Genomic DNA, 144,179 nt, shown 5'->3' with positions numbered 1-144,179 from the left:
AGTAAAAGAAAAATTTTGGGCCCGGCCGGGCGTGGCTCAGCGGTTGAGTGTCAACCTAGGATCCAGGAGATCGGGGTTCGATTCCTGGTCAGGGCACATTCCTGGGTTGCGGGCTCAATCAATGACTCATCATTGATGTTTCTATCTCTCTCTCTCCCCCTCCTTTCCTCTCTCTGAAATCAATAAAGATATGTTTAAATAAATAAATAAATAAATAAAATTTTAAAAAAAAAGAAAAATTTTGGTAGGTAAGGTTAGAAAATCACCCCAAAGCCAACAGGTCTTGACCTCTTCTAGACGTGAAAACCTGAGAACAAAACACTGGAATAAGAATACTTGGGCTTTGTCTCCAGGGCTGAGAGAGGGCTCAATCTACCCATCATTGATTTCTCCTTAAAATACAGGAAGTGACAGATGGGGGCCAGTTCCCTCAGAGACCTTCAACTCCTTTGCTTAGGCAAGTAACTGCGGGTGAATTCACCAGCTTCTATTCTGCCAATAGTAAAATGACCCAAAGCTGAAATACCGCATTTCTTGGATGAAGTCATTTTCTACTATATAGATGTGCAGGGTGAAATTTTTCTCTCGCCTTTGGTCGGCTTGAAATTGTTTCTCTTTTTTTCAGCGCAATGGGGGAACATTCCTCATTGGGCTGTACGTGGTAAAGACTGACCCATTATGGGATGAGTGTCCTGAGGGATACCCAACACCCTCTCCCAATGATTTCAGCAAAAACCTCCAAGGAGACTGGTCTCACCTTATACTGAATATCTCCAGTCCTGACTGCAGTGTCCAGGATTACACAGCCCACTGCTACGACAACTTTTCACCAGGGACATCAGGTGTCACCTGCCATCTCCACCCGTGTCAGCCAGTCCTACCAAGCCTCTCATCCTGTTTTCTTTTGCTGTCCATGCTAAATGCAAGACTCTCTAATCATCAGTTCTTATCTTTACTGCCATGTCCCTGCTACCCTGTGCTTCCTCCCCAATGCTGGCCTTTAAGAGCCTCCGACGTGCCTACTGGATATTCCATGATGTCCTAAACAAGCTAGCCTATGTCTTCAGCGTCCTTGCAGAATACCCTGTCCTCATACTCCTTCACTGACCGCTGGTCCTCTTGGTAGTCTGTTGCCCCCAAGTCCCTTGAAGGGAAGCTGCTCAGTCTCCCCACCTCAGGAGAGATGGGGAGGGGTGGTAGCATTTCTTTTGGCTCACCATCATCACCTCCTTATTTGAAAACACATTGGCTCCTTCCTGGCATATGCTCACCCACTCTGCCCACCACCCACTGCGGACCAGACCTGACAAGCCTTAAGAGTGTTGGCAAAGGAGCTAAAGAGTGGCCCGTTTAGGAGTGAATCTGGCTGGGGTCATCTAAGGCAGCAAAAAGTAGGAAGAAAAAGGTAACGCACGGCTCAGCAGTTGAGCATCAACCTAGGATCCGAGAGATTGCGGTTCGATTCCCAGTCAGGGCACATGCCCGGGCTGCGGGCTTGATCCCCAGTCGGGGGCCTACAGAAGGCAGCCGATCAATGACTCTCATCATTGATGTTTCTGTCTCTTTTTCTCTCTGAAATCAATAAAGATATATTTAAAAAAAAAAGAGAGAGAGAGAATTCTGCAAGTCAAGACTAGGAAAGCATAGTTTTGAAAGGGTGGAACCTGAAATGAAACATAGAAGTGAAGTAGGAGGATCTGAGACACAATTGTCAAATGTGCTAAAGGTTTGGTTTTTGTTGACCACCAGCATAACCTTTGGATGGTCTCCCATCCCCTTCTTGTCAGGGTGGGCCAGGACCTCCTTAGGTTGCCCAGGGAGAAGCTCATCGAGAAGCAATCTTGAGGCGGAAGACAGCGCCCCTAGATGGCCTTCTCAGAAGCCAGCCTGCCCACCGGAGCCGCCCTGGAGTTGTCCCTGGCACAGAGCTGCATTACCCCACTCTCAGACATGCCCAGGTGGTTCTGGCCATCCCAATGGACACTGTCTTAAAAACCAGTGTAACTGCATACACATAACTCTGTGGATGTCAAAATCAACTCTGTCAGAAGGAAAAAGGTGAAGGATTTCAGTCTCAGGACACCAGCTGGAGCTGCCTGTGTGACTGTCTGGGCTGTTTTAAGCAGCAGCGGAGACATTTTCCCAGTCTGCCCCACCCCACCCGCCCTTGAAGGGAAGTTACCAAAGGTAGGAGTTACCCGGACAGTGCGGCGGTGCCACCAAAGGTAGGAGTTACCCGGACAGTGCGGGGGTGCGCAGGCCAGAGCCGCGCGGGAAGCGCCCAGGGAAGGCAGGGAAGCTTACCCCCACCCGTCCCGTCCCGTCCGTCCCGTCCCGCCCCTGCTCTGCACGGCCTAAAGGCAGGCCCACTAAAGGCCTTTCCTGGCTTCTTGGCACAACAGTTAGGCCAACTCAACGACTAAAATAAGACTTCCTTGAAATAACAAGCAATTGTCACAGAACTAAATTTCATTATTTGCCCAGCTTCATTAGAGTATAATAAACAGACAAAAATTGAATTCATATTTTAAAATACAACGTGATGTTTTGATGTATCCACTGTGAAATGATCTCCACAATCAAGCCAATTACCATATCCTTCACCTCACCTAGTTACCATTATGTGTGTGTGGTGAGAACACCTAAGATCTCTTCTCTTAGCAAATCTCAAGTACGCAACACGATATTGCTGACTATAGTCGTGATGCTATACACTAGATCTCAGCGCTTATTCCTCCTGAAAGCCTGTTACCCTTGACCAACGTCTCCCCGCTTCTCCCTCCTGCCTCCCTGCCCCTAGCGACCACCATTCTACTCTCTGCTTTTATGAATTCAACGTTTTTAGATTCCACACATAAGTGAAATCATGCGGTATTTGTTTTTCTGTGCCTGGCTTCTTCCGCTTAGCATAACGCCCTCCAGGCTCATCCCTGCTGTGACAAAAGGCAGGATCTCCTTCTACAAAAGTAAACATTATACTCTAAGTGACAGTAAGTCAATGGAAATCAGGTTGTGAATAAGGGGCGCTGAGTTCTGCTGACTAGCCATCACATTGCACGCTCCGGCCACATCCCACACAAGGGGACTGGCCTCTGATGACACTTGCTGAGCTTGGGGACCCTGCTATTCCAAACAGTGGCTAGTGGCCACTCTAAATGTTCTAGCTGGAAACGTTCTATATGAGCCTAAGGCAACTGTGACTATGTAGGGCTTGGTGTGCTGCCATTTTGGAAGAAACATCTACCAACCCAGAATTGTCCGAGCCCTTTCCGATTTCGGTGTGATTTTATGGGTCTAAAACTAAGGGAGTAATTTTTTGTACTCCCAAGCTGTCACTGGCCTGGGTTTATGGCCCACATGTGGTAATGCGGGGTGAGCACCCAGGCTGTGGAGGTTCCACAGGCCATAGTCAGGGCTTTGGATGGGCTTTTAGTAGATCACTAACGGGGCAACTTGGCAGAACTCTGGAATGTCTAGGTCCCATTTCCTCGCCAGGACCACTGTGTGTATCAGCAGCTGAACTGCTTGGGAGCTAGGCCTCTCTGACCAGGGCCCATCCGAAAGTTCTTTGCTGCATCAGACCATGTAATGGCAGGGATCCGAAATGTATCCCACTGGTAACGAGAAAGTTTTTGGCTCTGCTTAGGAATCCATTACTGCTGTAATGCAAGGGATGAGTGCCGGGTGCACCTGCTTCCCTGTTCCTGGGTGGGCTTTGGTGTTTGCTAGGAATGGGCAGCTGAACTTGAACTGGGCATCTGCTTATGAAATAAATAGACAGAGCCACATAGGCTCCGGGTGGGAACTGATACATGCTGAAGCATAAGGAGAGAGAGACGTTATAGTCAAACTGCTGTAACAAAAACAAACTGCTCTAAACCAAGAAAATCTTGAAAGCAGCCATGGGAAAAAGGCATATTACATACGGAGGAATAATGATAGAAATTACTGCTGACTTGTCATAAGAAAATATGCAGGTCAAAAGATGGAAATAGCACCTTTAAGCCACTGGATAAATAGGGATTGTTTGTTTGGCCAAGGTTTAGTAAAAATTTGCTTTTAAAATCATCTGAGGCCTTGGCTGGGCAGCTCGGTTGGTTGGAGCATTGCTCTGATATGCCAAGGTCGTGGGTTCGATCCCCGGTCAGGGCACATACAGGAAGCAACCAGTGAATGCCTGAATGAGTGGAAGAACAATTCGATGTTTCTCTCTCTCCCTCCCTCTCTCTCCCTCTCTCTCTCTTTCTAAAATCAATACAAAATACAATAAAAATACAATCATCTGAACCTAGAATATATTTGGAGGTGGGGAGCTGGGGCAACTGGGGAGACACTTCTAACTGCTGATTGGATTTTTTAATGGTAATTGGAATAGTTGGGCCTTCTATTTTCTTCTGGCATCAGTTTTAGTAGGTCAGATTTTTAATTTTCCCCCATTTTATTTAGGTTTTTCAAATGCTAATTATAGCCATAAAATTGTCAGTGTCCTCTTCAGGTGTTTTTTTTTTCTTTTTAAATATTTTTTATTGATTTCTTTTTTTAGAGAGAGAGAAAGGGAGAGAGAAACATTGATGTGAGAGCAAAACATCCTCCTGCACACCCCCTACCAGGGATCAAGCCTGCAACCAGGGCATAATGCCCTGACTGGGAATCGAACCAGCAACCTTTCTGTGCCCAGGACCATGAGCCACACTGGTCAGGGCCTCTTCAGATGTTTTAAATGATCAATGCTTCTATCGCTATGGCTCCTTTTTTATTCCCAATACTAATTAGTTGTGGGTTTTTTCTCTTTCTTTCTGGGTTAATATTCCCAGAAGTGTAGCTACTTCATTGATGGTTTTCAAAGAATCAGTGTTGGAGTTTGTTTATTCTCTTTATTATTTTTTAAATTCCCACCAGCAGTACCCTAGGGCTCCCTTTTCTTCATATCTTCGCCTGCACTTGTTGCTTGTTGATTTGTTGGGAGGAGCCCTTCTGGCAGGTGTGAGGTGGCACCTCATTGTGGATTTAATTTGCATCTCTCTGATGATGCAAAGTCACTACTTTGAGTATTTTCTTATGTGTCTCTTGGCCATCTGTATGTTCCCTTTGGAGAAGTGTCTGTTCAGGTCTTTGCCCATTTTTTAATTGGATTGTTGTCTTCCTGGGGTTGAGGTGAGTTCCTTATATATTTTGGAAATTAAACTCTTATCAGATCTGTCATTGGCAAATATGTTCTCCCATACAGTGGGTTCCCCTTTCATTTTGTTGGTGGTTTCTTTTCTGTGCAGAAGCTTTTAAAAATAATAATAATAATAAAAAAAAATATATATATATATGTCTTTATTGATTTCAGAGAGAGGAAGGGAGAGGGAGAGAGATAAGATAGAAACATCAGTGATGAGAGTCATTGATCGGCTGCCTCCTGCACGCCCCTGACTGGGGATCGAGCCTGCAACCCGGGCATGTGCCCTGACCGAGACTCGAACCTCGATCTCCTGGATCCTAGGTCGATGCTCAACCGCTGAGCCACGCTGGCCGGGCCGTGCAGAAGCTTTTTAGTTTGATGTAGTCCCATTTCTTACTTTTTCCTTTGTCTCCCTTGCGCTACGTGGTGTATCTATGAAAATACTGCTACTTGGGATGTCCGAGATTTTACTGCCTTTTCTTCTAGGATTTTAATGGTTTTGTGACTTACATTTAAGTCTTTTATCCATTTTGAGCTTATTCTTGTGTATGGTGTCAGTTGGTCTAGTTTTTTTTTTGCATGCACCTGTCCTATTTTCCCAGCACCACTTATTGAAGAGACTGTCTTTACTCCACTGTATGCTCTTGCCTCCTTTGTCAAATATTAATTGACCGTATTGGTGTGGGTCGGTTTCTGGGGTCTCTCTTCTGTTCCATTAGTCTATATGCCTGTTCTTCAGCCAGTACCAGGCTGTTTTGATTACAGTGGCTTTGTAGTATAGTTCGTATTGTGGTCCCTCCAACTTTATTCTTCTTAAGATTGCTGAGGCTATTCGGGGTCTTTTTTTGGTTCCATATAAATTTTTGGAATATACTCTAGATCTGTGAAATATGCCGTTGGTATTTTAATAGGGATTGTGTTGAATCTGTAGGTTGCTCTGGGTAGTGTGGACATTTTAATGTTAATTCTTCCAATCCATATGCTTCCTCTTTCTTGTGTTTTCTTCTATTTCCTTTTTCAATGCCCTGTAGTTTTCTGAGTACAGGTCTTTTATCTCCTTGGTCGAGTTTATTCCCAGGTATTTTTGTTGTTGTTGCAGTGGTAAATGGGATTTTTTTTTAGTTTCTCTTTCTGAGGGTTCATTATTGGTGTATAAAAATGCCAATTCGCCCGACCGGGCGTGGCTCAGCGGTTGAGTGTCGACCTGGGATCCAGGCGATCGGGGTTCGATTCCCGGTCAGGGCACATGCCCGGGTGGCAGGCTGCAGCCGATCAATGACTCTCTCATCATTGATGTTTCTATCTCTCTCTCTCCATCTCCTTTCCTCTCTCTGAGATCAATAAAGATATATTTAAAAAAAAAAAAGCCAATTCGATGGCTCTTTTAAAGTTCTTTTCTATTAATTCCATCATCTCTGTCATGTTGGGGTCAGTTTATATTTTTATTCTGTTTAGAATAAAGGTGGGTCCCATGTTCCCGCATTATTGCATGTCTAAAATTTTTTTTATTTGATGCTAAATATGATGGCTTTGCAGTATGTCAACCTGAGCAGGTTGATTTACAGTCCCCAGAATTCCCCTTCTCATATGTTTCCCGTTAGGGCAGGGTACAAGGAATATGCTCTTGTAAAAAAAAAAAAAGCAGCAGCAGCCAGCTCAGAATGTGCAAACATGCCCCTTTTCCAAAATTAGAGAACTCTGCGCTACCATGTGGCTCTAAATAGTGCTGTAGCTTTTCTCAGACCTCATCGCTGGCATCTTTTAACCCCTTGGTGAACACCAGTGTGGCCCCGCAGAGAGAGGCACTGAGACCTGCCCTCCTGGGCTTGGGAAAGCTGCCTGCCGGCTTGTCTGGACGCTCTCTCCTTGCCTCGTCTGATCTCATTTTCAATGCTGGCCATTACTCCCAAGAAGAGAAAGGCGGAGGCCTGGCACATTGCACAAGTAATTCTTTCAAAGGAAGCCTGTTGCCATGGGAACCGGTTGTCAACCGCTTTTCTGCGCGGGAGGTGTGCTTTTCCTAAGCACTGCCTGCTTTTCTCTTTAATTTGTGACAAGAACAATGAGTGATTGGAGAGGGGGTGGGGAGGAAAGTGCTCCTCTGTCAGAAATTCACCCTGAGAGTGAGCCAGGGGCTTAAGGTATGGCCTGTTCTAATGGAGCCTTCAAATTGCAATGCTTAGGGGTGGATGGGGGGGCACACTGGAGATGGGGTGAGCAAGCAGTGAGGAGCCACATTGGTCAGAAAGTGTCCCAGGGCTCACTCTGTGCTCAGCCATGGGCTGGGCTGTGGGGATGCTGAGGAAGTCGGACACAGTCTGTAGCTTTGGAGAGCTCACACCTTGTTGGGGAAGGGGAACCAGGGCACATTAATGAGAGAAATGTCACAAATCAATGTGTGATGCTGACACGTGTTGCTACTCTAACGATGCCCTATCTGCATGGGCAATGCTGCCTGGCATGGGTGCGGACTCTGAGGATGACATGTCCACGCCTGGCCCATATGTTTGAGGACTGTTTCCCTTTGCTTGGGACAAGGTTAGTGCGGCAGGAATGGAGATACGCTGCTCAGATGGAAGCACTGGCCGAGCCACTGGGCATGAGGGTAACAGACAGACTCCAGTCACCAGCTCCTTTGGGTCCACTCCAGCCTGGGGTGGCCGCGACAGTGACTGAGCGTGACGCCGCAGGAGTGCCCGGCCATTCCCCCCGCGGCTCCTCCGGCGGGCGTGTGCTCCGCACCCGCACCAGGTTCTGACTGCCCCCCAGCCCTGCCCCTCCTGCTTCCTGGTTTTTCCTTTCCAGGCGTTACTCCAAATAAACCTTTTGCACTCTCAACTCATCCTGGTGTCTGCTTCCCCGAGGACCCTAGCAGAGCCAAATTTTCACCGGTCTCAAGGCAACTAGTGGAATGTATAGCCACTCCTAGACTACTGGCAGTCACAAGGCCTTAGAAGGCTTAGTGCAGATGTGTTCTCCTTGTGGGCCCAGGGACTCCTTAGAATCTGGAGGGAAAAGAAATAGCTATTTTTCTATGCTGGTGGGCATACTACACCTGACAAGCTCAGGGGAGGCCTGCATGGCGGCCTTACAAACTCAGAGCCCGAAAGTAACCTCAGAGGATGGTCTGAACATAAAATTCCTAACAAAAAGCGGATCATGGAGGGTAGTCACATCCTAGGCCAGCACCTTCCTTGGTAAAGGTCAATCTTTACCTAAGTGAGCCAGTCTATTATCTTTTTACATCTAGGATAACATACCTTTGAAATGTCTGAGTAATCTTCTTTTCCAGACCCCTCAGGGCACAACCTTGCCCCAGAGACCACAGAACCCCTCGCTGTGACATGTTCCCTGAACACCATCTCTGTGTGCTGTAAGTGTTGATTGTTAACTATCTGGTACCCACCCACATAAAAGAAGCATGTATCTTTCCATTTTACTTTTTAGCCAATCCCAGAGGTTTCCCCACTTTGCTCTCACCCCCTTAATCTATGACCAGTGGGTTTCAGGTGCCCCCTTGACGTCCCCTCCTTTCATTCTAATGTATAAAATAAGCTGAAAAACTGCCTTTCTCCGGAGCATTTTCTCAATCTGTTGAGATTTTGCTTCCCAGCAATTGTCATCAGTTTGGCTCAAAGAAACTCATCAAAGTTCTCGACAAGTTTGGATGTTTCTTACGTCAACACTGATGTGAAAATTAATAAACAGAAACCTCATTTAAAAGAGAGCCAGGAGACTAAAGAGAGAACTCTCGTGTGTGTGTCACTCAGCACGCACTGCTGACCCCAACAGGAAGAGCCCTACCTGCGTCTGTGGCAAGAAGTGACACTACCTCACTGCCTCAAGAGAAGGAAGAGTCGTCCTTCTGGCCCGTGACAGCTCAGCCAAGGGGAGGCTGCCCAACGCAGCCAATGAATAGTCAACAGCAGGTTCCAATCCTTAGGAGACCTAGAAAGAGAAAGGCCATTCTCCTCTAACTATAGGACCAAAGTACCCGAGAGTCACCGCAGCAGGAAGCAAAGGGCTGACCATTGACAAAAACATCTTTAAAAAAATTTTAATTTAATGTTTTTCTTCATTTTAATTTATTTTTCCCCCAACAAATATGTCTTGATGGTTGATATATAGAATGTGGGGGTGGACTTGCTTGAAGTCTTCCTGCCTCAGGTCCAATTCAGCTATAATTTATCATTTTCCACTACTTGTCTTCCTTCCTTAAGTGCTCTTTGTGTCCCCCGCCGGCGGTGCAGTATCTGGCACTGGGTAGGTGCTCAGTAATGATGATGGACGGGTGAATACATGAAGGAGCAGCACTGCAGCGACTGCTAAATCAGGCAACAGACAGGGCTGAGCAGACAGGGCACCAGAGAGAAACACAGTCCCCCGAAGCCCCTGCAGGAAGCTCAGGGGTCCCTCGTTGGAATTATTTTCTAGGATTCTTTGTACTTCTAATGAGTTTGACAGATGTGAGCTTTTAAAACCCACACGTACTTGGTTTATTAAATAAACACGAGGTGTGTGTTTTCTACATATTGAAGCTGAATTCACTTAATTTTTCATTTCCCTTGCTTTTGTGTGTGTGCTGGGAGGGGCTGTAAATAGCATTTGAGAAGGTAGAGGGAAGGTGCCGGGCTTCTCAGAAGCATCCGATCCATTGTTTATCCAAGGCCACAAAGAGCCCAGAATCCTAGCATCTTCCTTCAGGAACGTTCCCATGGAAACCACGCTTGTGCCATGCATACAGAAGGGCAACTTCTAGTGCGATCAGCCCTGGCTCCTCAGAGAATGTAGTGCCTGCGTAGGAACCCGTAGGCGAGTCATCAGGAGAGAGTAGCAAAAAGATTTCTGCTCCACAACCGGAACACACACCTTCTCCCTCCTTCCTCTGGCTCTGCTTTCCCAGGCATCCCGACGGGAATTGTGCCAGCCCCTCAATGACATGGAGCACAGATCTCCCCTGGCCTGAGTGGCCTGTGTGACGGGCCAGACGGGCATCTGTTTAGGAAGGCTAGAATGGCAACCGCACCCTGTCATGCCAAAGGAGGAAATGGGCCAGGGATGAGGGGCGGAGAAGGAATTTTGCTTAGGCAGTGTCTTTGATGCTCTCTGCCGTGTGGACAGATGATCAGGAGTAACCAGGGCTGGAGAGAAAGGGCTGCTGCCTCCCTGGACAGGGAGATGTCGGTCACTCCACCATCCCCCTGACACCTGCTTAGCCGGCAGAAGCCCCTGGAGATGCCATCTCTGCTTCTAATGCCAGCTCCATACCCACTTCCATGGCACTTACTCGCTGTGTGACCTTGAGACATTGCATGACTTCTCTGAGCCTCTGTTTCCTTAGCTGAGTAAGATTTGTTGTGTAAGTTTCTTGCGATTCAAAGAGGCGGTGGTATACGGGAGAGTCCTGGCACAGTTGTGGGCATGAATAGGCATTCAGCCAATGTTCTCTTCACTCTCCATTTGCATCCCGATGCCCACTCTGTCAAGAGAACTGGCCTTTCTTCCTTTGAAATGTCTCTCAACATACCCCTACCCCCCATCCTATCTCAGTATCTATTTATATGGACTATGCTCAAGAGCAAATTAGAATCTATTGGATGGACACACAGGTATCTTGTAAAACATCAGGGTAGGAAACACAGCCAGGCTCATAAGGGCCTGGAACCAGGAACTGGGACCAAATGGCCTCTTGTCTTCTTGCACTTTAGCCTTTCTCTCTCTGCTTGTCGGCTGGCCCCAACTCCCTGTGCACGTGGAAGAAATGGTCAAGCCAGCCTTGATTCCACATGGCTTCCGACTTGTGTGTTTCAATAAGCACTAGAAGAGTCTCTGTGCCAGCCCCCACTTGCAGGAAGATCTCACTTACCCACATTCGGTCAGGTGACCCTCTACAGCCCATTTAACTGCGACCAGAGGCGGTGCCCAGGGTCGGACCCTCCCCTCCTGCAGGGGGAGTTCTCCAGAAGGGAGCATGGGACGAGCAGACACCCAAAGTGTTCTGTGGTTCCCCAAGGCCCTCTTTAGTGGATTTGTGCCAAGTCTTAATGGCAGATGACTCAGCAGGAGGTTGTGGTCCGGACTTGCTCCTAACACACGTCCTGTCTTGGGTAAGATGGGTGTTAGTTCCTGGGAGGAATGCAGGTCTCCGTCAGTACCCACTATTTGGCCACATCACCCATATGCAAAAGGAGACACACATGGCCCAACTCGGGAACTTCCTTCCTGCTATGGTGGGCTGCAGAAATTCAGCTCCGACAACTGTGTCCAGCTTCTGCATCTGGTGCACTGAGAGCTTCCTTTGAGCTCTGAGGGAATGGTGATGATGTGAATTACGAGCGAGGCAGAGCTGTATGCTGGGAGAAAGAAACATTCATTACTGGATCCTTTCCCAGAAAGTCAAAAGCCATTCTCCATAGCTAGTTTAACAGGATTCATCTGTTTTAGAGTCACTCGGGTTTTGGGGCGATTTCTTATCTTCATGATTATGCCAGCCTTAGAAGAAGGCAGCCAAGAGGATCAGTCTGTACTGAGAATCCTTTAAGAAAGTGACTCATTTAGTCACTCATTCACTGGACAAATTTTCAAGTACTGGGGATAAAATGGTCAGCAAAGGCAGGCAGAATCCCCAACCTCACGGAGTTCGGTGTAAAGGTGAAAACAGGCACTACGCGAACCACACGAGCGGTGTAACACGGCAACCGCGACAGGTGGGCCACAGGACAGACGCAGCCCTGCTGTAAGGGGGAGCTTTGTCCCACTCGGGGAGTGAGCTCCATGCTAAGTGACGCCTGAGCTGAGTTCACAGCGTTCCTAGGAATCGAGGCAGGAAAAAGGATTTGAATTGGGGGAAACCGCATGTGCAAAAGGCCGGAGATGTGAGGGCCATGGAGGACAGGAGGGACCGAACCAGGCCAGGTTCTGCGGTGGGGACCACATTAGGCGTCTCACTTATTCTGGAAGCAGCGGGAAGGTAACAGAGAGAGATTTACATGTTGAAGAGGTGACAAGTACAGTCCTCTGAGATGGCTGAGGTGACTCATCCCCTTCCTCTGCTGTCTTGGCAGCCAGGACAGCTGTGGCCCACCGTTTATAACTCATGGAGAGCAGGAGAAAGACGAGCCCTGTCAGTTCCTTCTCAGCTCGCCACCAAGGAGAGAGGCGACAGAGCCAGTGGCTACGGGGTTCCCATTCTCTTTTATAACCATCAAATATTCGTGAGCCAGGTGCGGGGCAGGGTGCTGCGGGGCGTGCAGAGCAAACGCAGGCTGTGCCCTCTGAGAGCTCACAGGCCCGCACGGGGATGAGGCCAGTACACAGGCCTGCAGGGACAGGGCAGAGAGTCAGAAACAGCCTCTGGGGGAGCGAGGAGTCCCCCCAGCCAGCAGCCACCCACTGCTGGCTGGGGGACTGTGCTGGGAGCTGCAACAAGTACACCCACCCCCTCAGGACGCCAGGCTAGTGGAGCGCGGGCGCTGCCGGGCAGGCTGTATGCACAGTAACAGCCCTGCGTATTTAGCACGGAGATCGCACAGGAGAGCATCTTCGCTTTCTTTTAAAATTTATCTTTATTGTTAAAAAGTATTACAGATGTCCCCCTTTCCCCCCATTGATCCCCTTCACCCCACCCCCATCCCACCCAACAGAATACTTTTTTGGGGGGTATTTTATTTTATTTTTAAATATCTTTATAGATTTCAGAGAGAGGAAGGGAGAGGGAGAGAGAGAGCTGAAACTTCAATGATGAGAGAGTCATTGATCGGCTGCCTCCTGCACGCCCCCAACTGGGGTTTGAGCCCACAAGCTGGGCATGTGCCCTGACTGGGAATCAAACCACGATCTCCTGGATCCTAGGTCGATGCTCAACCGCTGAGCCATGCCTGGCCAGGCCCAACAGGATATATTTTTAAGGCTGAATAATATTCCATTGCATGTATCTACCACATTTTGTTTGTCCATTCATCTGTTGATGGACACTTGGGTTGCTTCCAGCTTTTAACTATTGTGAATGCTGCTGCTATGAACAGCATTGAGGCCCGGCTTTCAGTTCTTTTGGGTATAGACTCAGAAGTGGATTTGTGGGATCATAATGGTTGTTCTACTCTTTAACTTTTCAGGAAGCACCATACTGTTTTCTATTGGGCTTGCACCACGTTACATTCCCAGCAACAGGGCACGAAGATCCAGTTTCTCCACTTGTTATTTTCTGTTTTGTTTTGTTTTTGTTTTTCTGATAGTGGCCATCCCATCAGTCATTTTTGGAAGGGGCATGATCAGAGCTATGCATTGGAGGATCTCTCTGGCAGCAGAAAAGAGACAGGAGATGGTCATGGCTTTGGTAATGGTCAGAAAGGGAGGGACTTCTGACCAGGGGTGGTGGCAGAGAAAACAAGGGCCACTAAAGGAAAGAAGCAGCCAGACTTATGGCAGGAAAGGGGAAGCCAGGGAGATGGAGAAGGGAGAGGTGACTCAGGTTCAAAGCACAAAAGACTGAGAAAATAGCAATATAATGAGAAAAATAGGGAGTCGGAAGGGGCAGCTGCTTGTGGGGAGGTACTGAGATCTGACAGGTGCTGAAAGGTGGAAGGTTAGTAGCTGATGCAGGGCTGGAGCCCCAAAGAGAGTGCAAGGCTAGAGACAATCAAGACATCTATTCATACAGCACTTCTATTACATGATCACCCTCCATGCTCATGACACCTTTGAGGTCAGCCCAAGCAGGTGTCATTTCCACCAGCTGAGCAATGAGACACCACCGGGAAGTACAAATAACAAGCCAAGGCTATCTGGCATGTCAGAATCAGAGTCTGAGTCAGCTCCTGAATCTGGTTCTAGTCCAGAGGCCTCTTCTTTTCCTAAGATTAGACTTATCTAGGAGCACATGGAGGGTCCAATCAATGGAAGGCTCATTCATTCATTTGAAAACTATTTTCTTGAATGCCAGGCAGTGAGTGTTCTAGGTGCTGGGGATTCACTAGTTCATAGACAGAATGGACATGATCCTGCCGTCATGGAGCCTATATTCTTGTAGATGATAGAACAGACCCACTGGCCTTTTGGCAGTTTCCCTAGAAGCCCAGAGAATTCCCTAGGAGGAGTATCCCAAGGCGAATGTGTGCCTCCCCCATGGAAGCTTCTCTGCTGTCATGCGAACTCCAACTGATACACATGCAGTTAAGAAAGGAAGGCTTCCTGGAAGAAGGGACATTTCAGCTGAGCCCTGAAGAATTTGAAGGTGAAAGAGCTACTGAGAGGAGGAAAGGGAATGAGAGGGCATGAGGAGGCAGAGGTGTTCCAGATGGAGGGAAGAACATGTGCGACTGGCTGGGAACAAACTAGAGCATGGCACGTCTGGAAAACTGAGCTTCCAAGGGAAGGGTGATAGTGTGAGACGCAGAGAAGAGCACACGATTCGAGACTGACTTTTAGCTCTCTGTGTGGCAGCTTAAAGAATGGAGGAAATGGGAAGGAGACCAGTAGGCTGAGCCCCGTCGACCTGATGGTGAAACCCTGCCTACCAAGCGGCTGCTTATAGTGGTTACCGTGGCAACATTGGACCACAGACCCAGAAGCATCTAGTCAACCTCTCTTATTAAATATAATGACACTAAGAACAAGACTGGAGAGGAGATTTGATGGCTTTTCTACTGGCAGTGTGGAAACACCCCCCTCAACCATTTTTTAAAAAACATACGTAGTGGTAAAATATATATAACAAAATGTACCATTTTAGTGATTTTAAATGTATGGTACAGTGGTATTAAATACATTTACAATATTGTGCATCCATCACCACTTTCATTTCCAGAATTTTTGATCATCTCAAAATGAAACACTGTACCCATTACAATAACTTCCATCATCCGTTCCCTCAGCCCCTGGCAACCAACATTCTATTTTCTGTCTATATGAATCTGACTGCTCTAGGTACCTCATTAAGAAGAATCATACAGTGTTTGGCTTTTTGTCACTTAGCACAATGTCTTCAAGGTTCTTCTATGTTGTAGCAGATGTCAGGCTCTCCTGCCTTTTTAAGGCTGAATAATATCCCCTTGTATGTATACACACATTTTGTTTATCCATTCATTCATCAATGGACACTTGGTTGCTTCCACCTTTTGGCTATTATAAATAATGCTGCTACAAATACGGGTGTACAAATATCTGTTTGAGTCCCTTATTAATTACAATTTTAATTCATAGTATATCTTTAATTAATTGCATTTTAATGGTTGTATCCCATTGCCTACATCAGTGCCTGACACGTAGCAAGGATTTAATAAATACATGTGAAATTAACAGCCAAATGAATGAGTGAGCGAACACATGAAAGAGCAAATCCCAAATTGGATACCAACTCAGAGCTATATTCTTTGTCCTGTGGGTGTCAGTCATGGTGTCTTAACACCGGGGCTGAGCCAGTTAAGAAACTAATCTCTTTGGATCCCATCCAAGTAGTGAAGAAAACACTTCCCCTGCCTTGGTTTGTCACCTTTGCCTCCAATTGTTGCCCCATGGGAGGCCCAGCTGCCTGAAGTCTCCGAGTGAGTCACAAGATACCAATTCGAGGGAGGCATAGCCGAGGCCAGTCAGAGAAGGAATTCTTTACTCTGAGACATCTGAGGAACCACTCAGTACATTCCTTCTCATGAAATAATAATGACATTAATAGCTAACATTTTCATGTGCTTATTACTCTGTGCCAGGTGCTTGGTAAGCAGTATCTCATTTAATTGTTAAATAAGCCTGAATGAAGCACTGTAAGACTTTATAAAACAAAAAACAAAGGCACAGAGAAGTTAATTAACTTGCCCATTGTCACCCAGCTGGAAAATGGCCAAGGTTGGAGTCCTGGCACTCTTGACTCCAGAACCTGCCGAGCAGAAAAAGAAGGCACCACCAACTACTCAGGCTGAGAGCAGTTTTCAGTTACGCTGAAGTTAACCAGCGTCCTTTTAAAATAATTTTTTTAAGTTTGAATAATATTTGTTGAATAAATTTTGGAAAACACACACACAAAAATGTAAGTTACTTAATCCCACCAAAAACGATAACCACTTTGAACATATTAGAATGTTTCCTCACAGTAGTTTCTTCTTACTTATGTATTTTAACTTAGTCCATATACAGTCAGCCCTCTGTATCCGCGGGTTCCGCATCTGCAGATTTAACCAACCACAGTTGAAAACTATTCCTCAAAATGCTACAGTGTTGATGTGTACTATGTAGTTAGGCCTATGATGGTCACATAAGGGAAATGGGCCCTCTTGGGCTAGTTCACAGTGACATTTCTGAAAGACATGCTTTTTTTGATGAGGTAGTTTGCTTCAAAACCTGCTACAATCCCTCCCAACCACATGCCTTTTTGCAGTGTGACTTTTGCCATTCCTCCTATCAAGACATGGGTTCCACATCCTTCTGCCAAGTCCTGCCTGGCCTTGTGACTTGTTTAGTCAATAGAATGCAGGAGAAGTGACGCTGAATGACTCCTAGGCCTTGGCAGTAAAGGCCCCTTGGAACCCAGCTGCCATGCTGTTAAGAAGCGGGCTGACCTACAAAAAGGAGAGGGTCCATGGAGAACAGACAGGTTCCTGTTGATGCCAGTGCCCCCTGCCAACCACATGAGGGAGGCATCTTTCCCCTCCCTAGCTGGGCCCCCATCTGACTGCACCAGGCAAAAATGTGCAGCAAAATCACCCATCTGAGCTCAGCCCAGATGGCAGAGACATAAGCAAATAAATGGTGGTTGTTTGAAGTCACTAAGTTTTGGGTGTGGAAAGACAACTAAAACACATGCTAAAGCTGGCTGCTTTCTCTAGCATGACTCAGGTATGTGACACTAACAGAGTCTCTTTCCCTTTTCTCCATTTCACCCATCTTAGTATCCTGGCTTAGCACGGGCCGTGGCCCCAGGAAGCGGTGGACATAAGTGCCCCGTCTCAGCGAGTGGGGGAGGGAGGAACACAAGGATGCAGCCTACCAGTCAGGCCTGGGAGCTAGTGAGCACCTGAGCTCCATCGGCGGAGTCTGGGTGCTACAGGAACACAAACCCCAGGACACTTACACTCCAGGCGAGGGGGTCAGACTCATAAACATAAAACAATGGCAGGCAACTCACAATCATATGAGCACGTAAACTGACACTGAAAACTACAGTTCACAGAGCAAGGCTGCAGCTGTCAGGGGACTGAAGAGGGACACGGGGCTCGAACTAGACCTGGAGGGTGCGAAGGACTGGCTGACTCGGGGGAGAATATTTTAGGTGTGTGTATGGGGGATATCCTGTGAGTCGGTGTAAGGTTTAAATGAACTTGCTGAGGAGAGGGAAGACGCAGCCTGGCTAGAAGGCAGAGAGGTCTCGCAGGCTTCTCTTACTCACTTGGTGCTGCCTCTGAGGTTCACTGGAATGTTTAAATGACATTTAGGAGCTGACACCGGCAAAGCCCGCGTGGCATCCCATTGCGTAAAGTTCCGAGGAAGGACGGCAAGTCTAAGAATGAGCCTGTCATCGAAGCAGGACCCGCCTGGAGAAGAAAGCAAGGCTGGGCCAGGTTCCGGAGGGCGTCGCTGACTACTGCACTGTTTGCATTTATGGTGACATTCTGTGGCTCAGCCCTGACTGTTCCATCAATCAAGCTACTTCCTAAATCACGGCCCCACGTTTGGCACAAAGAGAAGCTTCACCTGCCCTGGCCAGCGTCCTGGGTGTTCACAGAGCCAAGCTCTGCCCTGGGGAAACCCCAGGGCCATGACATCTCTCTCTGTCAAGTCCACCACACCTCTCCAGGCTTCCTCCTCCCCTGCCTTTGGGGGGTTGCCACACTCCCTGCCAGGCTCCTCCGTGTAGCTTCAGCCATGCCAGGGCAGTGACCTCACTAGGAGGCTGCTCCCACTCCATCCCACAAAAATGATGGCTCCACCCGCCAACTGGCTTAACGTGGGAGGTTTAGGACTACACCTACCCTAAGGGAAGCTAAAGTCAGTATCCTTACTTCAGATTTCCAGGTGGAGAAACTGTGTCATGGAAGTGACTTACTAGGGCATTCAAAACACGTCAGTGACTCAGTGAGATCCAAATCCCACAGAGTCCAACCCACAGCTGTGTGACCTCAGGCACCTCACGGCTCTGCGCTGTATCACTGACCTGGGGCCTGGCTGGTGCCAGAACTTTTGCCTGAAGCTCGGCTGTGGCTCTGGGATTCTGCCTCTCAGACTCTTTTATGTTGCCACCATTAAAGCAAAAATCCCAGCACAGACTTGCAAATGGAGGAATTCTGGCTGAGGGTAATCTGGATGGTTCTATATACCTGTGACGAGATAAAGCCATCAAATGTGCGTCTCTGTGTATGTCCATCCATCAATGTCAGTGCGCTCCTTCCCTCTGCTGTGATAGGTGAAAATCCCCAGCAAAGAATAAACGAGTTAAGGCCATAAACTACAGCAGACCCAGTCTCTAAGGGGATGTGCATGCCAGAACCAGATGGCCAGCGAGGCCGGGCGCCTGCCCTGTCTGACCCCTGGATACATACTGTCGGACTCTAACTGGCTCTTGGCTGTTTGCACAGTGCCCAGGGGAGCCTCACAAGGTAACTTCCTTCTTCCTGGAGGGAAAAGGGAGTAGGGTTATCAGGCCCTTATGCTGGGGAGGGTGCTGCGGTTTTACATATAGTTATAAATGTCACAGTGAGGCACTGTCCCGCCTACAGATGGGGACATGGAGGCTCCATGCTTTGGCCAGGTCACACACAGCCGCAGCCTCCCTAGCGCCTGGCTCTGGGCTGGCCCAGCACCCGGGCTCCCCTCCCAGCCTCCAGGCCTGGCCCCCCGCAAGCCCTGGCCTCCTGCCCCAATCACTTCACTCCCTCGGCCCCGGGTACCCACAAGTGCCCTGGGCACATCGCCCCCTTCATTCAAGGCCCTCGCCTCCTCCGTCCTGATGCTCCTGAACCCCATAAAGACACCCCCGCCCCCCCCAGCTACCCCCTCAGGGTCCTCCTGGTGACCTTGAACTCCGGTGCCCATCCACTCCCCGGCCCCGCCCAGAGCACAGCGCGGGCGCCGCTAGGGGTCGCCCAGGGCCCTCTCCCCTCCGCCCCTCGGCCCGGCACCGAGCGCGGGGACGCGGCCCCGGCGGCCGCGAGCGGTCCCGCAGCCGAGGGACGGAAGGAAGGGCGGCGGCTGCGCGAGGGGCCGGGGAAGGACCGAAACGCCCGGAACGAGCCGAGACCAGAAGCGTCCCGGGCGCGGCGACGCGTGGGCGCCCAGGCTCTGCAACCCAGTCCCGCCCGGGCCGTGGGCGCACCGCACGCACCCGCGGGCCGTCCCGAGCCTTCCTCCCAAGCTCAGGCTCCGTCTCCCCCCTAAAGACCAGTAATGATTCACCCGGCACAACATCTTCAGCGGGGCGCGGCCCCCCGCGGGCGAGACGGGCCTCCGCCCCCCAGCCCCGCCCCGCCCCGCCCGGCCCCCTTCGCTCTCCTCCCCTCCGCCGCGAGGGTCCCTCTACCCCGCCCACCCCGTTCTCTCCCTCCCCTCCCTTGCTCCCTGCGGCCCCCCTGCACCCTGCAGCTCCCCTGCTCCCTGCGGCTCCCCTGCACCCTGCAGCTCCCCTGCTCCCTGCGGCTCCCCTGCACCCTGCGGCCCCCCTGCTCCCTGCGGCCCCCCTGCACCCCCCCTGCACCCTGCGGCCCCCCTGCACCCTGCAGCTCCCCTGCTCCCTGCGGCTCCCCTGCACCCTGCAGCTCCCCTGCTCCCTGCGGCCCCCCTGCACCCTGCAGCTCCCCTGCTCCCTGCGGCCCCCCTGCACCCTGCAGCTCCCCTGCTCCCTGCGGCCCCCCTGCACCCTCCCGGGGAAACCTGCGGCCGGAGGCGCGGAGGGAGCCGGTGGCGCGCAGCAGCCGCGCGGAAAGGCAGCTCCGGGTGCAGGAGAACCCGGGGCGTGGGCGGGTCCCGCCGTCGGTCCCGGAGCCGAAATCCCGGCGTTGACCGTAGTTACGCGCGGTTAGCACTCTGACCCGCGCGGCGCTTTCCCACAGACGGCTCACTTGGGCCTCAAAACGACGCAGTGGGAGCCGCTGTCATTAGGTTTTCTCGGGAGAGGAAGCGAAAGCGCGGAGCCAGGCGGCGCGCTGCCCGGGTCCGGGCTGGGGGGCGGCGCGGGGCCGGGGCGGGTCGCGCGCGCGGGGGCGGTGCGGGGCCGGGGCGGGTCGCGCGCGTGGGCAGCCCCTCCAGGCCCGCTCCGCCGCCCTCCTGCTCGTAAACCCAGGGCAGGCGAGTCGCGGGGGCTTTTCTCGGTCGCCCTCGTTTGATACACACTCGCTTGTGCCTTTAGTGTCATATCCAAGAAATCGCCAAATCCACGTCATGAAGCTGTTCCCCGACTTTTTCTTCTAGTTTTATAGTTTTAAGGGCTCGGTATTTAGTTTTACAGAGAATATATATTCTTTTAAAAAGCTTGATACATTTCAAAAGTAGAAGTTGTACAGACCACAACACCTAGGTGCAATACAATAAAAACTAGTACTTAACATTAGTAACGGTGTATTTGAAAATTGCTAAGAGAATAGATCTTAAAAGCTCTCATTACAAGGGAAAAATTGTAATTATGTGTGGTGATGGATGCTGACTAAACTGAGGTGATGATTTCCCAATATATACACCTAAAACTAATGCAACATTATATGTCAATTCTGTCTCAATAGAAAAAACAAAAAGCACTGGCAGCTGAAGCAAGTAATTGGGACTTGATTCTCTACAACGGCTGCCTTACCCATCTCCGTGTTTCTTGCAGAATTCAACATAATGCCCTCACACAGGTGGTGCCAATCAGTGCCTGGCATATAAACACACACACACACAACACCCACTCGCCCTCCACCCCACACCATCAAGACAAACAAACCAGTAATGAATAACAAAAGGTTACCCACTTGGAAATGTTAGAACCCTCTCTTTAACTCTTGGGTCAAACAGAAACTCAAGACTGAAATAATAGGTTGGTTAGAAAATAACACAGAACATTTACCCATGAAAAATAAGCTTCAGGAAATCAAAAGGAAGAAATATTTAATGACAAGGGAAAAATTAACTTGCTAGAAAATAAAAAAGTAGTGAACAAATAAAACCATAAGGTTTCTTTTCTATTTCAGAAAAATGGATTTAGGGGACAGCCAGGAATGGGGGGGTGTGCGGATGGTGCCAAAGAGGAGCCAGAAAGGAAACAAAGGAGTGTTTTCCTCTCCCCGCTGCCTCCCACAGCCCGAGGCTGCCCCAGGTTCAGGCTGACAGCCCTGTCCCACACTAGGTGTGTGAACATGGGCAAGCTGCTCCACCGCTCTCTCAACTCCAGTAGGTTCATCCCAATAGTAGGGAAGATATCTGCCCTTTCGGGAGGGGTAAATGAGCCACTGAGCAGAAAGAATTAAATACAGAGCCGGGCACATGGGGATGGCTGTTATTACCATTTTGTTGCTGTCAATGATACTGTTAATGAGAATATTAATATTTCGTCTCTCCCTATGGGACGTCCTACAGAGGAAAGTGTGGGTGGAATACTCAGTGCCAGGACTGGAGCCAAACTCACCTGCGACACCGGGAAGAAAGGCATCCAGCAGGGCAGCCCAGTACACAGCACGGCTCCCCCTCCTCAACATTGCTCCGCAGGTGAACGAGGGTAAACGTGAAGGTCTCACCTTCTATACAGGGACAGGCCTGGACTAGTTGTCCTGAGGTTTTTTTCTAGCTCTGCTGGCCTAAGGTCAGGGAACTCACCATAAGCAGCACAGAAGGGAGGCCAAGTGGAGGGAAGTGGGGCAGTTTTCCAGGTCAGATGCTGGGAGTGATGGCAGTGGGATGCTTATGGAGTCATGACCCAGCTATGGACCTCAAGATGATTTTAGCTTCTTGCTTGCCTATGCTGAGAGAGCTAGGAGCAGGCAGTTCTGGGGCACTAGACCGGGGGAGGGGGGGCGCTCCCTGCACCCCAAGGAGGGCATGGTGCACAGGGCAGTGCCCAGTGGCCAGCCATCCTCAGTGTCACAGTCCTGGAGGCACAGAACAGTAGAGAAATAAAAGGTACTGAGCCCAGTTCATTCCCTCAGGCACCCTTGTTTACTAGCTCTATCTCCTGTGGGCAGGTGAGAACACGGGGGCCAATGCCAGATTCCTGAACAGAATAATTTAAGGGCTCGACAGACATGCTTCCATCAAAACCACATGAACAGTAAGTCAACGGAGGAAGTGTCTGTCCATTGTGCAAAGGGCCCACCCAGACAAGATGGCCAGGGAGAAGCTGGTGTTTGCAGCTGGGCTTCCTCTCCCTGCCCTCGTTTGGGTTGAGGCAGAGAAAGAACATTGGCCGGCGGCACTTCGGAGAATCACCCCCCACATTCCGTGCTAATCCTCTCCAGCTGTCCGGGTTTGGGCAGGCTGCCTCTGTGCTTCAAAGGATGGGCACGTGGCTCCTGCTGGGCGGTTGCCACAGACTTAGGGGGAGATCTTTTTTCTGCTATTACCTCTGTAAACCTGGATGGAATCCGGGCAGGGGGAGGGTGATCTTAGCCACCACCGGGAAAGATCCTTTCTGAGAATGAAGTGGCACTGAGGACAGCAGTCGCTCCCTTGTGCTTCAAGTTATGCTGGTAGATAAGTTCATCTACCTCTTAAGCCAGAGGTTACCTAGCGCTTTTAACTAGAGCAGACCTAACACACCTGGGGTGGGCTGAATTGTGTGTCCCCAAAAGATATGTTCAAATCCTAACCTCTGGTACCTGTGAATGGGACCTTATTTGGAATTCTAGTCTGCAGATGTGATCAAACTAAGATGAGGTCATACTGGGTTAGGGTGGGCCTTAGAAGACAAAGGAAATTTGATCACACAGGCACACTCAGGGGAGAAGGCCACATGAAGATGTAGGCAGAGACTGGAGTGATGCATCTACAAGCCAAGGGACACCAAGGATTGTTGGGGGCCACCAGGAGCTAGGAGAAAGGTATGGAACTCCCCTCAGATTCTTTCTCAGAACCTCCAGAAGGAACCAACCCTGCTGACACTTGGATTTGGGGCTTCTAGCTTCCAGAACTGTGAGAGAATAAATTTCTCTGGTGTTAAGCCATCCATTTTGTGGTACTTTATTACGAGAGACCTAGGAAACTAATACAATACAACCCCTAACAGACGGTGTTGAGTGTACTATCACCTCCTACCCTCTTTCTTCCAAGAAGCATGTGCGAGAGACTTTTACGAAGTGACGTCAGTGGTTTGCCACCTTTTCCCTGAAGATGAAGTTTTGGCAGCTGTTTTCATCAGATCCACGGCCCTGGCTATCCTGCCCAACTCTCCCCCCAGCAACTATGCCAAGTGAAATCTCAGGCCCTCATCATATCTTGTCTAGGTGGCAATAAATTGTCTGCCATCTTTTTCCATCTCCGTTCACCCTCCGACAAACTGATTTCATCATTCTTCTTATAATACAGCTAAAGGGGTGAAAACAATATGTATTTATTTGCAACAGAAGGTCTAGACCTTGACTACATGTTAGAATGACCTGGGAGCTTTTAATAAAGACAGGTGCGCAGGCGCTCTCCCTGAGTCTGATTAAATTGGTCTGGCCCCACCTGCCTTCCCCACCCCATCTAATTTTTAAAGCTCCACAGGTGATTCTAACCTACAATCAGGCATGAGAACCACTGATCTGAAAGAGGGTCGGTGCGGCCTGGGAAGGCTTCTAGGACGTGACTTAGGGTGAGCCTTGACATTTACAGGGGACAAATGTACAGGGGACATTTAGACACGTGAAGCAGGAGTGAGGAAAGCTGAGCACAGGGGCAGGAATGAAACGTCAGTCTGGCCGTCAGCCAATCACCCAGACTAGTTGGAGAACAAGGTTCTAACGGTTAGTACAGGGAGGCGCAGCTAGAAATACGAGTGGGCCTGTCTGGGAAGGGCCTCGAATGCCAAGACGACAAGTTTAGATGATCCTGAAGGCACGGGTAAGTCACTGGTGATTTTTACCCTAAGAAAGTAGCATGATCAGAGAAATGTAAGCAGAAAATCCATGTGCAGAGGTATATAAACGACTGTATCTGAATGTTAAATAATGCTACAGTCTCTTAAGATAACTGTACTTGAGCTAAAGCAGCCACCAAGGAGGCTCTCTGTAGATCTGAGGTTCTCTCAGGTTAACCTTTCTTCCCACAACCTGAACTTAAAGGTCTTGCCCAGTGCAGACATGTTCAGACCTCCATGATGTTCCCGACAACCCCAGGTTGGTCTGGAATTCCTTAGCATCAGCAATCATAGTTCTTTCAACCTTTTCTCCCTAATGCCTATCAGAGTTCTCAGGTTCTCGAGAAAGGTTTATAGAAAAGAAGAGACCTGCAACAAGGTAAGGTTAATTCTACATAATTCAGGCAGGCTCAGCTGTAGGCTATGGGATGGTTGGGAAATGGAAGGGAGGGTCGGACCCAGTCAGAGCTGGAAGGATTAACTAGTGTAGGGCTGGCCTCACATATGCGTTAAAAACAGTACAACAGAGTACATTGCAAGGGCTGTGGTGAGCAGCAGGAACTGATTCAGGCCAGTAGGCAAGGAGGTCCGAACTTGGGAAGGTGGGGAGGGCCCTACTGTGGGAGGCTCCAGGTGGCAGATGTGCCAAAGGACAGGTGGACAGTGAAACCACCATATCAGCTACTTAGCTGGGAGGAAGAGTCCTGGCCAGGGGGAATGGCCCAAGAGTTCGGCATGATGTCAGGTCCACACCAGACCTGAAGTGCCAAACAGAACACAGGTGCAATGATGGGTCCATCTCAGCTGGCAGTAGAGCCAGGCGGGAACTCTCAGGCGTGTGGGTGGCTTAGGCTCACCTGAGCCTGAGCCTGTGGGTCATGGCAGCAGGGACAGGTTTGGACCCCACCGAGTAGTGGGTGTAAAACCAGTGCCCTAACCAGTTCTGCCCCAGTGGTTGCAGGGGGCATCCCACCCACCACAGCTCCAGCTGACTTAAGTGGGGAGGTGAGTTGAGGGAGCATGGGCTGAAGACGCCCAATGCCAAGATACCCATGAGAAAAAACAGGGCTTGCCGGTTTAAGACTTAGCATCGGTTGCAAATCAATGAAATGAGAACACAATTTTCTGGCTTCCTTTATCTTCTCTGAAAGATGATGTGATCAGCATCTACTTCTCTGTACTTCCCCACTCCAGGACCACCAGAGGTCCCACCCTTCCCTGGTTCATTCCAACCTCCCGGAGCCTGCACCAAGGGGCTCCCTCCAGGGTCATCATCCAGCGACAACAAGCTCCAGGGGACAGACACCAAGGACACCCTCTGAGGAGACAGCTAGGCAGCGTACTGTTGGGAAAAGAGCCTGGCCTGGAGTCACAAGACCTAAGTTCCAGTCCTGGTTTCATCACTAATTCACTGCACGCCCTTGCGCATGTGTCTGTCATTTTGCCCACCTGCAGACCAGATGTTTTCCAGGCTCTCCTCCTCCTCTGAGCTTTCACACTAGTGTGCTGAATACTAGGCCAGGTGTACACTGTGCCAGGACAAAAGCAAGAAGGCTGTCGCCTCTCCTGTCTCGCCAACCCCTTCGGGACCCTGCTTCTGCCCAGGCTGACTGGTAACTGCACTGTAATGCATGGGAGCAGAGGTGTCAGGAAACGGTGTCAGGCTCCAGGTGATCACAGAGTCATGTGAAGCAGCAGCTGGGGCGCCCTCTCCAAACCACTGCCACAGCCCCTCTTGTCTGGAAAAGGACCCTCCACTGATGGGAGCCCCCCACTCCCGTCATGAACTGATTGATACCGTACACAAAGCTGACTCCTGCCTCAAGGTGGGTCAGCTCTGCAGTGTGGTTTATGTTCCAGAACCTTCTCCCTGTGGATTAGGTCAAACCTAAACTTTGAGACGACTTCCTTGCTCAGCCCCAGCCCTTCCCCTTCTCTCCCTTCCAGCTCTTTCTGAAGAACACAGTCCTAATAAGTCCGTTTCACAAAACATCTGCCTTAGGCCCTCTTCTAGGGACTTGGTCTAAAACAGTGTGCCATTAACAAGTGAAAGTAAAATGCCACCGATGGGTAAACCATGAATGGGGCCAAATATATGGAAGTAAAAGCCCAGATTCATTCTGAAATAAGAAAAAAGGCTTCCCCAGGCTGTTTGTGGGGGAAGCAAGCAGCGATCGGCCAGATCCTGTTTGTCCCTGAGGAGAGTAAACTGAGTTGTTCCCTGGTACTGAAACCCCCATTTTCCGGATTCATTTCCCAAGCATCGCAGGGCGGGAGCTTCCAAGGTGAGGATAGGTCGCATTTCCTTGATCAGCACATCAGTGGCTGACCCGACTCGCGCAGGAGCCCCTCTTAATGAAACTCCAAGAGTGAGTGTGGTCCTTCCCCTTAGAGGCTAGGCGGATGTGTCAAGTCCAATTTTAAAAGGCTACAGAGGCCAGCACTAGCCAAAGTCACCCAGCCTACAGTGGCCTCTCAAGTCCCAGCTGAGGTGACCTAGGGAAGGTCCTGCCTGGTACGAAGCTTGCTGGACCCGTGCACTGCTCTCAGGCACATCAATCAGATGTGGTTAACATGCACCAACATGCATGTTTGATTCCTGGCTCTGCCTCTTGATGTCTGTGTGCACCTGCCTCAGTGTCCTTCTGTCAAATTAGGGGCTCATGTGCTATTAAATGCATTAATAGAGGGAATGAGCTGAGAATGGCATTCGGCACATGGAGAGGTTCAGTACATGTTAACTTACGATTATCACAATACGTAACTGCTCATTCATTTGAGGGCATTTGGGTCACCACCCTGAAGTGCTGTATGTACCTGAGCAAAACACTTCAACACTTCCAGCTCTTAAACACAAGGTTCAGTAGGATGCCCTGCCTCTAAAGCATTTCTGGACCTAAACCTGAGCGAGTCAATGACCTACTAATGCCAACTTTGAGCTCAGCATGCTTCCAGTTCCAGACCCTGAACTGTAGGCTGGACGTTTTGTTCATTTATCCACACAAGACTTGTGTTGGCTAATTTTGTGTCAACTTGACTGGGCCTCTGGATGCCCAGATACTTGGTTAAGCGATTCTGGCGTGTCCCGGAGGGCATCTCCGGATGAGATTAACAGATTGCCTTCCCCAATGTGAGTGGTCCTCAACCAATCCACTGAAGACCTGAATAGAACGAAAAGCTGGAGGGAGAATTCACTCTCTCTGCCTGGCTGTTCAAGCTGGGACACTGATCTTCTGCCCTCAGACTGGACATCTAGCCACTCTTCTGGGTCTCCAGCTTGCAGAAGGAAGATCATGGGACTTCCCAGCTTCCATAATCACATGAGCCAATTCCTTGTAACAAGTCTAGACGGACAGACAGATGGATAGATAGATCTACTACTGGTTCTGTTTCTCTGGAGAACTCTGGCTAATACACAACTACTTCTGCATGTCCATCAACCAAAGACACTGAAACAGGGATTTGTTTAAACAAACAAATAATTTAGGAGTGTGATTTCTTTTTAAAGAGAAGACAGTAGGGATAAAACTTTGGACATCCCAAGGCAGGCGGTATGTTTCACTGTTTTATGGTCTCTCTCTCCTTCCCAAGACTTTAAGTCCTTACCAGAGATGAACTCTTGCCACCTATCTGCTATGATGGCGGCATATGATGCCAAGCATTCACAGCTGAACTTAACTTTCATTTTAAAGCGGGAATGTTGGGTGCAGGAAGGACCCAATGCCCATGGCTTCGAGTGGCACAAATCCAGGCTCCATTACTTGCTGTGTTGCACAATTGAATCCTTACTTAAATGAGTCACTCTCCTCCTCCGTAGTATGATACCACCACCTCCCTTTCAGGAATGTCATGAGGTGTACATGACAGGATGCATGTGTATTAGTCTCCCTTGCTGCTGTAACAAATTGCCACAAACTTAGTGGCTTAAAACAAGTGTATTATCTATCAATTCTGTAGGGTTAGGTCTAAAATGGGTCAGCAGGGCTGTGTTCCTTCTGCAGGCTCTACAGGAGAATCCATGTCCTTGCTTTTCCCACCTTCTAGATTTTGCTCCATTGGTTGGCTCGTGGTCCCACATCACTCAGAATTCAGCTTCCATCATCACAACTCCTTCGGACTCTAATGCACCCTCTTTTCCTAACAAGAGCCCTGTGGTTACATTGGGCCTACCTGGATAATCCAGGTAATCTCTCCTTCTCAAGATCCCTAAAACTTAATCACCTCTGCAGTCTCTGGTAACAAACATATTCACAGGTTCCACTGACTGGACATGGACATCTTTAAGGGGTTATTATTCTGCGCACCATAGCATGCGAAAGACCTGGGACAATAATTCCGAGCACAGAAAAGGTGCTTCACAAATAACACTTTTTTTTGGCAAGGAAAGCAGGAAGGCAATAGTACTAGAGCAATTAATTAATGCTGACAGCATTCACTGGTCACAAATGACAAATGCTATATGTTTCCACTAATATGAGGTCACTAGATTAGTCAAATTCAAATAGACTGAAAATAGAATGGTGATTGTCAGGGGCTGGAGGTTGGGGGAGATGGGGAGTGTTGCTTAGTGGGTATAGAATTTGTTTTGTAAGATGAAAAAGTCCTAGAGATCTGCTGCATTACAATGTGCACATAGTTAACACTACTGAACTGTACACTTAACAATGGTTAAGATGACTCAAAATGGATCACAGACATAAATGTAAGCTGCAAAACTATAAAACTCATAGAAGATAACATAGGAGAAAATTTAGATGACCTTGGGTTTGGTGATGCCTTTTTAGATAGGCATGACCCTTAAAAGAAAGAATAAGGTGGACTTCATTAAAATTAAAAATTTCTGCTCTGTGAGAGACGATGTCAAGAGAATGAAAAGACAAGTCACAGACTGGGAGAAAATTTTGCAAAAGGCACATCTGATAAAGAACTATTATCCAAAATACACACAAAAAACCCCCTTAAAACTCAGTAAGAAAACAAACCCAAATAAAAAATGGGCTAAAGACCTAAACAGATACCTCACCAAAAAAGATACAGATGCCAAATAGGCATATGAAAAGGATCTATATCATAAGTCATCAGAGAAATACAAATTAAAACAACAAGATACCACTTCATACCTATCAGAGTGGCTAAAATCCAGAGCACCAACACCACCAAATTCTGGGGGGGATGTGGAGCAGCTGGAACTCTCACTCATTGCTGGTGGGAATGTAAAACAGTGCAGCCACTTTGGGAGACAGTGTGACAGTTTCTTACAACTAAACATACTCTTTCCATGTGATCCAGCAACTTCGCTCCTTGGTATTTACCCAAATGAGTTGAAAACTTAGGTCCACACAAAAACCTGCACACAGCTATTTATAAAAGCTTTATTCATAATTGCCACTTGGCAGACTCCTCCAGTAGGTAAAATAAATTGGTACATCTAGAAAATGAAATATTACTCAGTGATTACAAAATTGAGTTATCAAGCCATGAAAAGGCATGGAAGAAACTTAAATGAATGTTACTAAGTGAAAGAAGCCAATCTGAAAAGGCTACATATAGTATGATTCCAACTATATCACATTCTGGAAAAGGCAAAACTTTGAAGACAATGAGTGGGCCCTGGCCAGTGTGGCTCAGTTGATTGGAGAGTCATCCCATACACCAAAAGGCGGTGGGTTGGATTCCCGGTCAGGGCTCATACCTAGGTTGTGGATTCGATTCCCTGGAGTGACACCCGTGGGCAGCAGCTAATCCATGTTTCTTTTTCTCTCTCCCTTCCTCTCTAAAAAATATCAATAAAAATTTTTTTTAATTAAAAAAAAAAATCAGCAGTTGTCAGGGATTGGGGGGGTGTTGAATAAGTAAAACACAGGATTTCCTTTTTCTTTTTTAAAAAATATATCTATATTGATTTCAGGGAGAGGAAAGGAGAGGGAGGGAGAGAGAGATAGAAACATCAATGATGAGAGAGTCACTGATCGGCTGCCTTCTTAAAAAAACACAGGATTTTTAAGGCAGTGAAAATACTCTGATACTGTAATAGTGGATACATCGTTTTACATTTGTCCAAACTCACAGAATGACACCACCAACAGTGACCCTTATGCAAATTATGGACTTTGAGTGATAATGGTGTGTCTGTGTCAGTTCATCAGCTGTAACAAATGTACCGCTCTGGTGGGGGGTTGACAGTGGGGAGAGTATGCATGTGCAGGGGTAGGGGGTATCCGGGAGATCTCTGTATCTCCACTCAATCCTGCTGTGAACCTAAAATTGCTCTAAAAATAAAGTCTATTAAAAATAGTATTTTTAAAAGTGGTAAAGATGGTAGATTTTTATGTTATGTGTCTTACAATAAAAAACACATCACTCTTTTAGTCTCAGAGAGACTAATCAAACTTCATCTATTTGATTTGCTTAGAACAGGTTGGAGTGAGCTTCATACACCACCATTTAAGCCAATAAATATTGCTTGTAAAGTGATTTTTAAAAAGCATGTTCGCAAGTACATCTAACACTTGTAATTACGATGCCAGACCATTAAACAATTGTTTTAAAAACAATTTTGTCAGATGACGGCTTAAGCATCTCAAACTGTCTCTGAGGCTGTTTCCAGTTTGCCTCAGTATTTTGTTCTTAATATGAGAATAAAATAAATAACATGAGGATGTGGGAATTTGGGGATGAACCTGTTCTGTATCTTAATTTGGGTGGTGGCTATGCAACTGTGTACATTTGTCAAAACTCCCAGAACTGTATACTAAAAAGTTTTATTTTATGTAAGGCCTATTTTTCAATGGGAAAAATAAGTTACTTGGTAATTTCGTTCCTTGGTATTTACCCAAATGAGTTGAATTACATTTTTGACCCAGTTGTGAAATTCATCTCTTTTTAAATGCCCCCCAAATAATCCACTTAGTCTTTGAGACAAACAAGGCAGGTTTCACTGGAGATTTGCTTTGGGGAAAAGAGATTTACATTCCAAATCCGTCTCAGCTAGAGAATTTCTGTGGCCTCTGCCCTCTTCTCTGCTCCTTCTCTGGTCCCCTAGGAACCTGCTTCTCCCTGGGTTACGAGGGCCGGTTTAGCTCCCCGCCTTGTGCCCTCAAATCACATAGCAGGTGTAATTCCAAGTGTTGGATGTAGTTGCAAACATGCCTTTAAAAATCACTTTACAAGTAATATTTATTGGTTTAATGGCATTGAAAGTAAGCACATCACGGTGCTCAGAACTACTGGTCCCCAGCGGGCACCATTCATTGGCCTCCCAGAGCATTAGGCATGGAGGCCAAGGGTCCCGGTGAGAAATCTTGAGGTGGCTTTGTTGTTCTGTGTGACACAGAACTTCCTATGTCAGAAAGAACACAGAACAAACTCTGCAACCTTGCATCCCTCCTTTATCTTCAATGTCTCTACTACCTCCTTAAGTATTTAAATAAGCTCAAAATCTGTTCTATCTTTTAGAAAAAGTCCTCGGGCCACTCTCCCCCAAGACACCTCCCTGCCTCCTGCTCCTCCAAGGCCACATTGTCCAGAAGGGGCCGCCCCGCTCCTCTCGCGCCCAAAGCGCTCTAGTCTGCCCCATCCCACAGTCGTCTACACGGGCTCGGACTCCGGTCAATACTTCTGATGAAAGCAGCCAGTGCTCTGCAGCGCTCACTTAAATGGATCTTAAAACAACACTTGGCATCGTGGCTCCCAAAAAACATCCCCAGGCTTGGCTCTCCTCTCTGGTTTTTCCTCTCCATACCCTTTTCGGCTTCTTGGGCCACATCTTCCCGTGTGGTGTCCAGGGTTCTTCCTAGAGCTTCCCCGCCCCCATGCCGTATCCCTCATTCCACGCTTCACCACCACCCTTCTTCTGATTAAGGCCAAAATTCCTATCTGCAGCCCAGCTCTTTCCTCTGAGTCCTAGACTCCTCTCTCCGGTGACCTTGACTTGTACCCCAGTATCTGACAAGCCCTTAATCTCATTCTGGACCTTCAGGAAATGGAAACATCACCCAGTAAACACCTTGGAGTAACCCTTTCCACATTTGGGTGACAGATCCCATCTTTCATTGGCCCTATTCACTTACTTCCTGGGTATTTCTCCCCATCTCCGCACCCACAAACCTAACTGCCCATCCCTCATTCATTTTTGCCCTCCTAGCATTTATTCACCGAGTTTGAAAGTGATGCCTGTTGCCCAGTGGGCGAGGCTCAGCGGTTGAGCATCAATCTAGGATCCAGGAGATCGCAGTTCGATTCCGGGTCAGGGCACATGCCCAGGTTGCGGGCTCGATCCCAGTCGGGGCCGTGCAGGAGGCAGCCGATCAATGACTCTCTCTCATCATTGATGTTTCTCTCTCCCCCTCTCTCTCTGAAATAATAGTAATAAAAAAAGGTGATGCCTGTTGGTCCTCTGTTTTCAGTTCTTCAGTGACTTCCCCAAACGCCTGGGATGAAGTCCATGATCATTAGCATACCTCCTCCTCCAAGGCCATACCCAGTGTTTGCGGTCGGCCTGTCCAGTTTCTCCCCAGCTCTCCAAGTCTCATCACTGATCTGCTTCCGGCTGCTTGCATGGTTCTTTTTTACCGTAAGTGCAGATGTTACTCCCCTGCCTAGAATGCTCTTCTCCACCCTTTTCCCCTTGCAGCTGCCTGCTCCTCAGCTTTCAGGGCTGGGTCTAAGGCCGCTTCCTGTGCTCCCTCGAAGTGAAGTCCCCATGTGACAGGCTACCCAAGTTCTCTCTTCTTAACACTTATCGTAATCATCTGTGCAACTGTTTGTTTACTCTCCCTGCTAGACAGAAAGTCCCGTGGGTTTTGCTTAGTCACGGATATGTGCCTTTCCTTTTGGTGACACAGCACTTGAACTTTCTATGCTGGAAGAATGAACCCCTGCATGAGTCCTGGTGGAAGGGGCAGGAAGGCGAAAGACCACCCCAACCCCTCCCTTTCCCAGCCTCTCTTGTAGGCAGGACATGAGCAATCCCCCGATGGGCACAGGATTTTGCCCTGAGAGGATTTTGACTCAGGAACTGGTAACAGAACGAAAAGTTGGGAAACTCACTCCTCTTCTTCGGGCAGAAGTGGTGGTGGTGGCTCCAAGGGTGAGCTCCGGGGACAGAAGCAGCTTCAGTGCTGGCTGCCAAGTGAGGTCCTGGGAGAGTTGAAAGACGTCGTGTCCTGTGCAGCAGCTCCCATCAGTTCTGCAGTGGCTCCCCAGCCCTCTCAATGACTGTCACTTGTAACTGACTTTTTAATAGACTCCATGTGCATCAGGGTCAGACTACACCAGAATCTCCTAGTCAGAGCTGACTAATACAGCCATAAATCTTGTGCCGGAAGAGCCGCTGGCATGCAGCACGTACACCACGAATGCTTGCTGGTTAAAAGAATGCAGGGAACATACGGGTCACATGTGCATTTGTGGAATGAAGATCCCTTATTTTTTGTAATCCTCACCCGAGGATATTTTTTCCACTGCTTTTTCAGAGAGAGTGGAAGGAGAAAGAGAGAGAAACATCAATGTGAGAGATGTCGACTGGGTGCCTCCACGAGCGCCCCGACTGGGCTGGGGATCGAGCCTGCAACTGAGGTACAACGTGCCCTTGGAAGGAATCCAACCCGGGACCCTTCAGTCCGCAGGCTGACACTCTAACCACTGAGCCAAACCAGCTAGGGCAAGATCCCTTATTCTTACACAGAATAATGTTTAAAACTCACATCCACCTGACACTTAAATAGCCAGAATTACAAATGTTAAACCAAAGTTTGGAAAACAATGCATTAGTCGACACTGGGAACTCTTTTTAAGATTGTGTTCACTGCATTAATACACGATTTCTTTTCTTACTAGAAAAAAAAGTCACATCCACCAAAGAATAAAAAGTTGACCTAGCCACCAGGGAGTGTGAATTCTGGGAAGCATGGTTCGACTAAAACCCTAAGTACTCAGAAGCTGTTCTAGGAGGAAGAATGCGTGGCAGAGACCTACCTGGTTCATTTACTCAACTTGGATCTTCTCTTCAGTAACACCAAAAAAGCAACTACCTCGAATGGATTGTTGCGAGGACTCAAGAATGTGAGAACTCAAAAGCCAATGTCTGGCCCATGCTAAGCGCTCCCTCAACGTTTCCATTTTTTCCCCCTTGCCCCTCACCCAAAACAGTGACTTATTAAACTACACGGCTAACGCAGCAGCGATTAGGAAACCAGTGATGCTGAGTTTTCTCATGCTCTTCTCACCCTAAATTACACCCCCCAAAACATGGATTCTTTGGCAGGAACATCATAGCATTTATAAAAGCAAAGATGACATGAAACTTAACATGGAGAAATGGCTGAACTGTGTATGGATTTTCTTTTTCAAAGTTATTCATGCTTTAGTGATGCCCAAACGGGTAGCTTGAAGCTTAAAAATCTATCTTTACACAAGGTTATCAGTGTTGCCCGTAATAAAATACGCGCGCTGTCAACACTGCCTGGTCTCTGACCCGATTCCTTACTCCCGGACCGTTACTTCCCACCAGAACGCTTGACAAGTGTTTTCAAAAATATTAATTATTGCAGAAGTGTGTTTTAGTTAGAAGCTGTGCTTTTCAGGACACAAACTGACACTTCAGAATTATTTCAGAAAAACTAAGAAACCCTAGCTAGATGCTTCATTTCCTACCATAAATGTTTGGGTTCTGTGGCCTTGTAATGGCTCCCAAAGTCTCTCTTCCCCTTTCAAGGTTAATTTTCCCTGAGTCCTTAATATGTCCTGCTGCTGCCAGAATCTTATCCCATTACTTATCTGCTCCTGCACACCTTTAACATCTCCTTGCACTCTCTCCCTGCCTACAGACTTACTCCTACCTCTTATGCCAGCCTAAGCAAATGATCCTACCCTCCTGTCTCTTCAAAATCCTCTCCCTCATTTTGTCTCCAAACTTACTAAGGAAAGCCAACACTTGCTCACGTGCTACTCATTCATTAACCTAATTACTATCTTATCCAGGTCCCTTCTCTTTAGCTTCTATAGAAAATGCTCTTGCCAAGACCAGCAGTGATTCAACTGTCAAGCTCAAAAACTTCCCTTAACCACTAAATCTGACAGGATTGATTGCCTCCTCTTTTGGGAGGTTCTCCTACAATACTCACTTTTTTGAGCTTCTCCTCAGCTCAATCTTCAGATGTTAAAACACTCCACCGCTGCTTTAACTCCTTTCCTCTTTCCCCGTGTTCACCTTTAAATACTGTGTGGTACATGGGCACGTGCGTGTTTCATTTCCACGCCTCACCTTTCTCCCCAGTTCTAGTTCCATACAAGAAGTGGCTGTGTTCAAGCCAGGTTCAATGGATTCAAAAGGGAAACCTTCCTTCTCCCGTTACCACCCCATTCCTCCTCCTGTCCTCTCTCTCTGTTAATGGCATCCACGCCCATTTACGCTCCCCCCAACCCCCACCACCAAAAAACAGAGCACACACATGCCTTCCTCCTAAGTCAGCTTCCCACACTGACTTCGGCTTTGTCTCTGCCTACATGCCCACCCGGCCCACCCTTCCCATCCCCAGGGCTACAGCTGTTACCTACAGAACAGGCTGATCTTGCCTCTGGCACTTTCCTTCACTCTTCTGTAACTGCCTAAAATTTAAGTCTTTAACCCTCTCCCTGCTTAAGTAAGCCCCCCAAAGGTAACCCACTGCCGATAACCAATTAAGTTCAATCCCAGAAGGCCACACACATTTCAGTCTGGTTCAACACTAAATTACGCTCAGTTTCCTCTCTACAGTGTCTTCCGGCTGCACTGAACTTCGTGCTATTTCTGGAATGTATTTTCACGTCGGTTCCTGCCATTCCCCTCACGGGCACGCAATGCCCTTTATTCCCTTTCGCAAGTGTTGGGCACTTACTTGTCTTTCAATATGTCACCTCCTCTATGAATGGTGTCCTGACACTATCTGGCAGGATAAATGCTCTGAATGCCACAGTCACTTCACGCACTCTTGCCGTGACTGCCTCCCTGAGAGCAGGACACTCAGGACGGGTGTATCGTTCACCCCGACAGTGCTTGGCACACTGTGAGGCACTTGAAGACTTGAGGAACTCAAGATAAAAATGTTCTCATCTCCTCTAAACTCCCAGACAACACGCATGACAGAACATGATATACGAACAGAAAGGGTTTTGTGAGAGCTTTAATGGCACAAAATGATTATAGCTACGAGTTATACATGTATTGTAAACTGTATATAATGATACAAAGTGCTAACTAAATAGATGAAGAACGCATATTCACTTTGGCTCAGTTAATTCCAATAATTTCAACAACTGGTTCACTTAAAGATTCATCTGCCTGGCTAAGTCTTCAATTTTCACTTTTTAGAACAGTAAATATTTGTACTGTAATCAAAGTAACTTGTTACACTTTTCAGAGTGCAAGTTTGTACAGTTTTACTCTTGACTCTATAAATACTTCAAGCCAGTTCTCATCACACAGCAGAAAAACAAAGCCTGCCCTTTCATCTCCAAATTGTAAACAGGTGTAAAGCTTTTTAAACATCACTCTTAAAATGTCAACTGTTAATTGCTGGATTCTTCTTTCCGATCACATAATCTGTTTCTGTTCGACACAAATCTGGGTAGGAGCATAAACATTTGTCCCAGGTGTTAGGGCTATCAATAAATACTGCATGATTCTATCTTATGAGAAAGTCTACTGTCACCATGTAATAAACAGTCCAAAATGTCACTGGTATTTTTAAGAAAAAGGGCAGAACTAAATTTATTTTCAATGTTGAAAAAAATATAAATATACCCAAGTTCAATTACACTACTGATCGAAAGGTTACTGAATTTCAAAAGAGGGTAATGTATTGCCTGTAAAAAGTTGCTCTTATTTTAAGAATAATTTTACCTTTCCCTCCCATTATACCAGTTGTAATACAAATTGTATATTATAGCAGTTTAGTTATTTAGTTCTCTTAACTTTACCAGCCTTTCCAATTTTATTCAGGCTTTTCAGAATCAGGGGATCAGATTTTTGTTCTTCCCAAAGAAGTTTAAATATGAAATAAACAGGTTACAGATGACAAATAAAGTGTCACCAGATTTAAGAGAGAAACAAGGTATAATAAAAAGATGTCCAAAATTATTTAGCATCCACAGCTAGAAAGAAAAATAAAAGTAAAAATAATCAGAAAACTAGTTTGCATATATCTTTTTCTTAAAGATAGCCAGCTGTATTCTTGAAAAGAAAAGTCAGAAATTATTTTTTATTAATCTGTTATTTTCCACTGTAACACATAAATTTAAAACAACATGATGTGAGAGAGAAGTTAGTTTCCGCGAAATGGCAAACCTGGTTGTCAAAGTGTTTTTATTCAAGTCAATCTGATGCACTTTATTTAATGAGTAAATTGCTAGTTTTAAAATTAACAATGATTCTCTAAATATTCAATAATAATGTCTATATCATAAACTAATTATTTATATATAAAACATAGAATAGTATCCTTCAGAGTCATGCTGTGTGTTCTGAAACCCAATAGATCTACTGGAAATAATTGGTAATCCTGATGCTTTCTAACAATTTGGTCCTAAAGCTTCACATTTTAGAAACAAACACACACAGAAAGTATGTCATTGAAGGAAGTTGCTGAGAGCTCTGGAACGTGAGGAGGTTAATATATCTGAAAAGACGGCTAAAAGAGAGTGACCAGTGCCTGCAGAATCACAGCAATCACCTTGGGAAGACTGTACAGTAAACATTAAAAAAGGAGAGATCAGAAAAAAACACATGGCATCTTTTCCGAACTGTGTCAAATGTTCCCACAAACCAACTCTGTTTTTCAAAGCTGCATGAGTGCTTGGAATAACCTGGAAAAAATTTTCTGTAGAGTTTAAAGGCTTCGGAGTATATGTGATGCTTCCTAAAACAATAAGCCTGTATTTATACCACAAACTGGACCTCATTCCAAAGCCTCTTAGGGGGAAAATTTTTTTTTTTTTTTTAAATTTAAAGAAAGTCATGAAAAATTCACATGCAGCTAATAAACATAAAAATACCAAAAACACACACAAAAATCCCCAAAGCAATTTCATGTATTTCTATGCCTGAGACGTTCCTTATCAGAAATAAAGAATCTATACCATAGAAAAGATGACATTACAACATATGAGTATTAAAATCTGATGTGTTGTAGTTCCTATGCTATTTCATACCTATCATCTATTTAGACTGCCTCCTACAAATTAAAGGTGCCATTGGGAGGCTTCCACAAAGCTGGTTTAAAATAAATTTTTATTGCCCAAGGTATTGTTTTTCTTGTGTCTTGTTTCCCTCCCCCGCCCCCCCCCCCGTGTTTTCTTTTTTAATAACTATAAATTCAAGCTTAGGGAAGCTTGCCTTTGTCTTGAAAAACAAACAAAACAACAAAGCTTTTATATCATTTGCTAACCTGATCTCATTTTAAGAGAGAGATGGTGGTCATCTTGCAAGAGTAAAATTTATACCATGAATGATTCAGGCCTAAGTCTGGTGGTACTAAAAGGAGACAATAGCAGTATTGACAAAATTATTATCTGCTGGTGGCATTTGCGGAAAAGAAGCCCTTGCAAATTTCTAAACAACAGTAAACTCTGTTAGGAAATTCTAGAGTCTTACAGGCCCAAAGGGGATGAGGTTAGTAAACTGCCTCAACAGAGTTTGAATAAAATACTGGATTTGAGAGTTACTGGAGCTGGGATATGTAAAAATAGGGTTGTAGGTTGGGTCATGCTTACAATGGTCTCAAGTTCAAATAAACTATTGTGACAATACATCACTTCACAGGTCACACGCTTTCCCAGGGCCTTCTGTCCTTCAGTAGGTGCTGGCAGAAGGGGTGCTCAGTCGCTTTCCAATATAGATGCTGCAAGGAAACAGAGTGCACTGTGTTTCAGCTGAGCCAACAGTTCCACACCAGCTTGTCCACAGGATGAACCCGAGAAAAAACTCAATGTTTCGGTCCTTAGCAAAGGCTCAAAGTGTAAGCACCCAGTTCCCTAGCACCCTGAAATCATCACTGACTTACTGAAAACTAGTCACCAACCAGCCAAACTGGTTTACTATGACTACATTTTCACTCACGGGGCAGGACTGCACAGCACAGGGGCAGTGACTACACACAGGAAAGCCCGAGAGAACAGGTCCCTGCCAGGAGTGAAGCAGGGCCAACCTCCTGTGGATATTCCCTCATGCAGATAAAAGTTCTACCTTCCTGCAGACTGACTGCTACTTCTGATACAAAATACAGTAATATGCCAAGTTATAAAGCTACCAGTGCTTTCAACAGGGCTCTTAACTAACAGTTTAGTCCTTAAGGATTAAGAGCCTAATATGACTTTTCCATGTGGAGCAAGTATTTTACCCTTAAGTAACATAAGCAGAAGGGAAGTTAAAGAAAAGACGGAATTAGCCCCACCCCCAGTGTAATAAAATCGGCCAACTATTTAAAATCCTTTTTTCTACATTCATCTATAACAATGGTGACTTATACCAGCAAGAGAAATAGTCTGGGTTCATGAAAGGAAGAGATTTTGAAAGGTACAAAAATCAACCTCTTGAGGGCAACAAACTCCTGTGCAGTCAATCCTGTAGGGGAATTTAAACTCGTCTACCCCTGCCCCCACACCACCCCATTCAACATCCACACACTCCCTTCCTCCACAAACACCGTCCATTCTGATGTGATCACTGTCCTCAAAAGCAGAGCAAGCACTCAGAAAGACAAAGAGGTGTGTGGAAAGTCACTTGTGTGTTCCCATGTTCACGACTGTGAGTATCTCTCCGGTGTGCTGAGCCCCTTAAAGGGGAGCTCAGGCATCACGTATCGTTTGATTATCATAAAGAGAATGTGACCCACTGGATAAGCTTGAAGAGAAAAACAGGTATGTCTTGAAAAAAATTAACAGCTAGTGTTTAACTTCTAAAATATTTCAAAAATATATTTCCTCAATTATTCAAATCAAGAAAAAAAAATTTAAAAGACATGCCTGGAGAATTAATGAATTACAGGTAAATGGGGGACTGCTTTCAGGAGAATAAATAAAAATGCTACAAAGAGAAAAAAACAACAGTGTCCTCAAACAACCTACCATTTTCCCTCAAGGACTATACAACAAAATGGTGTATTTTCCTAGCTGGGGGGAAAAAAAAAGTTCCCATCAACCTCCAAATTTACACACTAAAGATTAGTTTACATTAAGATTTAAATAATCTTGAGTAACTTACAAGCAACAACGACAAAACCCAAAAAGAAAAATCAATCACAGATGAGCCCACTTAAAAATGACCACTTCAGAAATTAATATGAAGAACTTATTTTTCAAATAAGAAAAATACTATTAAAAATGCTTATCAGTATACCAACAGTGTACCAACTTAATTCTTTTAAGCTCACACCCTATTTGCACTAACACTTTAAAAGCAAAACAATACAAACTGCTTTCACGTGCATTTCTTACATCTGGAAATAAACATGAGGATAAAACGAATGAAAAATAACCAAGCTGTATGAGTTGACCAGTACTTACCCCAGCCCCAAAGCCAAAACATGAGAAAGGAAGAGAGATGGAATGAACACCTTAAGAAATTCCGCAGAGAAAATACCCCCTTTCTTCATGGCTCCACTTTTCCTCATGCTTAAAGAAACAGAGCGTTTAGGGTGCCTGAAGTGGAACTCCCTGGGGGAAGAAATTCAGAGGCAGGTATCAGAAATGCATTTGCTGAAAATATCTTGGGAACTAGCAGGACCACTGCATACACATGCACTGTGTCCACGGACAAAGCGTGTGAGAACTTACTTAGGGGGAATGTTCTCAGGCCTACTGGACCAGTCCGACACCCAGTCTGCACTTTTCTTCAAAGCATCAGCTTCTCTGTCTCCTTCTACAGCTTCTTCTTCTGACTGTAAAGAATTCAAACTTTAAAAAAGACAAAAAGGAAGACCTATTCTTCCAACTACAAAAGACAAATCTAGACAGAAAATACACGAACTTCACAAGGCCGTACATCGGTCATTTTTATGTAAGAAACATGCTGTTTTTCTAAAAAGGCTGACAAAATAATCTAAGATCAGAGTATTTCTATTTTAACATCTTAAAAATAACTTGAGTGTCACTGTTTTCTTATCTAAGCACAGAACAAGAACCTGAAACATCAATTAAACCTCGATTAAAAAAAGTGAAGCTAAAAAAAGCATATTTGAGGATATGCTAACTAACGCGTGGAAAATGTTAATAACTGTTGAATCTGGGTGATGCTATGTGAAGGTCCACTGTAATATCCTCTTTACTTTTGTACGTGTTTAAAACTTTTCATAATTAAAAATAGAAGGGAACATATCGAAAAGTTTATGCTAATAAATACAAAGTGATGAGAAAATAGGTAACTGGGAGGCCTGATGAGGAAACAAGTCTTTATTAAGCATGAATCCAGAGACAAGCATGATTCTAAACACTAGCCACTAACTTTTACCTTGCAACAACCTATAAAAATAGAAACTATTAATATTCCCCTTTTACAGAAGAGGAAACTGAGCTATAAATTCAGTAACTGCCCGAGTAGCAGGGTCAGAGTCCAAACCCAGGCAGAATGTCTCTAGAGCACTCCCTCTTCAGAACTAGGTTTTACTCCCTGGAAGATTATATTTTTCTAGACAAATCGCTATCCAAACATTTCCCAAGGTTTATTGAATACTAAAGCCAAAATTTTTTTGGAATAAGTTATTTTATACTGAGTCAGAATTTGACATCTTTCATATCAAATAAATGAAAAAGAAATGTTTTCTCTTTAATAATAACCTAAAGTTTTCAGGCCAAGAGCAATCAAAATTTCCAAAAGCTTCTTTCAATGGAACCCACAGGAATGAGACATTCCTAAAAATGACACACCATTATTTATTCAACTTTAGGGAATGTGATGCTATGACCTCAAACCAAAGGATCTCAAAGCTAAGAATTGTTTTTGATTTGTTATTTTGTTTAAATAGGATCGTCTTCGGCCAAAGCTTTTCATTCTTTTCAGTCGGTAGTTATAAAATGCAGAGCTTGACAGATCCCTGTGATTCTTTTTCTCTCTGGAATAGCTGCCTGGGGAAGGCAGCATAGACATTCTCTAGATACAGGTAGTCCCTTTTACTATGAAACCAAAGTAAAATCCCTGTGGATCTCTGCTACTCTGTGGTAATCATTCTAATTTAGTTCAGCTGGACTTGGCAAATTCCACAGGATGACACAATGTAGCCTTAGAATTAAGCTTTTTCCACTGGGTATTGAGATTACTCAGAATCATGGGTTGGATCTTCAGAGTAAATCTAAAAAATCCTAAATCAAAAACCATCAATTGTTACAATTTACTTATAGATCAATTTGTGTACACACAGTATCTGACTACATTCAACACGCATTAAGTCTTTTCCATTACCAAAGTTTCCAACTTTGGTCTCATTAAAACTATCCAAAGGTTTTAGGGTTAAATTTGTGAACAAGTTAGTATTTCGTGTTTTCCAAGAGAATGGAAATATAATAAGGTTTTGTGCTCTATTTTTTAAAAAGATGTAATTTTTCCTTAGATGAGGTTAAAATCAGGATCATATGCTCTTCAGCTCTCCTCATTTACTACCAGCCCTGTGCTTCCTTCTATTCATCTTAAATTTGCCCGTTTCAGGTTTTAAATTGCCTTCCAACTCTGAGAATTCCAGAATATGGTAAAAATGCACTTAATCTAATTAACTAAGAGTCATGCTTTCAACCGAATCAATAATCCTCTTTCTACACCCACACCTATTCAGACAGATTATGATCCTTTCAGCCTGTCCTCAGGTGCAAGGCCCTTACCTTCTATTTACTTAAACTGTCCTTCTGTGGCCCACCTCAAGTTCTTCAGGTCTCTAAACATGGAAAACAAACTGCACACTATGGGGTCCATGTTCAAATAAACCACAGTTTACAAAGAGGGAGAAAGGAGGACAATTTCAGTTTCTATTATCTTCCAAAGATACCCAACACTGTGCTGGTCTCTTTGGTCTCAGAAACACAGGCAAAAATGCCTTCAAGAGACAATCTAAGGTCTATTTCCTGCTACAACACTGAGGACTATCACCCTAAACGTATAGTTTGAATGACCTTTTCCTTAATGCATTACACCTTGGGCTTCCTCATACCGTAACTCACCAGACATGCCTTAGTTCATTCCCAGACCTGTGAGCTCTCCTGAACTCAGTCCCCTTCACTGATTCACTTTACGGGGTCGCAGGCTCAGACAGCCCTGGTTTCAGTCCTGGCTCTATCACTTACTTGCTTTGTAATCTTGGATAAGTAACTTAAAGTTAAGACAAAGCCTAACCTTTCCCATTTGTTCATGGGCATAATATCACCTCTTTCACTGCACCGAGAACATTAAATGTGGGAAAAACTTAAAAAAATAAATTTAGCACCAATAAATATTAATACCTTTCCTTTCTCCTCCTAGAAAAGGCTGAAAATGCCATGTTCCTCATACAGACATATATAAAAATATTCAGATTACTGCACATGGCCAACTGACATGTGTAACAGTCGTTGGTTGACTGTTTTTAACTGATTCCTAACCCCAAACCATTCGTGGGGAAAAACCCATCCTCCCAAACCTGAAGCGATTAATTTTAAATGATCACTTCTTCAATTTAACAAAAGCAATTTAAAAGGCTTTCTGAAAGTTTAAATAAATTGTACCACTGATATTTCCCTCACTAAAAGTCTTATTCTAAAAGATATAACACTTTTAATATATAAGTTAGACTGCTTTTCCAAACACGTAACCCTGTTTAAAATGGACTGATCTGATTGCTAATTTGCTTACCAAAGCTGGATGACATCCAAAGTTCTTTTAGGTACTTGTTTCTGAACAGGGATCACACTAGCAATGCCATGATAACCTGACACAGAGGCCAAAAGTCTTACCTCTTCAATTCTAGAAGTCCACTTAAATCCAATTATCAGTTAAGCCTAATTGTACATCTGCAATTTCATGAGCCAGGCAAGAGAGCACTTATCAAGTGTTCCATTAGGTTGTTAAGAAAATCATTAGAAAAAAAAGTGTATGTGGAGGGTGAGGGAGATCTAAGGTCAAAGAAATAAGTGGGAAATACATATTTCTTTACTGCAGGAGCTGTCAGAACCTTTAATATGTTACCTGCTGTGACTAACGGCGGGGGAAGTGAGGAAGCCCAGGTGCTGCATCAATTTCCACTTATTTGACATCAGAAGTATCTTGTGGAGCTTTCTATTGAGCAAACGTTCCTCAAAACACATTTGGAAAATGCTAATCTAGATTTTCAATGTGTCTGTACAAAAGACAATATAGATTGAGGACATTTTCCTCAGGACAGACTACAGCAAAGGATTAACTTCATTTCTCTATCTTGGGATTTCTTAGTACACTTCTGCCATGGAAACCTCACAGGCTTTCCTCTTCACTGTTAGTTTATATGGCCAACTGACATACAAAAGCCAGCGATTCAACAAGTCCAGTCAGACATCTTCCTACATGAGAGCCTTGCTCGAACCAGCTTCTTGACAGAACAAAGTTCATCATAAAACACATTTGTATTCAATCCCAGAGATTTCCTGGGTTTCAGAGAACAGCACAAATAGAGCACAAAGTAGGAAGAAACGGTGCAGCCTTCTGAAACTGAAAGGATACTGGGTGGGTCCCAGACAACACACAAAACACTTCTAGTACAAAGGATTCAAGACACTGTACAGCTCCAAACTATCTTTTAAAGTATTCTTATTCTTTAATACATTTTAGCCCAACATACTTACTTAGAGGCTTGCATTTTCCCTATTACTTATTGTAAGTCATAAAAATAAATTACCACACACACACACACCTGAGAGCTATGGTCCCTGCTGGTGTGCATTTCCACATCAAACATAATTTGCCCATCTTCTTGTGGGGAGGGGCTAGAAGAAAAAGAATTTAGCCATTAGTTTTAATTCTCATTTTGTCAAATAAATTAGCCTCTGTTGGAAATTAGAAAATTAAAAGTTACAGTAGTATGGCTTTGAAAAGCAGAAAATCAGAAGTATACAATAACCCCATAAAAGAAATTGAGCACTTTTTCTTCCAAAATGTTCTGGAATTTTTCAGTGGTGATAAATTTCTTCCCAATGATAACTTTGCAAAGGAAATGTTACCTACAGACACAAGACTGTCACATTTTATCTTTACTTTTTTTCCAATAAAGGTAAAATGATCCTAAAATTCAGAGACCTCATTTGGATTCTTTGTCTCAAAGTTCCTTCAACCTTAAATAATTCATCACCAGCAGCTCTCAAAGTGTGAAAGCAGTTTTCAAAGACTCATTCAAAGGGTCTTCGAGGTTAAAACTGTTTTCATAATACTATTAGATTCATTTGCCATTTTCATTCTCATTCTCTCACGAATGGATTGTGAAATTTTCCAAAGGCTACATGTGTGATATTACAACAGATCAAATGCAAAAGCAGATGAGAATCCAACTGTTTTCTATTGAGCCACATATTAAAGAGATGTGCAAAAACATAAAACAGAGCCACTAGTCTTAATTTTTTTGATTATGGAAAAGTTATTTTCTATTTTAAAAACTTAATTATGTTAAAATATAATGGTTTATTATTATTGAATGTATATTTTTTAATTTTCTCAGTTTTAATTTCAAAATATATAACCCACATAAACAACAGCTCTTTGAGGTCCCTAATAGTATTTAGGGGTATAAAGAAGCACAGAAACCAAAAAGTTTAAGAACCACTGTTCTACTTATTTCAGAAATATTTGCTTTGAGATATTTCAGTGAATTAGACAAGCATATATATACACACACATATATAAATGAATGTATAAACTTTAACGAAAAATACAAAATGTAGTCCCAGAACTATAAAAATTTACAGATAAATTTTTAGACAAAAACACATGATCGTGAACTGTACTTGATACAATGGATGAATACATTGTGCTAAGTTCTACTCTTAGCTTTATCAATGATTCCTTGTGTAATTCCACAGCAAGTCTCTAGGACTTTCACTATAACACTTCACCCCCTCACCCCAAACCTAAGTTCAAGTAGAGATGAAAGAAACTCCAGGTTTATCTTGCTCAATAGGAATAGATATTAACTATTAAAGTTATCATGAGCATAAGTACAATGTTAACATATAGAGATGTTGGTGAGACTGACTCAAAAAAAGTAAGATGACCAGAAATGTATCAGATTGATTAAGCCGAGGGTGACAGGAGATTTTTTTTAAAAATTTTAAAATATATCTTTATTGATTTCAGAGAGAGAAAAGGAGAGGGAGAGAGAGAGAGAGAAACATCAGTGATGAGTCACTGATTGGCTGCCTAGCCTGTGCAACCGGGGCATGCGCCCTGACCGGGAATCGAACCCTGATCGCCTGGATCCTAGGTTGATGCTCAACCGCTGAGCCACACCCGGCCGGGCGATAGGAGATTCTTAAATAAAGATAAGAAACATGGTTCTGTATCAAACATATTAATATATTTAGAAAATTTCTGTCTTGAACTGGAAACCTCAGGCAACAGCACAGGACCCAAGCAGAGCAAGGCACTCTTGCTGTCCTCAATTTACTGTCATGCTCGTAACTTTGCTGAGTTCACAGCAAAAGGCCAGCTTTACACGGCCATTACCAGGTCCTGGCAGCAGCATGACAAAGTCAAGACTTGGAGAGGAACAGTGCTCTACCTCTACACTCTTCTTTACCGCTGGCACCCATCTCACTCAGAAAAGCACCGAACATTTCACTGGTGAATTCCTAACAATTTGGAATGCATCAGAGCCTCAACCCTGGCTCATGTTAGGATCAGCTGGAGAGATTTTTAAATATTCTCATTTTTCTACCCCTCCCCTGAAAACAGGATGAGAACTTCCAGGGGTAGGGTCTGTGCACTGGTATTTTTAAAAGCTTCCTGGGTGAATCTAGCATGTAGGTTGAAAAGGCCTACAATAGGGTGGAATCCAAAGCAAAACACATAGGGGTTATCTTCTAACTACCACCACAGTGACAAAAATATAGCTATGGAATCATTTTTAAACTGAAAGTATACATAAATTAGCTTTGGTACCAATATCCAACAATCCAAAAACTTTTCCACCTACAAGAAACACTTTTCAACAACTTCAAACAGAGAGATGCATGATAATTCAAATTACGTGAATTCTGAAGACACTTTTAAATGTTAAAGTGTGTTAGACATCCCAAGAGTATTACTGAGCTAGAGTCTAGGCTTCATCTGAAAGATGGCCAGTAACCCAGAGCCTACAGATACATAACCTGAGGGATAGGAAAGTGTTCAAAAGCATTTGCTATATTTAGCTTCACATGTTTAGAAACCCAACTGAAATACAATCATGGAAGGTGAATTCATATTCAATCACAAGTATAACTGCAACCATAAATGAAATAAGATGACCAGAAAGGCAAGCAGGTGACTTTTTCTCTACTCAATGACAGCTCCAAGTGAACAATAAGTGAAGGAACACACTGATGCCAATGATCGAGGGTCACATACTTGAATGTATACTAAAAGCCTATCAACAGAGCCATAATAAGCAATAAACTTCAGAAACCTATCAGGGTCCCATGATGTGAATGTAATGCATTTATACTTTATTTTTTGTGCTATGTTTTATTGTACTTTGCTTTATTGCACTTTACAGATGTTGTTATTTTACACAAATTGAAGACCCTCTACCAACAAAAAGATTACGACTCGCTTTATTGAGATACTAGCTTTATTGCGATGATCTGGAACCAAACCCGCAGTATCTCCGAGGTATGCCTGTATAATATAAACTTCACTCTGAAAGACAAACCAATGCTGTTGCAACTGGAATTAAAGGCAAGCTGCTCAGGAAAGAGCTATCTGCTCTGCTTCTGCTTATGACTAGAGCCATCCCAGGCTCTTAAAAAGCACAGGGATAAGTCAGAGGTGAGATAGGGTGATTGGGTGCACTGTGCCACAGAGACAGCAAACCAGTCCCCTGCTGCCCTGGTAACATCAGTGGATCATAAGACATGCAGGAAATTCAAACATGATTTACACTGTTCCTCCTTTTATACTTTTTCTGATAAGTAACAATACGTGCTATACACACAATTTTTACAAAGTACAAAAATATTCAGAAGAAAACTCTGTGATTCCATCCCCTAGAGATAATTGCTGTTTACAGCTTTAAATGTTTCCTTTTTCCTGGGCATCTGCATTTTCTACATGGCTGATACTAGTTAACTCTAATTAACCAGAAGACCAGCCAATATCCCACAGTGCTGTAAGTACAGCTGTCACTGGTCTAAGAATTGTTAAATGAAACCAGTATGTCATTTAATATCTAGTCCCTCTGGAAAAACAGAAGCTTATACTGAAAAGTAAACTAACAGCTTAGTCTCAGCCTACTCAGACATACCTCTATATTCTTACTGTTTCACCATTAACAGTCCTTAATCGGTGGAATCAGTTTCTCTAACTTACATAGAGAAAAATGAGATCTAAAGTAAAACTTCCTCAGATAGAACAGAACGGCCTTCAAAAGTAACAGTCTTTACAGACCTCGGTGAGTGCTTCCACCAGGCAATACTGCTCTAACTTGAATCAACTTGCAGTTCCACTGACGCAAACATTTACTGAGTGTCTACTACACACCAGCACCATTACTGTGAGAGTACAAAGGAAATGAAACATGACCCCAGCCTTTTGGAGCCTCACAATCTAGAAGGGAGAGGGCAGATATACACAGAGATAACTATATTCAAGGCAGAATGTGATCTGTGAAACAGGGACACAAAGACAAAAGAAAATGGGAGAAAGGTTAATTCTGTAAGTAAATATTTGTACTACTGACTTTTTTTTAAAGATTTTTTTTAATTGATTTTGGGAGAGGGAGAGGGGGAGGGGGAGGGAGAGAAACATTGATGCCAGAGTGAAACATCGATCTGTTGGCTGGCTCCTGCACGCCCCCACTGGGGATCAAGCCCGAAACCCAGGCATGTGCCCTGTCCGGGAATTGAACTGGCAGCCCCCCGGTACACAGGATGATGTTCAACCTACTGAGCCACACCGGCAAGGGTTATGCCACTGACTTTTTAACAGATAAACATCTAAAAATGATAGTCTGACAAGGAAATTGATTTAATCTGGGGGGAAACAGTGGGCACTCAAATACTTGTCAATTAGCTGTCTGATTTAAATACACATGCTATAATAAACTGGGTGTCATATTTTGTGATATAAAGATGTAAGACATTTATTTTTCCTAATGGGGATTAACCTTGTAACCCATCTGTTTCCTGAATTCTACCAAAGCGTGGACCTCACTTACCTGTCACAGTGAGAACTGCCTCTTGAGCTACTCTGTCCTGATTCATGCTGTGCATCCAGAAGAATCTTCTCCATGTCTCCATTGTGGATGGAGGAGGAGGACGGGACGTGCTCCAGCCCCCCGTTTTTCCCGTGGCCATCATCATTGCCATTGCTGCTGTTCATGGGTAGCTCCACCCAGGAACCTGTTGGACAAGTCAGATAACTCAAGTTAAGCCCAGCAGAACTGAAATCTGTCACGTGCACACAGATGTGAATATGCTGAATTCAGATAAGAAGTCTTATTCGCCTCAAACCAAATGCAAAACGTATTCTGAGAAAGATAAACAAGGAGCAATAAAAGTTCAGAAATCTATATAGTTCTGTTCCTGAAGTAGCTCACACAATCAACCAAGTTAGAAAAAGCTGAAACTCTAAAAACTAGTATCCTAGAAAATGTGTCTTTCAGCCAATTTTCTCCCTGGTTAAAGCTCAGTTTATAAACAATATACACTGTACTGAAACTTTTAGCTTGCTTTTAAAAAAATAGCTACTTTACATTGAGACAGGCTATTTACTTCAATATTTTAGTTAATGTATATATTGCCCACAGTCTACCTCAGCTATTTAGTTATATCTTCTCCACAATGAAATAAATGGATGACTTAAGTTCATTAAGGTCATCTGAACAAGTTAACAACTATGTCCTAATTAGCACAAACAACTGAGGAGCTCCTAGAGAAGGAATTTAAATCCAATCATAAAAACCTCAATTTATGTACAAATCTGGAGCATAAAATTAATGCAGCTGGCTCTCAACTAAATCAGATGATCGTGCTAAAAAATCTGAAAAAAGCTGTACCTCTATCCCACAAATTAGTTGTTCTTTTCCTTTACACCTCACTCTTTCTATTCTTTCTCCTTTCTCTATGCACTACACATACCTTGTAAGAACTTGTCTTTTCTCTCTTCTTTCCCACGAGCTCCTACTTTCTAGGTTTTTCATTAAGCCTCATTGGTTTGGGGGGAGAAACAACTGTGCATCTGCTACCGGTGACACTGAAGTTTTCTCAGGGGAACAGTCGAAGGGGGTGGAGCCACAGAAAAGGGCCGTAACGTAGATAGGTCTTAAAAATATTCATTGGCTCAATGAGTTTGCTGTACATTGCGGTGCTTTAATTTTAACAAAATCTGACAACAGCCAATAAGCCAACTTCACAACAAAGAGATAACGTATTTTTTTTTCTTTCATAATTGCCATTCCTTACAATAAATTTTGTTTTAGAAAATGTCACCATGCAGGTTGGCGGGGCCATTCCTTTAAAATCCCAGCAAAAGCATTAGAGAGTTCTGTGGCTAAGCAGTACTCCATCAGCAAATCAGAAAAATCATGCAAACAGTTTCAAACCCTAAAGGCACTCTAAATGAGGTGATGACTGCTCCAGATCTGACATCAACCTGACGTGAAGGAAAAGCTCACAGGCACCCTGGCTGGAAATCTGACTCCACCCCTTACTATCTATCTGCCTTTCTGACCTTGAGTTTCCTCATTTGTAAAACAGAGATGATAATAACATACTACCTACCTCCCAGGGCTGCTGTGAGGATTAAATATAGAAACATAGGTAGAGTGTCTCCTAAACAGTAGACGCTCAGTTACACACTAGTTAAAAGTTTACATTTGTCCCTGGCCCGGTGCTCAGTAGTCCCTATATGCCAAGGTTGTGGGTTCGATCTCGGTCAGGGCACATACAAGAATCAACCAATGAATGCATAAATAAATGGAACATATCAATGTTTCTCTTTCCCTCTCCTTTCTTCTCTCCCTCTCAAGTCAATTTTTTAAAAAGTTTATATTTATAAATTAATTAGAACAATGTTTACTAAATAAAAATGAAGTTGCCCTTTCCTTCCTTTCCCTCTGAGACAGTCCTGGGGTTGTCGCAGTCCCATAATTACTACCAATTCTTTGGGACTATACTGCCAAGCAACACAGTTATATGACATCTTTGTGGTCTTATTCTATGTATGCACAAAAATGTACACAGACTAGATAGAATTCAACATGGGTTAACAAATTCTACTAGCAAAACTAAGGCATATCTAACAATGAAGGTAATTTAAATATTTGCAGTGCCTCTCGAGCTAAGGGATATGCCAAAAGCATCCCTAAATTTAGCGCTCTGCAAAATATTTTAACTGGAAAGAGAGGCAGAGAAAGAGAGAGGTATCTGATAAACTGTTTTTGTTTTTGTTTTCTGCTTGCACTGTTTCTGGGATTTTCAAACTTATTTTAGGACCAGTTCTTGTACAGAAGCCCAATGTGTAAAATTAACAAAAACAAATAAAAGGTCGGAGCTGCTCTGGCAGAAGCAGAACTAAGTAACCAGGAGCTCCAGATGGGTCTCTGTGGAAGCCAGTGTTCCCTAAAACACAATTAATGTTCACTTGAAGTAGCTGATCAAAGAGAAAAAGAGTGTAACAATATCAGGTTTTCTGGACCTTACTTTTTTGAAGGATTTCCACACCATTATCTAAATTCTACTTCTACATTAAAAATCCATAAGCAATCATAACCTAGGAACTTGGGGAGACATACCTAGGAAAGCTTAGTAAAAACAATCTCTGTAATTGCCTTAAAACTCAGCATAACTGAAGGCATTTCTACTTAAACACCTTGCTGACCAGCTATTTCGAGCCAGAACTCGCCCATGTGGTCAGCTACTTTTCCGATGTGACCGGTCAGTAAGGTGTTTAAAATTACTTAAATTAATGTAACTGCAGACATGAGTTATCTCGTAACCAGTCAGCAACGTTCGGACATGGAAACACGTGTATACCCGTGACGAGTCAGCAAGGTGTTAAGGCAGACAGTATTTATCTGACCTATATTAGTATAGTGGTTAAGAGCACACACTGAAGCCAGACTCCCACTCTTATCACTTACAGCAGTTACACCCCAGCCCTGTCAGTTTTCTCATCTGTAAAACAGGGATAATAATTATATCTACCTCATAGTATCTTTAGAAGGATGAAATAAAACACATTAAAAAGTAGGAAAGGTTACTGGTACACAGTAAATGCTAAGTGTTAGCTAATATTATAATTATACTCTATCTTTTAAAAAAACATTTATTACAAAAATGTTTCTCAAAAATGCAAAGATCAGACAATAGAATGGGGAAGGCCTGGGGGGGAGGGGATCAATGGGGGGGGGCATCTATAATACTTTCAACAATAAAGATAAATTTAAAAAGTATTCACCTGGAAAAAAAGAAAAGAAAATGCAAACATCAGTACATGAAGTAAAAACACCTTTCCTCCTAGTCTCACATTCCTATGCCAAAAGAAACCACTTTTAAGACTTTCATATGTAAACATCCAGAGTTTTCATAAAAATAGGGAATCAGCCCGGCCTACATGGCTCAGCCATTGAGCATCCACCTAGGATCCAGGAGATCCCAGTTTGATTCGGGTCAGGGCACATGCCCAGTTGCAGCTAGATCCCCAGTCAGGGGCATGCAGGAGGCAGCCGATCAATGACTCTCTCTGAAATCAATAAAGACATATTAAAAAATATATATATGGAATCATATTGTGCTTATTTTTCTGTAATTAGAATTTCTTACCCAATAACTTGCAGATGTCTTTAAATGTCTATATATATTGCCTTACTTCATTCTTTTAAACAACCACTTTGCATCTCACCATAAAGATATACCACACTCATCCAAATGGCAGTGGTCATCCATTACCCAAAGTACTGTTTCCAATATTGTTATTAAAACAAAGGCTTCAATGGAGGGTAATTTGGCAATATGTATTAAGAGCCTTAAAAAAGTAGATTTCCTTTAATTCAGTAATTCTCTTCCAGAAATATCATCTATGGAAAAAACAGTACTGTAGAGAAAGTTATGCACATAGATATTAAGAGGCTACATAGCTGCTTTATCCTTTAAAGAAAAAAGGGGGAAAAGCAAATTTAACTTTCTCAATAGATGAACTACACATTTTTTTCTCATCATGTAGTTCATTCCTGATTTACAGCTCAGAATTTCTTGGTGTTCTAACTCTAACAATCCTCACTAAGTCCCTTTTTACTTGGAAAGGAAACAAGGCAAGATACGAGGATTGTGCTGTCCAAGCAAGACAAAGTAGAAAACAATCTCAGAGTGAATTCTCTTCCTAGCAATCAAGCTTTGAAAGTAAAAACTGCAGGCTCTATTATATTAAAAGCCTACTTACAAACTGGAAACTACTCTCTTATGCCACATTATACATATACACATTACTTTAGGTATTTTCTATTTTAGGTTCTTGAGAATTGCTAAGAGATTCAGAGAAGCATGCTTCTACATTCTCTAATATAGTACGTTGTAAAGGCCGGTCCAGTTATTGTGATTACATTCATGACTGTATGCTGTGTATACTCTTTATAATTTTACAATACCAGTTCAATTCTCATGAAAGAGGGAAGTGGGAGAGGGGAAAGAAGGAAGAAGAGTACTATTTCTAAATTTCCCCCCAAGTTTTCAAGGCTCCCTGTGCCACTCTGACCCTAAATGGGTGACACATTTCATTATGTCTTAGCTTCTTTCCTTAACGCCTTTATTTTATTACAAGTACCTGAATCCACATCACGAATAGTTACTGACATTCTTATGAAACAAAAAGTCAGTAACTAGTGTATAAGTATGGACTTACCCACTAGTTACTTATGTATTCAAAACAGTATTATGAGACAGAGAAATTTCACATATCATAGGCTTAAAAGCTTTCTTGCAATACTGAGGAAGCAAGATCATCATGATTAAAAATATTTAAAAAGAAAAAAAAGAGGCTGTACTTTCTACATTAAAGAATAACAAGAATTATACTGCTATCTCAATTTTCCTTTTATTACCTATTGATTTTTATGACATAAATGTCCTATACAAATATGCTTAAGTAACTTAATAGTTTTCTTAAGAGTAAAACTAACAACTGGAAATTGGAAAATATCCTTTTAACTTTGAAAGCATTTCAGATATTTGTCCACTAATTTGTAATGAAAGTGAAGAGTCTCCCTACAATGGTAAACTAAAAAATATATGTATCAGAGAAAGGTTTCATTATTTCAAAAATTTGCTATTAAAATTCTGCTTTAACCCCATGAACTAAAGATAAAATCCCAAACCAGAGATTATCTGTACCATGAGTTCATCTCCTGTTTTTCATAGTTGTGCAACTTGACCCAACAAAGAACTTCAACTGATCAGCGATTAGGATAGTACATATTAGACGCCTAAGTTGCTTTGCCCAGTGCCCAAAAATCACTTGAAGGAATCAATAAGGCTTCTTGTTTTGCTCAGTTCAATGTTGTATTAAAGAGCTAAAATCAGAGTAAAAGGTAAAAGGGGAGTAATTAAATATGGCACTATCTAAAAGCTTTTCAGTAAGTTAAAAGCTCAACCTACCCCAAATAAAATACTTTCTATCTAGCAGATTTCCCAAAGCAACACTGATATCACACACAAGCTGAGTGTCAATTTCTTAAGAGCTAACATAAACATAGCAGCAACTGCTTGTCCAGCATCATTAAATACCTCATAGGTCTGTCAAATGCGGAGATAAATAATCACATATAGCTCAACCCCATTTTTTTTGTTAAATTGTCAAAGGAAAATTACAATTCCTTTGCTTTCTGTGAAATCATGTACACATACAAACCAAATAGCTAACTTAAAGGTATCATAGGAAAACACTGAGTACAATTAAGAAACAGATACTAAAAAAGAGACAGATGGTCAGGTCACCTCTGTACATTACATTAGGTGGAATAACATACTAAGTAAGAGACTAAGAAGCACACAATTCTGGGCCACTGAAAAGTATCCTGATAGGAGCACTAGAAGGGGTTAAAGTAAAAACCTCAGCTCCAGGTCCTAGCTAGGTGTGAACTTGGACAACAAACTTTACTCTCTAACCTATTGCTTTACTGGTAAATAACAGATGAGTTATCTCCAAAGTTTCTTCCCAACACTTTGTAGAGTATATGATTGTTACCCATTATGCTGTACACCTGCAACTAATCAAAATTAATATTAAATGTAAACTGTAAGTGAAAATTAAAATTTTAAAATAATAATAAATAAAACCTCTCCCTGTTCTAAAATGCCATGCTTCTAAGAGTATGCTAAACACGGGTAAATAATTTAAAAATGCATATTAATTTAATGTACAGCAAATAACACTTATAGGCACATAACTTAATACTAATTTACTGTGGGAAAAAATGTGTCTTACATTCTAGAAGATAAGACAATTAAACGTTTTAAAAAGTCAATATTTAAGGAATTTATCCACGAAAAGATGGAGCAGCAGCAATAAGCAACGAGAACATCTTAAAATACTCAAATTCTATCCCCATCTTGTGAGGACAGGAACTCTCTTCCCTAAAATAATTTTTAGGCCATATTGGAACACCTCCGTCTGATGAAAGATACTGCAATGGTTTTAAATGTCATTTAAGCATCCAAATGATTTTTAAACAAGTTCATGTGGCCATATACTGACTGCCCCTACCACCTCTTTCATGAAAGGAATTACAGAAAGATTAGGCAAAAACCTTTCCAAGACTCTGAGCTTTAAAGACATCTGGGAATAACCTTAGGGCAAGATGTCTGAGTACCAGAATGTTACAAAAAGCAACTTTAGTTGGTCGTAATTCAACACTGCCATTAACTTTCAACCGCCCTTGCGTATGAATGTCTTTAACCCGGCTTCTGAAAATTCATTGCCCCAGAGTCCGTGATTTGTGCAATCTTGTATGGTTCAAGAGGGTGTTTGTTCATAAACAGGTTTATAGGGCACACAACCCTATCGTTAAAAAAAATAAAATCACTTGAGCAACTCTGAAACATCTCAAAAAAAAAAAAAAAAAGCAGCATAGCTTCCTCACCCCCCTCTCCCCGCAACGTGATACAAGTAACCACTAAATTACTAAATGATTTTCCTAAGCAGCCTGTGGTAACAAAGGAACGCAACCAGAGGGCTCACGTTCCGAGCCCCGGACACAGGCCGACCCGGCGAGGTGGTCAGCGGGGCCGGCCGAGGCCGGCCGCCCCCCCGACCGCCCCCCGGCCCTCGGCAGCCCCCTCCCCTCGGCCGCGCCCGCGTCCATCCCCGGGCGTCCCGGCCGCACGTCCCCATCCCAGCCCACGTCCCCTCCGCGCCCCGCTCCGCCCCTCCCCCCGCGCGCCAAGGCCCGCCCCTCCACGCCCCGATAGGCTCCGCTCAGGGGCCCACCACAGGTGGGATCCGCTCGTTCCCCGTCTCTTCCCACCCACGCGCCCTCCCCAACAGCGAACCCGAGCTGCCCCCGACCCCAAGACCCCAGGAAGGAGCGGAGACCGCTCCAGAGGAAGACAGAAGCACCCCATCCTGACAGGTGACGGGAGCTGTCAGTCACCCGCACATCCTCGACCTGGACCAATGGGCTGCCTTCTCCTCCCGCCCCCCGCGCGGAGCTGGCCGCAGCGGCCCGAACAGCTCCTCCTCCCCCACCTCCCTCACCCAGTCCGCCCGCCCGGCACTCACTGTTGAGGCCGGCCGGCGGGGGCAAAGGCTGTTCCCCTTCTTCGCAGTTGTTGTTGTTGTTGTGCGGGGGCGGTGGCTGCTCTACTAGATGAGACGACATGGTCGGGCGGCTGAAAGAGCTGTGGCCGCAGCTGGACTCGCTCCGGTTCTCGGACAGCAACACAACAAGCCGAGTCCCCCGCCCCCTTTTCTGCTCCTGCGCAGTCCCTCCCCTGCCCCTGACGTCAGGGCCCGCCCCGGCCACGTGACGACAACACAACAAGCGGCGGGGCGGGGCCGGCGGGGCGGGGCGGGGGCGTTCCCGGGCGGACCGCGGACGTGGAGACGCGGGAGTCACGCTGACGCGCGCGCCAGGAATGAATTCCTGCGAGTCGTTGGTGCCGGCAGGACGGAGTGAGTGAGGCGGCCGACCGGGATGGCGAGCAGGGGCGGCGGGGCAGGCGGACGGGCGAGGGGCTCGCGGGCTGGCCGAGCGCCGCTCCAGGGTCAGCACCGCGTTTCCCAGCCGGGAGCGCGGGCCCCTTTCACGGGCCTGTAAGGACACCTCTGCAGCGGGTGTGCTGGTGACGCGAAGGACGCGGAGACCCCGGCGCCTCCCGGTCATAACCCTGACACAAAGCTGGCAAAGCACGAGCCCTGTGAGACACAGCAGGCTCTTTAGTTGTTAAAGAATTTCAAAAGTTTTAATTACACACGTTACACGCGATCGTTGCAAAAAAAAAGGAAAATTTCAGGAAAACATAGAGAAGAAAATAATCACCCACATCCCATCCCTGACTGACTCTGGGACACGTGGAAAGCCTGTTCCTCTGCGGGGGTGACTGGGTTCAGAACACGCCACCTCCTTCGGAGCTCCGCGGCGTGGCCCGGTGTCCTCCGTCTGGTTTAGGGGTAGCAGGTATTTCTCTCAGTCTGCCACTTGTCTTTTAACTTTGTTTTCCTTTGCAGATGTTTAAAATTTTCCCTCAGTCAAATCGATTGTTTTTCAATGACTTGATAGCTTCACATCAAGATTGTGAATCTATTCCTTATAAGTTTTAATTTTTTTTTTTTTTTTTCCCAATAGAAAAAATTTATTTTCAAATGTGTGGGTTTTTTTCTCTGGTTTGAGATGCTGCATAACAAGATGCGGCCTGTTCTTTGTGCCTTTTTATGTTGCATGCATGGATGGAAAGTAGGTTCAAGTATCTCATCCTAAAATATTTTATTTTTGTTTAAAATATTACAGATGTTCCTTTTTCTCCCCAATGACCTGTTCCACCCCGTCCCCTCCCCCTCCCCAGCCCCTCTCCCCACCATTGTCCGTGTCCTTGGGTTGTGCACATATGCATATAAATTGTTTGGTTACTCTCTCCCCCTCCACCCACCCGCCCGCCCTCCTCCATCCCTCTGACATTCGTGGGTCTGACCTATGCTTCCATGTCATTGAATCTATTCTGTTCATCAGTTTATTAAGTTCTTTATATTCCACGTATAAGCGAGATCATGTGATATTTGTCTTTCGCTGCCTGGCTTATTTCAATTAGCATAACATTCTCCAGGTCCATCCATACTGTCCCTAAGGGTACGAGATCCTTCTTCTTTACAGCTGCGTAGTATTCCATGGTGTAAATGTCCCACAGCTGTTTTATCCACTCATCTACCGACGGGCACTTGGGCTGTTTCCAGATCTTAGCTATTGTAAACTGTGCTCCTATGAACATCGGGGTGCGTATATTCTTTCTGATTAGTGTTTCAGGATTCTTAGAATACATTCCTAGGAGTGGAATCACTGGGTCAAAAGGCAGCTCCATTTCTAATTTTTTGAGGAAACTCCATACTGTTTTCCATAGTGGCTGCCCCAGTCTGCATTCCCACCAGCAGTGTACCAGGGTTCCCCTTTCTCCACACCCTCGCCAGCATGTGTTGTTTGTTGATTTGTTGATGGTGCCATTCTGACAGGTGTGAAGTGATACCTCATTGTGGTTTTAATTTGCATCTTTCTGCTGATTATCTACCTTGAGCATTTTCTCATGTGTCTCTTGACCATCCGTATGTCCTCTTTGGAGAAGTGTCTATTCAGGTCCTTTGCCCATTTCTTAATTCTGTTGTTTGTCTTCCTCTTGCTGAGTAATATGAGTTCTTTGTACACTTTGGAAATTAGCCCCTTATCAGATTCATCCATGGCAAATAAGTTTTCCCAGACCGTGGGGTTCCTTTGTATTTTGAGGCTGTTTTCTTTTGCTGTGCAGAAGCTTTTTAGTTTGCTGTAGTCCCATATGTTTGTTTTTCCTTTTGTTTCTCTTGTCCTAGGAGATGTATCAGTGAAAAGTCCACTACGTGGGATGTCTGTGACTTTACTGCCTATGTTTTCTTCCAGGATTTTTATGGTTTCGTGACTTACATTTAAGTCTTTTATCCATTTTGAGTTTATTTTTGTGTATGGTGAAAGTTGGTGGTCTAGTTTCATTTTTTTGCATGTATCTGTCCAATTTTCCCAGCACCACTTATTGAAGAGACTGTCTTTACTTCATTGGATACTCTTGCCTCCTTTGTCAAGTATTAACTGACCATAATGGCGTGGGTCTATTTCTGGGGGCTCTGTTCTGTTCCATTGACCTATATGCCTGTTGTACCAATACCAGGCTGTTTTGATTACAGTGGCTTTGTAATAGTTTGAAGTCCGGTAATGTGATCTTTTAATTTTCTTATAGGTTTAATTTTTATATTTAGGCCCTTAATCCATGAGAAATTTATTTTTGATATGTTGTAAATTACTTAGCATCAATCTTTCTAATTGAGTAGTCAGTTGACCCAATAATATTTAAGTCATCCTTTCCACACTGATGAAATTGGACTTTTATAGCCTTCTAAAGTCCCACAAAACGGTGAGTCTATTCCAGGACTCTCTACAGTAGCTCTGTTAGATAAGTACTAGAGAAATTGTTTCCTTAATTTTCTTTTAGAAAATTTCCATGTCTATTTAATTACTCTTCAACTTTAAAATTGACTTGTCCAAGATTGACCATGTGTTGGTAATTATTGAAGCTAGGCAATGAATACATTAAACTATTCTTCCTATTTTTGTATATATTTGAAAAAAAATCATACTGAAGTTTTTAAAGAGGATTGATTTGTCACATCCCATTGAAAAATCTTTCAAGATTTTGGTTGGAAATGTATTCAATTAATAGATTAATTGGGAGGATAACTGACATATTTACAAAGTTGTTTTCCCATTCAGACTGTGATAACCCTCCTTTTACTATTTTTCTTTAAAATGTTGCTTCTTTAAAAATGTCTTAAATATTTCTTAATCTTTGAGTTTTGTATAATCTTATGCTCATTTCATAAAAAATAATTAGAAAGTTTCATTTTCTATGGCTTTAAGTAGAGGAAGTTAAAATTACATTTAAAAAAAAGGATTTTGGTTCCCCTAAAGAGAGTTTTCCCTAAGGAAACATACAGACCTAGTGTTTTTAGGGAGGTTAGCTCTGTTTCTATAGGGTGTTACCTTTATTTCTTATTTTGTGTTATTGTCTTTTATTGTTTCTTGATTATATTACCTAATGGTTTATCTTGTTTTATTCACTCTTAAATCTGGATGGAGTGTCACTGAAATCCCCAGTAGAGAGCTCAGAAAAGTCATGACTTAGTGTAGGTCTAAATTATCTCTAGAGTAAAAGATACTTAAGACTAGTGATTTTCACCTGGCCAGTGTGGCTTAGCAGTTGAGCATCAACCTATGATCCGGAGATTGTGGGGTTCAGCTCCCAGTCAGGGCACATGCCCGGGTTGCAGGCTCGATCCCCAGTAGGGGGCGTGCAGGAGGCAGCCGATCAATGACTCTCATCATTGATGTTTCTCTCTCTCTCCCCGCCCTTCCTCTTTCTGAAATCAATGTGTTTTTTTTCAAATAAGAAAAAATTCCATTGAAGAAAAATTTCTCAAATTGATGAAAACGATGATCCCATGCTTACAAAATACTCAAAAAACTCCAAGCAGGAAAAACATGAAGAAAATCATACTAAGGCACATTGTACTCAAGTGGAAACAAAAAACAAATAAAAAAGAGTAATAAAAATTTTAAAGCAACAAAAAATCAACACACAATTGATAGACAAAGATCAATATCTATTCATGATTAATAACTCTCAGAAAGCTAAAAGAATTTCCTCAGCCTGGGAAAAGTCATCTACAAAAATTCTGCAGCAAAGATACTTAATGGTAAAATGCTGAATGTTGCCCCCTAATATTGGTGACAAGGGAAGGATGTGTCTGATCTCACAATTCTTTTCACCATCATTGGAAGGTCTGACCAGTGCAGCAGGACAAGAAAAAGAAATAAAAGGCACTGGAAAGGGAAATTGGGAAGACTGGAAAGAAAGAAAACATTTATTTTAATAATAATCTGCAGATAACACGACTAAGCAGAAAACTTTTTAAAACTATGTAAGTTAACTTGGCAAGGTGTCAGGATACGAGGTCCATATACGAAATCAATTGTATTTCTAGTTCTTATAAATGAGCTGGAAATTGAACATTTAAAATAGCACACTTACAATGATAGCAACACACAAACTTTGATATACTAACAATTTTGTGCAATATCTGTATGCCAGAAAAAACCCACAACAAAACATACTGATAAAAGAAATCAAAGACCTGTATCAATGGAGCAATATGCTGCACTCATGGGTTACAGGACAATATTAAGATGCCCACTCTCCCTGAGCTGGTTTATGGATTCGATGAAATAATCATCAAAATCCAAGTGGGTGTTTGTTTTCCTGTTAACAGGCTGATTCTAAAATAACTATTAAAAGGTGAAGGAACTGAAATAGCAAGACAACTATGAAGAAAAAAAAAAGTTGGACTACTTGCTTATGTAAAGCTAAAGTAATCAAGGCAACACAGTATGGTGAAAGCACAGACATACATTAACGGAATAGTTGAGAGAGAGACGTGTCACCTGACTTTTTGGCAAAGGTGCATAGAATAATGATGCATATATAATTTTATATGTACCACATAAACTTACTCAAATGGGTCACAGACCTAAATATAACAACTGACGACTATTAAACTATTATCACTTTCAGTTAGGCAGATTTCTTAGATATGACAAAAGCATAATGCATTAAAGATGAAGATGGTAAAGTGAACTTTGTGAAAATTAAGAACTTCTGCTCTTCAAAAAGCTCCGTTAAGAGAATGAAGGACAAACCTCAGACTGGGAGAAAACATGTATAAAGCCCATGTCTGGTAAAGGTCTTGTATCCAGATTATACATATTTATATCTGGTTACAAATATGAAAAAACTGGGTTACCCTTCATGACTTTTTCATAGTGACAAAGATAAAACATGGGATTTTGTCCATTAGCGAGTGTGAATATATGGGTAATACCATGTATTATATTAAGTCCACACTTAATGTTGATAGGTTCTTGGAACCACGGTACAGTGACGTCTTAACAAAACCAGTTTTACCATAGGCTAATTGATAAAAACAAGAGCAAAGTTCCTAGGGTATCTCATTAACCTTATTTATAATGAAACAGCATTACTTAAAGACCTGTTACCTTGTGATGGAACTTCCATTTTTGGAAGGGAAATCTGACTATCTCTAGGAATGAATCCTAAAAATCTTACACTTCACGACTGGCATGTATGTTTACTATCCCAATACTTATACTTGCAAAAATGAAAAAAATCAGTTGGTAACAGGGACTGGTTAAATAATGAATGACCCATAACTGGGAGGCTAGCAGACAGGAAAATCTTGCTTAAAGAAAATATTTGATATAGGAAACTGCTCAAAATGCAGTTGTGGAGAAACAGGACATTAAACTGTATACACACAGTTCCACAAGAGAATAAAAGAAATGAATGCAAATGTGAGTGGGGGTTTTCTCTGACTTACTGGTGGGGCATTTTTTTTTTTGCTACTTTCTGAACATGTATTCAGACCACAGAAGTTATAAAAGGAATTTAGACATTCGAGTTAAATTATGCATAAATGTGCAATATGAAATTCCTGGTCTTATACAGAGAAAGCTAACATGGTACGTAACGATCTGATTTTGCAAAGGGGTAAGCGACTGAGTAACCTATGATTGAAAGGGCAACCCAGAACTCAATCCAATTTCAGTTTTGCTGCTTTCCCATTAAAATATGACAGCCATCGTATTTGACATTTGGGTTCTCCCTCCATTAGTGGACCCTCAAAGTTCTCACTCCAGGGTCACGTTGAATAGTTTTACTTGCGCATAAATGTTTTGGACTTTCCCTTTAGTTCCCAATTTTGTTTTTAATCATGAAGTTCTTCCAGTAAACAAACCACCCGTTTATTCTCAAGAATACCTGGTAAATGCTGTTGAAGACTTAAGTGTTGCCCCCTAGTGGAAAAGTCCTCAAATAACTTGTTGCTGTTCACATAATGGTAATGAACGAAAGTATAGAACATTAAAAACTACAAATATTAGCTTTTTCCCTTACGCCAGTTTAGCTTTGTTCACCAAATTCCCTTTGGAGGAAACTAATCTTTGTAGTGCTTTCTGTTTGTTAGGGACTGTGTTACGAGGGCTTTTTATATATTATTATTCATTTTAAGCCTGTAAAGTGGCTGTTTAATTCTTACACAGTAGGTTACAAAGTCTAATACCACTATGCAATGAAATGTCAAGTAGAAAAAACTCAATTTATCATTACACTTAAAAGTATCTCCAGCATCTGAGAACAGCCCAACTTTGTAAATTCACCAGCATTTGAGTTACATGCTAAATTGAATTATAATATTTTTACCTCATGCATACAGAATGGACAGCCAGTTTCCAAAGCTTTGGATGGGGGAGGGGGAAGGTGTGTTAAAACCATCTTTATGGTAACACACAATTATCAACCGTCTGAACAGATACCTGAAATAGTACGCTCTCAAATACTCAAGAAAAATGACCCGATTCTGGATTACCTAGCATCCATCTTCTCTTTGGGGGTGGGGGTAAGCTTGACTTTGTTCTTTCTGCAGAGCACATTACTATCTCACTTGGATTTATGTGGTAGGAAAAAACACGCTGAAGCAGTGTTCCCTACAAAGGTAATTGTTTATAGTTCACTAAAAATACTTTTATCAGTACTGTTTTAGCTTTCACATCTAATTTTCTATGAGTAAAAACATTACTTGTATAAATACTGTTACACACTGGAAGAACCTGTTTTCTAGTTTTCTTTAGAAGTAACTGTAAACAGAAAAATCCTCACTTAATTTGCAAGGGGGGAAAAAAGTGTATTTCTTTTATTCCAAGACTAACAGCTTCACAGAAGAAAGCTTAATATCCAGTAGTTATATAAAATGTATTTATATACAGACTTGTAACTATTGCCCAGCCACTAAATAAAGATCAAAGGAGATTAACAGAATGTAGTTTTTTTAAAAAGGTTAAGACAGAGGGGTAGAATATGTACGTTTGTAGTGTCAAGAGAATAGAATACAAGCAACTTGACAAGACTAGGTTTATTCTAAGTATAACTTTTATTAATAAAAAGATTAACCATGACCATATGAGTGGCTGGGCTTATAGTTTGCTACACCAAAGAAATTAAAAATTGATACTTGAGAATATTGTTACAATAATTTATAATAGCATTCCTTTATAGAGGCATTTTAATTTCAGCAATGTTTCTCTTAAATATAAAAAACTAACCTTTAGTGTCACGAATGAGAATCATTATAGCTACTGCTGAATTAAAAAATTTCCGAAAGCTGTTTGGTGGTGTTATCTCAAGATCTACACCCAAACTTTAGGGAAACAATCTTCCAAAAAGATCTGGAAAATTGCCTGAGTATCAGTGTTTGATACTGGTGGCAGAATAGCCCACTTCCAAGTGTGAAGAATAAATAACACAAATTACGAATGCACCCAAGATCCCCAAATAAATTAGTAAAAGTGCCATTATTTTAAGAATGATCAGACATATAATCAATGTGTTTAAATACAAATTCAAATTTGTTAAGTCCAAAAGATACAGTAATTTTATTACATAAAATTCCTCCTGTATGCTAAAAAAATGTTAACTTACAAGACATAATATTTGATTAAGTGTAAAGGGAATTATGGTCAATTTGTTTAATCACTTTTCATTGATGAGAATAGAACAATAGGTAGTGGACATATATAGAAGCACTCAGAGTCCTCTAAAATTCAAGGTTGTTAATTACTGCTCAAGCAAAGCATACTACCATTCTTTAATAATATAAATGCCTACTCAATTTATCTTTTAAAAATAAAGTCCATTTGTTCTCCATTAAAGCTTCTGCAAGACTGACAAAGGTACATTCTACCTATATAAAATAGGGGTACTCTTCATCTTTGGATAGGTATCACCATTTAGGGAAATGTAGTCATATACAGATTACTAAATTCTTATTTGAGGCAGCTGTTGGAGTCCATTAAACACTTTTCGAACACTGTATCTTTAAAGTTTGTCTTTAATATTAATAGCTTTGGAAAACCAAAAATAGAGAAAAAACATCTATGGCAAAGTACATTTCATTCAGATTTGATAGCAGTAAAATACAAAAAAATTATTTAGTGCAGTGTCAATTTTAAGTAAATCACTTGAGGATAGTTTTGTGTTATGTTTTATGATTGCATGACAAAAAAAGTTTTTACTTGTTAAAAAAGTTTTTTAAGTCTTTGACTTAGTATTTAGTAAGGCAAAAATGAAATTAAGTACTGTAAAAAGTCTTTTAAAATGAAGCTACAAATTTGGTTCCCATTTACAATAATTTCATTAACAGGTAAGTGTAGATACAACGTATCCAATACCCTTATAACTACAGTAAAAAAAAAAGTCTCTTAATGGCATTTATAGATTGTGAAATCCTTAGTAATACCAATATATATCCAAAACATGTTCATAAAGAACCAATACCTCTCCTTCTCCATGTTAAAGAACACTTGTTCAAAATAATTAACAAAAATACCAATAAAACAATGGAAACTCATTTCATTTCGCCCAAAGTTATGACACAAAATACTGGCTTAAAGAGGTAGATTAAAAAGAAAAAGAAAACCAGATTCACCATTCTTTGTCACTTTTATTCAGTAGTAGTTTTTTTTCCCTTATTTTCAGTGCCAGACACGGCAAGGAGTGATTACAGCCAACTGTTATGAAAACATTTGTTCGCAATATATACCCCCTTTCCCACTGACCCCAAACTGACTCCTTTTGTGTGCTTTCGTTCTTTCTTTTTTTAATACACCACCACCAAGACTGGGTGGAGGGGGCATGGGTAAGAGACATGGAGGGGAAGAGTCCAGGAGGCCAGAAGAGGAATGCTACAAGCCACAGTAAGAATGAGCTGTATTTAATTTAAAAAAGGGTGGAGGGGTGTACCCCACAAGTGATACAGTAATGAGGATACACAATTAAATCCCATAAGCATGACTGAGGCTTTCACTGTGTTTGACGTCATCACAATGGAAGGCATAAAAAGTGGAGTAAATCAATGTTGATACAGTCCAATCTAGTCCATTAGGCAAGATGGTGCAAGAAGTCGTTTAAATTAAAAGTGCCCTACCCTTACCTAAATGGCTAGCAGACATGGAGAACGCCACAGTGACGAACCCACAGAGCTTTCTCCATGTAGCTATAAAAAATGTGTTGTTGAATGGCACATTGTCAAACACTGGAAAGGGGCGCCACAATGGACCTCTCTCTTTTTTAGGTACAAATGCTAGATTCAACTATCTCAACTAAGCAGGAAGTGGGCTCTTCTGCTAGGAATGCCAACCCTAATTCACTTTGTCTTGAAATATATACAGATTGTTTGTAGTAGCTACAGCAATGATATTTTCCTTGGGGTGCCAGGCTGTATGAAGTATTTTCTTGTTGAAGTCTAGACTGTCAACACTTATTTCATCTTTCTTTCTCTTGCCACTTGCACAGACTTTGCGTGGCTTCAGAACCGTGCGAGGTTTATTGTTCTCCCGCGATGCTTCGAGGGTTATGTCTCGCTTTGTGTTCCTGTCAAACATTCTGAAGAAATTATTGTAAGATCCAGTCATGACAACACTGTAAAAGTAGACAGAACATTCAGTCAAATAATGGAGTAAGTTTGTTTTCAGTAAAATGATTCAGTGATGAAACCTAGCCTGGTACTCTACCGGAAACAGCTACTTTAAGCAGATTTGAAATTTAGAGTGAGGGCTGCTGACACCAACCCAGAAACATGGTACTAGTTAATCAACTGTGCTACTTGGCCAGGGTCCTGTTTAATAGTTCTAAAAAGTTTATTAGCAAAGTAACAAACCAAACTTAAATTTCAACATTTTAACTGTTGGCATGTCAAACTTACGATTGATCTGGTTCATAAGAGGGAAACATTTTAAGATATTTAAATCATAATTTGTAATATCTAGAATTTTTAGTGTATTTCCACATTTACTAGTGACACACAATGTTTAATTTTTATCTGCCAACACTGCTATAAGATTACTAAGTTTATTTTAAGGAAACACTGGGGGGGAGGGGAAATAAAGTTAGGATTTATAATTTATGTCAATCTAAATAAAGTTTGTCATAGTCTCAGTAAACATGGCAACTATACCAGGAGGAGTGACAAAACAGTACATTTCTTTCCTCTAATACAATTTTCAACCTATGTGCCGCAGCACACTGGTGTGCTGCAAGAATTTTTAAAATGTGCAGTACCTAACTATGTACTCAGGGGCACTGACCTCTTTCCCCTTAGACTGTCAGATAAAGAAATGGCAGCAGCTAACACAACAATAGCCATCGGTGTGAATGAATAAAAATTATACCTTTTTTTTTTCCCTGTCAGATTGGCAAAAAATGTATTTTTTTGGTGTACCACAGAATTTTAGTAATTAGTTTGTGTGCCATGAGATGAAAAAGGTTGAAAACTGCTGCTCTAATAAAATTACATTTGAATGAGTTCAAATTAAAATCAATTACCTATCAGAGCCATTCCAACAACATTCAAATTTGTCAAATATGCAGTCATTTTCATACAGAGAACAAAGTTTACTTCTGAGGTATTCATGCACCTGGGGGAAAACATAAATATATTTTATATATATTCCTATTTACACCTCAAGATTTACTGATTAAAATTAGGAAATCGATTTAACAAGTTGATTTTTTTTAAAGGCATATACAGACACATACACAAACCCTTCAACCTTATTAAAACTTGATTCCCTTAGTAACAATAAAGGCATTCTATACTTTTACAAACATAGGAGCCCCTTCAATGAACACATTTTCCTCTTGAACAATAGAGAAATTACCCTCTGGGAATGGCACCTGCACTCTTTATAAGCTCAACTGAAATATTTATGCCAGAAAACATTTGATAATGGCGCAGATAAGAGCGTAAAGAATGTTACAGCAATATTTGAATATGCTAACACTTGGCTTTCAGTCTATTAAAAACTGCTGATTAAAAAAACAATACTGTGCTTTACTTCCTTTTTAAATATAATTTTCTGGGCATAAATCACTGAAGCATACATTATCATTAAGTGCATATGTTATGCATAGCATGACCATCTCTTGGTCTGGTGATAAATTATATTACTCTAGGTATGCATCATTGAAAAATTTGGTATCACTTGATATTACTTATATAATATCAAAAGCTAATAAAAATATACCTTTTTTGGGGAAATATAATTCTAAATAAATAAATCTAATAATTAAAATGTATCCTGAGAAATGATACATTTCATAAATATTCTTAAATTACAAAGGAAAGTTTCAAAATATTTCTTACTATCAGAAGGAAAAAAGGAGTCTCTTTCACTATACTTTTTTACTTAAAGGGGAACTTCAACACAAGTGATGACAGGCAGAGTAGGTACCTTCTAAATGTTAGAATTCTCTATTCTTTATGAAACAACCTAAAGTCATCTTAACTTTAAGTATAGTGAAACGATTCAGGCCACATCTATGTAACAGTAACTGAAAATTTAACATAGAAGAATTGCAATTCATGTAGGGTCAGTATTAAAAGTGAGTAAGTTAAGGTGAAAAATTAATAAAATCATAATTACCCTTTAATCACACATGGCTCAGCAAGATATTCATACAAATTCACCACCAACAGCTCAATCTGCATATACTGCATTTGAGTATGATGGGGCACTATTCCCAATCACTAGCCTAACTCAGTGTAGGCAGGAACACTGCCATTCAGGTAAGACAGCTAAATCATAACAATTCAGCAAAGTTTTAGAATGCATGTACAGGGTTTCTCATCAAATAATTTATGAGTATGCAGTTAAGGTTGAAATATATTATTCTCAATGGGAATGGGGTAGTGGTGGTGCGGATGGCTAGGAGACAAATCAGAATCTTGGCAGTACAAATGTCATTTGAAAACAGCAATATTGTACCTCATTGCTTTTGTTGCAACGTAACATGCATTTGGAAATTTCAAATACCATGGAGGAGAATATTAAGTGGTTTAGTTTTGTTAAAGAGGATTAAAAAGTTTGAGAAATACCATTCGAATTTATTGAGAATATACAACATAAACTTGTGAATCCTGTGTCCGTAAACAGCGCGAGTCTCTTCTCCCCCGCGGTAACCTAGGGCCTGACACAGGCTGCTGCCCTCGCCGCCTTCCCGCTGGGCACACCTCTCTCCTCTGGGAGAGGAGGTGGGGATGAGTGGAAGTGCCGGCTGACAAGGGAGTCCAGAACTGACTCCCCCGAGAGAGAGACAATTCCTAAAGCTGCCTGCTGGGCTTTCAAGCCCCTTTCTTTTAGTGTAAATACAACAGTTATCAGCCAAAGGCAGAATGCTAGTCCCTTTAACCTGGCATGCCACAGTTAAGCTCTGGTTCAACTACTGCTGCACATACTCCAACCGTCTACTAAGACTGACCGCTCTCCCCAACCCCCCCTTCCACCTGCAGACCTTAGTAGGGTGCTCTTCCCTTCTCACTTTAAATGTAGATAGAAACAGGGGAAAACAAGTTATCAATATTGAACCAAACCCATAGCAAAATCACACTTTAACTGCAAAACTACAACAAAGCCTATATAAGTATATCTAAATTTAACATAAGGAAAAGCCTAATAATACTCAAGGACGTCTGAAGGAAAATGCCTAACTGGGAACAAACACTGTATTAGAATTAACACATAATACAAAATCCTTCTCTATAAACACACAGAAGTAAGTTGGATATATGGCCATCGAAAGAAAAAACTGCAAATACCTGGTATGTTTCCACAGGCCTGTTTTCCATATTTAAGTCCCAAATTTTGACTGACAAGTAGTCTCTAGTCATCATATATCGACCACTATGGCTGAATTTTACATCAGAAATCGAGGAGATTATTTCAGAAAAGAAAGACCTGTTACTGGGATCTTCAGGTTCTTCAAACACTAAAAGACAAAAAAGAAAAAAAGGCAATTTATATAATATTCTGGCTTGCACAAAGCATTTGTTGAAACAATTCACAAATTTCCTAAGAGGCAGCTAAAAATGACAGCCTAATAAAAAACTGAAAAACATCTCTCTGGCTTTAAGATAATCTCTCTGAAAGTTTCTTAAACCTTGCTGACTGGCTATTTCAAGCCAGAACTTGCATGTGTGGCCGGCTACTTTGGTCAGCAAGGTGTTTAAAATTAATTAATGTAAGTGCAGACGGGAGTTATCTTGTGACTGGTCAGCAAGGTGTTAAGTGAATGACACAGACACTACAACTAAAGATGTAAAAGATTTATACTTCCAGAGTCCCAGAGCTAATTTAACAGACCAGGCTCACCCAGGGCTTCTGACTTCAGTGCCCCAGGTTTGGGGGGGGGGGGGGGGGGGGAGAGAGAGAGAGAGAGAGAGAGAGAGAGAGAGAGAGAGAGAGAGAGAGAGAGAGAGAGAGAGAGAGAGACACACACACACACACACACACACACACACACACACACACCACCACCCCCCCCCCCCCCCCCGACTTTGCCTGTGCCATCATCACAAGGAACACACCATCCTCACCAAATTCATACCACCATTTAATTTTTAGTTGCCAGGTAAAATTATTTTCATGAGTTTTAAAAATATTCAAAAAACATGAAGATAAGAATTATGTAACTCAGTGCTTTTCAAACTTTTTTTTTTTTAAAGCCAAGGAAACCTTTTCTTCGAAGAAATCTTCCTAGGAAGCTCAAAATTAGAAGCAGAAAGGGAGGGAAGGAAAAGAAAAGGAACTGTTTTACTTGAATACAGGGTTAGAGAGCCTCACCCCAAGTTCCCAAAGAGTATCATTCCATTAAAAATATATCCACTGGGACATCAAGAGACACGCCCCTGAGGAAGCTTATGTTTTTCCAGTAGAATAACCTACCATGCCTCATGTAGAGTCAGCAGTTGCAAACCTATACACATGGGGTTATCACATCTGAGGCTAAACCTTTTAGACAAACAAAATGTTATCATCTGGGGGGGAAATGCAATTAACTTACGTTTAGAATGCCTATCACAGAGGGCAGATGCCCTCATGTCACATAACCGAATAGTTCCTTTACTGCTGCTGTAAACAAACGTGTTACAACTGTTTGGATGGAATTCTGCTGCTGTAATCACTTCTGTTAGCTCTTCCATGTTGGCAGGCTTGATATCCACAATATCTGGATAGCATTTTATTAAGGAATTTCCACTGAGAAAAAAGGGCAAATACAATTCTACATTTTTCAAAGCTAACATTAATTTGTAGACTGAAGCACAAATATTCTGAATTGCATATTAGTCCTTATTTGACCGCAGAGGGAGGCAAAACCTTTAATACTTAAAAAAATTCTTAGAAGAAAACATGGACAAATTTTAAGTCGTTTTAGACTGCAGAGGTCTGTTTTTCTGAGTGTGACACAAATCCCAAAAGCCATAAAGAACAGATTGATAAGTTTATCTTTCAAAATATTAAGAAACTTAGCGTGCATTCCAAACAAAACAAAAATCCTCAAGGGGAGCAAAAAGGGAAAAACTATTTGTACTACAAAGTAGGAAGCTAATTAACATAAAAATTGCTTTAAAAACAAAGAAAAACAACAAAGATGCAAATCTAATGAAAAAATTAGGAAAGAAAAATATACAAATATAAAAAAAACCTCATGTTTACTCATGATGAAAGAAATGCTGAACAAAAGAGGACTTTTCACTAGCTAGACTGGTAAAGTAGGAAAACTGCCTCTTTTACACATTAGTAGAGTATGATTATAGTAAAGTGTTAATTTTTCAAATGATATCTACTTGGAAATACAGTAATAGCAGTAGTGATAGCTGTTAACATTTTATTTAAAAACATACTTAAAAAACATTAATTTATATACATCTCTTTTTCTCCATATATAGTATGTGTGTGTGCCAGGTATGTATGTTTGTATATCAAATACTTGTATATGCACAGAAATTTTCAGAATATAAACAATGAAAATGGGGTTTAGAGAAATATTTATATTGACTCTATACTACCACCACCACCAAAAAAAGAGAAACCAAATGGATACTAAAACTCCTGTCTGTAATTTCCAGATGCCAAAGATTAATTCGCAAATCATCTGCGGATAAATATGTTTCATAATCACTATTAATAGAAATTGAGTTGATGTGGTATGTATGAGCATTGGCAAATATTCTTCGAGGACTGGCCTCAACCATTAGATCCATGGGCCTAAAGACTGGCACCTGTCAATAAGACACAAGAAAAACAGTCATTACAAAATGTTCATTGTTTACAATAGCGCTTAAGCTTCAGAGCACTTCATTTCTACAGTTTTTGAGGAACTATAAAACAGCATAGTATTACATAGATTTAGTTTTAAAAAGTAACTGATGTTGGTCTTCTAAAGTGTTGAAATAAGAAAATGAACAACTTAATTTATCTTCTTTTACAGGTAGCAATACTATTAGAATTTGCCGTTCTTCCTAGTTCCAATCTTTTGCTTGAAAGAATTGCAAAGCTAATAAATGTTTATGGTTTAAATTAAAGTGGTTAAAAAGGAAATTAACCCAGAGTATCTAATTCTTGGTATTTTTTATCTGCAACAAGATTTGGTCCATTTCTACTTTTTCTGTCTCCAAAGAAAATTAATCTTGAAACTTAAGTTTGTAATAGTTGATATTCAAATCAAAAGAGCAAAAAAGAATGGGTATAGAATATTAGAGTCCTGGTTCTGCCCCTGGCCACAGTGAGACGTCTATGTAGGTCAGGGTCTGTTTGAAATGAGAGTTTTTAGTGTCTTATCTAGTTACAGAATTGTTGGGATGAGGGCAAACTGTAATTATCCCTATTCAAGTTCTGGCTCAGGATCTAGAATATATAGCATGAATACAAAATGCTGGTGTAGCTCAGTTGGTTAGTTGGGTGTCATCAAAAGGTTGCTGGTGCCCGGATGAGTGTGGCTCAGCGGTTGAGCATCAATCTAGGATCCAGGAGATCAAGGTTCAATTCCTGGTCAGGGCATCTGCCCAGGTTGTGGGCTCGATCCCCAGCAGGGGGCATGCAGGAGGCAGCTGATCAAGGAATCAATGACTCTCTCATCACTGATGTTTCTTATCTCTCTCTCTCTCCCCCCCTTCCTCTCTCTGAAATCAATAAAAAAATGTATTTTAAAAAAAGGTTGCTGGTTCAATTCCCAGTCAGGGCACATGCCTGGGTTGCAGGCCTGATCCCCAGTAGGGGGCGTGAGGGAGGCAGCCAATCAAGGTTCCACTCTCACACAGATGTTTCTTTCTTTCTCTCTCCCTTCTCCTCTCTCTAAAAATCAATAAAAATACTAAACACACACACACACACAAAACCACTATTCATCAGAATTAGAGTAACTTTTTCTTATGTACTTACTCGTAGTGTAGTGACTGTAGTAGGATCTCTATACCTTCCATCTTCCTCTTTCAAGTTATACCCTTCTGGTCTTTTGTCCCTTTCACTGATTTTCCACAATTTTATTGTTTTATCTGGGGAGACAATGAATAAAGTCCTCAAAAAAAAAAAAGTAATACTTATAGGAGAAGAACACTTTATGGTATATTTAAACATGCCATTTCATATTTCACCTAAAAAGATACCAAGAATGCCCTGGCCGGGTGGCTCAGTTGGTTGGAACATCATCCTGAACACCAAAAGGTTGCGGGTTCTAGCCCTGATTGGGGCATGTACAGGAGGCAATCGATTGCTATTTCTCTCTCTCTCTCCCTTCCTCTCTCTCTAAAATCAGTAAAAACAAAACCTCAGGTGAGGATTAAAAAGAGAAAAAAAAAATCCCAAGAATAAAACCCCTTATCTGACTCAACAAAAACCAAATTTCTTATTACCAGGTAAATAAAAACACACAAACAGAAATACAGTACAGATACTGCACTTTTATGTTAATAGAACTCATAAAATTCCATCTGATATTAAAATCAAGTCATAGCAAGGTCCTTACCCTTTAAAACAATATAGCCAGAGGGGAAAAATTTATTATGTGTATATTAACACGTGTCTATACATACACATAAACACATACATACATATGCTCAATATTTAATTTTAAAAAGAGAACAAACAACAAAATTGGTTAAGATGGCCGAACTATTCCTAGCAGATCCTATGAGTCCAGGAATTCCTTCACAAGTCTGGATGCCTGTTTAAATATATATTTCCCCACTGTATTAGTAGGTAAAATTGACTGATTAAAAGCATACGTTCCCAAGTTCTTCAAGACAAAATTCTTATGTATCAAGAATATATAAAATAATATTTTTTAAAAATTAACTTTTATTTTGGAATTGAGTTCCAGAGAAGTTACAAAGACAGCACAGTGTTTCCATATACCCTTCACCCAGTTTCTTCTGATGTCAACACCTTATGCAAGCTGGTACATTTGTTAAAACTTAAGAAATTAACGTTGTACATTACAACTAACTAAACCCCAGGCTTTACTCAGATTCCACCAAGTTTTCTACTATCCTTTCGGTTTCAGGATCCCATCAAGGATCCAAAAAATTCTTTCGTTGTCAAGTCTCAGTCTCTCTAACTTGAACAATTTCTCAGACTTTCCTTACTTTTCATCACGCTGACAGTTCTGAGCAGTGGTGAGGTATTTTGTAGGATGTCCCTCGACAGGGTATGTTTGCTGTTTTCTCATGACCAGACAGGAATCGTGGGTTTTTAGGAAGAGCACCAGAGGTAAAGTGAGAGCATACATGGTATCAGTGGGACTTTTCCGCTTTGCTCACTTGGTTAAGGCAGTATGTGCCAGGTTTCTCCACTGCAGTTACCATTTTTCCCCTTGCCATATTCTATTCTTTGAAAGTGAGTCACTAAGTCCAGTCCACACTTAAAGGGAGAATTAAGTTACACTCCCTGTAGGAAGGAGTAACCATCCACATATTATTTGTAATTTTCCTATAAGAAGTTTCCCTTCTCTCCCATTTATTTATATCACTATGGACTCATGCATATTTAATACTTTGTTATTCTAAAATTGCATTCATATAAAACTATCACATTCTTAACTGTCTTTCATAAGCAAATGGGCATAATACAATTTTTAAAATAGTGTATATAGACACTTTATAAAACTGTCAAACAGAAAGGTAGCAGGGACTCCTCTAACCTGGCCACCTCTCTGCCTGTGGAGAAGAGTATGCCAGCTGCCCCTGTGGATGCCCTCTGCAAAGGTGAAGTCTAAACAGAAAACGGCTAACTCTACTAATTTGTAATCTAGTGTTTCATCTAAACCCTATTGTAATCATGTTTCTGGTTATCTTGCAATTCAGTTATGTGTGTTTTCTATGTGCTATTTATATATTTATATAATTTAGATAAATAATTATATACTTTAGAATATTTTATCTCCAAATCTGTAATATAAATGAGTCAGGCCTAAATTCTGTATTCTGGGAGAAATTATCATCTAAAGATGATGAGGATGTCAAGTCACCCCACCCACTATCCAATCCCCATGATCATCTTATGGCCTGTTCAAATTCATCAACCTTGAAGACTGAGATAAAGAAATCACAACAGCCCAGTCATGTGGCTCAATAGTTGAGGATCAACCCATGGACTTGGAGGTCAGGGCACAGGCCCCAGTTTTGGGCTCGATCCCCAGTAAAGGGTGTGCAGGAGGCAGCCAACTGATGATTCTCACTGATGTTTTTTTCTCTCTCTCCCCCTCTCTCCTTTCCTCTCTGAAATCAATAAAAACATATTTTAAAAAAAAGAAGAAAAAAGAAATCACAATATACTTGTCAAACTTTCAAATGAGATGAAATTAGTGGTTCCTAATAGTGTTATCAGAAATACTTAAAAAAATTATAAAAAACTAGGTCAAAACTTCTAAAACAAATTAAACTTCAAGAATTTTAAAAGTGATAAAATTTATGACATAAGAGGGCAAAACTTCTTTTTCAATAGCATAAACACAGGACAAGGCACAGAAGTACTACACAATTACAGTGCGGTGGTTGGGGATAAGGCTGGAAATAAATTAATGTTTTAACAAATATGACATAAAATTAAATTTTTTTTCATTTGTATGCTCTATGGAAGTGTCTTTAATCTGGAGTCTTTTGGTCCATAGGTAGAGATACATAATCAAACTCCATTAAACTATATGCAAGATTATGTGCTTTTAAACACAACTTTTCTGTGAAGGGGATTGTAAGATTCTCAAAGGTATCTGTTACTTCCAAAAAATTAAGAACTGCTCTATGGTGATACCCTAAATTGTCAACCCTAATAATTAAAGAAGTATTCAAGAAGTCCAAAGGTCTATGTATATTTCTGGCCACATGCAGAGGGTCGGGACAGGTAAAACTACGCTACCAAGTTTCCTCTGTGGGAATACAGCTTTAGTTAAGACTGAAAAAGCTTCTTATTAACAAGCTGTTAAAAGGCAACCTATTATGAATGAACTTGCATTACTCATATATTCAAGACCCATCCATGGTCAACAGGTTACTGTCACACCTTTTTGCAATGTGGAAGAATTAAGGAGAATTCAAAGGTGAAAGATGATAAAAGAGAATAAAATCATTTGAAGAAACATTAAGTGACTAAAGATATAAAAGGTGACTATAAAGTTATTTAAGTAAAAATGATTTTGGAAACACCAGTTTATGATGACCATGGAAAGCCAATGCAAGAATGAGGGTAAGATTAACTGCTTTCTCTCTTTTTAAAGAATAACATTTTTCAGATATAGCTCAAGTCCTCCTCCCATTCTTTTTCTTACCCCACCAAACCCAGACACAGCAGTTTACAAAATTCCCATTCCTCTATTCAATCCTTCCACATTGGACTCTATTTTTATAGCACACACAAAAAAAATGCAGCCCTCAAATACCTGTGTTTTATTTAGTATCCATTAACAACAAACAGACAAAAATCTATGAATGCATTGTACAGTGTCCTTTGAAATAACTTTGATTATTAATCAATGATTTTTAAAATACACCTAGTAAACCTATTTGGGAGACATTGTTGATCTGTCTATAGAAAAGGACTACATAGATTCACATACCCCAGCCCAATCACTAGAATTCCCAGTGTCTCTCCTTGTACTGAGCCTTTGCAGGGTTTAGTGTCTAGAAAGGTTCATCTGACTATACACTGCCTTGCTATTTTAAACCAAAGAGGAGAACAAGGGAGTCTGCAAGGAAGACTCGTGAAGATGAGCTGGCAATTGAAAGCTATTTAAGATTTAATCCATAAATAAATCGAAACGCAATTTGCTTTCAAATAATACTGAGAGAGAGGGGAAGGAGGAGGATCTGAGAAACAGAACTGGCTGTGAACTAAGAATTATTGAAGCTGGTGATGGGTATGGAGGTCTTCATTACACTATTCTATCTCAGCCTATGTGTTAAAAATTCCCCTTTATAAAAAGTAAAATGATTTAGCACTAAGAAGTGAACTGGCCAATTATTAAGAAGAAATACTCCAATACATGAAATGTATAACAACACTTCCCTGGGACATTTACTACCAAAAGAAGAAACTATATAAATGGTAAAATTATGCATTATTTGATGTCAGAGAAAAAAGCAGTATCTGAAATACTATTTGAAATAACTTAGTTTACCACATAAATTAAAGTTGAACCAAGGCTAGAAGCTAATATATGACATGAGTAAACATAGTACCTCCATCTATGATGCTGTAAGTTATAAGCTTTGTTTATTTGTTTTTTAATCCTCACCTGAGGATACATTTTTCATTTTCAGAGAGAGAGGAAGGGAGAAAGACAGAGAGAAACATTGATGTGAAAGACACACACCGACTGGTTGCCTCCCACATGCCCCCTGACCAGGGCCGGAGATCAAGCCTGCAACTGAGGTAGGTGCCCTTGGCTGGAATTAAACCCAGGACCCTTCAGTCCACGGGCCAACGCCCTAACCACTGAGCCAAACCGGCTAGGGCAAGTTATAATCTTTAAACCATTATTTCTAGTTATTTTTCTTTTAATAATAAGAGAGGGGAATGCAGTTTATGTAAAAAGAGGTACAAGCGTTAATGGGCTGGTTAGGCAGCACCTTGATGATAAAAAAAATATGGGCTAGAGGAGGCAAACATCTACAGTATCAGAGAGTGGCATCATTTTGTCAAATGCATTTCAAAGAACTAGATACCAAGGGTGATGAGACCTAAGCTGGATGAAGGGGGAACTCAACATTCTCCACCATGTCACCCCAGAAGTCAGGTACCTGAGTTTACAGACTGTGAATGGTAAAGAATGGTAAGGTCTAGGTACTAAAAATTTGCTTTTATCAATAGTGAAGATAGGAGAAAATATGAGAGTTTTTCCCAACCCTTGTGTCAGTCTCAAAAAGTTTTGATATAAATTTTTACCAACTATGGCTACCCAGAATCTGGAAGGATCTCTCAGTCACTCTAAAGACTCTCTTCAGCCCTCAGCCTCCAAATGCTAAACTAAGTCACAACAACTTATGTGCAAAAAAATTTAGGACAACAAAAAAAGACCCAATTCTTAACTTGTCATAAAGGCATTTAAATCCTGGTAGTCACCACACAATTCTAACTCTCACTTAAAAACTTTTCCTGAGAAAGCAAAACGGTGTAAGAAAATAATGAGGCTTGCTGGGAAGAAGACAGTATGTCAATTCCAGTTTGTGTCCTTACTGGACAAGGGTCAAGTAAGCAGAGTGCTCTCCTAGAGAGTATCCTTGAATGGACACCATCCTCTGGCAGTGTCTTTCAAATTTATAGTTTGAAATACTCTTTGGACAGTTTTGGAACACTTCAAAAGAAGGGAGGGAAGAAAGGAAATTAACATTTACTGAGCATGTATTATGTACATTAGGAGTTATCACATTTACTACTCATAACAATACAATAATATATAGATAATACTATCTCTACGTTGCAGGTGAGGAAAATTTGACTCAGTGTTAGTAACCTGCCCAAGACTAAGCCATGAAGGGGCAGAAAGAGAATCAGCTCATTCTTTTACTATAAAATGTGTGCGTGCAAAAAACCCTGACACCTGAAAATCTCCTTCATAGAATTTAAAAACAAAACGAGAGCCCAGCTGGGTGTGGCTCAGTGGTTGAGCATTGACATAGGATTCAGGCGATCACAGTTATATTCCCGGTCAGGGCACATGCCTGGGTTGCGGGCTTAATCTCCAGTCAGGGGCATGCAGGAGGCAGCCGATCAATGACTCTCTCATCATTGATGTTTCTATCTCTCTCCCTGTCCTTTCCTCTCTCTGAAATGAATAAAGATATATTTTTTAAAAAAAGAAATGAGAATTAAAAAGGGAAGACAAAAAAGAAGAGTTTATATTCTATGTGGGGAAGAAATATTTCCAAATGTCTATTTGTACATCTCTCTTAACAACTACTTCTCTTTGAAAAGTGAAATGTATCCTGGAGTATGTGTACAGAGAGAGCATGTGAAATAAAATTTACACTTACCATTGGTAGACAATAAAAACTGAGCAGCATTTTTCTGGGGTAACCACCTAATTTTGTTGATCTTTTCTTCTATTTCTAAACTTTTCAAGTAGTCAAACTCTGGTTCATGGCTCTGAAAGGTGCTGTAAACATTATATTCTCCTCTGCTATGAGACTGGATTTTGTTCTAAAATGGAAACAAAAATATTCGGACCATTTGTTGAGAAATATTTCAAAATAGTAAAATGTAATCAGTTTCAATAGATCTTGCAGGTTCTGGTTAATTCATTACCTGTATCTTATATAAAATTATATTCTATTTTTAAAAAAATTTAAAGGCTTTCAAAGAGTAAATAAGAAAGCTTAAAAGAAAAAAATGGAAAAGCTAAATAAAGCTTAATGATTAAGCCCAATTTACTAGGAAAAGTGACACTGAAATATGGATCAATTTGATTACTAATTTACCATTATATTTTAAATAGTATAGGCTCAAATTGATTTAAAAAAATCTGAGCATCCTTAATAAGGGTGCTCATCTAAAAAGTAAAGATTAAATGAGAAAAGCTCATCAGAAACAGCTGGCTGAGGCACACCTTCTTTCTCTGTCCACTTTAGTCAATTCTCAATCAGTTATTTAATATGATATATTGTCCTCCTTTCTCTTTCTCCTGCCCGTCTTTAGGTCATTTTACTGCACCATTTGACCCTACTACCCACCTCAAGACTACAGTTATAAAGCTTTGATAGTCCTTAAGTCCACATTCAGCATCATCCAGCAAATCTCACCTGACAGCCCCATCAAAAACTGCTTACCGTCCTGAAATTAGTCTTCTTATATTATGAGCCTAGCACACACCAGTAATTTATTTCACTTACTATCAGTGAACATGGATATAGTTTAAGCTATTAGATAAAGACACTACTTGTGAACTTCTTTAGTTAACACTAATACCTTAGGCAAAAGTGGGAATTCTAACCATGTTCAGAATTTCATCTTTTAACCTATCATCACATGATTAAATGTCAATATGATTTCCTTCATAATCCTATGTATTTCATGCAATTAAACATTCTGAGAAGTTCACAGAATTTACCAGGCTACTGAAGGGCACAAAAAAGGTTAAGAATCCTTGCACAATCCTATAAATTTTACATCTTAATTTCTATAAATGCACCATATACATATAAAGTTAAAAACAGACCCCAAAAAAACAGCTTTGGGAGAGAAGGGCAGTAGTGGAGGAGAGGACAGAGAAGGCTTCTAGAGTGCCAGTAATACCTCATTTCTTGATCTAAGGGATACGTTACACAAGTGTTTGTTTTGTGAAAATTCATGGAACTGTACACTTACTATTCTGTGCATTTTTCTATATGCATGATCTATCTTGGAAAAATATTTTAAAATATTTGTAGATAATATAAACTTGAAACTATTTTGGAGCTTTTAGCATTATCCTGGTATTAGAATACAGACCATTAAAAATTTTTTTTTCTATCAGGCAAAATCCCTAAAAGACTTTAAAAAAAAGCGAAAGTGTTGGAGTCTTGGGCTTCCAGAAGTTCTGATTTAGTGGTTTTGAGGTGCAGTCTAGGAATCTGTATTTAAAACACATGCCCCAGGTGATTCTAACATCTTATACTCTGAAAAGCACAACAGATCAAAGAGTGAATGAAAAGAAAAGACCTGGTAGCTTAGAAAAGGAACCTTATTTAATAGGTGTTTTGATTGGAAGAAACCACTGTGACAGTTCCTTGAACTTCTTGCGTATTCTTTCTTCCTGACAGATAGATATCCAACTCTCGTGTATTTATTTCCATAATAATAAAATAATCTCTTCTTTACACATGAATCCCTAAATAGCAAGACTCTTCATAGTCTCTTCTGGCTATACAACGTCTATCCCTTCAACCATTCCCCACTGACATGTCTAAATTTGCCATTCTGATTGGCACACAGTAAGTACCATTATTAAGTGAATGCTGCTACATCACCCTAAAACAGGTGTGTTTTCTCACTTAAACATCAAACCATAATCCTTTTTATAAATGATATTGAATTCTATTAAACTGCATCTTGTTGATTTTTTTTTTTTTTTTTGGCTAATCCTCACCCGAGGATGTTTTTCCCCCATTGATTTTTTAGAGAGTGTGCAGGGAGGGAGGGAGAGAAACATCAATGTGAGAGACACATCTATCTGTTGCCTCCCACACGCACCCAGGTGCCCTGACCAGGGCCAGAGACTGAACCTGCTGCAACCCAGGCACATGCTCTTATCACTGAACCACACCAGCCAGGGCACATCTTGTGGATTTTGAGTCCCATTCTAGTCTTTCCAAATAAAGAAAGAGAATACAATTATATTAATAGTACTATTGATCGTGTATAATAAGCATGCTTTCTAAGGTTTCTTTCTGTATTCTGTTAAGGAGTTTTATGAATATCACTTTAAGAACAAAAATATGAGCCCTGGCCAGGCGGCTCATTGGTTGGAGTGTCATCCCGTACACCAGAAGGTTGCGGCTTCAATTCCCAGTCAGGGCATGTGCGGGAGGCAACTGAAATTTCTCTCCCATCGATGTGTCTCTCTTTTTTTCCTAAAATCAATGGAAACACATCCTCAGGTGAGAATAATAAAAAGGAACAAAAATATGAGGAGTCCCAGAAAGTTACCAGCAGTCCTAGAAAACAGAAAACAAACATTGTGTAACAATTTAGAAAGAATCCAGGAAGAAATAAAAAAAAAAGGAATAACTGCCCCCTTCCCACCTTTCTCCTTAATTATTCCTTAAAAAAAATAAAAAAAATCATATCCTGCCACATACCTACTTTGATGTCAAAAGCCACTGTATATAAACTATGAAAACAAGATGGGTCATACCTATTCAGGATATAAATTAGATATCAAAAATTTGGATCCATTATTGGGAGTGATCACTTCATAAGGTATATAAATGTCTAATCGCACCTGAAACTAACAGAATATTGTATGTCAACTGTGATAGGAATATAAATTAATTTCTAAAATTTGGACCATTACTGTCCACATGGTGTGTGATGCCTTGCGGAAATAATTTTACCCTTGTGCTTCAACTTCCCCCTACATGACCAGCTTCTATCACAGAGATTCTATCCAACAAAAAACTACTCAAACACATTAGTTATAAAAATACTATTAAATGACACAAGATCAACAAGCTGAAATATATTCGAACTGAATAAAGACCCTCTAAATGATTACTGGGATTCTTTGATTGGGAGATAGATGGAGAGGCAGCAAGACACACCCTACGGAATTATAGGAAGGGGACCTGCCATGTCTGAAGGGTAAAAGAAGCGAGAAAGGGTGAGTTAAAGATGTAAAGGGGTGATGTGCCAGGTTCACAGATGGTACTACAGGACTCTTTCTTAAATAACTGAGGACAACAAAAGGAGTAAAGGATAAATGGTCTCCAGTCAAGTGAAGTCTCGCAAGGAACCCTGCCCAACTTGAAGCTGGAGAGAGGCTAAAGCCCCAACAGTGCTAATGCAAACAGCACCAGCAGCAGCAGCAGGGACTAAGATACGCTCACTGGACAGGCAACAGCGTGCCCTGGAATGTATCACAGCTGTGGTTGTTAGAAGCTGAACTGAAATTTAGAGAACCAAGTTCTAATTCCAGAGCTTTGATATTAAACTACGAAAAATAACCTTGTCTTATAAACTTTTCCTGGGATTTATCTAAAAATTAGGAACAAATCATGTCTAAGTTCTCTTCTTTTCAAAATGCAACACTATTTTAACAGATATATATATATATGAATTCATAAAATCTAACCTAAATATGTTAGGTACTAAAATAAAGGTGCCCCCAGAGGTGTGAGGTACATATAGTCAATGACACATTGATTTTGCTGAAGATAACACTATTATTAGAAACACCAGTATAAGAGAGGGCTTAAAAATGTAGAAAATAAGTAAAATGCACCAAGTTAATATTAATTAGACTAAGTTCCGGGAGTGGGGAATTCAATTACTATCATCATTGTTATTTAATTTATCACTTTTTAAAAAAACACATATTTACACTAAGTAATTCTCAAAAGACATACTACTAATTTGAGGTTCTAGATAATGAATCTTATCTTGAGTTCTTAAATAGTAGTTTAAGAATGCTAGATACTTGAAAAAGGAAGTCCTTTTTTCCTGCCTGTGGTCCTTCTCAAAAAGTCAGTCACTCGGCTAATTCCTTCTATAAGAACCACATGAAATGCTGGCCTTATTCTCCGACACAAGTAAAACCTGTACCAGTTTTAGCAACTCCATGTTAGATCTTTAATTCCAATTCAATATATTACTGACAGCCTTTAGGAAAATACTAAGCTATTGCTTTGACTACATTTGTTGACCCCCTATTAAAGTAAACCTCCTCCATTAAATTTGAGTCACTTATTTTTCACATTTAATTTTGACTTTAATAACAAACCACCTTCTATAGAAGGTGAAAATGACCTCATTCTCAAGCAAAATATTTCTAAATTAGTTTTTAATTAACAAACTAGATTTTAAAATAATAGAAAACCCTCATTAAAAATGTAGACTCTCTCAGAAACCCTCAATGTAAGCCCATGTATTTATTATCCTTCAAGATGGAACTGCTTAAGAAGCAAAATTAATTTTAAATGTTTTTCTTAAAACACCTTTCTTTAAAACAAAATCCAAGTATAGAAAGCCACTGACTTTCAGTAAAAAATTCAAGGCAGAGAATGCCTATGGGAAAGGCAACTGTAAATTCTGAATAGGAAAATTAACATTCATATTTTGGTTATCAAAGAACACTGAAAAGATGACACATCAGAAATTCTGGGTTCTAGTTGTTAGTTCTGCCACTAAGTAATCAAGGGATCTCTTAATATCTTGACTTTTCTCTTTTTTAAATACAGTGAAATTGTAATCTGTAAGGTTATATTTGAACTTCTCTAAGTATTTCAAGATTCTTATGGGTTAAATTTAAAAAACAGGAACAGAAAACTAATTTCGCACCCCCATTCCCACAAGAATATTCTTTGTCAAGAAAAGCTTGAGTCTTATCTTCGTCCAACCAAAAATAATAAATAAAAGGAGACATATTTAGTGTATGTGCATCTTCTAATCAGACACTATTAATCATTTCTTTTAAAATTAAATTACCTACCTCACTGGGGTGTTGTGAGGATTAATTCATTAGTGTTTGTAAAGCACTTTGAGATCCTCAGGTCAAAGGCGCTATAGAAGTGCAAAGTAGTAGTATTATTACTAGATTCTTTGCTTATTTAAGGAATTTCACAATCCTTTAAAACCTAACTCTGTGTTATAATTTAGACATCTATTTGTAAAACCTTGTAATTTATCCACATTACTCTTTAACTATTTTTAAATATATTACAGATAGAGAGGGGCAGGATGAATCAAAAATAATTTTAAAGGTTTAACTTGGATCTACAAATGGCAGGAGAGAGTAAGGGAAAATCTAGTGTGACAAATTTTGTTTAGATAAAATTTTAGTGAGAAATCTTGTCAATCAAATTTAGAAGTGTGCCCAAGTTTTATACCCAAAACAAAAACAGAAAACTACTTTAATTGCAGATTCTGCAATGAGAATTTCCTTTCTTCAAAGAGAAAAGGAAACAATTTTCCAATCAGCTCCATTTTAAAAGGGGTACTGAGCTTATAAATTACAAACATATGCATGCAACTGTCATTTAAAACCTTATTTATATCAGAGTAACAGTATCAGTATGGACTGACATCAAAATAATTGAGTGACTTTTTCTTTAAGCTGGCCTCCCACACCCAACTACACAAAAGCAAACTAAGCAGTGAGAAGAGGTCAAAGCAATTTTGCTTTTTGGAGTTTTAAGAGGGGAAAAAAGAGGGCCAAGGCTTCAAAACCAGTTAATACCTTGGATTACTCCACCAATCTCCACCCCCTTCTCTCAACAAATCTTTCTAAAATGAAAGCATTGTTTTAAAATCAAAGCAACACACACATGTACATACACACAAAGCTAAGAGAAACATGGCTATCTATATGTTGAATATTCTGCTTGGTAAATAGACATTACTTTTAAAAACTGCCAATATCCTCTGATGAGATTCTCCAGTGCAACAGAAACAGAAGTTCCAGTCCCAAGAGTAAACTGAAATTTATTAAAACTTTAAACACTTACCTCCTGCTCCTGTTGAAAGATGACGACTCTACCTCCTTTATCTCCTGTTGCTAGTAATTCTCCAGAATGATTAAATTCTACTGTCGAAATTATATCTGCTGTATAATTGAAACAAAAAAAAGACATTAGTTTCTCTCTCCCAACTCAGTAGCGTTTTAGAACTTAGCATGTTTTCCCTAACATATTCCAGGTCTATACAACCTGCCATCAGAAATAAAGTAAATCTGAAGTTCTTTTATAAATATTTTGGTTCACCAAAAAAAAATTCTCTCCAGAATAAACCAATATGAAACATTTTAACAAAAAGGAACACAACAAATAATAAATACTAGTGGTTTACTAATATCTCATTAAATTCATGAATGTAATGAAATCAACAACTTGTGAAACATTCTATGACAGCAGCACCATTAAACATTAATAATTAGTTTGCTAATTTTCCTTCTTATATACTTTTGATAAGCTCTTTTATGCAAACCCAAAGATGGACTCTAAAATTAAGGGCAGGTATAACTAAAATGGAAAAAATATTTAAATGTAAAAATTTCAGATGAAATTTTAAGTCATAAATTAATAAATTCAAATTATGGCCTCTCAAACAAAAATTTGCAAATAGAACACACTTATACCAGAAATGCTTTGTGCTATGCACCTTCAGTATGCACAGCTCTTCTTGTGGCTCCCAAACACTTCAGGGGCACTAGAATCAGTCATATTGCACCCAAAGTTGGTGCTAACTTCACAGTCAAGTTCAAATAAAATTATCAGGGTTTTTTTCCTTGCTTTTTGACACCAGAGCCATTTTCCTAAGGAAAAAAATCTAAGTTACAGAACTGGGCATTAGATAAAGCAACACACTGTACAATTCACCACTGTTACTAACACGTTCTTCTATAAAGCATTATGCCAAATTAGGAAAGACTCCATCATATGCATTTTAAATAAGTCAACTTTTCCTACAAAAGAAGGGTTATTTTCTGGTCTACATTAGCTCATTCTAAGAATTTAACAATGTAACTTTATATAATAAAGAACACTATGTACCTAAACACTTACTGACCAATGTATCTTACCAATAATCTGTCCAGCACTGCATTTTATAAGTTTCTTTTTAGTGATTTTTCCAAGTTCAGCTTGATTTTGGAAAGCTTTCTTTGCTTTCTCCATTGTCTACGTCCAAGGCATTTTACCTTTTTGAAACTCTCTGAGAAACTACTGAAAGTTACACATGCTCTCCCAAAAAATTGTACATATTTAAGTGCACACAAAAATATGCACACAATTTCATAGGGTTTGGACAGCACCTCACCTCCAGGTTAAATATGTTAGCCCCAACAGCCCACCACAGCCAGTGGTACCAGAAGGAAAGAATATTTACTGTTTACATTGCATGCATATGTAACACAAAGGTGTAAAACAATGTACTGGACTCTGTAAAGTCAAGTATCAGTAAGTACTTAAAAGTCAATCCATTAGGTGCTCTGTACTGTACTGACTTGTAGAGTGAATATAATAAAGCATTAAAAGCATGCCTAGTCCCTGCACTTAAAGCACAATAGGGTACAGCTGGAGAGAGAAAATAAGTAGGAACTAACAATATTAGGTTAGGTTCTAAAATTGGGGAATGAGGTAAAAATAATACATAGTAAAAATCACCTTCAAATTCAAATCCATCAGACACTAGCACTTCGGAGATGTGAACTCCTTCTCTTGTAAGTCCAACTTAGCTAATTTCCCTACAACATTGATAAGTTTCTTTGGCTAATTGATCAAATAAAGAAGCTAATATGAACATAAAGCCATGCTCTGTAAGTTATTCTGAGTTGTAAAATGCCACGATCTCACAAGGCGTCACTTAGAATAAGACATGTAACATATAAAAGGGAGAACAAAATCAAGTAATGCTTGCGTCACTTAGAATAAGACATGTAACATATAAAAGGGAGAACAAAATCAAGTAATGCTTATAGTCCATAAAAAACATCCAGGAACGAACTGAAACTCAGCTTTTGAACTGTATGTGCTACTGTATACCAGTGTGCCAAAAATGGGTTATCGGTTTGCCTGGATTCTGTAGAGCACCCAAACCTGTGATCTCCAGTTATGAGCAACCTCCGTGTGCCATACAAACATTACTGCTTTGTAGGTGTGCCATGATGTGCAAAACATAAGGAAGCATAGCTCTAAAAATAGTGCTCCTACATTATGCCATACCCAGTCAAGGTTAAGGTGTTAGGGTGTTAGAATAACAATAAATCTATTTCTAGAAAATACTCTTCTAATGCTCCGATTCCTATACTATTAAAAAAATTTAGAATAATGATTGCAAAAAGTCTACAATAGCGCTGTTCAATAGAGCTTTCTGTTACAATGGAAGAATCCTGTATCTGCACTGTACTCACTAGCCACATGTGGATCCTGAATTTTTTATTTTAGTCCAGTTGCACCTAGGGGCCACCCACACTGGACAGCCTAGGTCTAAAACATTTCAGGGTGAACACTGACTTCTACTGAAAAGCTGAGAATGCTAGAACTAAGAGAATTTTGTACCTTTCAGCAATGCACTACGGGTAAAATAAAACCTCTCTCTCTCTCTCGCAATGCACTACGGGTAAAATAAAACCCCTCTCTCTCTCTCTCTCTCTCTCTCTCTCTCTCTCTCTCTCTCTCTCACACACACACACACACACACACACACACACACACACACACACACACTATTGCCCCAAGGAGAAGCAGGCTGATATATAAATGTATTTCATGAAAATTTAGAATCCTGTATACTAGAGTTTTAGAACAAACTACTAATGAAAATGACAAAAACTTAAGAACATTTTACTCTTGAGATTAAAGTAATTATAACACACTTTTAAAAGGCAAAGACATTAACCTCATTGATAGAGCCACAATACTGAACTCAAGGCATGGTCCAGTATAACATATCAACTGGGTCATGTTCTCACAAACCACCACCAACAAATAGCAACAAAAAACAAAGCACAACAAACTTCTTTTTTTAAAGAAAGAAAAAAATCTTTCTTATGACCAATAAAAATGTTATTTTTCAATGAAAAAAATGCCTGTTAATCTTATAAAATAACATTTTAATATGATAAAAGAGAAGGGCTCTGTTTTGGAAGAGTAATCAACTGCCCTACTGTGCATTGTCACCACACAGCAATTTTAGATACACATTGACTTCCAAAGTGTGTAACATAAAGGAAACATTTAAAAGGCATGCTTGCCCCCAATAGGGGCGTGTAGGAGGCAGCTGATCAATAGCTTTCTAATCATTGATGCTTCTCTCTCTTTCCCCCTCTTCCTCTATGAAATCAATAAAGATACATATTTTTTTAAAAAAAGGCATGCACAAATGTTTGTTAAGAAAACACAATGCTTTTGACTTTTGTTGTTAAATTCTATATACTATTAATAAATAACAAGGAATTTATGCTATATAAAATGAAGTTCTAATTTCTTCTAACCCGTTCTTTCTAACCCATAAGCACCTGATTTTCATCCTAAGGTGAAAATAATTGCTTTCTTTTGTAGGTGGAATGGTAGTTGGTGGTGGTGGCAGGAATGATGACAGCACTACATAATGCTAGTCTGTTTTCACATCATTCCCTTCTGGTTACTTTCTCTATTTCTTATGTGTTAGAATATCATAAACAGAATAAGACATAGATAGCTAAAGATTTAAAAATGTAACACACTCAGCATAAAAATCAGATGAGAAAATAGTATATATAAATGGTAGTAATTAACAATAATTACTATGTATTAAGTCACCAAATTATTAGCTATGACATTCTCTAAATACTTCAACACTTGCATTGTGAGGCACTTTATAGGGTTACTCATTGACTTTATAATTCCATTTTGGGACTATGGCCCAAATAAATAGTTTGAAAGAAACCAATTAAAATTGGTACAGAAATGGTGATAGCTGTATTATCCCTATAATAAAAAAAGCTGAACACATTTCAAACATTCAATAATTAGGAAATATAAAAGTAACCTCTAAGATGGGTCCAAGATTTATTAGGATGATCACTTAGTAAGTTATGTAATGTCTAATCACTGGTGTACACCTGCAACTAATATAATAATGTACATCAACTGTAACTGAAAAATAAAAATGATTAAAAAAAAGTAACGTCTAGTACACAGCCTGAAAAACTATGGCCCACCATTTGTTTTTATAAGTAATGTTTTATTGGAATCCAGCTATGCCTGTTTACTTATATGTTGTCTTTGACTACAGGGTTGAATAGCTGGGATAGACTGAATATACTTACTAATCTGGCCCTTTACAGAAAATGCGTATTAACCACTGCTCTAATATATTAATTATATATTAACATTAGAATAACAAATATGGTTTATGTGAATACAAAGACATAACCAACTAATGTCAAAGCACATACTGCACACAGATATGTACAACTACAATGTGCCAAGCACAATCCTAAGTGAGCATTTACATGTATTATTTAATCCTTATAACACCACTATGATATAGATAGCATTTTAAATTTATACGAGAATATAGCACAGCACTGAGAGATTAAGTAACTTGCTTATCACACCTCTACCAAGTGTCAGAGCCAGGATTCAGATTTAGCAGGTGTGAGCAATCGTATGAATAAGGCAGCGGCACAGAACTCTCTAAGTCACTGAGTGATGAATAGAGCAACAATGTGTAAGTGCTCAGTTTACTGCCTCTCTTTTGCCTGTGTTCAATAGAAGGGTCAAACTACGTTGACTCCACACATTTACTAATGACCACTCATGACTACTGCTTGTCCCTGTATTTTTTCAGCACTCACTACATTCAAGGAACTTGGTGATCCACATTCTGAAGTCTATCCCTAAAGGCAGCTTATAAGAAAGTGGAATGTAATCACAACAGATGAACAGTTAACCAAGAAAGAACTTAGTAAATGTTTAAGAAAACCAAAGGAATATCATAAAGCAAAACAATTACAAAATAAATTATGAGACATTCAGTCTAAGTAAATATATAAAGATGCCCCCTCCTTTTTTAAACAAAAGAGGGAGAAATCAACTGGGAGGAATTCCTTATGCATTTTTAACCATCTGAATTATAGATTCCTGAAGGTTCCACTTGACAGAGTTAACACAGCATCCACTGACTGGATGCTCACAAGCCAGATTCTTTTTTTTCTCTCAATATGATTAGCCTTTAAAACTAAATAACATAGAAGAAAACTTTAAAGGTTGAAAACTCATAAACTACTATAGGAATTACTGCAGCAAAGAACTCTAAAAATTTAGACATATCTGCTTTATGTGACACAAGACAGCATGAATCTTAAGATAATCATGAGGTTCACAAAAATTCTGATTAATCATTCTTACTTAAAATTCTGCATTCTGAGTATTATCTCAAAAGGGACTGTTCTGGCCCTGCCTGGTGTTGTTCGGTGGTTAGAGCGTCGTCGGCCCGCACACAAAAGGGTCGGGTTCAATTCCCAATCAAGGGCATGTACCTGGGTTGCAGGTTTGATCCCCAGCCCCGGTCAGGGTGCATGTAGGAGGCAATCAGTCGATGTGTCTCTCTCACAGTGATGTTTCTCTCCCTCCCTCCCTCTCTCTAGGACTGCTCTAGTGATAAAAAGAGGAAGTGTCTACAAAGACTTGCTATAAGAGCGAGTGTGGTATACTGAGTACTATTTTTTTAGAAATAGTATTTGATTTCCCACAAAACTCTACCAGGTCATCAGTCTCCTCTACTTTTTGTTTCATTTCAGTAAAAACAGATTAACAATACTAAAACTAACTGCATAAACAAAGGTATACAAAAAAGTACCCAATAAAAATGTGCAGTAACTTGGCACTTCCTCTTTTGAAAGGTTGAAGTGAAAAGATGCAAGTAAAAATTAAAAATCTGTAATTGGCCTTCTGCTTCCGGCTATTAGGGAATAAGACAATCTGGATTAATCCTCTTACTGTGAACCACTAGAAAACAAAATATATGAAAGAACTGTTTTCAAACAATGGGCAACATGGAGTGTAGGGCTGTGAACCCTTAAAGAAGAGATAGAGAGCACTGTGTTTACCCCAGCTTACTGCCTGCCTGGACAGTGTGATGAGTCGGGAAGCATCCAAACACCAAGAAGCAATCTCAATGACTTGTGGAGACAGAAACTGGGGGTTAGGAAAAGCTAAAGCAGCTAAAATTTGTGGGAGGAGTACAGAAAGCTCAAAGGATCTAAGTAGGGTTCACTTAGAATCTTTGGTTGATGGATCTGAGGATATGTGGTTGACACTCCACCAGGCCTAGGAAAAGAACCACCAGAAAGCTATGAGTGCTCAGAATAGGTGGGGCTCCCACCAGCTGGAATCAAGAAACCTCATTTAACGAGGCATCAGGTAGAGTCCTTCGAAGAGTATCGCCTTAGTAGTAGGACTAATCAGCACTGAAGACTGAATCTGTCCTAACAAATCTTAAAAGCAAACTTTAAAAGGATCAAATTAATCTCAAGTAACTTAACTATGTGCTAGAACAAAATCCAACACTCACTGTAAATTCACAAATTCTGAATCCAATCTAAAATCGTCAGGAATGTAAAGAAGCAGAAAAATATGACCCATAACCAGAAGAAAACAAAACCAACAGAAACAAAACCAGAAACAACAGAAATGATAGAATAAAGGTATGAGCAGACAAGGACCTTAAAACAGCTGTTGTAAATATGATCCGTATGCTCAAGAACATATAATAAATCATGAACATGACGAGAAATGGAAGACAGCTCGGCCAGGCGTGGCTCAGCAGTTGAACATCAACCTAGGATCCAGGAGATTGCAGTTCGATTCCTGGTGCGGGTTGCAGGCTCAATCCCCAGTCGGGGGCGTGCAAGAGGCAGCTGGTCAATGATGACTCTCTCATCATTGACACCTCTCTCTTCCCCCCTCCCCCTTCCTCTCTCTGAAATCAATAAAGATATATTAAAAAAAAGAAAAAAGAAATGGAATATAAAAGAAAAAGAAGGAACATCTAAAAATGAAAACTACTATCAAGATATGCAGCCAGCCTTGGTTCACAGCCTGGTTTCACTTGGGCACCTCCAAGGCTAGCACAAGTAGCAGCCATCTGCAGATTGCTTTGTTGCTCATACCCAGTGGCTCTGGGCAGAACACAGGCAGTGGCTGTCCTTGACCTGCACCTCCTGGGAGGTCCCAGAGCCAGCGCACTCAGTGGACAGCTTCAGACCACATTGAAGCACCACCACCCAACCATCTCCACAAAGGACACACTCAAGCAGCGGACTTAGTGAGCACCAGTCTCAATGAAATAAATCCTGCTCTGTGGAGTTGGCCCCTCCACAGCCGATCCTCCACAGTGATCGATGGTCAGTGGTCATAGCCAGTCCTTGTATCTGATCAGCCGTAAATCCCTCCCACTGATATGCCAACTTCAATCAAGGCTCAACTAGAAGAGGAGGTGGGTGTATATAACCCACACCTCGAGTGCCCAGCTTGGGTGATCAAAGAGGCTGTGCCACTGGACCCTACAACACCTAATACATTAGGTAACTTTACCAAGCCTGGGAAACAGCAGCTTTACCTAATACAGTGGTACCTCGGTTTTCGAACGTCGCTGTTGACGAACACTTTGGCTTACGAACACCACAAACCCAGAAGTAAATGCTTCGGTTTTCCAACATGCCTCGGAAGTCGAACATGCCACATGGCTTCCGCTGAGTGCAATATCCTAAAGCCTAGCTGTTGGCTGTTGATCCCTCGGTTTTCGAACATTTCAGAACTCGGTGTTCTGGAATGGATTACATTCGAAAACCGAGGTACCACTGTACCTAGAAACAAACACTGGGAGGCTGCCAAAATGAGGAGACAAAGAAATAGGTCCCAAATGAAAGAACAGAACAAAACCCCAGAAAAAGAACCAAATGGAGACAAGCAATCTACTAGATGCAGAGTTAAAAAAAACACAGGTTATAAGGGTGCTCAAGGAACTTAGTGAGAACATCAACAACATAAAGAAGGACCAGTCAGAAACGAAGGATACACTGGAATAATTTACAGGGAATCAACAGTAGGGTAGGTGAAGCCAAGAATCAAACCAACGATTTGGAAGATAAGGAAGCAAAAAACACCCAATCACAACAACAGCAACAAAAAAAACAAAACAAAAAATCCAAAAAATGAGGATAGGATAAGGAACCTCTGGGACAGCTTCAAGCATACGAACATTTGTATCATGAGGATGCCAGAAGGAGGAGAGCAAGAAATTGAAAACCTATTTGAAAGAATATAGACAGAAAAGCTCCCTAACCTGGTGAAGGAAGTAGATGTACTTGTTTTATCCTTTTTTTAATTCCACAAATAAACTACTTTGTAAAAAGATAATCTTGCCCTAGCTGGTTTTACTCAATGGTTAGCGCAAACTGCAGACTGAAGAGTCCCAGGTTCGATTCTGGCCAAGGGCACCTACCTCAGTTACAGGCTCAATCCGTAGCCCCCAGTCGGGGTGCATGCAGGCGGCAGCGAATTGATATGTCTCTCTCACATCATGTTTCTCTCTCTCTCTCTCCCCCCTTATACTCTCTCTGAAAAGCAATGGAAAAAAAATATCCTCGGGTGAGGGAAAAAATATATATATATATAAAAGATAATCTTAAATGTGAGCCTCGCTTCTGAGAGAACCACTATGGTTATTTTAGTATATATCCTTCCAAAGTTTTCTATATGTACTTCATATGCTCAGTACAAAAATAAGAGATTTGTACTGAAAATGAATGTTGTCTACCTTGTATCACTGAGTTTAAAACAAAAGTTACAAAGTATGTTTGATTCTCTTTGTACAATATTAATATCAAAGCATCATGGAATTGTAGTTTAGACAGGGAGACCAAGTAACATGCTTGATAGCCATTAGCATAATAGTAACATGGAAACTGGCAATAAATGAATTTCTACAAGGTAAAGGAAGTAACAAGATACCACTATATACCATTTAAACGACTTAAAAAAAAAAAAGGTCTCTGGTGCTGATATTAAGCAACTGGACCTCCTCACAGAGCTGGTAGGACTATAACAAGGCACACCCACTTTAGGGAAAAAAACAAAGTCAGACAGTTTCTTATATAGTTAAAACAAACACCATGTGACCCAACAATATCATTACTAGATATTTACCCAAGTCAAATGAAAACTTATATTCACATGAAAACCTGTATGCAAATGTTCATAGCAGCTTTATTTATAACTGCCAAAAACTAGACATGACCCAAGTAGATCCTCAACTGGGAATGAATAAACAAAATGTGGTATATCCATACAATGAAACATCACTTAGCAATAAAAGAACAAACTATTGATACAAATAGTAACACAGATAAAACTCAAAATGCACTATGCTAAGCAAAAGAAGCCAGATTCAAAAGGCTACATACTATATGATTCCATTTATCTGACATTCTGGAAAAGGTTTAACTTGAAGGACAGAAAACAGATCAGTGGTTGCTAAGGGCTAGAGGTGGGGTAGAAGCTGATTTACAAAGAAAGGGACATGGAACTTTTTGGAGTAATGGAACTTTTTATCGTGACTGTGGTTGTCACTATATGACTTTATCAAAGCTTGAAGAACTATGCTAAAAAGGATGAATTTAAATATATGTAAATTATACTATAAGAAAACAACAAAATCCAGACACTGGAATCTCATCCCAGACATTCCAAACCCTAGTTTGATGTTTGACATCAAATATATGCTTTCCTGTTCTAAGACTTTCAAAGGTCTTCTAAGAGGAGTACCATAAGATTTTGGGTAAAACTGGCATTCAGTTTCCTTCAATCTTACTTTCTAGTAGCAGAGCATTCACCAAATTCTCTAGGGAGGTTAAATGTTTTACACCTTCCTTCATATATACTTATGCCCACCCTCATGCCTCCTTTAGCTTAGGTGTATTGTCTACTTTGCCTAAAATAACCTCCTTTCCTTTTCCCCCCATTCCTTTAGCCCTTCTGTATGTTGCTCATTTGGGGGGGGGGGGGGTGTATGTGTGTGTAGAATTAAATCCACATATCTCTATAGTGGTAGTAATACACCAGAAGGATTAACGGCTATAGATGTAATTTTAAAAATGCAATTTTTGCACAGTAACTAAAGACAAGTAAACCAGGAAAAATACTTGTATTTCTAAAAACAATTCATACAACACAAGAAGACAATTCACAGAAGAATACTGGCAAAATGTAAGGAAACATCGAGTCAAATAAAATTAAAAAATTTTAAAAATATGACACTATCTTCTATCTCATAAGCTATAGGAAAAATACAAATTGTTCAAAAGACTGATATTTGCCTACATTGTAGACAGTATATATACTACTTTGGAAACTTATTTCATAATTTATATCAAAAGCCACAAATTATTCATTCCCTTGGAACTTTGTCAGTTCCAGAAGTCATCTTACTGAATCCAAAAAAATTTTTTAATATATAAAGATGTTCACTAATGTCTTTAAATTATCGGAAGTATTAGAGAATATAAGAGAAACATCAAATGTTCAAATTCTGTCAATATTTTTTCACATTTTGCTCTAATTTTCCCTGAAATCCTCTCCCTTCTTCTACAAGCCTTGGCTCTTTATCAGCCATCATGCCAGTGCAACAAGATAGCTGGGGATGTAGTCTCAGCTCTATTTAAGTAATACTTTGACCATGAGAAAGTCACTTAATCTTTATGAACTTCAATTTTCTCATTTGCAAAGAAACATAAATAGATGATCTCTTTTTTCAGAGAATTACTCTTTCACAGAGCATATACAACATATGTTCAGGCACTTAAACTCCAGATTTCTAGGGGAGGAAGATAACAAGAACAATTGTAGAAAAACAGGCTTTTATTAAAAAACTTCCTTTACAGAGAACTGAAGACCTGAAGCAACATATTGCAAATGCTGTATAATTCTACCCATGACCATGAATCTCCGCTAGAGATCACACCTTGACAAAAATGGGTCCCAGATTTAAACCTGGAATTCATAAACATAGTGATTAAATTCAAGGTACTTTCAGTAAGTTACAAGCCAATCAATTGTGATCAGAATACAACTGAGACCAAAAAAGCACAAAACTTTCTGCTCAGCTCAACTCACACCACTGCTGCAGCAGTAAACCACGGCGCTAGAAATTCTCATGTTCTCTATCATTATCACTACACGTTTATGAGATGGGATCTCCCCCAACTTTTATACAGAAAAGCCAGAACTTACTTAACCACAACTGATAATGCATATACATATAGCAGAAAAATCCATTTTTCAAACATCACTGAACACAACTTATATAAGAGAGCTGAATCTTTTTGTTTTCTGTAAATTTATTTTAGCATAACTTTAGACTTATAGAAGAGTTGCAAAGATATTACAGAGAGTTCCCATATACTCCCTCACCTAAGTTTCTCCTATTGTTTACATCTTACATTACTCCGGTAAATTTACCACAACTAAGGAACCAACAATAGAATATTATAATTAACAAAACTCCACACTTTATTCAGATTTTGCTAGTTTTTTCCCTAGTGTCCCTTTTCAGTTTCAGGATCCATCCAGGATCCCACATTCGATTTAGTCACCATGTCTCTTTAGCTACCTCTAGTCTGTGAGAGTTTCTCCGACTTTTCTTGTTTTTGATGACCTTGACAGTTCTGAAGAGTACTTGGTCACGTACTTTGTGGTATGTCTCTCAATTTGGAATTGTCAGGTGTGTTTTTCTCATGACCACACTACAATTACGGGTTATTGGCAGGAAGATCAAGGTGAAATGTTATTCTTACCACATCGTATCAAGGGTACATCCTATCAATATGACTTATTGATGACAGCCTAGATCATCTGGCCAGGGTACGGTTTGCCAGGTTTTTCCACGGAAGTACAGCCCACATTCAAGGAATGGGATGGGAGGGGTGTTAAGCACCACCTTGAATATCTACATAAATTATTTGGAGTGCTTCTGTATGGGAACTTTATCCCCTTCCCCCATTTATTTATTCAATCATTGATCAGCATAAACTGATGGCTATTTATCTCAAACGTGATGTAATTTAATGTGTTGCTCAAACTGTTCCAGATTTGGCCAATGACAGCTCTTTCAGGTTGGTTCCTAGGTCCCTTTGACATGCTCCCATCCTTCTGTTTCTTGAGACTTCTGGAACTTTTAAAAACGTGTAAATTTCATATATTCTTAGTATTAACACAAATTAAATCATTTCTTTCATTTTATAGTTGTATACTAAGTTTTAAGAACTCTCTCAGTGACTTCTGAAAAGTATCTTACTGTGACTAAGATTTCTGTTCTGGAATAATGTCTCATTTGGTAAACAAGGGTACTAAAAGTTAAGAAACTGTGTGTGTTAGCTTTCTGAGAAGTTTTGACATATGCCTGCAAGCTGGATTTCATATCAATCTTCTGGTACTCACTGTGCTTTTCTTTCAGATGTTGGGGAGGTAAGGGTGAGAACAATGCAGGTATACTGATCACCTTTATCTCTGTTAAAGGCAAGGGCTGCTGTCAAGTCATTCTGGCACACCAGAGCACAGAAATTCTCATTTTAACCTAGTGTGTTTCAGATTTAAGGTTCCCATTAAGAAGCATGCTATTTTGTTTGGACACAATCCCTTTTCAGGGTATTTTCTCCTTTATTAGTTCAATATATACTCTATATAGCAAACTTCAGTATTGCCCCAACACAGCTAATTAGAATATGATTAAGCCAAATTTCTTCTCCAAGGTAACTAATTACTCCCCAATATAAGAAAATACTTTACCGAATAAAGCATCTATAAAATGTTAGTTTCTTGTTAAAGGGGTAGGCTAGCTTTAGTTACAGTTATTTCCCTATAGATCACTATGATTCGCTTTTATCACTGTTGACCTCTAGAGGGAGCCCAAAGTTCTTGTTACTTTTCTCAAAGATCAGGACACTCCTCCCACAAATGTGGTATATTTAAAATTTAAGAACATTTTATTATGGCACTCTGAAGAGTAAGTTAAACGTGTGCTATCTCTTTAGGAATTTATTGCGCTTCAGAAGTGACTAAGGCTTAACTTGCTCACCTGCTCCAGGGGGAGCAGGCCCCACCCATTTCTTCTCTCCCTTCCAGACTCCTGTGACTCTTCAAACATTCTGTTTCCCACTTGGCGTTGATTAGGCATATTACTTACTGTAGCCTGAAAAGAGGGTAGCTGTAGGCACTGGAGGCAAATGCTCCCTCTTGCTGACTCTTGGTATTTTCAGGGTAGCAGGCCAATCAATGCATCTCTACCTTCTCCATGTCAGGGTACATCCACAATATAGTATTTGTATGGCTCACTACTATAAAGCTAAGATGAGGCTGCTCAAATCTGCCCAAGAACTCTAGTCGGCTAACCCCCTACTCAGGGCCCATCCCCAAGGACAGAGGGATCATTACCATAACACAACTGGAGCACATTCTGGGGGCCACATCTATAAGGAAGTTGTGCAGGAAATGACAAGAAGTCAGACTGCCAAATCCCCACTTCACCTGTCTATACGACTCTGAGGAAGTAGTAACTCAGCCCGGTAAAGACTCAGTTTCCTCATCTTTAAACACCTACCTCATAGAGTTGCTTTGAGGGCTAAACATGCAAGAAAAACAAAGATATGAGCCCTGTATGAGGCACATGCACATGGTAGGCGCATTGATAAACGATGCTGGCTGGGGTTTGGGCCTTGTTGCAAAGTAGAAACAAGCACTTAACCTCATTTGTTCCTAGGCTATTCAAGTTAATCTAGCCTAGGTAACAAAAAGTTCTCCACATGATCCAATTTAGATCACTGCAGCCTGAGGCTAAAGCCCAAACTGGTAACAAAGTGTTAAGGATGCCTTGTTTTGCTGCTTCTTTGCATAGACACCAAAAAGGCCTCAGGCTGAAGCCAGATTGGTCAGGATAGGATTCTGCACTCCTGTGTCTCTTAGTAATTTATCACCTGGATTATACCATGATTGCCCACAATGAAGGAAGTGCTAATGGCCCTTTATAACCTTTTCTAAACCTGACTCTGAACGGGAATATGTTATGTGAGAAGCTCAACGAAGACCACTCACTGGCTATAAATGCTCATACAGAACCTACATTGTAATGTTGCCATGAGAGTCAGGGTCCATAGGGTAATTTCCAGAGATGTGTTCTGGAACCAGTCTCCCTTCTTTTTAACTTGTTCCTGGATAATCTGATATCATGTTTGGATAAAATGGAATGGAACCATACCCTCCTGCAACAAAGAACAGAAAGATAAACAGTTGCTAATACATGTAGTCTAAAGGTTGTGATCTTAACAAATAAGCCTTGGTGTATTAATGTTATATATAATGTTAAAAAGAAGAGCTCTAAATGAATCATTCTAAAACTAAAGTTACCATCTTCGTTAGGAGTTCATCAATTTTTAATTGGCTCATAATTAATTCCACAAAGCAAATCACCCCATTAAGTTGCCTTATAATGCAGTTTCTCATGGAGATTATACAAAGAAGTTGTACTGCAGAAGCTCCTGCACATCTATGCATGCCTTATTAAAAAATCTTTATAACCAGAATGGGTATCTGGTTATTAAAAATATCTGCCTAAAATCTTTATAAACTAGGATTGTTTGGGCCAGGCTCGAGAACCAGAAAGCACTTCACTGTCTATTTGTCCTGGCAGAGTCATACCCAACTCATCTGTTTTCTGACAGGATTCCTCCAGCTCACCTATGAACTGAGTAAAAGGGGGCAGAATATTAAGAGAAAGAGGCTAAAGATCTCTAAGGTACGTTACAGAAAATTTCATCGACTTTATCCCAATGGCAACATGGAGCCCATTAGGGAGTGTGAAATATGAGTAATTCAACAGGGTGAAGTAGAGGACTGGGAACTGGAAGATGGGTAAGTAGAAGTATGAAGACCAATATGGAGTTACTCTGGAAATCCTGGTACACAATGACAGTGATCTAATCCAGTATAGTACAGTAACAATATCATAATTAGCCAATATTTGAAATGCACTTATAGTATGTTAGGTATGTAATCTTCACAAGAAACCTATAGAGTTGGTTATATTAATATATCCATTTAACAGAGGAAGAAACTAAAGTATAAAGGCAAAAGAGGGAACAGAATGTACAGATTTGAAAATACATTTATAAAGTATATAAAGACTTGATCATTGATAAGGTGTGGAGCACTAACGATGAAAGCAGTAACAACACCCAGGTCCTCGTGCTGGCTGAATGTACTTGATACCATAATAAATAATATTTACCTTACATCAAGTAGTATTTAACAGCATCTAAATGGCAGGTACAACTTCAGGTTCAAAAAAAAGTTAATATCCAGTGGGTAAATAATACGAAAGACTGTATCATGAACGATTTCACCAAAACTCTTAAACAAGGAAATACATCATATGCTATTACACAAAGAAACGTCAAGACAACGCTTCGCTCCTCTCTTCCTTTTACCCTTCTCCTCTTGGCTCTGGCAGCTAGTGTGCTCAAGGAGGTAACTTCCTGATCTTGTTTTCAACTGTATTTACACTGCAATTCATGTTTCCATTTTAAACAATTATAATCATGTTTTTTTCAAATGATTTGAAATTATTCTCACATGATTCCATTTTCAAAGATGCAATTTCTTTCATGAATCTCACTGAAAAAGAGAATCAAACATTTAAGGTTTTGTTTTCTCCACTTACTCGAACAGTTTATTTCTTTCATTCTAAAAACTGGTCTTATTTTTTACAAATCTTGTACATTTTTGTTGTGTTCATTCTTAAGAGAGTCATCTCTTCAACAAATACTTTACTGAACATCTATCTACTACATGCTAGTATTTCTAGGTTTTAGGGCTACAAGACTAAATAAGATAGATAAAAAAGTCCCTGCCCTCATGCATCTTACAGTTTAGTGATGGGGCGTATTATAACAATGAATAACAAATATAAAATATATAAGGTAGTGCTAAGTACTATAAAAATATAAATACCAATAAAAGAACAAAGTAATGGTGGTGGGGGAACATGTGGTATTTCAGGTATGGTGGTAAGAAAGTGCCTTTCTGAAGTGACAGGCAAAAACCAAAATGAACAGGGAATAAGTTATCCACTCTTGTAAGGGAAAGTATTCTAAGGAGAGGACCTAAGTAGAAGTTGAGTCTGCTTAACTTGGTAAGACTAATGCAGAACAAGGTGGTAAAGGAGATGGAGCATTCAGCAGAGGCCAGACAACATACAGCCTTACAGGCCATGGTAGAGAACTGTGGATTTGTTATATGAGTGGTAAGAAGCCACTGGAGGGTTTCTAATGTATGTTTTAAAGTGATTATCTGTTGTGTGAATACAGTGCAAAAATGGAAGAACTGTTCCTAAGTTACTGCAAAGCCTAAGCAAAAGATAACGATGGTCTGAATTCAGATGGAACCATAAAGGAATGGATGAATATAGAATACATTTGAAGATAGCACTGCTAGAACTTGCTGATGATCAGAGGATGATTCCAAGGTTTTAGAACCAAGCCCTAACTATGGAGGAAAGACAGTGCCATTTACTGGGGAAAAATACACCAGAGAAGAGGTTTGGGGTGAGAAAGGAGCGAAAAGTTCCATTTCCACATCTTTGTGTTGCTTTCAAGCAGACATACAAGTAGAAAGGTCATATAGGCAGCAAGATAGATTTCACAGCAGTTTACAGAAGGAAGAAGAGAGAGAATTAGATTATCATCAGCTAACATAAGGCATTTAAAGACTAAATGTGATTTCCTAGTGTGTGATTACAGATAAAAAAACACAAGAGGTCTGGTCTAAGCACTGAGCCATAAGGCTGTCCCACATTTAGCACTAAAGAGGAGGAACCAGCTAAGAAAGAAGATTGTACAAGAACTACTAGTGAGGTAGAAAGAACTTTTCTGGAAGCCAGGCAAAGATAAGCGTTTCTGAAAGAAGGCAGTGTGGAATCGTGTCAAAAAAGTGCATAAAGATGTGAAAAACTTGGATTTAGCGACATGAAGATTTTTGGGGTGATTTCAGTGAATTAGAATCCTTAAAACAAAACCTGTTTTCTGTGGCTTTATTTTATAGTTGTGAGACGTGGCAGCTCTAGAGTTGAGCTGCCTAGGCTGAAATCAATATTGACAGTCTAAAGTTGCGCTTATAAAGAGCATCCTCTTTATGTGTGCCATCCATAAAGATGTTCCTTTACATCTTTAGCTATTCTGGAAAACAGAGGGTTAAACAAAACAGGACTGTGAACCTGACTGATCATTGTTCTGAGCTGCTGATTTCTCGACTGGGTAAGTGCACTGAATGGTATGTTTTTCAAGGAAAGTACTTGGGTGATATGCTTTGAGTCATCATTGCAAGCCTGAAAAATGCCATTTTGTTGTCCTGCCTATGTGAAGGAGAGTTTCAATTTAAGAGTCTTAGTTATAATAATTTTTTCCCTTAGTTTTCTAGGTGTTACTCCACTGTCTTATCACTGCACCATCCAACAAAACTTTCTTTCTCTAACAGAAATGTTCTATTCTGTGTTGTCCAAACATGGCAGCCACTAGCCACATGTAGCTACTTACAGAGTACTTAAAACTGTGAGCAGTGAAATTGAAGAAATGAATTTATTTAATTTTAATTAACTTAATAACCACACATGGCTAGTGGCTACCACTAGCTGAACAGTACAATTCTACCATATAGAAGACAAAGGAAATGCCTAACTGATATACCTGCCTATGCAAGTAACCTGTTTCTTATCTGGATATTTATACTATTTATTTCTATATCCTACATTTTAAATTCCATTAGGCTATTTGGTATGGATCTCATTTATTTTGCTTGGTATGCACTTCAAATACCTGTAAGACAATATTAATGGGTCCTCCTACATGGGAATTGTAGAGAATTTTAAATGAGCTTCAACTTGCTAAATACTTGGCACATAGTAAGTGTTCAACAAATGTTAACTATATTCCACGAGCCCTTTTGGTCTGTTCGCTGGCTCTGAAAAATTTTTACTGTTTCTCTGACTTTATCTTTTATCTGTTTCCTCTGATCTCTCACTCTAAACTTTTATTACATACTGGATCTATTCTTTGTGTTTCTTATATTTTTTGTCTTTAATTTTCATGTTATTTCCTCTGAATTGTGGGACTATTCCTAAAGCCCCCAAAGAGTTAGTAAAGAATTACAAATTTCACTTAAGAACTCCTTCCTGCCCTCCAACTTTTTCTTCAAATACTCATGAGTCTCCTTGAGAATACTAATTAGTTGTTCTTTAAATTTCAATTTTCTCGTTTGTTGCAATAAGTCTGTTGCATAGGAAATCACTTGCTCACACTGATAAGCTTCTTTCAGACTACTGAGCCTATATGTGCCTATCTTTTTGTGAATTCAACTTTAAAGAGGTCTATGTTTATGAAATATTGGAAACTGTGTTGGGTTCAATTAGAAATAAAATTAAGAACCAAGTTCAAATCTTTTTGGGAGAGGGGGAATGATTACATTTTTCCTGTATTACTTCTGAATTGCTGCCTAACAAATAATCCCAAATTTAGCAGTTTGAAACAACAAACATGTATTATTTCAGTTTCTGTGGATCAGGAACTTGAGTGTGGCTTAGCTGGGTGCATCTAGCTCAGGGTCTTTCACAAGGCTGCGTCAATGTATCAACCAAGGCCTCTGTCATCTCAAAACCTGATGGTGAAAGAATCTGCTTGCAATTCAAGCTCACGCACACAGCTGTTGGCAGGCACCAGGTCTTCACTGGCTGTTGGCCAAAAACACTAGCTCCTTGCCATGTGAGCTCCACCAGGGAAGCTCACAAAATGGAAGACGGTTTCCCTCAGAGCAAATGAGAGGGCAGCCCAACACAGACGCCAAAGCCTTTTTCTGTAACCTAACCTCGAAAAGTGACATCCCATCACTTTTACCATACTTATATAGAAGCAAGTCACTAAGTCCAGCTACCCTCAAGGGGAGGGAATTACATTCAAGAACATGAATACTAGGAGGCAGGGAGTATTGCGGAACACCGCAGAGGATGCCTACATACTTCCTTGGTCAGCTTATAGGTTCAGCAATATGAAGTCAGGCAGCAGGGTTGCAGGCCAAAGAAGGCAGCTTCAGAGCAGGGAGTTTCAACTTTGTGCTTTATTAGCCTCTCTCCTGCAAACATGAATTGCCAGTCTCTCTCCACTGGTCATATTTCACTTGGTAAGACCATTCTGAATCATTCCATTTTAAATCCCTGCTTCAAAGTACAAAATATGGACCACCCTTCAATTCTAGCTCTAACTGCTCAAGGTAGGTCCCTTTACTCATATCTCAGGGGGGCTTTTCAATCACATAAATGAACACCAAGTCAGCCAGTAAGGACTTACCTCACTATGTTTCTCATTTGTACTGTTTCCTGCCAAAATTCTTTTTAGTTTAGTTATGGCACCCTTCCAGGATTTCCAAGGAGACTGAACTCTCCCCATTATGCTTGTTGGTCATTTCAGTGTGTATCTATTTGTTTTAACACATGGACTTAGATCATCACCCCCCACCAGAAGTAACGCAGCTATTTAAGTAAAGCATTTTATAAAACAAAGGTGTTTTAATCTACATCATCAAGTCCCAGGATATACTTTATAGTAATTTAAGTAACTAAATTTTGTAGATTTCTAAAAAAAAATGCAATGTCTCCAAACTTACTTCAGTTTGAGATGTGACTAATTACAAAACTTAGTAAGCATAGAAACACTTTTAACAATGTACCTACAATTTTAAAAGAAATCGCACAGCTGCTCAGAAGGATGAACTAATCACACACGGTTGTAAAGATGCCCCTACACACAACTATGTGCCACAGTGGGCACGTAGCCCTGTGGAATGGACATAATACTTAATCGAAGACAAATCTTTAGACAGAATACCAACAGTATTCTAACTCACAAACCAAAGTATACATTTTTGATTTAACAATGAAAAAAACGTTCCTATACTATATTACTCTCTAGCCCACCCTCAATTCCCTGAAGTAAATTTATTCACCCTATCTCTTTAGAACACTAGTAAAAAGCACAACGTGAATCAACAAAAACTCAATCAGACGTTAACAGATGTTCTGATCTGATACTCTGGTAGAGAGTGTATAGTCTACTGGATAATCGGAATTCAGGAGTTTTGTACTCTGCTGATGCATATGAGGGAAACAGAAATAAGGGACTTAACACAAATGTGTGAAACAGACACAAGGCGACCACATACTGCTACATGGTATCTAACCTACACAAGCAGCCATCCTGTAGGCACAGTGTGCCTGAGGTAATCATGTATCTTATTAGCTTTCTAGGTGATATATTCTTGGTCAAAGCAAAGGGATTTTCAAACATTTTAGCACTTCATTCTACACATTAGCAATGAACAATCCTAAAAGGAAATTAGTAAATAATTCCTTTTACAACAGCATCAAAAGGAATATTTAGAAATAACGCGATGAAAGACTTATATACTGAAAACTACAAAACACTGTTAAAAGAAATTAAAAATACAAACAGAAAATCTATCCTAAAATTCATATGGAATCTCAAGGGACCTGAATAGCCAAACAATCTTCAAAAATAACAAAGCTGAAGGTCTCATGCTTCCTGATGTCAAGAACTCACTACAAAGCTACAGGAGTAATCAAAAATAGTGTAGTACTGACATAAAGACAAACATACAGACCAACGGAATCGAGTCCAGAAATAAACACTTTATTCTACTCCATATATAGGGTCAATTTTTATTTTATTTTTATAAAGTGTTTTCAACACATGGTGCTGAGAAAACACTTCATTGCTAAAGAATGAAGCTGGATCCTTACCTTACACCATTTATAAAAATTAACTTTAAATGGATTTAAAGACCTAAACTTAGACCTAAAACTATAAAACTTTAAAAACACAAAAGAAAAAAGCTTTGTGACACTGGATTTGACATCAACTTCTTGAATATAATACTGGGGGGGGGGGGGGGGGGGAGAAAAAAGCAACAAAAGAAAAAAATAAACTGAAATTCAACAAACGTAAAAACTTTTGTGCATCAAAGAACACAATGAACAGAGTAAAAAGGCAACCCATGGAATGAGAGAAAATATGCGCAAATCATGTATTTGATACCAGGTTAATGTCCAGAATATATAAAGAATTCCTACAACCAAACAACAACAATTTTAAAACAGGCAAAGAAGTTGAAATACATTTCTCTAAAGATACATAAATGGCAAAAAACACATGAAACCATTTCACATCTATTAGGATGGCTACTATTAAACACAAAACCAAAAAAACTAGTGTTGGTAAGAATGTGGAGAAACTGGAACCCTAGTACATTGCTGGTGGGAAAGTAATGCTGTAGCCACTGTGGAAAACAGTATGGTAGTTCCTCAAAACGTTAAACACAGAATTACCTTATAATCCAACTGTTACTTCTCAGTATATACTTTCATATAAAAAAATTTAAAAATCTATTTTGTGAATTCTCCCTTTCCATGGCAGAGAAAGTGATTACCAAGTGTTCTGAGACATAAAGGAAATGAAACTATAATCATTTTGTTGACACACTTGTTAAACGTGGAGATTTAAAAAACATTCATTTATCTTTCCCTTCTAGATCCCACTAAAAATGAAAGTGAATAAAATCTTTAAGACAGTAAGAACAAAGAGAACATGCAGGGAAGTAGCACAAGGAACTGAAGGACAAATGTGCCGGAAAATGGAAAGCAGAATAAAGGAAGCTGAAACCTAAGAGCATGTGGAGGAAGTTTCCAAGGACAGAGAGGCAAGCAGATTCACCCCGCAAGACCCTGTGCCAAAGGGTCAGGGAAAGGACCACTATGAGGCATGGAGTTCAAAACAGGGCTACTGGTGGAAACATCTACCTAAGATGCAAAGAAGCCCCACTCCGAGGAAGAGAACTACTTAACTTTCTGAAGAATTTGAACCAGAGAAGATATTAGTGAAGTACCAAACTGGAAGCAATGTTAAGCGTAAGGATACATATACTAAACAGTGAGCTGTTCCGCTATCTTCCTCACTCCCAGAATGTCAGAAGGCAGGCCTGAGTATGACATCTCCCTTACACACTTCCTTCTGAGACAGGACACTGGAAGTTCCTTCTCACATTGAGACAATGAGAGTCCCTGGCTCATAACCTTACAGTAAAGCCCATCAGATAATTAGCTCAACCAGTGAACATACACAGCATTTCCAATTTACTTTTCAGCACTTCACTCTTAAATGCTAATAGACAACCAGGGATGGCCAGATACTGCAGACTACCAATACAAGAAAAAAAAGAATTCAAAGGAAATGGAATGCCAAAATTAGAAAATTTTTTATAAAATTAATGTTCTCAAAGATACTCTATTTATAAAACAGAGGTTGCTGAAAAAAGGAATACTCCAAAGGGGTGGAAGCTTTTAAAAATATAGTAGCTGAAAGAAAAATCAGTGACAGAATTGGAAACCAAATGGAGAAACTCTCCCAGAAAGTAGACAAAATGTAAAGATGATGGAAAATAGAAGGAAAAACAAAAAAATCCTAGAGGATTAGTGCAGAAAAGTCCAAGATCCATATATAATAGGAGTTCCAGAAAGAACAAATAAAGCAGAAGAGAAAAAAAGTGAAGGACATAAATCTACAAGATGAAAGAGCCCAATGAGTACTAGTCCAATTAATGAAAAAGACCCACACTAAGGCACATCATTTAGAGAGGAAAAAAGGGTGAACAGAATGGCATCAGGCTTCTCAAATGCAACAGTGGACATCCCGTACAAATTGTGAGAAAAAATGATTTCCAATAACTAGCCAAATTTTTTACAGTAAATCCTTGATTTTACGGACTTGATTTAATGGACTTTGGATTTAATAGAGAAAATTTCTGGTCCGTATGTCACATGTGAAAATTACCACCCCATTAATTTTAAAATGCTTTTAACCAAGATTTGCTTATAATTAAATTAACAGGTTATATTTTTTGTTATTAACTCACTTATTTTTGACAAATTTTATTGAATAGGCCATATGTTGGAAAAAAACACTGTAGTAATTTCACAGACATATATAAATATAACATACATACAACTTAGTCTACACATTTAAATCCAAGAGTCACCACTAAAACAGCAAATGATTAGCATGTGATCACACCACATCTCGAGGGATAACTGGTTCTGTAGTTGCGTGGCATGATTTTCTGCTGCAGTTTTAATGTTCCCATCTGCTCTAAGCCACGCCCCAGCCGTGTGCATTTGTTTACTCATGGTGACAGTGAATGTAGGCATTTACTAGATCTATTCAGTATAAATTTCGAATCACTGTAATACATACAGAAAACTTTTCTGTGAAATTAAACTTTTCATACATACTTAATTTTAATTATACAAATGTGTCTACATAAGTAAAAACATAAATTTGTCAATTTTTTAATATACACATTTGGAAAACCTACTTTATTATATAACGGACTTTCAGCTTTAACGGACACCTCCTCGCCCGAATTAGTCTGTTATATCAAAGTTTTACTGTAGTGTGAAAATAGAATAGAGACATCTTTTCCAGACAGGCAAGGTCTCAATAGCTGTACTCTTTCTCACGAAATACTGGACGCTGTGCACCAGTAAAATGAGGGAGTAAACCAAGAAGAAAAAGACATCATGGATGGCATTGAGACAGGCCGGTAAGCCAGGAAGTGGAACAGGGAAACTGAGACCAGATTGTTAAACAGCAGTTTGCAGCCATCTTCCCTAAACTGGGGACACTTAAGAGTAAATGGTTTGTACTTCTCCCCAAGGTCCAGAGGAGAAGCTTTACTGGATTAAAGGTGTCAGCCAGGCAAGCTCCTTCTGGAGGCCCTAGGGGACAATCTGTTTCCTGGTCTTTTTTAGCTTCCGGAGGCCACCTGCATTCTTTGGCTTGTGTAACCCTTTCCTTGCATTATTCCAGCCTCTTGCTTCTGGTGTCTCATCTATTACTTCCTATTTAGATCTTCTTATCTACCTTTTTTCTTTATAAGGACCACTGTGATTACATTTAGGGCCTAAGAAGATAATCCGAAATAATTCCATCTCAAAATTCCTAACTTAATTATACCTCAGGTACCTCTGCTACATTAGGTAATATTCATTAGTTCTCAGGACTGGATGTGGTTATCTTTTGGGGAAGAAGGCATTATTCAGCCTGTTACAACTCTGAACATTAGTTTAAACAATATTAATGGTATAGAAAGATTGAGAAAATGGGAGGATCAGTAGAAGGGGCAGAAGAGAGCTCAATTCTTAGCTACCATTTATATCTGAGGATGTAAACTGATAAACAGCTGTATGAGCATAATGTTTGGAAGTAGGAAAATAAACAGAAGAGTGAGCTAAAAAGAGTTCAGGGAAGGGGACACAAGTTAAGGATATGTAAGAGGGACAGAAAACTTAATTTTTCTCACAAGCACTTTGAAACTACTGATTTGCTAAACTATGTGCATGAGCTATGAAGATAAAATCAAAAGCAGCCTAAAACAAAACTAAGATTCGGTAGCTGGAGAGGGAAATTCTGATTGGAGACTGAAAAGGTACTTCAAAGCTAATGAAGCAAACAAAATCACAAACATAAAAATTAAAAGGTTACTCATTTATACTTATTAAAAACCTGTGTTAGATGTTATAAAACAACCAATTAAGAAGTTAAGAATTCATTCCCTAAATTGATCCTTTTTACAGTGCTGAGGGACAATCTACTTTAAAAAAGGCAAATTGCCCGGCCGGGTGTGGCTCAGCGGTTGAGCATCGACCTAGGATCCAGGAGATCCGGGTTCGATTCTCGGTCAGGGCACATGCCCGGGTTGCGGGTTAGGCAGCCGATCAATGACTCTCTCATCACTGATGTTTCTATCTCTCTCTCTCCCCCTCCTTTCCTCTCTCTGAAATCAATAAAGATATGTTTAAAAAAAGGGCAAAAGCTAGCAAAAAAACACCTTTTGGTAAGATCTGAGCTAAACTTGAAATGTAAAAACAAATTTAATCTAACAATTAGGGATGGCTAACATGTAGTATTATGATGGAAGCTACTCTTTTAACAGCGAGTGCAAAGCTCCCCCCAGGAGGTGTTTATTCACTTATTGAACAAATGTTAATTGATGTGAGAATAGCACTGTGAATCTACCCAGTCTGTCAGAAATGCTGAGTAAAAAAATTAAGATACTTCCCTACCTGTCTCCTCTTCACCTAAAAAAAGGCTATAAGCTGTCTTGTCATTCCCAGTACAGACTGCAGACGACCAGAGCAATAGCAGCAGCATGGACATCACTGGAACTGGTCAAAATTGCAAAATCACAGACCTACACGCAGAATCATAATCTGCATTTTAACAAGATTTCCAGGAAACTCATAAGCTTGAGAAGTACTGGTATCAGGCTAATACAATTCTTTTGACAAAACACTGCACACTTTTGAATAAGGAATCATGAGGAGAAAAAAAGGGTCTTCATGAGTTCAGTAAAATTTGCTTTCTCTGTGGACTCTTGTAGAATTTCTTACTGGCTCTACATACATTCCTCAGCCTACTCAAGGTCTGGTAAAGGATTCGGATCATCACAGAAACAGTTGAGTAATAAGAAAATATAATGTAAAGAAATATAAAACTTAAAATGTTGCCTTAAGCAACAAAGGGGGGGGGCGGCTCAGGGCTTTTTAGAGCCTTAGCAGTTATGGGTCAATATTTCTACTGGGATTTTTCTGAGATCACACCTTCAAACACTCCCAAACTCCACTCCTACCTTCTAAGGGAAAATGAAACTAAAAGCAAAGGATGCTTTGAGCACTAATGCATGTTCAAAGTGCCTCCTCACTCCCCAATTATATCATTCTTGAGAGCAGATGTAGGTATAGTCACAGGAAGAACAAAACACTGGAGAAACTTGAGAAAAATAGGAAAATGAAACAAAACAAAAAGGAACAAGCCTGAACTTTTGTTGCCACACATTAATTTTAAATTAGTTAAATTTAATAGTCAAAATGCAAGACCCCAGCCTAACTCCAATTCTGATAAAACTAATCTTTTTACTTCTCTCTTTGGATTTCCCAAACTCCTAACTCAACCAAGCTAAAGTTGTTTTCATTAATGCAACATACACTTATTGCAAGCAAGTGGCTATAACCTTCTCAAAGTCTCAAGACAAATAGCTGATCTTGTGGAATTGAAAAGACTTTCACTGTTCTGTTCATTGTTAATCTGTTATTCCTGTTATTCATGAATTAAGTAACTAACTGCATCAACAAAATTTCTGGAGTGATTATTATGTGCTAAAACTAAGCACTCACGGACATTCAATCCTCTGAATAACAAGACAAGCACCATTAATTATCCTTATTTACGGATAAGAACACATTGTAGTTCTCAAATGTTTCCTTACCCTCTGCCTTCCTTAGCCTGTCAAAAACAAAAAAAATCACTTTATTTAGAAAACCTTTGCATCTATTTTGGCTTCCAAATTATTTCTTCTTTAAGCTTCCATACAACTTTCCTCAGGTTTGCTATTACAAATGAATAAAAAAGAAAAGCATCCCCAAAGAGCACAACAGAGAACATGAACAGTACCTACACACTTAAACACACTCAAATAAATAGGTGGAAAAGGTTTTTCTGAATGGTAATATTGTGCCAGATATTGTCAACAAATCAGGAAATGGGCACTCTCATTTATTGATGGAGAAAAAATGAAAGCCAACACCAACTTTCTAAGGTAATCTGGTAATACATACAATAAGCCATTAAAAAAATACGTATCACACTTCTGGATCAGGAATTTCACTTCTAGAAATATACCCTAAAGTAATAAAAAGATTCTCACAAGGATGTCCATCATAAATTTATAACAGCAAAAACCAACATAAATGTCCAAATTAAATACACTAGACATCCAATTAAATATCATACAACTATTTATCTTACATGTTACTGGGGGGAAAAAGCATAATACAAAACTATATATATAATGCCAATTTTGAAAATATGTATTCACAGGAGGAAAAGGACTGTAATCTGGAAAGAGCTATGCCAAAATTTTAACAGATGTTATCTAAAAATGGTAAGATTATATGTAATTTTATTTTTTTCATTTACTTGTGGTTTTTAAGTCAGAAGAACTAAGGTTCAGCCCCTGGTTCCCCACCCTTACCAACTGTATGACCTTGGCCAAATTACTTTAATCCTTGATTTCACTGTCTATAAAATGAAAATAATAATACCTATCCTGAGGCTGGTTGAGATTAAATGAGATAGTGCATGTAAAGCATTTTCTTGAGCACTTACTTTTAAAGTGTATCAGACAGCCCGGCTGGGCGTGGCTCAGCGGTTGAGCATCGACTTAGGATCCAGGAGATCCTGGTTTGATTCTTGGCCAGGGCACATGCCCGGGTTGCAGGCTCCATCCCCAGTTGGGGCAAGCAGGAGGCAGCTGATCAGTGATGATTCTTTCATCATTGATGTTTCAACTCTCTCTTTCCCTCTCCCCTCCTCTCTCTCTAAAATCAGTAAAGATACATTAAAAAAATAAAGTATATCAGTATCTTATGTTTATATTCAGAAAGTTACTTTTCCTTAAAGAATTAAAATTCTTTACATTAACAAATCATTGCATAGCAACAATTTAATGAAGCTGTATTCTCATCAACGTGAGTATACAAATCATGACATTTTGGCATTTTAAACAACATTAATAAAATTCCCAAGAAATCTGGTTGAGAATTGAAGACAGTGGACATGTGAGCATGTGAACAAAAGGACCTAATGTTTACTGAAGAGTGAAAAATATACATTAGGGAAAAAAAGAAGCATTAGGTCTTTAGGACCTAACTTACTCTATAATGGCTAGTATAGTCCTAATTAAATAATTACCAAAAAGACCTGGTCATTTCAGATACGATTATAAACAATAAGATTCAACTGGAGAAGGTTCAAAGTCTAATTTAATAAGAGGTAAGATACAAACTCCAGGCATCGATGAACCCAAATTATTATTTTTAAAGACTTGGATATGTTATATATTAATTACTCTTTTACTTAGCTTTATTTAGAATCCATTAATTGCATATCTAGATGCACACCCCAAACGTTTACAACCTTCTCAGCAACTACTCAGATTGAAGCTATAAAAATCACAGGCCAGTTAAAAGAAAATGGTAGCTACTTGGGTAATTCACCAGATCCTCTCTATGACAGAGCCTACAGACCCTGCCTATAATGGATTTTTGGAATATATTTTCAAATATGAAATGATGAACAAGCTCTGGTTAAGTAAAACATGTAAGTATGAAATACTTCTGAAACAAGAACTTTGTGACAATACCTCTGGAGACATAGAACCTGGGAGAATGGTAAGAGGGAGATATACTTTCACTGTACATCTCTTGTACTGTTTTGATTACCACTGCATCTCTGTGTATGTATGTGTATATCTAATCCTAGTAGTAAAATACAAAAATAACTGCCTTATATTTGGTTTGTAAAAAGGATGTGCAAACTGTATTTGGTTAATACAGTGGAGAAAATCAGATGGAGATATATTCTGTCAATGAGATGGAAATACTGAGAAATGAAAGCTTTTTCTTTTGTAAGTACCAAGATTTTATTGGCTCTACAAACTCTAAGAATGAAATCCTACCTTGTCTCTGCTGTTTATTTTTTTAGATTATTTACTATCTTTTTTTCAAATTCAGTGTATAATGAATGGTTTTTACTACTATATTCACAGAATTGTGCGACCATCCTCACTATCTAATTCCAGAACATTTTTACTACCCCCTAAAGAAATATAAACGCTGGCAGTCACTGCTCTTACTCCAGGCCTCTCACCATCCCTAGCAACCACTTAATCTACTTTCTATCTCAATGGATTTGCCTATTCTGGGCATTTCATATAAATGGAATCATATAATATGTGGCCTTTGTGACTGCCTTCTTCACTCCGCATACTGTTTTAAAAGTTCATCTATGTTGCAGAGTGTATCAGAGCTTCATTCTTTTCTTTGCATAATATTCCATTACATGAAAACACCACCTTTCTTTGTTGTTGTTAATCCTCACCCGAGAATATTATTTCCATTGATTTCTTGAGAGTGTGGGAGGGAGGGAAGGAGGGAGGGAGAAACATCAGTGTGAGAAAGACACACATCAATTGGTTGACACCTGCACACACCCAAACTGGGGCTGGGGATGGATCCTGCAACCCAGGTACATGCCCTTGACTGGGAATCTAACAGAGGCCCTTCAGTGTGCAGGCCGATGCTCCAACCACTGAGCAACACCAGCCAGGTCTGCATAACCTTTTTTAAAATACATCATCAGCTGCCAGACATTTGGTTTGTTTCCACTTTTTGGCTATTACAAATAATATTGCTGTAAACTTTTGTGTACAAGTTTTTGTGAATACATGTTTTCAATTCTCTTATATATCCAGAAGTAGAATTGATGTGTTATATGGTAAATTTATGTTTAACTTTTTAAGGAACTGCAAAACTAAAAACAAAGGTTTCAAAACATAGCATACAGAGGAAAGGGAGAAAAAGACTTGTAAGATACCACATTTACCTATAGAAATCTCCAGTAATATTCACCAATAAATTCAACTGATAATCATTTAAAACCACTGAAACGCATGATTATGTTTTAGAAAGACCTGAAGTATATGTGATTCTTTCATTTAACCCTCTACAGCATCATCTCAATATCAACTTGGAAAAAAGAAAATAATTTACTATTCACATTCTGGCATTAACTGTAAAATTTTTGCATGAGATTAGCCAAGGATCTCCTAGTAACATGAACAGAGTAACCGAAAGCCACAAAGTGTTATGGAAAATGCTTAATTTTAATAAAATTGACCTTCTTAATACCCCTAAAATGAAGGAACCATGTCTATTTCCTTCACATTCTCCACAGTGCTAGGCACTCAAAATACACTTGTTGACTTGTAGATGAATAACTAAGGCCTTGCATTAGTTCTACCCCCTCCCTGTAAGAACCAGAAATTTAGATTTAATGAAACAGTATTTTTGAAAATTTAACCATATAGAAGCATCATGGGAGCCTAAAGAGAGGACAGAATATAGTTTTACTAACTCATAATCGTAAGTTAACAATGCTCAACTTCTTTGAGCTTCAGTGTCCTCGTTTACAAAATGACAATAATGTCCACCTCAAAGGCTATTTTAAGAAATGCAACCTTGATCATTCCTTATCAACAATTTCATTACAAAGAAATGCAATGCAGTTATCAAATTTTCCTATAATGCTGGACTTTGCTTAATTAAAACACACATTAAACAACATACTGGCTGTCTTCACTGGTAATATAGTGTTTTACAGTAAGGAAAAGTGAATTATAAAACCTATGGGATTTTCTATTTTTTAAACCAGAAACTGCAAAACCAGTGAGGTGAAGCTTCAGTCAAAAACTTGGATTTTGCCTAATTTTTCCCTGGAATAGTCTAAAAGTAATCCAGTTCTAGTTTTCAAACTGTTAATCTAGGGTAATAGATTTGTCTCACAGTGGTACCAATCTGTGTTCTTTAATATCCTCTAATATACTTTCATAATCTGCCGAGGGCTCTTTCTGTCTACCTCTAATCACTTATAGGAAGTACTTTTTAGCTGTTCCTTCTCACAGAACCCGAGCTATATATAAAAAGACAAAGAGCACACAATAACTTAGACATGGAAGCAACCTAAAGGTCCATCAACAGATGATGAGATAAACAAAATACAGTATATACATACAATCTTAAAAAGGAAGTCTTGTCTCATGCTACAACATGGATAAGTCTTGAGGATATGAAATCCAATCACAAAAAGACAAATACTATAAGATTCCACTTGCACATGAGGTATCTAATTCACAGAAACAGAAAGCAAAATGGTGGGAACCAAGGGCCCAGAGGAGGGCAGAATGGGGAGGGATTTAATGGGTCCAGTTCCAGTTTTACAAGATGAGAAAGTTCTAGAGATCTCTTTTACAACAATGTGAATATAGTTACCACTGAACTGTAACTGACTAAGACAGTAAACTTTATGTCAAGTGTTTTTTACAATAAAAAATGCATTAAAATATTAGGGAGCTAAAAAGTATTTCACTTGAAGAATTGGTTCTGCTGGTAGAAAAAAATAATTCTCTTTTTATGTCAAAGGGAAAAAAACCTAGGTGCAATCCCATCTCTACTATCAATTTCTGTAATAACCATTTTGCATGCTGCATCCCTAAGTAAGGAATTTCACAAGAACTATTTACTGCCTACAACAGCCTATGTATCTTGAAATAGAGCCTTCCCAGTCTATCAGCCAATAGAAAACATTAAAAATTCTTCTTATGCAATCTTAGAAACATATCTACTCTAGGCCCATAAAATTGTTACCTGTGGGAAGATGGAAAAAGGGGTAAGAGTAAAAAGGTTCTATTTCTACTTTTACACAGAGCAGACTTGAAACTCTACAATGGCAAATTCTAAATCTTTAGAAAATGTTTTAAAATTTCCTACAAATCCCTGTTACCTACTTTGGTTTCTCTCTTAATACAGACTACTGAAGAAGAATTTAGATTCTTTCTAAATGAAATTAAAAATGAGCAATTGGTTCAAAATCCAATTTATTCTTCTAATGTCTACCTATGGTTAAAGTGACAGTAGTTTTTAATTAAAAAAAAAAATTACAAAGGGAATCCACTAAAGCGGTCAAAGCCAGTATCTTAGAGAAGATTGATCCCTCTAATAGTATATCAGGATAAAGAAGTACTAAGAGGCCCTGCCAGTGTGGCTCAGTTGGTTGGGAGTCATCCTGTGCACCAAAAGGTTGCTGGTTGGATTCCTAGTCAGGGCACAGGCCCAGGTTTCAGGCTTGATCCCTGGTGTGGGGCATGCATGAGGCAGTCAATCAATGTTTTGCTCTCACATGGATGTTTCTCTCTCCCTATCTCTCTCCCCCTCCCTTCCTTTCTCTAAAATCAATAAAAACATATTTTTAAAAAATTAATAAACAATAATAAGTACTAAGAGAATTCCTAAAAAAAAAAAATAATAACACCTTAATAGACTAAAAATTATCATTACCATGTGAAAATATTCTTGACGCCTCCAAATTTCAGTAGGCATATAACCACAGGCAAAATTTTGCATTAAAGCTGAGGTTCTTAAACAGTCATTGGTTGGTCCACGATTGCCCTTTACCTGGATAAAGGAGATCATTCAAAAACTTCAGAAGAGAAAAATCCCAGTTGACATTTGAACATTCAAGGAAGTCAACCAATAGAAACTACAATTAAGGGAGTATATAACCTTTGATATCATGGTATATAGAAGCATTCAATAATGATTTGTCAAGGATTCCACATATGCCACAAGCAAAGATCTAGATGACATTTTAATCAACCACTGCTAATGTTAACTAAAAATAACTCATATTAATAAAAAATTAGCTTAAAATAAACCCAATATTTGAACATGGGGAGAAAATTAGTACATCAAGTTTTAGAAGTCCTACATCAACAAATTTTTTTAAGGGCAGAAAATAGCCACAAAAATACTGAAAATACCAAGCAATAAATAGTTGATACTGCATTCTTAGAATGGGAAATTCGGCAACTATTTTAAAACAGAATTATGTTGTACTTTAAGGAGAATTTAAAGAAAAATACTGTTCCTTCTCTTTGTCCTCCCTTTAGTAGTTAAAAGAGTTGGGAAATAGAAAGTTATCATGCAAATTTTATGCCTTTCAGGAAAAACAACAACACATCAAACTGCAACATGTTGGGCTCAAAACACAATGTCAAGGGCACCAACTCTTTTCTAATGACCAACCCAGAAATGGCACTAGATGAGGCTCTGAGGAATGCAGCAATCCCTACATTAACTATTAATGATAGCTGGACCTGAGCAGAGTGGAAAATGCCCTAAAAAACTTTTAGAGCTAAAGTATTTTGGCAAATATGTACTAGTATTTAATCTAAGGGACAGTAAATTTAAAAACATATGGAGATATGCTTCCTTCACCAAGATCACCAGATGAAAGAGTTTAAGGCACATCTAATTTGGTATCTAAAGAACAGCAAGGGAGTAGGCTAAAACAGTCTCGAGTGATAGGAAAGCTTTAAGACATTCATGCACAAAAGTAGCACACTATTCTGATCACTTATCTTGAGGTTCATGAGTCTTTTAATGCATAAGTACAATGAAATCTATTAACAGGCTAAACCAACAGTTGTCAGATATTTCTGCATGGAAAGACTTCCCTTACATTTATTAAAATCTGAGAACCCCAAAGACCTTTAAACTTTAAAACATTTATTCATTTAAAAATAGTAATAAGCCTTACACATTAACAAATTCATTAAAAATAACTTGCTCCCCGCAAAACAAATTAGTGAGAAAAATGGCATTTTACATTGCTGCAAGTTTCTCTAATAATGTCTGATTTAACAGAAGGTGCCTAGATTCTCTTAATTGCTTCTGCATTCAGCATACTATCCTTGTGTTGGTTAAATATATGAAGAAAATCCAGCCTCACTCAGGTATATAGTTGGAAAGGGAGGAGTATTTTAATAGGCTTTGCAAGTAGCTACGAATATATCTGATATTACACCACAACTCGACATGTGGTAGTTTCTTAAAGGTTTGTGGACTCTGAAACCCTATTAGTTGTCTGTTACATCAAAATCCAATGTTCTATCTTGCACTTTTACTTATGCATGATGTTTAAACATCACAGGCATTGGTCATTTGTAAAATACCAATTCAGTTACACAGATCTTCCAAATGCTGACACACTTCACTTACAATATCAAAAAATTGCAGCCATTAATATCATTACTGAAAAATCTTTAGGTACTGGGAAGTTATCAAGCTCAGGATAGCAGATATCAATTTCTAAAATTCTAATTTTTGCTTAAAAGCTCGAAATTTATCATGGGCAACAAATACTGTCCATTGAGGCAAATGATTCACTGTTCATTTGAGAAAATGTATGCCGAACAGCCAAGTCTCAATAGCCAGCTTTTTGGCGGTTCCTACTAGTAAAAATAATGTTCAAAGAAAAGAGCAGATAATTCAACTTGAAACTCAAATAATAATTATGTACATCAATGCTTTTTCTCCAGAAAAGCACTGTACTCTGATCTGTGGAAGAAGTGCTTTAAGCATACTTCTATTTTGTCACACAAAAATGGATGTGTACTCCAGTCAAAATTTAACAAAATTAATAACTTTTACTGTTTCATCCAGGACATTCTTAAGTAAAATTGGCATTTTTTTTAACTGCTGGTACATGGTTGATGGAAGATGACCATGACTACTTATAGGTATTATTTGGTGCCAAAGCCTTGATTCATGTTAAGGTGCTAGCAGATTTACCCACATTGCTTTTGTACCATTGGTGCAAGTTCATTTTTATTATTATGAAAATAGTTTCGACTTCATAAGCCTTTTGAAAGAATTGAAGGGTCACCGAGACCATACTTTGAAATGCAATAAATGATAGCTGTTTTAACAATGATTATGGGCCCTCTCTAACCATAAAGTGCACATACGTACAAACACACATAATACAATTTTACATCTTCAGAAGATTCACAAAGCCCTTATAACCCATTTATAGCACATTCTAGCTAAAAAATTCCATGAACAGAAAATGCAGGCCTCCAAATTGGATTCAATTATTTCAAAATAACAATAATCTACTAAGCACTATAAACAAACTGTTATAAGCAAGTCACATTCAAACCAACCTCAAACACCTTCACCTGAACTAAAAGAAATAGTTCAAGTTTTGAAATAAATAAAATTACCTTAGGGAAAGTAAAAGGTTTGAGGTAATAATCCCAGCTCCACCACCTGCTGAAGTACACACAATTAATAAATGAACCTTCCCAGGCCCGTTTCTCATCTATAATATGGAAAAACAACAGTGTTGCCTTGGCCAGGTGGCTTGATTGGAACGCAGTCCCCGTACACCAAAGGTCTTGGGTTCAATCCAGGGTCTGGGCTCACACAGGAGGCAACTGATGGAAGTTTTTCTTTCTCCCTTCCTCTCTCTAAACATATTCTCAGGTGAGAATTAAAGAGGGTGAGGAGGGAAGAAAAAAGAAAAACAACAGTGTCTACTTATTACATGGAGTTTTTGTCAAGATTAGTGAATATATAGGGTGTCCCCCAAGAATGTATACATACTTTGAATAATTATTAATTCCAATGGATTAAATATGAAAAGAAACATCAACTGAGCTATCAGCTTTTAGTAGTGTATACATTTTTGGAACATCCTGTATATGACAGCTAAAACAATACCTAGTTAAGCACTGAATAAATGCTGGCTGCTGTAATTAAGATGGCCATGCCATCTCTTCCTGATAATGACTATATAGTGGTAACAATTAAATTCCAATTATCTATAAGAAATATAATTTACATATTACCAGGCTTTTACTTCTCTTTCCTTCTACTAAGAAAGCAACTTGCTGACCCTAGAATACTCCATTATAATTTCCATTACCACCGAGGAGAAGAGAAAGATTATTGTTGAGGACATTAACAAAAACATCTAATAATTTCTATCTCCAACCCTCCAACTTTCCTATTTATTAGCATAAGAAACTTAAAATATAGTTTACCTTTCTTCCTGCAACTCAACTCAACTAAGCAATGTATGAATGCAAATAAGTAATATACGGGAATCTTTTTACTAATAAAATAAATTCTTTGCTTCAAAGAACCTTTCATCATTTTGCTTACTCCACAATTTTCAAGGATTTTAAACTTTAGTTCACTAGAAGAGAGTATTAAGAAATAACTAAGTTTAATATTTGGTTTTGTTTATTTTAATAACCTGAGACAAAATGTCAGCTACTACTCTTTCAAATCCATTATCTTTCATATTTTTATCAATAAAGGAATAAAAAGTTTAATATCTTAAAAAGAAAACAAGGATACTGCCTGATACAAGATAAATATGGTCATTCATGTTATTTTATGGGCAAATTTACACTGCATTAAATACTAGACTTCTATCAGTGGTAATGCTAGTGTTAAAAAAAAGGAAGAGCATCACATGGGATACACAGCAAAAATGTTAAATAAGACCATGGCTATGGGTCATTAAGTCTTAGATAATAGCTAATGTGCGGATATTTGAAATCTGCAAACAGGGTTCTACCATTTTTTCCTACTAATTAACCCTAGTGCCTAAATCTAACATGCATTCTACACTTAAAAACATATAGCATTACATATAAAATGGATTCAAAACCATTAAATGTTATGTGAAACCCCAAAAATCATTTGTTTCTCAAAATTTTATTTATGTCCTTATTTGAGGAGTATTTCCACTCTACCATTGAAAGTTATTTTTCTGAGAACCGCCCATAAACCTCTAAATCCTACCAAAAAGAAACTGTAAGCAAAGTGTTGAAAAGATATAATGCATTTGGATCGAGGGCTCATAAAAACAGGCTTCATGTAATAAAATCATATTCTACAATAATTTCCTATGAAAGTTTAAGATTACAAATATGAAGGCAAGGGAAGACTTATTTTTAAATCAAGGCTCCCAGAGAGTCCAACATCTCCAACAATTTAACTTACTAGTAGTAATAATGTTGGGCTGTTTCTTTCCAGGACATCTTTGAGACAAGATTAGAAGGAACAAGAGAAATCACCTAATCCAGTCTTATCATCTTAAGGTTAAATATTGTATACTGGAACCCAGAGGGGTGGTTATCTAACGTGATACAATCTAGTTTGTCACTAGGATAAAAGCCCAAAGTCTCCTGGCTTCTACTATACAGCTGCATCTCATCAATCCAGTTATAAAGCCTACCATGTAAATAAATTGATGACGGCCAGAAGGATCTCACCACCCTACCTTTCACTTATTGTCTTCCCCCTCCATAACATCACAGTATAGTAACATTTGTATTCCTTCACTCAACAAATACTGAACACCTACTGTGTGCCAGGCCTTGTTCTAAGCACAGCAGTTTTTATATAGGCTGGTATACGGCACAAAGATACATTTAGTCCTGCACTAAACTTACAGTATCACAGTAGAAGTCTGAGGTACTAAATATATAGATACAAAATCTTATGAAGGAAGATTTTAAAAATATTTCCAAAAAGGGGAGATACAGGATTCCAGGACTGACTTGAAGGATAGACAGGATTTTGATAAGTGAAGAATTGTGGGAGGAGTGTCAGGCATTCCAAGGGGAGAAACAGCGAAACACAAAGAAACAAAGGTAAGTGTATAGGACTTGAAGAACAATATCCTATTTAGCTGGATTGTAAACCATACTAGCAAATAAACTGAGAGATGTAGAGGCCATAGTGGTGAAGGGTCTCATGCTCTAGGCTGCAATTTCTGAAAGGAATTCATAATCCTATGGATACAGTGACCACTGAAGATTTCTGAGGAAGTAACACTGGGACTGCATTTAAGGTTAACTTAGAAGTAAACAGCACAAGAAGCAGGGAATCATTTTGGAAATTAATGCAATCCTGATGAGAGATATTGGGAACCTGTACTAGGGTGAAAATGAGCATGGATTAAAACATTGCAAAGTAAAAATGGTATGCTATGACAGCCAACTGAAAGTAGGAGGGGAAAGACAATTTGGAGCCTTTGAGGGGAAAGAACTTAGGATGTATCATTAACAGAAAATAGGCAAACCAAGCTGAAGGTTGAGCTTTATGTAACCTATTTAGAGATTAGTATAAACCAAAGGGGACAACGTATTTATCTTATTTTATTTCAGACAAGCAAATCTTCCCTTACTAAAACATGATAGACTGTGATATGCAAAGTACAGTATGCAAAAATACTCAAATTAAAGCAGTGTAATTTGAAAATTGAGCTTCTTATAATTAGTACATTTGTATAGACATAGGTACTAGAACAAGTCATATTTTAATTAAAACATACATACCAAGCCTCAGCATGTTAAGATGCTAGGAATATACTGTATGTTAAAGTAATATTTAACCACCTCAGAAAAAATACTTAATAAATCGGTAGCAAAATGAAGCTTTCAGCAGAAGAGAATTGATCACAAACATTTGGTTCAGTTAGGTAAGTCTGGAATCACCAATTTCTTCTGATTAAATAAAACCCATGTGCCTAATTTGGGAGCTCATCTGCACCAATGCCTTATGAAATGAGAAACAAGGGTTTAACTGAACTCACTTATTCTCTGGATCGAATGGCTGGTTCAATAAAAAAGGAGCAACCTACCAACTTAGCTTCTGAAATGTGAAACTTTTTATTCAAAGTTTCGGCACCCCAAAATATGCCTTTTGGGGTATTGATTTGGGGCTGGTTAGGAAACAAAAAATTCAGAAAGAAACTTTGACCCTCCCTTTACCTGCCTAAAGGAATTCAGATAGAAAACCCCGCTTAAAGGAAGGATCACTTTAGCATCATAATATAAACTGAATGTGGCAGACAGAGAGATATCTGGTAAAGCCTGTTAATTGCACTTCCCTCTGTGTATTATTGGCCCAGCAAGAATCTGTTTACATGTTCACTCTCATCCACCAGTAAATTGCCTATTTTCCCTTTGAAATCCCAGCCCTGCCCCCTTTCTCCAGTGTCCAAAATAGCATATAAACCTTAACTGCATTTTCTTATGGCACCCCCTTATGTACTTCTGGAATAAATTTTGGACATTTCTCCTATTTTAAAAAACAAACAAGCAAACAAAAAACATCCATGTGGTCTTTCTGCCCAGCATTTAACAAGTACACTATGAGCTCCTTCCTTCAGGGCAAGGTTTATGTTCTAGACACCTCGTAGCCCCAGTGCTCAGATTTCAGGAGGCCCCCAACAGATCTCTGATAAAAGGAATAAATGGAAATAAATCAACCAAGGAATGTTTTTCAAGTATACAGCACTTTCATAACTTGGTATTACACAAGAGCACAGAGCTAATGATCCAGTATTTGAGTGCCTACCATTCAACAGGTAATGGAGTTACAAAATGAGTAACACATGACTCCTCCCTTGAACTTAAGAATTTGTTTCTCTAAACAAGTCTAATACCAAAAGGTTTCACCAGAAAACCTTGATCTGCCCCATTTGTGTGACCATAAGTGAGTCTCTTAACTTCTTTAATGTTCTGGTTTCTCATCTGAAAAACAGATGAGGATTCAAAAGAAATGTGAGAGTGCCCTGTAAAGTATCACAAGTACAATGTATGCCAGTTGGCTCGCCACAGGACTCACCAAACTCTGATCAGACACTGCATTAAAAATGACACTGACATAAGCATATCCAAGTATTCTACTGGCTTAACACAAAGCCATTATCCTACTATAACATGGAAAAATCCTCAGAACAGTACTCTAAACTAAGTCAGAAATAGGGTCTTAATATAAGGACAATATAATCTTGAGAAAGCTGATTTATAAACTTTCATTATAGTTTTTAAAAAATTAAAAGTACATTTTTAAATTGATAATTAGAGAAAGAAAAAGGAGGAAGGGAAAAGGGGAGGGGGAGGGAGAGAGAAAGGGAAACATCGATTTGTTATTCCTCTTATTTATGCAACTCAATGGTTGCTTCTTGTATGTGCCCTGACCAGGGATAGAACCTGCAACCTTGGCATATTGGAAAAACGCTCTAACCAACTGAGCTACCTGGCCAGGGCTTAAGAGTACATGTTTTACTTTATCTGAGTTTTGTTGGAAAATTCCTACTGTCATTCAAGACAGAATACTATTAAAATTCAAACTTTAAATAATATTGCTGAATGATAAAATAATGCAACTACTTTTTGGGAAATAATGTCTCCTCCACATCTCAAATGAGTGCAAAATCCTAAAGTTTCAAAACTTTAAACTTTTGAAATACACTAATAAACAAATCTGGAGAAAAAACTAAGACTTAATTATTTCAACTAATCAAATCCAGCTTCTAACTAACAAGAATAAGCTCCACAGAAGACATCTGATATATCCATAGCACCGTCATTTTCTTATCCACCTAAATTAATCCTTGAGACAATAAAATGCATTATTTGAGCCAGTATTGCTCCACAGAATATGGCAATCAGCACCACACTCTCCAAGTAGGCAAGTTAAAAAAAACTAAAAAGCTTCCCTCAAAAATACAAGATGCTGTCAAGATGCTTCTGAGCTGATGGCACCTATTTCAATCTAATTATCTAAAAACAATGTACAAACATGAAAATGCATCACCATTTATTTGTACATGGAATTTACATAGCAAGGAAACCTTTATCATACGAATCGTGGATTTTTCTTTTGATGATTTTACATATATCATCTGTTCCTTTCACTTAATTCCGGGAAAATTAATAATGAGGCATAAAGAATGAAAGATTTAAGACTATTTTCCAGAAAGGTGACTTAAAAAAACTGTTCTTTCATTGCTTGGACAATACAAAATGTTCTTATATAACTGACTCATCTACAGGGAAATCCTTCAGTAATCAAGATTTTGAAGATTCTGTATTTGAAATTTGCATTAGTAAATGCTTTCTTACCTTCTGCTACATCATCATCTACTGCTCCTTTCACCTGAGAAAAACACCACTGAATATCATTCCCTCCTCCAGCTCCTGGAAAAAGAACACATACCAATTAAAACTGAGTTCTGTTCATGTTTACTCTCCTAAACACTGAGATGGTATCTATGGTTGGCATGATACTAGTAGCCTAGTACTGCCCACATACACAACCACCACCCTTGAGCACTAATTTGGAAAAAAGTCTGTCCCCAATAGCTGGTATTGCTTTAGAAAAAAAGAGATTCCCGGTATGAAAAATTAATAGGCCATGTTCTGTCATTAACACTGTACATGTGTTCAAAACTTCCCTTCCCCTCAAAATAAAGTAAAAGCCTTACATTTAAGCAAGACCTACCAGAAAAATAGCAAATATCAAAAGTTAAAGTTTTCCTGTAAGTGTACAAAAGGCCTGCAGAAGAATCAGTAAGGTTAAACTACAATTAAACACCGACCGAGGAGAAAACTTCAGGAACATTATTACTGCCTGGGTGAGGAGTAATGAATGATTCATACAGAACCCTATCACCAAAGTGCATATACAGCAAACACACTCACCACCATTTCTTGCACTGAATTACCAGCAAATCACTGGCTCCAAAGAAAAAAAAAGCCAAAATGAATGCTGGTGAAAAGATTGTCAAAGGAAGCTTGTTTTGCCTCCCTTCATCTTATCCCTCAGATTCCCAAGGACCTTGCAAAGAATTAATTTTGCTAATTTGTCATCTTGTGCAAAACAATTTTAATTTTACTTAATTATTCAACGAGGCCAAAGAGCAACTTGTTTATAGCAAACCATAAGTCAATCCAACCTGTTAACTTTTTCAAAGGTTGAATTATATATCTAAATATTGAAAAAAGCCAGGAAAATTGGTTTGGTCCTTGAATGTTTGTTTCACGTCTCAGCACTGAGGAGGAAATGTCCTCGATCTATGGAGAAAGTGAACCTAGATCTAGAACTGATTCTACTAGGTAGATAATCAGCCACACCAAAATGTACAAAAGTAATCCTCAAAGCAATTACCTTTCTCTTCCTTCACTTCTATTCCTTGCTAAATATTCAAACCTGTTTTTCCCTATGCATCATCCCCCCCTCCCAAGCTTTTACCTAAATCTCTCTCCTCCTGGCTATTTATATCACTGAACTCCACAACTATTTTAACTAACTCAATTGAAACCCTTTTGGGAAAAGGACATCTGCACAAAAGCTAACGTGCAAAACGGAAAGTTGAAATCACATTTTTCATGCAACTTGCTGTAGATTCAAGGCCTTGCACTCTTTGGATGTAAAGGGTAAGAAACGAAAAGGAGATGGTTTGAGACAAAAATAAATAAATTCAGGTTTATAGTCTCAGAAACATACGTGCCCACAGTGGGGGGGGGGGGGGGAGAATCACAATGCATTTTAACTTGTAAAGCCCTCTTCCTTCTCAGTGCAAAATGTATTTGTATAAGCACCCAAGAAGGCTTGCATCAAGGGGGAAAACAGTAATTACATGAAGAAAGATCCGCCAAAAAGCCCGGGGAAGGAGGTGGCGGAGGTTACACCGGCTCCAAAGCAGTAGGGACAAATCTGCACTGGCCCCCACCCCGCCCCACCCACGCCTTACCCCACAGCTCGCCGGCACACACCCCACCCCCATCCATGCCAAGGTTCCAGCCCTCATTTTAAAAGCCATTTCGATATCACAGCGACCACTCGCCGCACCAGAACCCTCCCCACTCCCACCCCACCCCACTTGACCAATTTCCCGAAATCCAAGGGGCGCCCCGTGGCTCTACAAGAAGCCCAGGCGGTCGCTAGGGGGTGATGGAGGGAGGAGAAAGGAAGCGGTGCCTTGTCAGTGGCCGAGGGTGATTTCTCCTTTACCTGCCATGTTGCGCTGCAAATGGTGACCCTGCTGGGTTCCTCGGGGTCTCTGCTTCCTGAACTCACCCCCCTCACCTGGGGATGGGGGGGTAGAGAGGGTGGATGGCGGCGGATGGCACCTGTGGGGGTTGGGGGCGGGGGTCGGGGAAGAAGGAAGAAGGGGCGGGCAGACGAGCCAGCAGGATGGTGGATTTCACTCCGGGGCTTCCCCGCTCTTGCTCTTTCTCCAGCGGCGGCGGCAGCAGCTACGACAGCGGCGGCGGCGGCAGCGGCAGGAGCAGGCGACTCCACTTTCAAAATGGCGCCCGCTGGCCTGGCCAGTGACGTCACCCGGGGGCGGAGCCGCCGGGCTGGGCCGGAGGGGCGGGGCGAGGCGAGGGCTGGGGCGGAGAGAAGCGGGGAGAGGCGGGGGAGCGGCCCGGCGTCCGCCTGGCCCCGCCCCTTCCTCCCGGGCCCGGCCGCCTCGTCCCGCCGGCCCGCCCGCGCCGCGCCCTGGCGCGCGAGCTGACGAGCTGGGCTCTTACAGCGTCCGGGTGTCCGGTCTGCTCGCCCCAGTCCTCGGTCCTGCTGCGCATTACAGTGTCCCAAGGCCTCGCGCCAGGGTCCCGACTCCGGGGCGGGCGCAGCTGTCCAGAAAAAGTGCGCGCTCGCGGGGATTCGCGCGGGCCCGCGTCTTTTCTGCAAATACCCGTGTTGCTGCTTCAAATCGTGACCCTGTGGGTTAGTCCTGAGGCCAGCGGAAGGAGGGACAGTGGTGCAAACTCTGCTTAGCCAAGGGGAAAGTTCGCGGAGCTGAGAAGGACGGAGCTGGGCCGGCTCCAGCTGGGTGACCTGGGAACCAGGCGAGAGTCCTTGGCGACGGGAAGCGGTGAAGGATGGTTTCTGAACAGAAAACAGAGTTTGCTAGTAGCAGAACATGGCCGAAAAGCGGCCCAGTTCTGTGCAGCTCGGAGAGTGAAAGCAGAGGTTAAGAGCCAGGCTGCCAAATGCTGACTCCGCACGTGAGATGATGGTAACAATTCTCCCCACCTTATGGGATTGTTTCAAAGATTAAATGGCATAATTTGAGTGCATGATAAATGTTAACTGTGGGTATGATGAGATGTGTATTGAAAGCATCTTCAACAGAGTTAAGAGGTGTAAAGGAAAAAATAAACAAGAAACCAGTCCTCACCCAAGAGGGGATGTGCATGCACTTCATTGAAAGATGCATTAAAATGATGCAATCTCAATATACTGTACACTTTACATCTCAATCCCCACAATGCCCCTATGAGATAGGTATCCACATTTTCCACGTGAAATATCCAGAATTTGACCTGAAGGTTGAAATGAGTGATAAGGCATTTGGAGATCCAGGGGAAGTTTATAGTATTTAAACCTCCTGTCCATCATTTCCACTTCCCACTTTATTCTTCATCTCCAAGGTGTTCAAGTGTAGAACCAGTTTCAGAATTCCTCCACAGTGAAACAGCTGCACCACTCTATTATTATTCCTCCATCTCTACATTAAAATTTTTCACTTTACCAATGGACAAACCAAAACTAAAAATTCACCCTGTGTCTGTCATCTTTAAGGTACGTGTACAAGCAGGTACGAAACTTAAATGCACTGTGTGCTGTGTTTACTTCTATTTTGGTTGATTTCATAAAGGTGCTTCTCTGCATATGTCTTTATTATTTCTTTTCCTTTTCACTAGTGAGGGCTCTCCACCTTACCCAGAACTCAGAGAAGAACGAGAGAAGAGAGAGAGAACAGACAATTTAATTGGGGTCTGGCACCCCAAAATGCAAATCATTTTTCTTACGCTTTAGTTTTTGCCGTGTGTAAGATTTGCATCTTCACACATCCTGAAAAATGATTTGGTCTACGGAAGTGATTTGTTCTTAGAAGCCAATAAAGCTTGCCTAAAACTGGGATAATTGTAACAAAAGTTCGTATAGCATGGGCAATGTGCTGAGCTCTATTCTAAGAATATCATATAGAGTCTTGAGATTAGCTGACTACGAGATGAGCTGAGATGGGTCTAATAATCAAAGGTCTGTGCATCCTGGGACCAGGTAGAAGTGACCTGGCACTTTTGACCCTGAGCAGTCATTTCAGCAACCATAAACTGCCTCCCTTTCTTCTGAATGGCTCTTAGGAAGAGAGGCCAGCATACCCACTAGCCAAGAGGCAAGTCTATCTCCTCCTTAACTTACATTCTGTCTTCTGTCCTCTGCACTAAGGCTTCTGTCCCTGCCACTTTCTCCAAGTTACCAAATCCAATGGTTACAGGTACTTCTTTGGTTTTATCTTTCTCTACTTCCCAAAGGCATTTGAAATGGCTGATCACCCCATGGAGGCCCTTTTTTCCTTGACACAGGATTGCTCTCCTTCCAACCTTTCTACCCATCCTTTTCAGTTTCCTTTGTTGGCTCCTCCTCCCAGACCACCCTCTAAATATTAGGGTGATTTGTCTCCCCGGCCTCTGCCCTGGGCCCCCTTCTCTAACTGTACACTCTTCCAGATAACCTCATGTACTATTCCAGATATTTACAGGTGTAAATACCATGTACTTACCAATAGCTGCCAGATCTAGATCTCCAGCTCTGTCATCATCCCAGAACTGCAGACACACACAACTCTACCTGCCTACTTGACATTTTTACAGCTGAACAAAAAGCACTTCAAACAAGCACTGCCAGAACACAAGTCTTCATTCCACGTCCCCTCCCCCTTGGCTGATGCTGTCTCTTTGCCAGGAATATCACCATCCACTCACCCACCCCTGCCCCAACATTCCCCCATGCCCATTCCTCTTTCCTTCCTCAGCCAGTAAACAGTGCTTTCAAAACCAATTTAGATGTAACTGCCTCCAGGAAGGCTTCGCTGATTTTTTTTTTCATTCTCCACCCACCTTACACTGAGCTGGGTGCCCTTCCTAAATAGTCTCATAAAATCCAGTGCACTTCTCTGTTGCTAGATTATGTTTATATTATCTAAATATGTGTCTGTTATTAGACTCATTTCTCTGCGGGTAGGAAATATGTCTGCTCATCCCTATATCATCAGCCACATCATTTGTTGCATTCATGGATGGATGAATAAATCTCTCTGACTTGGGAAGAAAACCAGTGGAATGTTGGCTCCTTAAAGCTTGCCATATCATAAATGTTCTTACTCACTTTCTTATCCCTGGAAGAAAGAGTCATTTTACAAATTATTTTGGTCATTCTGATCTACATTTGTTAGGCTATAGTTGGTTAAATATATAAGTTGCTAATAGATAGATTCATCTCAACTACTACTATTGGTCCTTTGTCACTGAATACATATTATCCAAGAGAATCCCATAGAGCACCATTCTCTCATTCACATGATCCACCTACTATCATGAAAGCATTTTTTCATGTGAGCCGCTAGCCAGAACTTCAACACCTGACCAGGTGTAAGATGCACAAAGTAATAACTCCCTGCAGAACTGAGTTCAGCTTAGGCACACGAGGGAAACTCGCTGTGGGTTTTCCTGGTGAAGTCCTGGAGAGTCTCTAAGTCCTGGAGGTCTACTTCCAATCTGAGCTGAGAGGCACCAACAACACCCACAATCTTGCCAACGCAGTGGAGCTAAGGGGACTCACCTGTGGGCTTTTGCAAGACAGTTTTTAAAAGTATTTATATGACAAGAGAAGAATCACTTGAAAGTTGTTATTTTTCCTTGAAGTTAAGATAAACACAAACCTTCCTCTACACTGAATAAGGAGTGACACTGTTTAGATGCTTTTTTCCTCTAGACAGTTAGAACTGGGGGTTGGGGGAGGGTCTAGGAAAGCCCATGAACTCAAGAGTAAAAGAAGTCCCTGATTAGCAAATGATACAGTTTAAAATATTGGCAAACCACACCCATGCTTTCTGACATGGAGCAGATTCAAGAGTTTACAGGGGGAAATTATAAGAATATTTTTATGTACTTTCTTCATATCTACAAATTTGGCCTGGAAGGCAGTTTCCCAAAACTTGGCAAAATCTAGACTACAATGACGATTCACACCACAATGTTCAAGGTGCAAAACTCACTATCAAATCACCCAAAATCCGACACTAGCAGGTGTTTAAGGAAAATGATAGTGAATCCACCAGGTGATTATTACATAGTCAAACTTTTGTAAAAACAGAGGAAATTGTTTGTGCTTTAGGAGCAGGATACAAAAATGCAGATACAATATGATCACAAGTATGTACAACAAATAGACAAAACATGTGGAGGCGAAAAAGACAGGAAGGAAATGTACCAAGGTGTTCCCAGAAAGCCTCAGGCAGTGACACAATGGGTAATTTCTTTCTCCTTTGATGTTTGTGTTTCTCCAAATATTCTATAATCAACATATATTAAGGGAAAGAATAAGCTTAATTTTTAAAGTTAATTCAAATTCTGGTATTAGAGCATGATGATGAAATCTATGTTATAGATTATCCGCATTAAGTAAAAATTGTAGTCCATTATAACTGTATACACAGATGTGATTTAATCCTTGATTTCACCATAAAATGGAGAAACATTTTGTTTTGGTCATTTAACAGTGTGTATGTCTAAAGATGAAGGAATGATTAGTAAATTCATGCCAACCAATACCTTCTGTTTGTAAATTGCAACCAAAAATTTTTGTTTTATGCTTTCATAGGAGGTAGAGTCTATAAATATATAACCTGAATATCTCTTTGATATAAAATGCAGACTTTATGTAATTAAACATTATCTCTGAAATCTATTTTCAGTTCTTATTAAGTGATCATAAATGGCCTGTAATGTAGATAGGCTGTTATCCAAATAACTTATTTGTTTGAAGCATGAGTCTACTTCCACACTGTACATTTTTTAAGCTGGCGTTTGAGTTTAGCTATGACACTGGTACATATCTCATGCCTAAACACAGAAACGTATAGACTCTAGGGTGGAAGGAACTTTAGGCACTAACTAGGCCCATTTCTCACAATGGATACTTAAATCCTTATTTTGCATGCCTTTTGGTGTTCACACAGCTGCTGCTTTAAAACTTCTATTCTATGCTGTAGTATTAAATGAAAAAGAATCTAAACCCACATTTCTCCATATTTATTGGCAAATTAAAACATATTTCACTGCTATTCCTTTCTCCTTTTCTCTTTCCCTGAAGATGCTCTGCCTTCACTCACAGGCAGTGGTGTGCTGGAGCCAGCTTGTATGGCTCTCAAGAGCCAGCTGTTAAATTTTTAGGAATTTTGCAAGCTGGTTGTTGAAAAACAACCATTATTAAAAATTAAAATTTAAAAACATAATTAAATTGTTTATGTTATAAACAAAGGTAATAAATATGCATAACTTCCTAATTATTTTCACTACATTTTACTATTTTCTATGCTCTTGAGGTTCTTTGCATGTATTGTATCTGTATGGTCAAAATTGGTCATGATGGGAACATTTATATCTCAAAAATCAGCAAATGCTAGAAATCAGGCCTCCTTTCCCACCCCCCACCCCCACCCCTCCCACTCCCCCACAAGAAAGCTGGTTGTTAAACATTTGCTAGCACATTATTGCCCATGAATCTATGGACTTCCACATAAGCAAATCTCTGCCCTATGGTTATACTCTGCTTTCCTTCCTAATCAGCTTATTTTTACCCTAAAGCATTTTTTCCCATTGACATGATCCAGTTATGATGACCCTCATCTCTAAGATGAGTCTGAACTTTTAATTTTAAAATTTCAGTTATAGGATGTTTACTAAAATATGCCTGTACCTTGGATGTGAATCTTTTTTTCTATTGAGATGGCAAAATTGTGATGTTTGAATGAAGACTGACCAACATCAAAAGAAATCTATGCTCACAAATAAAGGCTGTTTTTGAGTTGCAATAAGGATCGACGACATGCTCAAAGCTATTACTTACTCCTTTTTAACCACATTGCCAGTTACGTAGCTCCCATAGTTCCCCTACCAGAAGTCTGTCCAAAACTCCGCTCCAATGTTTGGGAATGCATTTTAGGGCTTACTTAAGCATTTGCTTGTGTGCGTTAACCTTATTTTGGACATCCATTACATTAGGTTTATTGTATCTTGCATTATCCACTCCCAACTCTAGCTCAGGGCATTCTGTAGCAAGTCATGGGAAACTCTTTAGTGCAAATGGTTCTTCCAAGCCTTGTGGCTGGAGATTCTGCACTGTCCCTGATTTTCCCACTAGACTCGTTGACAATACCGATGAAACAGTACTTCTATGAGCCCTAACTTATATACATTTCCTTCCTTACACACATTTTTAGCTGTGAAACCCTCAACCCTGAATACTAGATCCTTTTGATGTGCCTCCTCCAGTCCTTCTACTCATCGGTTTTACACTAACTATTTGGATAAGCTTCTGGGCTCATACATTAGAGAATCTAGGGGTCCATTAATAATCACTGAATCCTATTCTATTATATCTAAGCCCCTTAGAACGACAGTTTAATTGTTATTTAGCCATACAGAAAATAGCCTTTGATATTGACACACACTTCACAATGCCCTATCTTGACAACAGCACTTCTGAATTCAAACCCCGGTCCAATATTCAGCCTGCCTCAAGCATTGAGAGCCCCTGAAGTGTATGGGGGAACGGGGTGCCAATGCAGGTCTTCCTGTGCTCACCCTCCAAATTTTTGAGTGAGCCAAAGCCCTATCCACTTCAGTTTTTACCACAATTCAGGATTCAAATCTCAAATTGCAAAATATTATTATGACAACAAAATGAACAATAATATTTTGCATTGGGACAGTGTACTAGTTTTTTGTGTCATGTATGTTATCTCGAAGATGTTCATAAGATAAATAAAAACATTGGAGTTCTAAGAGGTTAAGGCATTTGTTATTAAGCACTGGTTGATTTCTGAGGTGACCTCAAAATGCTCTTCTCATTATTTCACCAAGCTGATTATTTCTCTTCTGTTTATCTTGGTACTGTACTGTGATCCAGAGCACTTACAGAAGATACGTCCTTCAACACATACATTTTAAAAGCAATCGAACTAGAACTAGCCAAGCAAAATTTCCTTGGGGGTAAAACATGTAAACTCTCCTGTGAGGCCTCAAACTATGGCCTTGTATGGCTGTACCCCTCATCTTTAGAACAGACTACTCCCCCTAAGGTTATGAATGCTTCCACAAATACTTGAAGATTGCTTCAGAGAAAATTGAAAGCTCAATGAATCAAACCCAGCTTACACTTAATAGATCCGAAAAAAATCTCTCTGACATGGTATGTTGGTAGTTTTGCAATACAAATTTAAATTTAATAACTTCTTAATTTAGAAGGCAGTAAAGCTACAACAAAAGCTGAACTTCAAAATTGCTTTCAGCAAAGGAAATTATTTCAGACATCACTCTGCAGATGATATTTGAAGCACCCACCTCCACAATCTAACCCCCTCCACCCCAGCAAAGTTCACAATCCCCACCAAGTTGCAGAACGAAAAATGCGTGATTCTTCTGAAGGTCCCATGCAAATGCTATCGAGTGTCCCCACTTATGTTCTGTGTCAGAGCCCTTCCAACCTAGGGATTTCCGTCCAGCACGGGAACCCACCTCCACAATTTAACCTCTTTAATCACCATGGGCTTCATGGCCCCAAGCAACTCATCCAGGAGAAAATACTGCTTTGTGTCTGAAAAGGGAGGCTAATGAAAATGAAGACAACATGGTAAGATAGGAAAAGTTCCAACAAAGTAGGGAGACAGTGCTGCAGCAAAAGTCCTGACACATCCAAGAATAAATGGGTTTAAGTTTCTTTCACATAGCAAAAGTCTACAGTAACAGCAAACTAACTGGAGAGTACCAATGGTGGGAAGGCTGCTACTAAATTAAGATAAATGAATTAACCAGCTGCTGTGTTAGGCAAACTGAAGATGAGGCAGCAACAGTTGGGTGAATGTTATAGATTTTATAGGGATTGTGTAACCTTGACTGAGTCCTACTCCTAACTGGTCCCAATCTTGATTAGAAAGGAGTCCCAAAAGCCAATCTCAAGAGTTTTTACTAGGAATTCACTGAATATCAGTACAGAGAGATAATAAAAGCGCTTACCAAGTATCTCTGACTCCGGTAACCTGGTGGTACAGGGGAAATATATGAATAGCCCATTTGGAGACAGTATTCCTCTCCTGTGAGGAAATGGCACTCTATTCTTGGTATTTTTAACACAGCAAGATAAGAGCACCACCAACAGAAAACCAACTAAAGGTGCCAGTGTCGCTGACAAATATTTAGTGGATAAATCCAGCCCTAACCAAACGGGGCCTAATCTGGAAAGAGGGCAGATCTGTCTTTTTAACAAGCAAAACAGTTGCAGAAATCAAAGCCTTGCCTTCTCAAAAAGGAAACCTAATGAAGGAAGGAGAGATAATGTGCTCACCTGGGAAGCAACACTTTGTCTCTGGGAAAGAGAGAAGTTAACTCAGAGAGGCTCCCTACAGAGAGCAGGTTTTATACACAGAAACTCCACAGGAAAGCAAGTGGATAGCAAGGTACAGGATGCACATCTGAGACCTTCCTGCCAACGCAGGTGAGTTTATGAAACTGCCTCTCCCAGGATTCATTGTGTTACCCTACAGGAACGCTAGGATCCAGGTGACAGGCAGGAAAAAGAGAATTAACAGGAGTTAGAGCCAGGCAACTTTTCTTTTGATTGACAACTTGACATTCTCAACTGGAAGGGCTGGCAGATGAGATGAAGGTCATTGAAAAGCTTATAAAAGCCACTGTCTACACAGAAGTATTATTGATGGTAGAATTATCAATAAGGTGACACAAGAAAGATAGCAAATGGGATTTGAAGATAAATAAGTCCCTGTTTGCCTAATGTCCCCCTTTACTCTCATAGTGTCTAAGTTTAGATGAGAAAGTGTATGGTCACCTTATTAATGAGTTACTTTAGCTTCCTCTGCTCACCTGGTCTCTCCTGGTGATGGGAACCCCTGTCAACCAGGCATTAGGGAGGACAAGAGAACATCTGAGTTCAGGAGACCTGGACCCACACCTGACCTTGCCACTACCAGCTGAAACCTCAGGCTGGGACATCACGAACCTGGGGTGCTTTCTCATCTATAACATGAAAGAAATAGCACTTGAGTATCTCAGTGGTCCCTCCTAGCTCTAAAATTATGACTCTATAGAAAAACACTTTTTTTTTTTTGCCTACTTAATCCCGCCTACTCAGCCTTCACCTTACCCTTCATTTCCTACAATAAAAGGAACATCACTCCTTAGCCGTCTCTGCCTCATCTTGGGATTTCTTCTCCCATGCAGATTTAACTGAGTCATCTACCGCTTTAAGATCAGCTTAAAAATTTTGTTTTTGGCTGCCACCTCCTCTTTGTCTTCTGCTCTTTTGGTAAAGAGTTTAATAATCCAGAGCAGCTTTTATTTTTACTTCTGCTGCTTTTTCTCCCCACCAGAACCTCTGATTAAAATGAAGCCTTTCTTATGTGACAGCTGAACAATACATTTCTTAGTGACATACTAAATGACATGAGGTGCAAGCCAATTATTAACTTAAAGAGGAAAATGTTATACTCCACAGAGAAAAGACACAGAAAATACAGGGTTTGCAAGGGGCTTGAATGTCCAGATTACCTGGATTATTCAGTCTCTTCATTATGAAGAGCCAGTGGAGCAGTGTTTCTCAGCCTTGGTTGACCAGCCACATCATCTGTAAGCATTAAATGCTACTGATGCCTTGCTCTCACCCTCCAGAAATTCTGATTTAATTGATCTGGAGTATGGCTTTGCACTCATGGGAATTTTTAAAAGCTTCACATATGATTCTAGCATACAGCCCAAGCTGAGAACCATTGCAAGAGGAGGAGTTAAAAATACAATGGCAAAAATAATTAGACTCCCGAGGTTCATCTTATGAAGGTGTGGTCCTGGGACTTGGCATTTGAAACTGTCACCATGGAGATAAGCCTCAAAGAATTTTGGAAAGAAGATTCAGTCCAGAATTTCCTTTTTCTAATTCTCCCATGCTCATAGCAGGGGAACCTCACTTGATATCAATAAACCCTATGACATTGCATGCAAACTATTCTATGCATATGTGAATGTGCACTATTCCAAGCAGAAGGTCCATAGTTTTAATCAGATTCTTAAAGGAGTCCATCACCCAAGATATTAAGAACTACTGATTTATTGGAAAGAAAAAGATCATATGAGATGATTTATTTAGGATAGCAAATATTCCTATGTTGGTAGAATACTGGCCCTTTAAGGTCAGTCCCTGGGAATCAGTGGCCCTGGTTAAAAAAAGTATCACTCACAATGGAGTATTGTGTTTTTATTAGGCCCTGGCCCTGATGAAATGGGATTAATACTACCTGCCCTGTCCAACAGGTGTGTCATGTGAAGCATCTGCATGGCCAGTTTTACCCTTGGCACTGAGTGAACTAGGTACCTCCAGAAGGGAATGACAAAAGCAACAGAAGCAGCAAATATTTACCTTCAACTTACCAGCAGCTCCAGACACTGATCCAAGTAAGCCCTTGACATATATTAACTCATTTGTGCCTCACGACAACCGTAGGAGGTAGGTACTATCATCTTCATCTTCCATGCAAGAAAATGGAAGCACAGAGACTGTAAGTAACGCAACAAGATCTCACAGCTAATAAGTGGCAGAACCCAGATTCAAACCCAGGCATTCTGAGTCCAGGGTCATCCTTCACTAAGTGCCAAAGAAATGAGAGGACCGACTGAACAAATAGTCATAAATGTTTGGGAAAACTTTCACTGCTGCAAAGTAAGTGCTCCTTTTTATCCTTACTGTTCTTACTGGGCTGGAAATTTGGGGTGACGGTAATGCAACTGGATGTATTCAGGTGACAATACTACAGTTGTGAGAACTGCGGTATGAAGCAATGAAATGTGTTCTATTGCTAGTTATTTACCAAGAGTTTCCATTCACTTAAAGGTTGCCCCTGAGAGCCCTGGCCAGTTTGGCTCAGTGGCTAGAGCATCGGCCTGCAGACTGAAGGGTCCCAGGTTCAATTTCGGCCAAGGGCACGTACCTCCTGGGTTGCAGGCTTGATTCCTGGCCCCGACTGGGAGGCAACCAATCAATGTGTCTCTCTCACATCGGTGTTTCTCTCTCTCTCTCTCAAAAGCAATGGAAAAAATATATATGTATATCCTCGAGTGAGGGTTAAAAAACAAGAACAAAAAAGTTGCCTCTGAGGTTGTGACTTCTTTCCTAAGTGCTCAGGGGAGATGAGTTTTTGAAGAAAGGCGAATGGTTACTCCAAACCTTGAAGATGGCAAGCAGGCTTCTATGGTTTTACATGAAGAGTCACCCTCAGTCTTCTTTGTGGCTGGATTGAATCCCTTAGCGGAAAGTCTAAACGTGCAATCTGAAATATGTGCCATTTTCTGCCACCTCCATCAGCTGACGCTCCATGAATGATTCCGTGTTATATACAAGTCCTACTGGTTACCACAGGCACTACCTCCTCCAGATCATGCTCAGATGTGTGCTTTGCACCTTTGGATCTCAGAGGGGCAAGAACTTGACTGTCCTTCATGGTGAACATCTCCAAAGAAATCTACTCTATGGCCAAATCCAAAATGTCTTTGACCTTCATCATAAATATTGATGGAAAGTGCTATGGTATCTGTGCACATCTCTTTCATTTTGTTTGGTCAGCCAAGGATTTGCAGTTTGGAATATCCTCGTTAAATTCTGAACTTCATTCTGCAACTTCAATGGCATGCGCTTGCTTTGCCAGTGACTCACCAGGAGACCTCTCTCCAGAACCTCTGTAGGCAGCAGTGTTGAAGGATATGCTCTCCTCTGTCACCAAACAAAACATCTTAGGGGACCATGCAACTGTATTACTGATCTTGTCTGCCTGTGTTAGCACCAGAAGTTACATAGTGACATAAACAAAGCCTGGGGGAATGGCAAGGCAGACATGTGACACTCTCACATGTGATAGCCTCATCCCAGAGGAGTTGAATGTCTCTGCGTCAGAGATATGATAGAACTGTTAAAAGTTGACTTGAGCCCTAGCCATTTGGCTCAGTGGACAGAGTATCAGCTGTGGACTGGAGGGTCCTGGGTTCGATTCTGGCCAAGGGTTTGATTCTGTACCTCTGTTGCAGGCTCGATCCCGGGCCTGGTCAGGGTTCAGGAGACAACCAATGGATGTGTCTCTCTCACATCGATGTTCCTCTCTCCCTCTCCCTCTCCCTCTCCCTCTCCCTCTCCCTCTCCCTCTCCCTCTCCCTCTCCCTCTCCCTCTCCCTCTCCCTCTCCCTCTCCCTCTCCCTCTCCCTCTCCCTCTCCCTCTCCCTCTCTCCCTCTCCCTCTCTCTCTCTTCTCTTTCTCTCTCTCCCCCCCTTCCACTCTCTGAAAAGCAATGGAAAAAAAATATCCTCAAGCGAGGATTAAAAAAAAGGTTGACTTGAGCCCTGGTCAGGTGGCTCAGTTTGTTGGAGTGTCATCCCATACACCAAAAATGTTGACAGTTTGATCACTGGTCAGGGAGTGTATGGGAGGCAATCAATCAATGTCTCTCTCTCTCACACAGAAATCCATAAACATATCCTCAGGTGAAGATTTTTTTAAAAAGTTGACTTGAATGGTCTTTATGTTGTGCAATGGCATGGATTTTGTTTTTGTTTTTCGGTAACAATGTCAAAACAGCAACATTTCCCCCATCAAAATAGAAAAGAAAAACAAAGAATAACTATAAACACACTGGCATCATTCAGCAGATAATCATAGCACCTTCACTGTCCCATCCCTACTTGACTGTCACTATTGTGTGTTTTTGGACCTGCTCACAAGCTTTGCATTTCTTTATGCACACATTTCTGAGTCTCCCTCTTGACCTTCCTCCTAAGAGATACTGAATCTCTAGAAGGTCTCCCTTCGACTCTTCTCCTGAGTTACTTGGCTTCTTAGCAGGTGCCCTGACTACTGAGTGGGAGGGAATTTGGTCCAGTTCAGAAGAGACCCACTTCCTTCCTCTACTCCCAACCGCCTCATCCAGTTATATAACAAATGAAGTCCAAAACATTGACCCTAGTGAGGTCTATGTTTTTTCAGGCCATTTTTACCCATAATGCTTTTACCTATCTGGGAGACAAATCAAAAATATTTGTGGGGCATAGTAGTGATCTTTTGTCATCCGATTAGTGTGTCTCAAATGCAAAGGGAACTAATGGGCCAGCTAGCCAGCAGACTACCTGGGACATCAATCTAAAAGGTGTTGTGTTCAACATCACTGGAGTAAAGTTGAGTGATCCCAGCCAGTTAATGCAGGTTTCTTACCTAATTGGTGAAATATAAATTGGTCTTGCTACCACCAAAGAAAAGAGTGCCCTTGAAGAAATTCGAAACCCTTCCTGGTGTTTGTATACCCCTGGTACCTTTAGCATTTTGTGGCACATGCATGTAAGGTCCAGGTGCAACTTTGTTCAGGTCTTGTCCCTATCTTAAAGGCAGCTAGATCACAGTTACCTGAATAATTAAGACATCATGTGTTGTTTACCTGTACCATTCATTTTTATTTAAACTTGAAACTACGCTATCTGCCTCTTAAGGAGTTGTCTGGTTCAGAATTCAGAAAAAACCCCAAATATGTCATAAATCTCTTATTTGAACACAAAGAGCTATGCAATATGTATTTATTTCTTTAAAAACTGTGTTCCTCTCTAAACCCACTAAATATGTGATTTAAAAAAATACATTGGTTTAAAGGATGCATGATTACTAGTCTGCCTGAGGCACTGTTTGTTTAAATCAAGTTCTATATATTCACATTGTATTAGCCTAGTAAACCATTCTGATGACCTGTCATTTTCAAAAACAGTCAAAATGATATATCAAATCATACTACTTGAGAACTGTTAGAAAAATCTGGTATAGTGAGGTTCTACATTGTGTTCTGTACCAGAATCATCTAGAAGGCTTTTCTCTCTTTTTTAAAGTACAAATGTATTTATTTATTTTTTAAAATATATCTTTATTGATTTCAGAGAGAGGGAGGGAGAGGGAGAGAGAGAGATAGAAACATAAATGATGAGAGAGTCATTGATCGGCTGCCTCCTGCATGCCCCTGACTGGGGATCGAGCCTGCAACCCAGGCATGTGCCCTGACAGGGAATTGAACCCTGATCTCCTGGATCCAAGGTCGATGCTCAACCCCCTGAGCCACGCCAGGCCGGGCTAAAGCACAAATTTATAGGTCCTAGCTCAGACCTACTGAATCAGTCATGAATGGAGTCCGGGAATCTGTATTTTTAAAGATCTTGGCACAATTCTGCTGTGGTCCACTGGAGAACCAGGATCTGAGACCCACTAATACAGTCCACTGACCTCAATGAACTAATCTCATACAGATGAGGAATGTGCCACCAAGGAAGGTGCCAAGGTATTCATTCAACACAATCCTATTGAGTGCCTACTATGTGCCAGGCGCTATTCCATGTGCAGAGGCTACATCAGTGAACAGAACAGGTCATAATCTAATAGTTCAATGGCTTGTTCAAAGTAATTCATTAAACAGTTATTATGTACTTACAATGTATTTTGTTAAGCTAAGTTCTAGAAATACAAAGATAAAAGAGGCATTGTCCCTGCCTTTGAGGAGCTTATAGTCTAGTGAGAGACATGTGTGGAAACAGATAATTACCACACTGTAAGATAAATCCTATATAGTAGAAATACACACAAGGCAGGACAAAATCAGTCGTGGGAACAGAAAGGACTAGAAGCCATTTTTACCCATGTTGCTTTTAGTTTCACTCTCCATTTTTAGGTAGTTTTATTATTCTGCCAGGACAGCATTTAGTTAGTTACTTGAGAGTTACTAATGAGATGTTAGACTGGAATGCTGATTTACATTTTCAGTGTCACCAAGGGCAAGAAGCTTACAGGATTAAGCTACAATACAATTGCATAAAATTAAGCACTAAGTTGGTGAGGTATTGATAAAAGGTGTCATTAAGGGATAGGCAAATAATAGTATGGGTTGGACTGGTGGGGATGGGGTGGTCCAAGATGGGAGGGACTTCTTTACATAGCTACAATATTCCAGGCACTTCACACCTGCTGCCTTATTAAATTCACATTAGAAACTTCAAAGCATTTTTTATTAACAACCCCCCCCCTCCCGCCCAGTGTGGGCATAAACTGATGCACTGAAGGGTTGCCAGTTCAATTCCTGGTTAGGGCACGTGCCCAGGTTGTGGGCTTGATCCCCAGTAGGGGGCATGCATCAGGAAGCCAGTGGATGTTTCACTCTCACATCAAAATTTCTCTCTCTCCCTCTCCCTTCCTCTCTCTCTAAAAATCAATGAAAAAAAACACACAACAACAACAACAACAAAAAAACAATCCCCCCTCCTTCATAGAGGCAGATACAGAGGTTCAGAGAGATTGGGTAACTTGCAAAGATCACACAGCTAGTAAATGAGAGAGCTGGCATGCAAACTCAGGTCTCAAA

General features: G+C 40.3%; 2 protein-coding genes across 4 annotated transcripts; both read right to left on the bottom strand.

Annotated features, from left to right (window-relative positions):
• Positions 1-36,313: 36,313 nt before the first annotated feature.
• Positions 36,314-57,310, bottom strand: BNIP3L (BCL2 interacting protein 3 like). Of its 2 annotated transcripts, none has more exons than XM_081136411.1 (6): positions 57,097-57,310; positions 49,541-49,724; positions 45,050-45,122; positions 40,980-41,083; positions 40,710-40,859; positions 36,314-39,046 (listed from the first exon to the last, which is right to left on the bottom strand). In XM_081136411.1, the coding sequence occupies exons 1-6, from the start codon at positions 57,194-57,196 to the stop codon at positions 38,998-39,000; spliced, it is 660 nt and encodes a 219-aa protein (XP_080992537.1). In that variant the 5' UTR covers positions 57,197-57,310; the 3' UTR covers positions 36,314-38,997. The 2 variants fall into 2 exon arrangements, with proteins under 2 accessions (XP_080992537.1, XP_080992538.1); XM_081136412.1 differs by lacking the exon at positions 57,097-57,310 and adding an exon at positions 50,463-51,243 and having other exon boundaries at positions 37,517-39,046.
• Positions 57,311-64,589: 7,279 nt separating this feature from the next.
• Positions 64,590-128,998, bottom strand: PPP2R2A (protein phosphatase 2 regulatory subunit Balpha). 2 transcript variants are annotated; one of them, XM_081136372.1, is made up of 10 exons: positions 128,684-128,998; positions 126,793-126,867; positions 86,200-86,297; positions 80,035-80,200; positions 73,952-74,064; positions 72,615-72,792; positions 71,574-71,738; positions 70,330-70,499; positions 68,058-68,149; positions 64,590-67,154 (listed from the first exon to the last, which is right to left on the bottom strand). In XM_081136372.1, the coding sequence occupies exons 1-10, from the start codon at positions 128,688-128,690 to the stop codon at positions 66,875-66,877; spliced, it is 1,344 nt and encodes a 447-aa protein (XP_080992498.1). In that variant the 5' UTR covers positions 128,691-128,998; the 3' UTR covers positions 64,590-66,874. The 2 variants fall into 2 exon arrangements, with proteins under 2 accessions (XP_080992498.1, XP_080992499.1); XM_081136373.1 differs by lacking the exons at positions 126,793-126,867; positions 128,684-128,998 and adding an exon at positions 100,352-100,450.
• Positions 128,999-144,179: the final 15,181 nt, after the last annotated feature.

The sequence above is a fragment of the Miniopterus schreibersii genome, assembly GCF_964146895.1.
Source record: "Miniopterus schreibersii genome assembly, chromosome: 4".
In the NCBI taxonomy this organism is placed as follows: domain Eukaryota; kingdom Metazoa; phylum Chordata; class Mammalia; order Chiroptera; family Miniopteridae; genus Miniopterus; species Miniopterus schreibersii.
The sequence above is the reverse complement of the archived record's forward strand: the minus strand, read 5'-3'. Positions and strand labels throughout refer to the sequence as shown.

Excerpts from the sequence above, each read along its gene's own strand:
- BNIP3L (XM_081136411.1), bottom strand. The coding sequence starts at position 57,196 with ATGTCGTCTCATCTAGTAGAGCAGCCACCGCCCCCGCACAACAACAAC. Across the intron at positions 41,084-45,049 it reads GCAGGGACCATAGCTCTCAG|TCAGAAGAAGAAGCTGTAGA; the intron begins GTGTGTGTGTGT and ends AATTCTTTACAG. Across the intron at positions 39,047-40,709 it reads GTTTTGGCTTTGGGGCTGGG|CATCTATATTGGAAAGCGAC; the intron begins GTAAGTACTGGT and ends GTTTCCTTGCAG.
- PPP2R2A (XM_081136372.1), bottom strand. Across the intron at positions 70,500-71,573 it reads CTGTGATAGGCATTCTAAAC|TGTTTGAAGAACCTGAAGAT; the intron begins GTAAGTTAATTG and ends TTTGTCTTTTAG. Across the intron at positions 68,150-70,329 it reads GGCCTGTGGAAACATACCAG|GTGCATGAATACCTCAGAAG; the intron begins GTATTTGCAGTT and ends GTTTTCCCCCAG.